This window comes from Colias croceus, chromosome 15 (assembly GCF_905220415.1).
Source record: "Colias croceus chromosome 15, ilColCroc2.1".
Lineage (NCBI taxonomy): Eukaryota > Metazoa > Arthropoda > Insecta > Lepidoptera > Pieridae > Colias > Colias croceus.
In genome coordinates, this window is record NC_059551.1 from 8,632,332 (window position 1) to 8,759,430 (window position 127,099).

Consider the following 127,099-nt stretch of genomic DNA (forward strand, 5'->3'; position numbering starts at 1 on the left):
GTCAACATAAGTAATATTTCTAAGACAAATCCATCAGCCAGAATACCTATAGTAATTATTAATTAAATTCGCTTTATGACAGTTTTATACGACCATTACAATATTTATTACGAACAGTTGTAGGTACTAGAAAAAAATATGGAGGGCGTCAAATGTCAAAGCTTGGACAATTGCGGTATATTTATGATGTCAGGATATCTATGCAAGGCTACTGCAACTGCCAACTCGTTTGTAACGAAATTTAAATGACACACATTTCTCATGCTGCAGATAAAACTTTTTTAAACTGCGAGACTGAACATGCGTGTCTATGGTAATGTTAAAGGTGTGGCAAATGTGTGGGCAAATGTAAGTAATGACTATTTCGACACATTTTTGTCCTACAATTCCCGCTAATATGAAGTGTGCTTTATTCTGTAGTTTGACTTAATGGAAGAATTCAGAAGAATAATAATTATTGTAAATTGTTATATAGATATGTAACTATAGAGAAGAAAAATTAAGTGATAAGTGTGCCACTTTCAATCTAGCTATTATTTCATGCAAAAAATAACACTTAGGATTATACTAACCACTCATCTTTACTACTATCATAATTCATAAGGTTTTTGTTACTTTACGGAACCTATTGAGAGGACTTAGAAAATTCTTTCTCCAGGATAAAAAAATTACCGTTAGAAAATTTCAACTTTAAATCGTAAAGGTTATATTAAACGTGTGTATTATATTATATTAATCGTGTCCAGATAACGACGACCCCTCAAATCACACACATCGTGATCCCGTAAGGAATGTCCGCCCGCGGCTAGTTCACACGCCGGCCACGGGGCGCTGGTGTGCGTGATTCAGAGGAATGTAGATTCAAATTTCGAATTTTGATGGAATAATATTCGAATTTCGATTTTGAAAATATGAGGATTTATGATTGGACTATAATGATAGGTGTTTTTGTCACCACCACTTATTAAGATGATTAGATAAAAGAAGCTGATTTTTATGTTAAGTGTGGGCAGAAGGAATTTTTAAAGTGAAGTTTGTACTAATTTCTAATAATACAGAAAAACAAAACAAAGCTGTTGTAATGACTAATGAAATATACAATCACTTTATGGGACATTTTAAAAATACCTATCTACTAACAAATTAGCGACTAGCGGACTGCGTCTTTGAAGTCGGTTTTAAAATGGGAAAACATACCAACAAAGGATTCTTCAAAAGATAAGCTTTTTAATCGTTACAGTTATTTTAAATATTGGTTTAAAAACAATATTTTACGTATCGTTTTGATTTAATATGACACTTCTTACAACATCTGCATCGGTATGAGGTACAGTCGATGAGAAAATAAATATTATAGTTAAGTATATGTTTTTTTTAAACTTGTGATTAAAAGTGAACATAAATCTGGAATTACATAACTTGAAAAGCAAATTAATATTTTATTTAATACCTAGTCGACAGACGTCTTTTTCTTTATTTCTTTCCCTAAATCTAGTTCATTGGATCGGGTAAGCCATAGACAAAACAGAACTTATTTCATAATAATCGTGCACTACTACTATTACTATTTTTGAGTATAATTATTGAACTAAAAGTTCTTTCGAGTAACTACATAATATATTACAAAAAATATATTTTAATAAAACTTCAAAAATCGTAATGCTAGGTATAATAGTATAAACAAACATTCTCGTTTATGTAAATTAAATATTAGCAAAAACTTGTCCACAAGACTGTACCAAAATTGGTAGCTCATTTATAGCCGATTTTTATTATCGTCTGTAGGGCTATAATTCCGAGAGAAAATCTACATTTTATCGCACTAATTGCACATAAGTAATCAAATAATGATAGTTTAACACCGGTAGCGGAAATATAATTATCATGATTTATCTGAGATGTTCTTAACCAATCGGTACTTAACACAACTGTAGCGCCTGAGGTCGTGGGTTCGGTTCCCAATTAATGTGTTCTTACTTTTGTAATCACTGCCATTAAAAATGGTACAGCCCATTTGGACACTACAGACAAATCTAAGACAACATTTTTCCATCTGGTACCTAAGTACGTACATTCGTATAAAATGTATTTTCTGTAATGTCTGTCGGTATCATTATCAAATATCTTTAAAAAAATTGTAATATTTTCTTTCTATAATAGGGCGTGAAAAATTACCATAGAAAATAATACATTCATAAGTCACAAAGGTCAACACAAAATGACAAACACCATACACTATATAATAATATAGAAAGCTAAAATGGGGCTCCGAAATTAACTTTCTAAGTCATTACCAAAAAATCTGACCACGTACGTGACCTTACACGATAGATGGAATTAAAAGTTGATTATAATGTGCCGCAGTGTCGCCATTGGCGTTTTATGACGCCATATTGAATTATAACTTATAGTACAATGTATCTGTACACAGATAATTATATAATACTAGCTTTCTCCCCGCGGCTTCGCCCGCTTTGTGCTTTAAAGTATTCTATCTCTCAACTCTCAAGTTGGATCGAACTGCACATGGTGTGCGAATTTTATTATAATCGGTTAAGTGGTTTAGGAGTCCATTGAGGACAAACATTGTGACACGAGATTTATACATATATTATTAAGATTAAGATAAGATAAGCTTAGATCATTAAGACTAGCCTGTACTAAAAATCTTTATATTTAAGTAGTACCTATTTATTTGTCCATCACGTAAGTAGGTATAATACATCAAAATACATCAATTCCTACTTCATTTATGAGACACAAAAAATATCATACAACAACCAAATTAACTCTAGAAACAAAACATTGAACCAGCCAATACTAAAAAGTAAACACAAAAAGTGTATTACAGTAATCATTTCATACAAAAACCGAATTATCGCAACGATATACCACGTAGGTACAGTTATAAAAAAAACTCAATCACGCTATGTTGATGTTAGCAATTAGCGATTGAAGCGATTGTAGCGCTATCGACAAAGAAAGGGCACGTTTTGACGGAGCACGGTCAGCGCTACAGCGCCGCGGGGGATGATGGCTGTAGTACAAGTGTAAGAGATTTTGGTTCAGGTACATAACTTGCAGCTTGGGACAATAATTATGAACAATGAAAAGAAATTGCTCAAAATATTCTAGTCCTGTAGGGGGGGCAGTTCTGTACGACTGCAGTATATAGAAGGTAATTAAAATGCAAATGCAATTTATTTAAAGTTATTGTAACTGTAGGTAAGTAAGGAATTCGTCTCAATTTTCTTCATTTTATGTTGACATTATTGCCAAGATCTGATATTCAAGTTAAAACTTTACAAAATGGCAAGTACACACTTTTTGTATGTTTTCCTTGTTCGGATTCAAATCAAAAACTTCTCAACAGAATTAAAAAATATTTTAACCTTAAAAAGTTATATCACTAACACATACTTTATATTCCAGGACAACCCCCGGGCACAACTGGGTCTAACAGGTAGTAGGTATACCTACCTAAAAGATTATACTGGGGAAAATAATTATTAATATTCTTCGCTTACGCATGTAACTTGAGCCGCAATCTAAGCGAGCGGTGGTACGGTCGGCAAAAAAATGCAAATTGTCATAAGCCACGGGCGATTCACGAGCAGACATTCCCACAGTGCCCGGTACGGATAGCAAAATTGATCTAGCATACAACAGTTTATAAGTTAGGTATGTGTTTATTGTTTTAACACCTGGGCGCTGGTTTGAACACTTTGAACTTTGGAGTATGAAAAATGATTGCACATGCATTATAATTTGTAACCCTTTTCTAGTGAAACCCGTGTACATTTATAGCTGATGTGAAATATAATTTGTTACGTAATGATGGTATGTAAATATAAGAAAGTATTAATCAATTTAATACATAATTAGTTAGTTAAGTAGCTAATATCTTACTATTTGTAAACATTACAAATTGTCTCTAAATTACATCGATCGATTGATTGATTGATTGATTTTAATAAAGCGCAACCGCAACTGCGATGTAGTAAAAAGCTCGAGTTCTTTCACCTCTCCATTATTTGTTTCTTTCTTTTATTAAATAGATTAATTAATAAGAAACTCATATAAAATATGTGATTAAAAATATGAGCTTTTTTCTAAGCTACGCTATTTCTTAGCGACAAATGCAATATTCTTATAAGTTACTAAGTGTGCCGCGCGGTTTCACCCGTGGACGAGCCTGCTATCAAAAGCAAGTATTTTTATAGCTTATGTGTTTTTTCTGGTACATAGGCTACAGAACTGCCAAGAATCATCCAAATTCATCCAGAAGATTTTTCGTGAATGAGCAAAAACAGCAGTAGAATATTCCAAAGGTAAAGTAGAGCGAACGACTAGCACACAATACATAGACCGTACCATAAATCAAAACCATTTATACATTCCAAACCATTATCTGGGAGGTCACAACTAAAAGAAAAGTGTTTGTTAATTCATATTAGGGTCACTTACAGCAATTGACATATATGTCTCAATGATGTGACATCCTGCGGTACAGGAAGCTAAGATGGTGGACGGCTTTATGCAATTACGAACGGTCATTTATTACCTAAGTTTATTTATTTTAATAATATATAGTTAACTGTTGAGAAGGACTTTACCGTTTGCTGTAATTTACTGTTTCAATTCTATACATTTTGAACACATTTGAAATACTTATAAAGTAAGAAATCGAAATATTCATTGAAAGCCTATTTATCTAAAATATGTACAATGAAGAAAGTCTTACGTCGTATGAGTAATTCTCTTTAATTTAATTCATACAACGTTTTAAATATCATATAAAGAAATCCCGACAAGTTTTATCCAATAGAAGATTCACCTCTTATGATGTAAAAGCAGAATTGTTTGGAAAAGCATTAAGATGTTCCTGTCTCCCTTTGGTACAAGCAGGAAGCGGCAATGTACAGACAAACAGTCTAATTAATGCTAACAGCTTAATTATAGCCGGTAACACCGCATAAATTATAAGATCGTGAAATATTGTCTGTTCCCTTGACACATAATTGTAATAAAAAATAGAACAACTAATTATTAAATTCCATTTGCCAAATTCAATCTGATTAATGTTCTACGATCAACAAATATCTACATAATAAGTAATAACTATTTTCAAAATAACAAAATAGTTAAAAAGTAATAATTGTTTGATACTTGATAGCGATAGATAATTCTATAATTCCTAGGTTCTACGTAAGTCCTACATCGTGTATAAATAACGGTACCATGGCAATTCACCTGTGACCCCGTATATTGACATTTCACCTTCTAGTTAAGAGTGGGCATAAAGGCAGAGAATTTCTAAAGTTATGGGCCCCGCCCTAGCGCGTCATGCCGCGCGCAATCTTTCTTCCATCATACACTCCGCACCCGGCTCATCGTACTTACGTAAAGTTCATCGGACGCTAAATTAAACACAATATTCTTCGCTCGTTCTACGCGTATTTTCGGTAGTTAGTATATTAATGAAATAATTATATAATACAGTGAAGTTGAAATCATGGCAAATTATGTAATATGATAATTTATTATTATTTTTTATTTATAATTATTGATGATAATCTATACGTATATAATAAAACAGTAAAAAAGTGTAAGTATGTATGTAATATATTCAAAAAAACAATATTAGGGAAACAGTATAGAGCACGAATCCGTAAAAAAATTCTGCCTGTGTGTTTATGTCTGTTTGTTTGTATGATTTGAATGAATGTTATATTGTTGTGTTTATATTATATTTATTATATACTAGCTTTCCGCCCGCGGCATCGCTCGCGCAGCCAAAGAAAAACCCGCATAATTCCCGTTCCCGTGGGATTTCCGAGATAAAACTTATCCTATGTCCTTTCTCGGGTATCAAAATATCTCTATACCAAATTACATGCAAATTGGTTCAGTAGGAGTGATTGAGTAACAGACAGACAGACAGAGTTACTTTCACATTTACAATATTAGTACAACATTAGTATAATATTAGTACAAGGTAAATTAGCTTGGAGAAATATTTGCATATCTAGTGGTGTGTATGTCGTGGTCATATTGTAGATTTGCTCATCGACATTTGGCCAGAACGTATAAAATATAGGTTAGGTTAGACTTTAATAAACAACGCACGAGCCGAGCGAGCAAAGCGAGCGTGCCGCGGCAGCGGCCGGCGAGTGCCAGAAGCGAATCGCTTTAACAAAAATGGTCGAATTTCGTGAAATGGCCATCCACGTTTGGCCAGATCGACGATCTGGCCAAATGTGGATGACCAAATCGTGAAACGTTGGCAATTTAACGATCTGGCCAAACTAAATTGGCCATTTCATGAAATGATCAAATCTACGATATGGCCACGACATGTATATTACTCAGATCTTAGAGCGCGTTTCCACTATAACGTTCAGGCCTATACAAAAATGTTTCGATATCCTAACATTACTATTTAATGTTATACTTATTCCTAGCAACACTCTGATTTTTGTTTTCAATAAAAACAAGTTTTTATTTGAAAGAAAATGGTTTTGACTTTATAAAAAAAAAAAATTATCATTCAATTTCACGTTCTTGAGCAAACGACAAGACGACTACCGTGAAACAATAAAATATCGAGTCCATAATAATTTGTTTCGTTATTAATATTTGACCATAATAATTACGAAACATAACAAATAAATAAATCGTCACTTGATAGTTGAAAGTGGAAACACGCACAAAACCAGAATTTGCATTCGCGAGTGTATTCATACTTAGGGTTGCCAAACAGTATTCTACTGTTTTTCACTAAATTATACTTTTTACTGTTTAACAAAAAAAAAGTACTTATACAAAAGACTGTTTTCAGCATCAAAGTGCAGACACATTATTATGTGTTACATTTAGACGCTCACAATTTTTTTTATTTAGTCAGAGGGCACACACTACAATAAATAATGTTTGTTTTGCTAAAATACTGTTTAATAATCTTCATAGACCTGAATAATGAATTATGAATATACGTACTTTATTTCTTGTAAAAAAAGTTGGCAACCCTATTCATAGTGTTTGTCTACACTAATCTACACTAATATTATAAAGAGGAAAACTTTGTTTGTTTGTTTGTTTGATTGTAATGAATAGGCTCATAAACTACTAGACCGATTTTAAAAATTCTTTCACCATTCGAAAGCTACATTATCCACGAGTAACAAAGGCTAGGTTTTATCCCGGAAATCCCACGGGAACGGGAACTATGCGGGTTTTTCTTTGAAAACGCGGGCGAAGCCGCAGGCGGAAAGCTAGTGAATGATATGTATTTTATTTGTAACTAGCGGTCCGCCCCGGCTTCGCCCGTACATATTTACGTTTTCTCTACATGAGAACCATCCTTGTACTTCAAGGGATACAATAAAAAACGAATTGAAAAAACACGTGATAACGTGACAACGCGAAACGCGAAATTTTATTGACACTAATTTTACGATAGATTTCAAATAATGAGCAGGTATAACTTTATAATTATTTATACATACACTAATATTATAAAGAGGAAAACTTTGTTTGTTTGTTTGTTTGTTTGATTGTAATGAATAGGCTCATAAACTACTAGACCGATTTTAAAAATTCTTTCACCATTCGAAAGCTACATTATCCACGAGTAACATAGGCTAGGTTTTATCCCGGAAATCCCACGGGAACGGGAACTATGCGGGTTTTTCTTTGAAAACGCGGGCGAAGCCGCAGGCGGAAAGCTAGTGAATGATATGTATTTTATTTGTAATTAGCGGTCCGCCCCGGCTTCGCTCGTACATATTTACGTTTTCTCTACATGAGAACCATCCTTGTACTTCAAGGGATACAATAAAAAAAGAATTGAAAAAACACGTGATAACATGACAACGCGAAACACGAAATTTTATTGACACTAATTTTACGATAGATTTCAAATAATGAGCAGGTATAACTTTATAATTTACTAGAGGTCCGCCCCGGCTTCGCCCGTGGTACATATTTCGCAATAAAAGGTAGCCTATGTCCTTTCTCGGGTATCAAAATATCTCCATACCAAATTTCATGCAAATTGGTTCAGTAGTTTAGGCGTGATTGAGTAACAGACAGACAGACAGAGTTACTTTCGCATTTATAATATAAGTATGGATTATAATAATTATTTATGGGAGTTCACTCATCACTGCACCAGTGATTAGTTATACAGATTGTGAATATATTATATTATATATACCTACTATTCACAACCTATTTACGTTATTTACTGGAACAACCATAGGAATCTACAAATAGGTAGTAGGTAATCATAGTAGTAATGGTAATAAGTAATAATATAATAATTCATAAAAAAATATACCATAAATCTTTCTTGATTTTATTGATGTAACACTATGAATGAAATATTTGTATCCATATAATATATATATATATATATATATATATGTTTGTATACCTAAGATCGTCGCGTCAATACTCAGCCCACGGAAACGAATTTATGCATAAATTCGTGTGAGTGTGATTAGATATTACATATTTATGTAATATCTAAACTCACCTGCATAAAGTTTCTGAAATGAATCGAAAGTCGTATTTTTTATTAATACATATTAATAAATAATAATTTATTATTTATTATAAATAACTAATAATTATTTATTAATAATATGATTACAATACTATATTAACTTATCTTCGAAAATTAGTTAGATATCATTTAAATATGAATCTCTTTTAGTTCTCGTTTCTGAAGTTTCAATGTTCTTTTGTTGTGTACCATTTTCAAAAAAACAATATTGAAACAATATTATTAAAAAATCGGCGCGCGGCACAGCAATTTGAGCATGGTCTACTCGTCTCAACGGAGCGATAGCGTCTGATGTATGAAATAGAATTATGTTTTTAGCTCCCGGAACGTGCGATGCAAGATGATTTCTTGCGTAATTAAAAATATAGTAAGCGCCAAAAGTGTTTTATCGTGATTAAACCAAAACTATAAGTAATTACAAAAAAGTGGTCGGACAAAGTTCTCACAAATGTTTCAATATAATTGTTTATGAAAAAAAGAACATAATAGGCATTACCATGTCAAGTAAAAAACTTAAAAGTGTGAAATTTAGAGGTAACTTCGTGAATTTTTTCTATCGAGTCAATTTCAATATTTTATGTTTTTGATCTGACAGTATAATCGAAAATATCATCAAGTTTTACATATATTTTATTTTTTATATTTGGTCTTGAATATTACACGTATCAACTAAATGTTGATTGGTGATTTGACTTTATTCGCGTTCTTAATATTAACCGAACAAATACACAAGGCATTAGTACTATACAAATAGGTAACGGATCGACACCTACACTATATGCCGTGTAAACATTTTGACCTCCCGAAATGTTCCCAGGGCGGACAAATTAGATGAATAAATATTTAGTGGAAATTGGATATTTGTAATTCGTGAGTCAAGTATAGGTAATTGAGAGGCACTGTCTTTAATATGAGTTCTAGTTAAATATCTATACATATAATAAATCTGTAGAAGGGTCAATTCTGTACATTGAAAATATTAAAAAAATAAATAGCAGGGGGTGTTACTGGATCGATACCAAACCCAAATATGTGATTAAAAAAATTTTTGTCTGTCTGTCTGTCTGTCTGTCTGTCTGTCTGTCTGTCTGTCTGTCTGTATGTGAAGACATCACGTGAAAACTACCGGTTCGATTTCGATGAAACTTGGTATAATTATACCTTATTATCCTGGGCGTAAAATAGGATACTTTTTATCCTGAAAAAATACGTAGAAAAAAAAATAATCTTAATTTTTCAGTTTTATCCATAGACGTAGTTCCGTAGAACCGCGAACACACGTTGCATATTATTATAAGCCTAGCCGTATTTGGGTCCAATAGATATGTATTTATAAGATATCATTTTCAGAGTTACTCAAAATTAGGGATTGCAATCCGGAAAAACGGATCCGGTAATCCGCCGGATCCGGCATCATTTAATGGTTACCGGATCCGGTACCAATATACCGGATCCGGTGCTAGCAGTTTGTGCGAAAATAATATAGCTGATGTTGCATGAGTAGGTACTTTAACTGCGTTGTGCGTAGTGTTCATGCGTGCGAGTCGTTCGTCGCCGATCGTCGTCGTCGTTGATCTATCTGTGAAAGCGAAATCTATAAAGAATGAGCTACTCGTTACGTCGTAAAATTATTACTAGTTTCCTACAGTACTTAGTTGTTTTCTTGTTGTCTATTTGTCTTAATATTGGTTAGGAAACAAGTAGATAACTGCATTAAAAACAACCGACTTCAAACTTGCACTTGCAACATTTACAAATACAGACAAAAATGCTCATAAAATAAAAACTACTGTGCCTATCCGAATAAAATTTTTATGGGACCAATTCGACACCATCCCGCATCGAAAAAAATCACGATAATCGGTTCAGAAACCTCGGAGTAATCGGTGTATATACATAAAAAAAACATACCGGCCGAATTGATAACCTCCTCCTTTTTTTGAAGTCGGTTAATAAAGTCAATTTTATATATTTGTGATTTATTTTTTATAAACTACCTACATATAAGTGCAGTGACACTTGATTAACTCACTTATTTTGTATAAAAAGCGAAAATCATCTTGATTTAATCAATCCGGTCGGATCCGGCCGGATCCGGCTGGATTGATGGGAATCCGGTCGTATCCGGCCGGACTGAAAATGACGCCGGATTGCAATCCCTACTCAAAATGGAGAAAATATAAACCATCCACGCGAAGACCGACATCCGCGCGGACGGAGTCGCGGGCGGAAGCTAGTATAACATATTTCTAATAATTGAACATAAGTAACTCAAAAAGAGGATAACGCAAAAAAAACTACGAATGCAATGTAACTAGTTACTTATTGTGCTTTAGAATTCATTAATAAATTATCATATATATATAAAGCTACACTACCACTCACTCACTGACTGACTGACATCGGGTTTCTCGGAAACTACGGGGAAAGTTGGGGGGATTTCGACGTGATCGTGTAGAGGTGCTCCCAGTGACCACCGGAAAAATATAGCGATCTCGATCATCTTCGAAAACCAAGTGGACCCCTGGAGGTGCGCAAAAACGGTGGTACCTGGAGGGGGGGTGTCTGAACAAAAAATGCTCAGAACTGGTGGCGATTACCAGGGGAGGTGGAAAAATGGGGATTTTCGCGAAAACAAGATGGCCGCCGTACTTTGCCAAAATCGCCGTTTATGAATCCTTACGTCTCAAATTTGGCACACGTGTTCTGTTCGAGCCGGCGAATCGATCGGTGCCCCGTTCGAGTGGCTCCGGGCCCCAGTTTCCAACTTTCATACAACGTAAAATCCAACGGCCCGCGGAAACGGTGCGAGTTGGGTGGGGGGTCCCGGAACTAAAAATGATCACCACCCTGGGACGCTACCAGGGAGCCATAGTGGGTCGCTCGATTTTGGAATTTTTCCATTTTTGGCGCAAACATAAAAACGTAAATTTAGACGAGGTGGCGCGTCGCGGAAATACACTCACACCATGTTCGTACTCGCCCAGCTCCCAGGATATCCAGAAAAATCCGAAATCTTAAACTTTCCCACATCTCGCGAAGACGGTCAACGGCCCGCGCAAACGGTAGCAGCTGCATCTGGGGTGCTCAAACTAAACTTGTAGTAGACCTCGAGCAATTACCACAGATAGTGAAAAAAATTCAAAATGGCGGAAAAAATGGCCGCCGCCATACAAATTCTAAAACGGCCATCGCTGGTCCGATCACGCTGAAACTTGGCACAGGGGCTTTAATCGAGTCGCATATTAAGTTGGCATACTCATAATCGAGTTTCCATCGCTGGTTTCCGAGTTTCATACAACGCAAAATTCGACGGCTCTCTGAAACGGCGCGAGATAGGTGGGGGGTGTAGAACTAAAAAATGATCAGGAAGATGGGGTGCTACCAGGGCAATCGAGAAATTTCAAATTGGACGCAATTTTTTTTCAAAAAATGGCCAATTTTTCAAAGCAAGATGGTGGCGCCGGTTCCGTCACGATCGGTCTGAAAATTGACTTCTGTGCTCTGATTGGTCAGATTTACAAAACTGCATACTCAGAATTTCTCTCCGACCCCCGGTTTCCATTTTCCATACATCACGAAATTCAACGGCTCTCTGTACTGGTGGCACTTAGGTTGGGGTCACCAAGGTAAAAAATGTTTAAAAACTTGGTCAGCTTCCAGGCACATAACATTTTTTGCTAAAAAGCGAAATTTTTTTTTTTCGAAAATTTTGTATGGAAATTTCCATAGTAGGAAGGGTAATTGAATAGCATCGGCAAAAGACGGCACCGCGGGCTGCTTGCTGCCCGCGCACCGCGCAACTTCGAGGGTTGACAGCCTCCCGGAGTAGAAAATATTTATTAACTTTTGAACTACCGCACGAGCCAAGCGAGCGAAGCGAGCGAGTCACGGCAGCGGCCAGCGTAAATATTCAAATAGGTAGCGAGGAGCGAAGCGACGAGCGTGTTAGGTTAACTTTTGAACTACTTACCGCACGAGCCAAGCGAGCGAAGCGAGCGAGTCGCGTCAACGGCCGGCCTAAATATTCAAATAGGTAGCGAGGAGCGAAGCGACGAGCGTGTTAGGTTAACTTATGAACTACCTACCGCATGAGCCAAGCGAGCGAAGCGAGCGAGTTGCGGCAGCGGCCGGCCTAAATATTCAAATAGGTAGCGAGGAGCGAAGCGACGAGCGTGTTAGGTTAACTCTTGAACAGTTTATTATGAAAAGTCACTGCCCGCTATCAATAAGACGTTTCAAAAATTTTACCAATATTTGAATAAGTAATTTATAAGCAGTTTAGGTAGCGAGGAGCGAAGCGACGAGCGTGTAAGGTTAACTTTTGAACTATCACACGAGCCATGCGAGCGAAGCGAGCGAGTCACGGCAGCGGCCGGCCTAAATATTCAAATAGGTAGCGAGGAGCGAAGCGACGAGCGTGTTAGGTTAACTTTTGAACTACCTATCGCACGAGCCAAGCGAGCGAAGCGAGCGAGTCGCGGCAGCGGCCGGCCTAAATATTCAAATAGGTAGCGAGGAGCGAAGCGACGAGCGTGTTAGGTTAACTCTTGAACAGTTTATTATGAAAAGTCACTGCCCGCTATCGATAAGACGTTTCAAAAATTTAACAATATTTGAATAAGTAATTTATAAGCAGTTTCGACTGAGTGTAGAATCGCTGTTAGCAGATGTTTACAAATGGAAAGGAAATTCGAATGCATTTTCAAATGACTGAAGATTTCTGCCCTGGGATGAGCCGCGAGCTGCTTGCAGCTCGCGCACCACGCACCCTCGAAGGTGGACAGCCCCCCGGAATAGAAAATATTTGAATGGGGAATTTATAAGCATTACCGACTGACTGTAGAATCGCTGTTAGGAGATGTAACAAATGGATAGGAAATTCGAATGCATTTTCAAATGACTGAAGATTTCTGCCCTGGGATGCTTCGCGGGCTGCTTGCAGCCCGCGCACTACGCTCCCTCGAAGGTGGACAGCCTCCCGGAGTGTAAAATACTTGAATGGGGAATTTATAATCATTAACGACTGACTGTAGAATCGCTGTTAGCAGATAAAAGCAAATTGACGGGGAATTTTAATGCATTTTCAAATGACTGAAGATTTCTGTCCTGGGATGCTTCGCGGGCTGCAAGCAGCCCGCGCACTACGCTCTCTCGAAGGTGGACAGCCTCCCGGAGTGGAAAATACTTGAATGGGGAATTTATAAGCAATACCGACTGACTGTGAGATCGCTGTTAGCAGAAAATTACAAATGGACTGGGAATTCTAACACATTTTCTAATGACTGCCCTATTGCTTCAACCCAGGGGCAAAAGGGGCTCGCGGGCTGCTTGCAGCCCGCGCACAACGCACCAGCTAGTTTTTATATATCATTCAAATAAAAACCGTAGAGGTGTCGAGACAACCTTTTTATTAAGTACGTAGCCTTAAGTTTTGTGAAAATAGTAACTCTTATAAAAAAAGTATTTGCAACGAAGCCCCTCCTAACTTTCCCAGCCACCATTCATCAAATCAAACTTCCAAATGTTTGTAGTTTGTATTGTAAACAAAAACGCGATCTTTACCTCATAGTACGAACAAATAAGTTAAGTGGGTACAGGGTAACCCTTCCGTGGGAACCTCTGACCGATGAACAGTAATTGCCAGCACCTCGCGATGACGAGCATGAATGTGTTGACAAATTTCACAGTCAATATAATGTCATACGTGTCATGTTGACGTGTAGTGACATAAGCATTTATTGTCTGTGCTTTTGATTTTGTTATCTGTGCATGTTTGCGTTTCGAATTATTATTGAGGTGTTATTGAGGATACTTCAGTATTTTATATTGATTGAGTATGATATTGTAACAGATGTATGCTTCTGCTGAAATCATTTTACCTACCTTTCTTGATATTACTGCGTTTATAATAAGTATTTATTTGTACAAACCTAAGACTTATAAAACATAAATATTCAAACATTCGGTTACCATATAATTGTTGATTTAAAATTCAACTAATCAAATCTCGTACCGCCGACACATAAAGAAACATATTTGTAATTTTGTCATTTACATTTTAAGCATATTCAGTTGAACAGATGATAAAAAAGTTAATAATGGGTGAGGAAATGGGTTTGGGATCAGAGCCTCTAATTAGGCCGCGGCGGGAAGCGTAGACGCCGATTGATTTGACCGCTGTCATTTCGAATTTATTGCTTTTTTATTATTTTAGACGAAAGAAACGTATGGATTGAATCTTGCCATAGATTTAAGATTATACAAAGATTTTTTTTTCATTTTGCATTATCCTTTAGTTTATGACATTCTAACTTCCCTTAATTTTTGATGAAGCTTTTGAACGATTTATATCTAATTTCCTTCCATTTTATATGCAGCTTTTGCACGACTTATGAGCTAAGACTTTCTCGAATCAATGTGAGTGGGTTTAAAAGTCTATTTGTTAAAAAAATGCAATTGTACACCTATAAATCTACCAGTGCGTGTTAATGGGCGGAGATCGCTTAAAGTCAAGAGATCCGCATACCGATTTGTTTGCAGTTTGCACTACTTTCGAATCTATCCGTGATAGGAAGAAAGAAAATACGTTTAATCACAAATACTTAATTACAATTTTTCACTTATAACTAATTACACTTTTGAGAATAATACACATTAATAATATCGATTATCGATTACCTACTTATTTCTTGGAGTTGAAATCTGTTAAAGCATTTCATTGCGCTTTGAATAATTATAAGTAAAGTTATAATATGTATGTTTTATTGAATTTAATAAAATAGTATAAGAGCTAGCGCGCAAGAGCAACTTTTGTCTCCGCAACTATTTTGTCTCTCCCATCAACTCTATGGGCAGTGCGCGTACTTTCTTACTAGCCCATTGAGTTGATGGGAGAGACAAAATAGTTGCGGAGACAAAAGTTGCTCTTGCGCGCTAGCTCTTAGAATTTAATAATGTTATAATAGTTATAAAAATAAAATAAACAAATGGCATATCCATATTATGAAACAACACGCCAACCCGTGCGCTGCGCTTTTGACAGATGATTTAAACAACCTAACCCCAACGATGATCGATTTTTTTTTCTAATTTTATAACTCATAAACATCACCTGTTTAACCTGCATAATGCAATGCAATTTTATTCTGTTAAATATTTTTTGTGGTGGAATGGGGGCTGACCGGGTAGGTACAGGTGTCCGCTTGCGGCGAAGAGAATTTAGAAACAAAACAATATAACAATAAAAAATTCGTAATCTTAGTAATAGAAATGACTGACGCCTGTTATTCTTTCTATGTTTATCTAAGTAACGATTTTTTTCAAAACGCGATACCTACGTCCTACGACTTCAAGAGAAATGTGCAAAAACTTTATTTAATCACTAGCTTCCGCTCGCGACTCCGTCCGCGCGGAAAAATTAAGAAAAATTAAGACTTATTTTTTTTCTACGTATTTTTCCGGGATAAAAAGTATCCTATTTTATGCCCAGGATAATAAGGTATAATTATACCAAGTTTCATCGAAATCGAACCGTTAGTTTTCACGTGATGCCTTCACATACAGACAGACAGACAGACAAAAAATTTTTTAATCACATATTTGGGTTTGGTATCGATCCAGTAACACCCCCTGCTATTTATTTTTTCAATATTTTCAATGTACAGAATTGACCCTTCTACAGATTTATTATATCGCACATCCGGAGAAATAACGTCATAAATGTCATAAACCACTTTTTACAGGGCAGAGATTTAAAAGTTTGCTTTGTTATTCATGGACCCAGTTTATACATAAGAAAAATTATTTAATTGATTATGTTGGTGAATATATTCAACTTTGAATATATAGCATTTTCAAGGAGGCTGAAATAACTAGATAAGACTTATTTTACTTTTTTTAAGGATGGTACTACATTTATGACATTATGGCCCTGGGATTCAAAGTATACTAAATCTATTATGTCAAATTTGGTAGGTAGGTAAGAAAAAAATATCACTTCTACAGAGAAAAAATCTTTATTGTAACATTTAAATTAATTTGGAATAACGGCGTTGGTGTATTAAGTCTATCAAACCTGATATTTTTGTGTTGGTGACGATTTACGCGAAGTTTGTTTTAATTTCTAGTAGATATTATTTAAATCGTGGAGGTATCACCTCCTGATCCACCTGATCCCCCTCCCCCTCCTGAGACTATGAGTGATGATGTGCCCCTCCAAGGCCAAAACGTCATCTTGACCAGGATGTTGGTGATGATAAGATATAGAAGCAAGACAAAGAAATCTTCTCTAAGCGACTGTCCTTACTCTATTTCCATAGATACCGTTTATAAGCATCCCTTTCTAGAACGCCCTTTTCGACAGTATTCTGTAACTGACTGGACCTTACATTGTACATTGCAGTTAGATAGAAAATGACCCCACTTCTGGCACCTTGATCCGGGCCATCAAAATCGGTCAACTACTTGTAAGAAATGGCATCAAAAATATTTGCAGATTGCATTAAGAAAATCGGCCGCAATAGGGTTGCTATCGAATTTTAAGTGGTGAAGATGCTAATGTGTTTATTAGTCATCCAATATTGGCCCAGCACAACCTGAGCACAATTATCCCCTTATACAATTATTCACGGAAGGGCATTGTAAGAGGAGTGCCCGCTGAAATTTCTATGCAGGAATTTGTTGCCAATTTGGAAATCCCTGCGGGCTTTGGGTATATCTTAAAAGCACGTAAGTTAAATAGAAAACATCGTATGACGGTGAGCACTGAATGGATTCCCCCAAACTCCCTGGTCCTCACATTCCTAGGGCAGAAGCTGCCTGAAAAGGTCTTCCTTTACAAATCATCCTTAACAGTAGAGCTTTATAGACTGCCAACAATCCAGTGCCTGAAATGCTGTAGGTATGGCCACATTAAAAACCAGTGTAGGTCGAACCTCCGATGTTTTAAATGAACACGAGAGCCTACAAGAAGCCATACATGCCGAACCTATTATTTTAGCTCTCATAATTTTGCCACTTTTTACTGAAACATATTCTTTGCCCGAGACTCTTAGTTGTTTCGCTATCTATTTTACCTTTTTTCAGTGTCGAAGTCGTTTCTTTTCGAAGATTGTTTGGGGTTTCCTTCTCACTTGTACTATTTACAGTTTCAGAAATTGAAACTTATTCTACAGAAGGTCTATTGACAGGGTTTGCAGTAGATTCTACTTCTGAATCTTCGCTAGATGAAGAAGAATCAGAACTTGAACTTCTAGAGGAACTAGAGCTTGAAGATTTAGTAGGCCGATATTCATCAGGCAAAAAATCCCCGCTGCGAGTACTCTCACCTTTAAAAGTATTGTAAATAAAAATTAAAACGAAATTATGTAATTATATAACACGTATTGAAAAGTAGTATGTATAACTGTCATAAATCGTTATATAGCTGAACATTCAATTTTGGGACGGTTTTGTCACAACTGTACATAAAATAACTACATTACATTAAGCCACATAGCTGAATATCCAATAGTTTGGTGCGTTATTGTCATAATTGTTTTATACCGTACAGTTATGACATATTTAGCCACTAAAATCAAATAACTAATCAATAAATCGAGAGCGGTTTTGTCACAATTGTTTAGAAAAATACAGTTGTGACAATTTATTAAACTAAAACTACCAAAAGCTTATTTAGTAAATGTCATAATTACCTTATGTGACAACGCAGCTCCAAACTCATTTACTCCGCTCGGATGGCCGGACGCAACTGACTAATAAGACATCGTGCCGCCAGAATGGGCCAATAACATGTCAAAACCGCGACGTCATAAGCGACCTCTCGTGAAGGATATTAAAATTAAAATTATTCCCTGAATACTAAACCATAAAAGGGAACGTTTTTGACATAAAACTCATTTTTACAAAAAATGCAGTTGTGACGTTATTTCTCCGGATGTGCGATATGTATATAGATGACACATCCTTGAAAAACATTTTCAAGGTAAAAAGTTAAGTAATAAAAAAACTACTGAAACCTTGAAGTTCTTGAGGAAAAGCTTAGAATTTATAAAAAAATAGATATAACTAATAATATCAGGTTGGTTAATAGTTACAGAATCAAAATGACAAATGTTACGGCGTAGATGCTAAAATAATAAATGTGTTTCATCGTCAATCTTCATCGTAGTACAATAATAACTCAATGATCTTCATTGCCATACTTTTATTTAGATACCTTCTAGGATTTAATGCAGGATCATCTGTTATAAAGCTCACTTTCTTATCACTGTATAATCAGGAGATCAAGATCGTTAAAATATTATTTTTCATATTTACAAATCAACAAGTAGCAGTTGTAATAAATAAAAAAATTAAAACATCGAGTTTATTACCTACTGCATATTTGGTGCTTGCTAATTTGCCTACACATGTAAAAGTTAAAACATGTTCTGAAAAATACGATGTATAAATAAAGAATAAAAACCTGAATTACCTATAATATGTTATCGACATTTATATAATTTTGTATTCTACAACTTGTATAAAATGTATGTGAAAAAATGCAAGTAGAAATTCATCGAATTACGATAAATTATACTTAAATAAATAAAAAGCCGAATAATGAGTGATCTACCTTTAATAATTGCATATTTTATACAATTTGTATATTTCAGGACAAAGTTTCGAGTGCAATAACTATTCTTAAAAGCGGGTTAAAGGCTGCAAAATGCCATATCACACATACCTTTTAACAAAAACTATAACATCAATTAAGGGCCATTTATTGAGTTGGCCAAAATACTTCCGCCATATTGGTTACTTGCTCAAAATACATCTGCTTTCGATTGGTCGATAATTACAAATTGTCTTTGATAATGCGAAGCCCGTATCGCATGATATTTTTTAGGCAGCACCGGTCAGTCATATGGTGGAATAACGAGATGTTTGCCTATATTATGTGTTTATTTTATAATTAGCTTTTATGTGCTTACCGCTTCTAAAAGTATTATCTTTAATTTCTTAAGAAATATACTTTTAAATTCTGTTGTATTTTCTGTTTCTGTTTTTATAAATTATGTATTTTCATCATTACATAATTTATAGCTTTACAGATGTTCCAGGTTCTAGACCAAATAGCTGTATGTTGTACATAGAGATGTATATTTAATTTTTTAGAGATGAAATTAAATTGAATACCTACAAAATCATAATTAAAAATTAATAACGGCTATTAGGTAATAGGTATGTTTAATTATTTAGTGGTTCTTCTCTATATCTATCTACATTGCAGACTTACAAGTTACAACCTTACGGGGATTTCCGTTTACGAAAATGCGTCTGTGCGTCTAATAGAGGGATTTCATTTGAATTTCTCCAGTTCATAACAGCCGAAACCGAAAAAAAAATTCCTCGTATAATTATAATAATTAATTACACTCTCATTTCAGGTCAGGCCTATTTACCGCTTTTAATGACTTATTTTCATCACATATTCTTTGAAACAAATTCACAACCGTCCCTTATATATTTTTGAAAACAATTGTAACTGAAGAAATTTGTTTTTTTATTAACATCCCCCCTTTAGCAGGACATGTGTTCATTCAATAGTCTTTTTTTATTGAAAACGTTGAAATATGGACAGGTGACGGTTATATGATAAAATTGTAACAATGCACGTACATATATGTCCACGACCTTCAAGTTTGTTAATTATTATTTAAAATGTAATTAATTAAGCGGATGCAAGGTTGTTTTAAATTACTTTAATTGTTTAAATATTTTAAGTAACGAAGTCTTGATGCGTCAGTTCAAGTTTTAATAAACGAGCTTGGATGTGAAAAGCAACGTGAAAAATTCTATATTAAAATGTATTTTACTTCTGAGTTAAATTATAATTAAGAGCCTTCTATTCGCATTCAATAAGTACCTAAGAAATTTATCTATTGTATATACATTTCATACAATTAAAGCTAATGATTACAATAAAAGGATCATACATGGCAACGATATAAAATTATAAAATGTTTGAAATATAATTCTGTTAACAGTATTGATTAATTAAATAATATACTCTATGGTTAATCAAAACGCACATGTCCCTAACCGATGCGTAGAATCTATGGATTATACGGTATACAATGGAGAACGGGTCTAAAGATTTATTCGAAGACCAAAGTATATTTATGTGTTTGTTGATGAAAATAAAGAAGACATAGCTAAAATAATGTTTTTAAACGGTTAAGTTGTTTTAGAGTGTATAGAAACAAAAAATTCTAGCTAAGTCTGTGATGAAAACAGATTATAATAAGTTTTTTCAACGAACGCTGATCTACATGGACTAAATTAATTCATAATAGTGTGATAGGTACAACGAGGTTAAAAACCGTAATAACTTAGGACTTATTTCAGGATATATATAGAATATCCTGAAATAACACATACTTGCTAACTAAATTCCACTCAAAATGAAGTATTTTTCATAAAGCAAAGTGTGAAAATAAATGTAACTAACAATTATTAATACACAATTCTTCATTCTTCGTTGCATTGCATTCGTAATAGTAGGCTGTATGTATACATGAAACATTTACATTTGAATGAAAAATGCATTTTAACCTTTGAGAAAGTTATTTCACTTGAAATATTTAAAGCGCGCCGCCCAATAAAGTCTAAAAATAATTTATTAATTAAAATATCTTCGGACTTATCGCGAAATGTTATCCACACATAAATCTCTAAAACTCAACACCTGTTACGATTAGGGCTGACACTCGATCAGGTGTGCAAAAGTGGTATTAAAATTATTAACCAACGTTTTGTATTCATAATTTAGTATACACTGCTGCTCTAACATCATATGTATGAAAGATTAACAAAGAAAACCAGCAATGTATTCTAAGTGGAAATTAAAATGGCAAAGTCGGTTCCTAATAGCGTCTTCGCCCGTCCATTCATTGAGGCAATTTTATTCCGTTACTTTTATCTATGATCGGAATATTATTTTATATCTTTATTTGTATGTATGAATCGCCAAATAAGTCATAATAATTATTGGGGTTGTATTTTTTATGTTAGGATATTGTAAGAAAACATAACTGACCGAATGTTTATTACCAATTTCATTAACTTTATTCAGTGTTATAGAGTGCTGTGTGGGCCTTAAATTAAGGCTTTTAATTTCTATAAAGGCCCTTAATAGAAATTAAAAGTTATACTTTAGGTACTACAAAGAATTTTAAATTTTAAAAGGATGGAAAATTAGATCATGAAGTTCACGAATAATTGTAACAAAAAACATGCCTCCACGAGGCCATCAAACAAACGCTTAGAACAAACGTTATCAGTTGCTACTTGCTACAGTCTAAATAACTCATAAGTAAGATATTTTACTGAAATATTCTCTTTGTATTTCCATATCTAGATTATTAGACCTAGATTGCATATGTCCTAGAACGAGATATAACAGTTTAACTAACAAATAGAAATGTGTCAGTAAGCAGCAGCTGGCGCAAGGTGCAAATAAAAAGTTCTTTGTTAGATCTTTACTACTTTGTTTAGAATTACCGCGAGTCATAATATCTCGAATTTTATAAATACAAAGTACTTAATTAGCTTAATGTATAGGTATGTCTGAAGAGCAGTGGTGGCTCAGTGGTGAGACCTCGGACTTCGAATCGATAAGTCCGTGGTTCGAGACCAGGCGAGCGCGCAGGAAATAAATTGATTTTTCAATTTATCTGCGCATGTTGTAACATCACCACTGCTCGAACGGTGAAGGAAAACATCGTGAGGAAACCGACATGTCGAAGAATTAAAAAAAAAAAAAGTTCGACGACATGTGTCATCCGCCAACCCGCACTTGGCCAGCGTGGTGGATTATGGCCTGTACCCTCATAGGAGGCCCGTGTCCCAGCAGTGGGAACGTATATGGGCTGATGATGATGATGATGATGATGATAGGTATGTCGCATTTGATGTATTTGGCTCTGAAAATAACGTTACTAACGTTACGTTATGCTGTGTGTATTACAAAAGTTTACATCTAAGTACTATAAGTATTATAGCCATACACATAGACACTATTCTATTCATTACATATTTTTAACGATAGATGGTGACATATTATAGCCAAGGCACAGTATTACAATATTTCCTAATTATTGCAATACCTTCTGTCTTCTGTGGCCAAGGTACTAGCCGTTGGTCTTGGTATAAAAAACTCTACTTCTGAGGTTGGCCAAATGAGGGTTTACATAAATTTTAATTGATGTTTTACCGTTATGAGTACCTACCTTATCAGTTATAATAGATCATGTACATTGCTGTTTGTTTTTTGACATTCCAAACTCTAATTGTATTTATGTGAATGTCAGATATTGGATCTATTCGAAAAAATAATGAATAGCCTATGTCTTCTAGTAGACCGTGTTTTTTTATGTATTTAAAGTGCTACTTATATTTTTATACCTAATATATAAATTAACTTCCCTATAAGTAGATATAAATGGGCTGTGTCGGTTTCTGTCCACGAATAGCGTAAACACATAAATTTTAAATACATACTTAGATACTTAATACATATTAAATTACAAACATTCGGCAACCATTAATTTATTACCATAAAATATGCAAGCTGACGATCATCTTTTCATAAATTCGACATAATTACAACATTCGTTAATTTTAATTAAAAAAGAAATTACAAACTGTGGCAAATGTCTCTAAAGGTGGTTCCACAAAGGTTATATTTTTGTTCGTGGCTCGTTATATTTTAGTCTTTATGGCTATAAGAATACGGCGTTAGTCTGTTACTTGTGAATAATGTTTTTATTAATGTTTAGGGGATGCCACCTGATCCATCCACCTGTACGCTGGTTGCGTCATAAATGTGACACATGTCATAAATGTTAGGTTATGTTTATTGCAATGTAGAAAAAAATAGAAAAAACTAAACACAATACATATTTTCATATTTATTGTTTGTAATGCAATGGAGAGGACAATGGCTGAATGCGAAATGTTAAATGAATGACTTTCACGTTGTTTTAAAATTAGTTTCATTTTGTTGAAATACCTATTATTTAATTCTACCAAAGTTTGAAATATAATTTTTAATCTAAGTTTTCATTCATTATGTTACTATATTTTCAATGATTCTCCAATGTCTTCGCACATAGGTACCAATAAAAATTTATTGGTCTGTGTGATTTTGTATGTAAACAAAGTTAGATAAATATTTACGGATTCATGACAATACGTTATAATCAATTAGTTATTTAAAAAAATCATTATAGGTAGATACGTATATTAATAATTACGATTAACGCAATAAATTAAAAAATAACCGAATATTCATTTGCATTCAATGTGTTTACTTCAAAGCGATTAATCGATCTCTTATTTACAAAATACTTTTAACAAGCCCCACCTATTCAATAACAATAAAACCAATAAACCGGCTATCTTAAATGGAGATTAAGAAATATGTACTATTGTAAAGCTGCGGCGACCACATAAATTTATTTTATAACTAAATACCCTTCGACATTTTACAGTAAAAGCAGCTGTGCTATATATTTTAAGAAAGGCCTTACTTTTTAAATTGCCCGATCGCTGGTCACGAAAGCTGAATTTTTTTTTAATTGCTCGTACAAGACGCACGCTCCTGCCGGCTGTCTCGAATCGATCTTATAAGCTTTGGCACTAGGCAATTGCCAGGTGTCCGTGGCGAGTGTTTTACGAAAAAAAAGCGAAGATCACCCGGCTAAAAAATCTGTGCAGGTGCGTGAATCCGAACGTGGTCAGGCGAAAAATCAGCTGTCCAAAAACCAAAAACAACTGTCTAAATTACGGAAACATTGATTTAGTTTTAATCGATTCCATAATTTGCACATTGCGGGCTGCTATTGGACTGTCCGTTTTAATTTTCTACGCAGCGTTTTAAGCTAATTACTACTTATCGGACGTTTTATTATAGCTCTTGTAAAGATATTAAAAAATTAACACTCTAGTCGCTGAGAGATATCACTTGATTTTATTTGATAAAGAAGTAAACACTACAGAATCATATTTTTCCAAAATTGAAAAAAGAATAATTATACATTTTGGCCGGTGTTCTGCGGTTGATATCGAGGACATCGTATTTTGAATTACTTACCGCAGTGCTTAAATTTTATGAATATCTCTTAAAAATACTGAAGAATAAAGACATATAAAATTTAATATTTAAACAAATAATACATTAACATTAAAATAAATTATTAAATTAGCCAAAACCCACAATTTACTGATGAAAACCCAAGATGACATCTCATTACTGCTCTGCATGCAGGACATAAAACGCATTAACAGTCCGGTTAAATAGAAGAAATCCCGACAAAAAATGATAGTCGAGAAGTAGTCGAGTAATTTATTCCCGAAACGTAAAGGTGTGTCCGCACATGGCGTCAGTTACAACTAATTTGGACGTGTTAAGCGGTTATTTGTCGCGCGACTGTCGTTCATTTCGCTTGTACGAGTCTGTCCGGAGTTTTGATGAGTGCCTTAATTCTTATTCATTACTTCATTTATCTGAAATACTAAATTTATTCGGCACTTCGACGCCTCAAGGCTTGATGTATTACTGCTTATTTATAGGACACGCTTTTTATTTGTACTGATGAATGGCTTGGTATGGCAATTTTTTTGGGTAATAATTTCGAATTTTGATGCTTTTGAAAATATTTGGACGCTAATTTCGAGCATGTTTTTTATTTGCTGGATATTTTATATTCCTCCTTTCTCCTTGGGCAAATTATGTAGTGGATGCTATCTCATGCATTTCTTTGCTAGCATGGTAATTGGTAACTGAATAAGTTGGTGCTATTCTTAACTATTATCTACATATTATACCATTGCCCTTCCATTGCCTAATTTGATCCACCATCCATCAACATATTTGACATGTGCATAATAAAAGATAAAAAAGGTACCTAGTACCTACCTACGCAATAGAAAATATGTACAATATTATAAAAAATAGGACCGAGATTTCTAAAAAATAAGCTGCTAATCCCTGAATAGTTTTCAAAAGATTCTTTCCACCATAATTTCCACCACATGCAACAGGACATAAATATATAGACTAGACTCTAGAGCACAGAGAAGTGAGCACAGAGCAAAAAGAGCGCGCGTATATTTTTATCCTGTGCTGTATTTGTATAGATTGCACGCGATGTGTGCTGCAGTTAGGCGCCGCAGTGTCGCGACGCATTCTATGTGCGTTTGGTTACTGAGATTCTAATAAAAAAGAAAAAAAGATTTTCTGCGAGGGGAAGGAAGAACTATTTTGCTAGGGCTTATTACTTGTTATATGTAATGAGTCGATATTATAATAGATTTTATTATAATGTAAATATGATCATAACTATCTTGACCGGACCGAGACTAAGTATTCGAAAGCTTAAAATAAGTATCAAAACATTTTTACCTGGAAATCCTGTAAGTATATAAATATAACTAGATATATATTAATTGGTAGTAAAGTTGTACAACACTTTAAAAATCTTACTAACTATTTGACTCTGACTCTACCTTTTGATTGTAGAGTCATATCTTCTTCTCAGTATGAAAAATGGCATCTTATATGTATATCTGTATGTGGGTGGAATTGTGTTTTACACCTAAATGCACCTAAAAATTTTTGACTTGGCGGCAAATCTAACAATCAATGGTACTTGGTATTCTGAAAATTTTGTAGTGAACTCTACAAAATTTTGATTCTAAGGAAAATCACTCGAAACGCAAAATATTCGTAATAGAGAACAAAACAAAATATATATTTACGTAATCAATATCAATTGCATAATTTTTAAAAGACAGGCAAATAATGTTTAATAGTCGGTAGACATAATAATGATGTAGAGTTAGTTAGAACTAGGAAGAATGAAATTAATTACCAAGTTCAGAATCATAAACACTGCTAATAAAAATATTTTTGATCACAGTAGTTACTTATTAAAAAAAACACCCACACACGTAAATTTCTACCACCATAGTTTTATGGTGATAAATTAAAAGTCAACGACCGCACTGAGATGTTTGCCAAAATGGCGGTCGAAGTGATTCGGGCCCCGCTGTGCTTCCGCGAATGCACCAAGCTAATTAAACCTGAATTATCTTAATCATCAATAAATGGTAATTTCCGAATATTTCGCTTCACAACAAATTCATTTGCTTGCACGGACGACACGATAATTGAATAATAACTATTATTTCCACAAATTTTCATGCGCACCGCAAATTGTAACGGCCAATTATGTACCGGTTGTAATTCTTCTGTGTTGTTTCGAATAAGTTGTTGTCATTAATTTACTTTTTACACTACTATTGTGAAATTTTTAAAACTTTCCGTAGGTTCATTGAAGATGGCCTAAAATATAACCTTGTAGACTGTAGAGCAAACAGTTATTTTTTTTATATTAGTAAGTAATTAAATAGTACATTTACCCTTTATACCTATGTGATTCACGCATCTCAATGAAAAGATTTATTATATAGGCATTTTACTAGCTTTCTAAAACCTGATAAAATTTATACTAAAACCTTCCTATTGAATCACTCTATTTATTAAAATAAAACGTATCATAAACCGTATCAAAATCCGTTGCGTAGTTTTAAAGATTTAAGCATATATAAGAACATACGGACAGAGAAAACGACTTTGTTTTATACTATGGAGTGATAATATTAGATTAGCAGATTGCGAATGCAGATGTTAGATCCCAATAAGCTGTGGTCATGGCTTGCAACTTGAAAGTTGCTATTCGTATTCACAATTTGACCCATACTATGCACTTGTATTATTATTTATTTTGCAAACTTATACTTATGTTATGGTAAATTATAGATAATGTAGACTAGAGAGGGTAGAGTTTTTATGGTAATACAAATTAATAAGCTCGTATCATATAGATTATAGAGTTTAAATACGTTATAAATAACTTTGATAATCTGATTGCGAGCTTACGCCTTACACCCCAAAGCTAAGCTGTTAGCTTCCTGGTTCAGACAATTTATAATAGTTTACTGTTCACGCCAACATCTGCGCCAATTGTTGACACAATTTGTGACTGTAAAGGAGCGAACAAATAATAAAAACTAACTAACGATATACAGAAGGCTGCACACGTGTGTTCCTTCGACTCAAACTAAATGTCAAACGCCATGTTTGATTTTTAAAAATCGAACCTATTGCCATTTCAAAATGGACGCATTTATCTAAATGGAGCTTTGGTTTTTGTCAAAAATCAATAACTGTAAATTTTGACTAAATATTTTACGTCATTAGAAAAACGCTTAAATACATCAATGGATCGGAGATCTAAATCGTATTTTATCTGAGTAGCTATAAAGCCGGTTTTTAAATAATCGAATTTAATAGAAATTAGTCGTAATGTTCAATAAACTCTGACCCGATGTCAATTTGTCTAAGTTTATTTGCTGAAATGTCACCGATGTAATTCCGCAGTAACGACTTACTTGACGTGTGAACTATTTAAATGTCAATCGTTATTTTAATAATATATTGTATATACCGTGCAGATGTTTTGACTAATTAAGTTTAAAGTTTAATAACATTTCTATTTAAATCTATTGATTTTTGCTATAGTAATTTTGATGATATTTATTATTATTAAAATAAAATTTTATGTGTTTGCCAATTAGGCAATTTTAAAGATATTATAAAATATATTATAAGTATCAACGAACCCTGCGCAGAAATACTCAGCACCTTTGAAAAATTGAACATAAATTAAATAAAGAATGATTTTTATTAGTATTTTATTGAAATTTTATTTATATCATACTAGCTTTCCGCTGGCTTCGCCCGCTTTGTCTAAAGCCTTACCGGCTAACCCTTCCTTCTTTCCTTTCCTTCTAGAGAATCACCCTACATATTTATTAAAACCGCATCAAAGTCCGTTGCGTAGTTTTAAGGAAAGCGAATTTATTTTATTCTATTTTTTTTTTTTTTTTATTTCTTTATTTATATCAGGCAGCATTGCCCATATATTGTTAGTAGTACTTATTCTAGTGTTAGTAAAACTACATATACTTATTTTTAGATTTTAGAGTTATTAGCCATTTTTTATTGATAAAATTATGTACATTATTGAGAACTTTTAAAATACTATTATCATTTTTATTAATTCTATCCCTAATTGAAAAAATTTTTTTCCTTAATATAGCATAAAAATCATCTACTCTGTATAATACAAACATATGAGATGCACTACAAAAACGTGGCAATCCCATGAACATCCTGAATGCATTATTGTATTGTACTCTAAATGTGTTCATTGTTTTTCGTGTATGCTTCACCCACAAGCTACTTGTATAAAACGACTGACAATAGGTTGTGAACAATAGCTTTTTGACATTCCTACTACATTTTTTAAATCTTCTTATTATCATGTTTGCCCTAACTGATAGATTTCTTCTCTCCCTCTCTATATCCTCGTCATCACTCAGAGTGCTGGTAACGAAATGTCCCAAATATTTAAATTTACTTACATTAACCAACTCTGTTTCATTAAGATATATCGGAGGGACGCTGTCAGGACCCCGCCCCGCCTCTATGTAGTGGTTCATTTTCAGTTTATCGTCTTTAATTCATTTTTTAATAATTTGGTTGTACGTTTCTAAATTGGAAAGGCAAGCAAACACCATAGGGCTTATAGACAGTTTAAAAAAAAATAAAAAAAAGGTGACAGATAAGTTTCACAGGGTTGGTATCGAGCGTAGTTGGCGCCAAACTGTCGACTTCATTGCGAGAGCTCCCGCTCAACGAGCGAGTTTCCTTGAACCGAGTTCCAAAGCTGTGCTGAGATTACCGATTATCCTTTCATTTGTTTGGGGTTAAGTAAAGAACTATCAAATTGTAATCTATATATTATATAAAACTCAAAGGTGACTTATATAGTGATCTATCAACGCACAGCCCAAACCACTGGACGTATCGGGCTGAAAATTGGCATGCAGGTAGATGTCACAACGTAGGCGTCCCTTAAGAAAGGATTTTAGAAAATTCATCCCCTCAAGGGGTAAAATAGGGGTGAAAACTTATACAATGAAAATCTATCTTTTCCACGCAAGCGAAGCTGCGGGCAACAGCTAGTTTGTAGATATAACACGCAGGGGACATGACGAATGAACTTAAAAATATAGTTTATATATTTAAGTTTTGATCATGTTATTGGCGTTGCGTTGCGTATAGCTTTTGTTTTGGCTTGATTTAGCTACGAGATTCGTAGCACGAATATCCAAACATGAGTATGGACCAGGGATGTTGCGGATGCTGATTTTTTCACATCCGCGGATGCGAATGCGGATGCGGAGTTTTGAAGGCTGACATCCGCGGATGCGGATGCGGATGCGGATGTTCAAGATATTATGTAAATAAAGTCTATTAATGAAGAATTAAAACAATGGTAACTTAATTATTTACATTTTTTATTGTAATCAAATCAAAGAGAAGTACTTATTTTTATGTTAAACGCCTACTGGTATTTATATTAGTAAGTAAAATTAAAAATAGGAGCATTATACTCAATAAACAGTAGTATTGCCGCCTTTTCTGATTCAAGGCAATTACGCAAAGGTTCGTAAATTAAACCCGCGCTACTAAATAATTGTCCGCTAGGAACACTGCCCGGTGGGGTGGAGAGGATAAAAATCTTCGTACTATCGGCGATAATACCTTAAATTCCTCTCGATGAACACTCCACCAATTTAGATGATTTTCACCCACATTTATTCTTTTTTTAGTGCGGTAAGCAAGTATGTAATTCCTTTTTAAGTACAGCTTCAATGCTTCCTAATTATGGCATTTCTGTATTCTCGTCTTCACTCGACGAATCTAATACACAATGATCACTGTATCACAACAACATATTATATATTTATACGATAAGTAGACCATACACAGCGCAAACAAACACGTAATGATTTATTCACAAGAAACAAATGCACCACAATAAACGTGTCGAAACTTGTCACTAATTCCTTCACTCCCATTGGTCATTGTCACGTGCGAGCGGCATGTGCCAAACGTCGGGCCCGCTCAATTTCTTTCTTGTCGCTACTTGCATGATTTTCACATCCGCATGAACATCCGCACTGATCAATGCGGATGCGGATGCAGATGCAGATGTCCAAATTTATGCGGAAGTTCCGCATTTGCGGATGCGGATGCGAATGTTCGCAACATCCCTGGTATGGACGATGCTCTTTGGAGCATAATATATTTTGCTACGCGAAATTCACCATGAAATCTCTTAGACGTGACCTATTTCTAAACGTAGGTATCATCTGTTCTCTCGAACCCGTTTAAAAGAGGATCGCGTGCGTTCAAAGTTTCAAACAAAGGACGCATTTGTAGGTAATTGTAACAGACACGGGCAGCATGCGGAATTTCCGTTTTCCGAATAGAACCGCGCTTCACCTGTCGCGGGCGGCCGCGGCAAGGTGCGAGCGCACGTGCCACCCTCCGCGGGTGGACTCCGCTTGGGGCTCTCCTAGTCTCTAACTAGGCCATAGTCAAGCTGTGTCCTTGTGAAACATAATATGTTGGTAGTACTGTAATGGTAGTGGTTGACTTCGTTTATCATCATCATCACCATTCATCATTTTTGTGTACTTAGATAATATTAATTATTAACACGTATTAAGTATGTATATTTTGTAATTGTATAGACAGAGATGTATTTTATCATTTCTATTGGTGTTATGTTGTGTTATGTTATTCTTTCTTGTGAAGCTTTTGTAATTTCAACAAACTTCTAAAGTTCTAAGCCATTCTAAAACAAAAAAAAACAACTAAATGTCACTTAGTTTACTATTTAAATGTTTGTAACTATTAAAATATTTTGCTGCTTCTGATAATCGTATCGTTTTTTAATTCTTCACGTAAATATAAGCAAAAACAAATTGATATGTCATCAACCATACTATTACTAACCATCGTCTTATTATTTTATTAACGTGTATTAAGTACAAAGCGGAACAAACCCGCCATTTTGCAAGCCCCTAAATAACACCTGTATCTAAAAAACATATCAGGTGGCGTAGACGTTGATCACATTTATATGCGTATGCCGTATCCAATAATTTGGCTATCTGGAACTTTTAAAAGTTATCTATTGATAAGGGATCTTGGAATTAAAAGTAACAGTTCAAAAGTATGAAAATATGAAACCTACATAGGGAGAGTTAATTTTAATGACATGTGTCTGTTGATATTTACTTTATGTATGGTTTATTTAATCATAATTGCCAATTAGTACGACGATGATTGTTGATACATTGCAAGTAAACAGGGCTTAAATAGATTTGCGCGGAATCTTGTACTTTTTATTTTTCTACATTCCTACAATTATTTCAGGCTTGTCTCCAAAAAAGTTGATCAATGACGTGCTACAATTTAATAAAGACGGAATAGCAGAATAGTGAATATTTTTTTTTATATTGTTAGACAAGAATTATGTAAAAGTGTAAATATTTAGGATTCGTTAAAAAATTGGTTGTCTGTAAAGACGGTTTACTGACGATAGTTGAACGTGACAACGTTCGATTGTGCGTCTTTGTCGCTCGTTCCGCGCTCTCGCTTGCACTTCAAGCCTTACGTCATGGAACGCCTCAGAGCGAGGTAACGCCGCATGAGTCATGTTTTTTCGTGCGTGCAGCCGGCTCTATCGAATTATAAGACGTTGTCACGTCAAAAAAACTAAAAAGTTTGTTGTAACGCGAACGTCATTGATGAAGGATTCAAGATATCTAATTTATTTAGAGACTTAGATTACTTTACCTAGAGATTAGATAGTTAAGCTTCTCTTGAAAAGCACAACTGATTAAATGTAGGTACTTAGAGTTTCAGTACCAAGCTTTTTTTCAAAACCCTACATGATCATAATGAAAGCTAAATTATACATATTATAAACATACAATATATAGTTGTTCAAGTGAGCAAGTTCCAATACACAAAAAACTTATGGATATTTAACTTCTACTATAGTAAGATTTGGTAAAAGTTGTCGTAATTGATAAAGATTTCAAAATCCAAGCTCCCGCACTTACCATTATGGCTTTATGTATTTTCGAGACGATTTTGGACTTGATTTATAAACTGAATTCATTTATGGACATCGCTTTTGGTTTGTTGTGTTTATTTTCAAAGTTTTTCCCACAGTGCGCAGTGTCGAAAATATCTCAGCAAGGCTTAAATTGATATTTTACTTCGTACTCGTGCATCTTTTATGTATAATATAACTTGGTGTTTAGGCAGTTGTTTTTTTTCAGATTTTTTTATAAATATTCAAATGAATAAATGTATAGGTATTCCTATTTGTGTCAACCACAGTAGGTACAATTGTCTCTGTAGTGCACACTAAAGAATTTTTGATTCATTGATTGAACGAACGAAATTGAAAGTATTCCGAAAATAATACCTAGTTATTAATATTATTTTCTAAAACTTTAATTAACATTTTTAAATAATTTAATCAACAGTAAATTATTTTTTTACATAGTCTATTAAATCGAAATTGTACTCAATTGATGGAGGTACGCCATCTATCCGATATTTTCATAAACAATGAAACCACAGAGTACATTATTTTAACTGAATGAAACATTATGAATACTACACGACGTCCAGTTACTGCTACTTGTCGCTAGATGGCAGCTTTTAGAGAAATTCAATTCAACCCTAGATTTTCTAAATTTTAATTTCAGTAGGTAAAATATGGTATATATATATTTCTATATTATTTCTTCTATTAAATTCTAAATATTCTAATTTTCCTGTACAGATATGAAAAACAGATAAATATTTTTACAAGAGAAATATAATAATCGTATTAACAAAAAAAAAAGAAAAAACATATAAATAGGGCGTAAATAGGTACCTATTGGTAAAATTAAAAATGTTGATTAACAAGTTTTTACTACACAACGGTAAAGGATTTTTTTTAATTATATTGAAATTCGCTGTTTAGGGTACGTAAAAATTCTTATAATTCTGAATTTGTGAGTCATGCTCTTATTATGAATTCATGTGACTGTAGGTATTTAAATCTGTTATGTAATGTGTTAAATAACCTAACTTTTGAGCTGCTCCTATGTACAACTTGTCAGCTGTTAATCATCTTAAATAAATTTTTGGGTAAGTGAAATTGAATTAATATTAATACAAATGCATTACATTTATACTACAGCAATAATATAATCTGAAGATATTTTTGTTTGTTTGAATCTCATCTAATCGCGGGAATTATTTTTTCAAATTTCAAATTCAAATTTCGATTTCATTTTCACCGATAGTATTACATACCACAGATAATATTATAATACTATGACATTACTTTTTCGTTAATTAGCTTTTAGTTAGGTACATACTGGTACATAATAATTATTATAATAATAAAAAACTTATAAGTGTGAGTTGGACTCGCGACACTGGATTCCGTACATCTATGCCGGGGGATAAAAACGTGAATGTGTATTTTAATTTTTAATTATGTCAATGTAATTAATTTAAATACTATAAGGTTTTTTTGCAAAAAAAAAAATATATATAATTATATATTTGCACGTCTAAAGTTGTTAAAATGCCATATCTGCTGCCTCTTTTTCAAAAATTTAGGTATTTAGGCACTACGTTTAATAAAAATGTGTTAATTTGATTTTTCAAAAAAATAATTTACTATATGCAACTTTACAGAAATACGTCGAATCACGCGTGGTAGGGATAAGAATAAGATGGCGCGTAACGGAAAAATGTCACGCGTAGGGGAGAGGGGGCAGTTGAGAACAGGGGCAGTTTTGAATTATTCGATTTATGAACGCATCCTTTACTGTTTTCGACCTCCATCACCTTTTTAATACTGGTAACACCGAACTACACATCTGTCAGTTGTCAACTAACGTCTATGTCAGTGTCATTTTGCGAAAATATTGCCGGTTACTTTGACGGAGACGAAAGTAAACAAATATTTTTTTGGTTAAATGCAAATTACTGAAAACGTAAGTATTATATTCGAGTTGTTATTATTTTATAGTGTTTCACGTATTACAGACAAAGTATTTACAAATATGAGATCATTGAACACAAGTTACTTTCACGTCCAAAATTTTTTATTTGTGAAGGTTGGTATTGGGGCAGATTTGATCAAAATAACTGGGGCACTTTTGAATAAAATGTTCAAAACTGCCCCATACACATATACATGTAAAGCTGACCCTTTTACTAAGTAAGTAATTACATTTTTTACTGTCTTTACTTTACAGTCATAATGGTAAGAAATTATAAAAAGAAAAAAGAAAGTGATGTGATCGAAGAAGATGCCCAACGAGCTGTTTCATATGTTGTCAATGATGGCATGAAGTTGAGGACCGCTGCTACGATATTTAACATAAAACCGTCAACTTTATTTTATAGAGTTAAAAAATTTAAGGAAAACATAACGCCAAAAAATGAAAACTATAGCAGCAAACACACTACGCATCAAATTTTTACCAATGATGAGGAGCGTATGCTGGAAGGTTACTTTTTGAAAATGTCCAGTATGAACTATGGCTATTATAAAAAGAAAAGATGGAAATATGTTTTTAGTTTCTTTCATGAAAAAGAAGTTCTGTTATAAATTCTTTTTCCCTGAAAAAGAAGATCAATCTTTTGTGCCTATCACGGATGTTGTAAAGAAACTTCCGAAGCCATGCCCTACTGGAGGAACTTCACGAACAGCTGCTTTATTAACTTTTAATTTTGACTTCAGTAAATTTAAGATGGGTTAGGTACTTTAACCTATCTCATATTTATATTTAAATTTATTTCAAAGTCCAATATTTTGGTAGTATTAACTAAATTAAAGTATTGATGTGGCTTGCATTTTTAATAATTATATTTTGTGGTCATTTAGTTGTCATGATTGTTTATTATAGATTTAAGCGTTTTTAAAATGTCATATTTGCTAAGTTACTTATGAATAATATTTTTAATATTGTTTCGCAATGTCCAATTTGATCTCGGTTAAAATAACGTGTTCTTTGTTCAAGACTGCCCCAGGCTGTTATGAGTTTTATATAAGTTTATTTAATTAATAGTTATTGTAAGACATAAATGACAGTATACTATCATAATATTAGCTACAAATAACATAAATATATTGTTGATTATGTTCTAAGTTACATGGTTTCCATTTTATTCCAGTTTTTCAAAACTGCCCCTAGGGGTTTCAAATGTGCCCCATTCGCGGGGCACATTTGAACAAAATCGAGTTTTTTAAAAATTGATACTGTGTAACTATAGCAAGTCAAAATAACTAAATATAATTTTTTTTTATGTAGTATAAGCCCCATATCTTATATTAAAATAAAATAAATCTTGATTGGTCATACCATACGGGACAAAAAAATTTTTATTTAAAAAGTGTTCAAATGTGCCCCCCTCTCCCCTAACGAAAAAATGTTACACTAAATTTTTTTCCAACCCCGATAAAAAAGTTTCACTTCAAAAACATATAAAAATATCGCAAAAACTGAGAAATTGAATGAAAACTGAGGCATTGAAATGTACTAACATATGACAAAAGATTCCGGGATTACGTTTGTATAGCCAAATGACGTCCGGGGGCCGCTTCAAAGAGACTTTGCGATTAGATACGCTATCTCATTCTCTCTAGCGTTCAATACACTGTTGGTCTTGTAAATTAGGACACGTAAGTTGTATTTAATAACTTTCATAAAAACAAAGATTTGGTTATTACTTTACAATATTTTTAGAAATTATTGTAATCATACAATGATTACCACTTTAATATTTAATAATTAATACATATAATTCGTAATAGTACTAAAATTGAAAATAATATGCTAAAAATGTAAGTAATAGCTATAAATTATTTTTCAGTAATTTTGTGTTATTAATCTTAACAATAAAACTTAATTCTAATAATAATGACTATAAGTAGGTATCTAATTAATGCTTCTGTGATGTGCGGATGCGCCTGACTATTTTTATCTTAACCCACTTGAATAAGTAATATTAAAATTCCGTAAGTACGATTTATTTTAACAATTTTTACATTTTATTGTATGATAGTGTCTTGATAAATACCTAATCCTTCGATTGCGTTACAAATTCGTTCAACATTCTTTAATACTTCTATGTAACGTCTAGATGATTTGGCCTGCTGACTTGGGAAGTTTCGGCTGCTAACTGGACAGAAATTTTGCATCATATATCAAAATGTCTCTCAAAAAAGTTTTGATTGTAAACAAGACGTTCCCGAAGGCTGGATTGGATTTATTAAAGGATAAGTAAGTCATATTTATTTTTACAAAAGAATTATAACAAAAAAAAACACAAAAAATTGCACCGTAAACATTGTTACCTGTAAGATTTACTTAATTATTTATTAATTTTTTATCACTTCCTAATACTTATATAATTTCTATGTAACAGTGTCACTGTTCGTTTTTTGTACCGTAAATTTATTTTAATTTTATTAAAAATAATATTCGTCTGCATAATATATTTGTTACTCAATACTTTGCCAATATTACTTTCTGCTATAAAATTGTATTTGTTCATAATATTGCATCATCTATCTCTATGCTACCATAACACTGAAAAGTTTTTGTTCAGTTGAAAGCGGTAATCAGGAAATTACCACTTGGTTCAAATTGAAAAGTTAAGTACCTAATATTTCTGTGTTGGATAGGAAAGCTGTAATAATATTGCACTGACCAATAGGAAGGGAGTAGTAATGAAAATTTTGAATAAATGAAATATGATTTCTTCTGAAACTGCGGGCTCAGCTAATTACTATTATATAATACTAGCTTTCCGCCCGCAGCTTCGCCCGCGTTTCCAAAGAAAAACCCGTTCCCGTAGGATTTCCGGGATAAAACCTATCCTATGTCCTTTCTCGGGTATCAAAATATCTCTATACCAAATTTCATGCAAATTGGTTCAGTAGTTAAGGCGTGATTGAGTAACAGACAGACAGACAGAGTTACTTTCGCATTTATAATATTAGTATGGATTATTTTTGTTTCTAGACTACAGGTGACAGTGCTACCATATTTAGACTACCAACCAGAGATGTTGCCAGAAATAAAGAAAAATATTGCGGGAAATCACGCCTTGATATGGAACACGAAGCATCGTCTCAACAAGGAATTATTGGACCTAGCTGGTAATAATCAGTAATTATTATTTTGAAATAAATCATGAAACTCCAAACCACACATTACCAAAACATGGATAAGCAAAAGCAATACCTTTAATTTATTGTCTAGTAAAATTTAGAGTCTTTTTTAATGGTATGGTAATCTATGGTTGTTATTATTATCGAGGACAAAAAGTTAATAGTGATATAGGCAAATACCGCAAATATAATTTATATTTTAATATTAGGTCAAAACTAGGCTTGGCTGTCCATTAATAAAAGATTCCTTGTTCCCTTTCCAACTATCTCCACCATCTAAGTTCTCAACAATATTCTTATTTATAATAAATTATCTTTTTTTATTTTTATAATATAACTTCTGTCAAAATAAGCACTTAATTAAAAAAAATCTCCTTTCCAGGTCCACAGCTAGAAGCCATAACAACCATGGCATCTGGTGTAGATCACATAGATATAGCCGAAGTTGCAAAGCGCGGTATACCGTTGGGCAATACTCCCGAAGTGCTCGACAATGCTGTGGCTGATATCACTGTGGGATTGCTGATAGCTGCAGCTAGGAGCTTTAAGCCTGGTATTCGGGAGGTGGAAAGGTATGAAAAAAGTGAATATAAGTTGAATTGATCCTTTCATTGAAATTTTATTGTAGAGTTACCAGGAAAACAAATCAGTTTGACTCGTCTGCAATAGCATAAGCGTCTGCCTCTGCCTAGGATAATAATTGAGTTTTAGTAGTAAATTTAATAAGAAATTAAAATTATTACACTTTCCGCTCGCTTCTTTGCTCGCATTTTTTCCAATTAGCATTTAACTCTTATCAATATTTTTTTTATTTTTTATTAATACTTATACTTAATGGTATCCTATATAATATATTTTCCTGAGCATACTATATTATTATATCATACTATATACGCATACTATATACTATATATACTATACTATATTATTTGGTTCAGCATCTCTTCCTTTGGCTACATTTATACCTACTTAATCACAATTAATGTTTTTCTATTAAACAGTGGCGAATGGAAATACGGTGTCCAATGGAACTTAAGTCGTCACATAAACGGTACAACTGTTGGTATTGTTGGCCTTGGAGGCATCGGGCAAGCTGTTGTTAGACGCTTGAAGGGCTTTGATGTGGGGAGGTTTATCTATTCTGGACGTAGTGATAAACCAGAAGGTATAGTAATAGGAAGAGTGTGTAAATGTGATCAAACTGTCTCTTCTTAAAGTAATTTGCAACCAGCTTCTTGCAACCAGGTCAAGCGTCCGCCCCGGATTGGCGTGAAAGAATGCGGGTTCGAGTCCCGCCTCGTGATCGAATTTTTATTCTTGCAACCAGATTCTGTAAGATTGGAAGTAGAAAGATTAGTAGCAGCAATTGCAAAAAAATACACAAATTTATACCTACCTATTGTTATTTTTATTTTGAAAATATTTTTTGGAATTTAGGTAGTATTTACACAGCAAAAAACTATGTATAAACATGGGTTGAATTTTTTCTACTTACGTACCCTTCCGTCTACGCATACTGACCTGTTTTCATTTTCCAGCGAAAGCTTTAGGAGCTGAAAGGGTACCAATAGAACAATTATTAAAAGAAAGCGACTATGTGGTCCTCTGTTGCCCTTTAACTGAAGAGACTAAACACCTTATTAATAAAGAAACTATAAAATTAATGAAAGATACTTCTGTCATCGTTAACATCGGTAGAGGAGGTTAGTATCCCTACTAATATGTATATGTAAATGGAAAAGTAACTTTGTCTGTTCGTCTGTTTATCAGTCTATTCACGCATAAACTACTGAACCGATTTGTATGAAATTTTGTACAAAGATAGTTTCAGACCTGAGAAAGAATTTGGATACCACGAGAACGGGAACTATGCGGGTCTTCATAAAATATAGAGTTTGAGATATGTATATTCATAGCGTCGTTAGATGAAGATTTCAGAGCAAAAAAGGCAAATGAACAGTCTGAAATCTCAATAACTGAACTGAACTGATAAAGTTCAATAAAATTTTGTATTGACCTAATCATCAATTGCGAGCCACTGCCCACTTGCATCTGTTTCAGAAATAATATAAGTACTTACTATTACTTATATGGTTTTCTATTGATAAGAATATTTTTCTAAATTATCCTGGGTATTATACCTGCAAACGTAAGGCTTAACAAATATTTTTACTTTGGATTTGTGAGTGTAAACCACGTGTATATCACATTCATCGACATTTATAATATAGGTACATTACTTATCATAAAAATAAAAATTAGCTAAAAATATAATAAAATTCACAGGTATTATAGACCAAGACGCTTTGTACGACGCTTTGAAAGAGGGTCGTATCTTCGCGGCCGGTTTGGACGTCACCACGCCAGAACCTATTCCTAAGGACCATCCTCTTGTATCATTGCCTAATTGTTGTAAGTATTATTAATTATTATATGTATTTACTAGGAAATATTCAGTATAGTCGTAGAAGTAATCTGCTAATATTATATTATTAATAAGAAAGTCTGTTTATTTATCATGTCGTAACTGAGCGATCTTATCAATTACGCTTATTATCTGGTGATAGTAAGTTAGGATGCGAGCCGCTAGTTAGTGATATAGGTTACTTTTTAATGGAATGAAATATCTGATTCCCATAATAAATTCCATTGACCAAGTGTGCGAAGCCGCGGGAAAAAAATATATACTATTAAAGTAAAATGTTAGGTAGCAGAGCTGATCCTAAATTATAATTTGTAATGTTGATTTGAAAATTCTGGAAGAAATTGTAAATTTTTATATTAATATAATTTATTTCATTCAGATTCTCATCCATATAATTGTTAGTAACAGTATATAAAACTAATATAACCATTATTTTTAGTAATAATTCCACATCTGGGCAGTGCAACAGTGGAAACTCGTGACGCGATGGCAAAACTATCGTCACAAAACATACTACAAGCTCTTGATGGAAAACCAATGTTGCATCCAATTTGTTGAATGTAATTCCGAATACCTATATTATTTGCATGGAAAATTATAAAATACACATTTATTGAACAAAACTGTGTTTCATTTCATTTTTATATTTATAACCCTTGTCAAAGGATCTTTTGATCTTTAAATTAATAAAGTAGGTAAGTAAAATATTATCAAAATACAAAGGTTGGATTGTAATGGCCTCCTATCATAAAATTATATAGAAAAAAATTTTTTAATGTGACTGTTATCTCATCTGACACCACGATACCTAACTATAAATCCCATTATTGCGTATTGCACCATTTTATATGACTATTACAAGGGGTATCGGAAATTTAGACTGAGCAGTCTCGCGCAGAGGATGTTGGGTTTTGTAAAATATCTTTAAAAAATTATAAAAAAACCGGACCTCAGCAATTAAGTACGCTAGCAATAGTAATTCAATGACCTCCAGAGCGTACGTTTTATATTCTACAGCGCCGGCCACCGGCTACCAATCAAAACACATGGCGCTTTTAGATTCCATTCACCCACGCTTAATTTTTTATAGCACAAAACATTATATTCGCTATCTGCATCAAAGTGCGGCCTTGCCTTGTCTCGAATACGATTTGTTAAGAGGTTATGATAACGTTTTGTACAAGATAAATAAGAATTACGTAAACAATGCATTGTTTTACGTTTGTTACCGTATCGGTACTAGTATTCACCTTTACCTTGTCGACGAGTGACGCGTTGACCACAAATATGACTAAAAATCTCAAGGTTCTCGTCTCTTCCAATGATTTCGCCGAAAGCGGAATTAAAATACTCGAAGAACAGTAAGTAAAAGTTTTATTATATTAAACTTAATGTTAGGTAGGTAATTCACATCATTTAGCAGTAGGGTCATTGCGCTGGTTTTCGTCCAATTATAGGAGTTGCCAACTTTGTGATACGAAATAAATATTTTGGAGCACCCTTCCTTAAACATATAATTTTTTTTTAAGTCCTTATATAGTCTTCTTTAAGATAATATTAAGAGAAAATAAATCATTTTGATGTATCTTTTTATTTAAATTATTTTCTGCAAAAGTAGGGTAAATGCTAGTTTTCGTCCAAAAAAACTGGTTTTCGTCCTAGTGTAAGCTAGTTTTCGACCACCGTGTAGAAAAAGGAGGGTAGGTCAACCAATGATATTATATATAGAAACAAGAGGTAGATACGTTACCAACGCACCAAAACGTAAACCGTGAATTGGTCCTAATTGGGACCAGTGGAATCAGTCAGATTGTGACTTGTGACAGCGAACGCACATGCTGATATAAACGTTAAAATTATCAATAATGCCTTCTTGTGTGTTCAGAAAGTGCACAAATTACGATAGTAAAATAAAGAAAGATAGAGGAATATCATATCACAGGTAAATGTATTAAAATATTATAATTTTAGAGCAAAAATAACAATTTGCAATTATTAATGAATGACACTTGCTTGACACTTGTATTGAAATAATGAAAGGGATAAAACATTGCTTCAATCACTAGTGTGACAAAGCTAGCGCACACTGTGTTCAAAGATTAACATGTAGATACGATTATTGAAAATAGAACGGCTATTTTATTAATTTCGATTTGGGTAAATACTTGATTATTTTTATATTTAAATCCACACAGTGCATGTAATTAACAAATATATCTATTTATTATATACAATGAAATCGTGATGGCAAAAATGTTTGTTTGCAAAAATGATGTTGAATATACGTATACATTAAAGAAAAGATTATCGCTACTGACGAAAAATGCTATTTGCTTTTCTGTAAATAGCTATTGAACATACATTTTATTTGTGTTTTAGATAAAAAAGGCTTATACTTCATCCTTTCTTTTATTTCATACTTTTTTTCATCTAGGCACCACTATTGCACGCCTCATAAGCGAAGCGTTGAGGTGGGTACTACTGTCACTTCGCGCAAAACATCTGATTTTTCAAACTTAAAATGTCTTTATGTATCATACATTGCACTTGTAAGATAATACATACACACACATATTAAGAAAAAACACTATTTTTAACATTCATGATATTTTTGATGTCATTTTTGTTATTTAAACTAGTTAAAAAACAGTTTAAAAAAGTTCTGTCTTGGACGTCCGTGTGTCTGTATGTGCGGAGGATTTTCTTGTTAACACGATAGCGACCGAAATACTTTACTAATCGAGTCTTTTTTTTTCTCTTACGCTTGAGTATGCTCAGGAATAGAACCCTTTCATTTTTCAGGGTCTGATTCGATGTGGTTTAATTGTTATTAAATAAACAAAAAAAAATATCGACTGTTCTCCATAATTTTAGTATATCTATATATATTCTTTATTTACACCATATACATAAATATCTACATACTTATATTATATACACCTTTATAAATAATCAATTTTATTGTAAAGGATGAGATTATGAGGCGTGCACTTTTGGATTTTCCAAACTTTTATTACCTATATCCTACAAGTTGGAGTGATGACCTTGTACGGGTTCCGGGAACTGCCTTGAAACGAATAGCGTAAGATCGGTCCGTATGGAGTTCTATAAGGAGGACTATGCTCAGCAGTGGGTGTTTATCGGGTGAAATGATGATGACCGAAAACGAACACCACAGCTAGCAATAAATGCTTAATACAGTTATATCTCCAAAAAAGTTTTTTTCATTTTAATACAACTTCATAATAATAATTAAATAGTAAATGAAATTGTCACATTTGTTTACGTGTGCAGGAAACGTAACATCTATAACATTGAACCTTCTGTGTCGTTAGTCTATGCCAATTGCCATGGCAACTATTTGTTTATTTATATTTAATTGGTGAATTCTTGTGACTTTTGCTTACAACTGCGCGGAAGTGACAAACTATCTTTGTCTTTTTTGTTTATATCATTTTATTAGAGCCATCTCTCTTATACAGTCTGTCAATGTAATAAATTAAGTAAAATGAAACTTGTATTTGTGTGTGCCTGACACTGCATAGGAAGCATTTTTTTTGGATATCTTGTGAGTATATAACGTATCTATACATAAAATATCATTGAGGTCAACTATTAAGTTTAAAATCAATTACAGGTAAATATATACGTTTATTTAATTAACATTACAATTTCTCACTACCCAGGTTTAGTTTTTTTTACTAATAATAATCAATATAACTAGTCAACACTGAGATCTATGTAGCACTTGGCAGTCCTTATAGGCGTTAGTGATGACTGTATAATCATTCGTAATAAATAAAGGAATGCGTTCCTTACAATGTAAATGAAACAAGTAATAATTACAGGACTAAGAAATAACATCAAAAAACAGAAATATTCATTCTAACAACAAAAATTTTCATTCTAATACTTTGTTTATCAAATGAAACGTACTATAAACACACAGCCATAATAATATGTTTTAGCTACAGAATCTTCAGTGTACGCAGCGTCTTTTTTTTCTAGATTTCTTAGACTCCTTCGAGGCCATCTAAAAACAATAAGATCTTTCTGAGGATACGTTGAGTAAGTATAATAAAAAAATACTGCATTGGCAAAACAGACCTAGAATAAAAGATGATACTCAAGTGAATGATAATCAAGAAAAATACAGTGTATTATGTCTGACCTACCCCCATTTATGCTACGAATAATTGACTCTACTTCACATAAGGAGAATGATACATGACTGAATGAATGACAATATTAGGTACCTACAACACTCTGGCCCTCACCAATTATTTATAAGGAAGATACTGAATAGAAAACTTTTCAATACGTAAAAATAGACGAAAAGTAATGCAAAAGAATGGCTATATTTAATTTTTGGATACTCCAATACTCATTCATGGACGAAAACTAAAACATTTAAAGCTAAATTTAGTTTTCGTCCACTTCTTTAAATATTTTTTTATTTTGGCAGCACTGACATAGCAGTGGACGGAAACCAAAAAAACTAAACTAATAGCAATAAAGATCACTTCGGGAGAAACTATTCAGTATTTTAAAGGTCCGATAAAGTAAAATGACCCTAACAAATATTCACGTAGCTGTTTGAGTTTCCGTCCACTTGGACGAAAACCAAATATTTTGAGAATTTGGTAACCTAGTATCCGTCCACTTAATATTTCGAAGAGTATTATAAAAATGTATGATAAACACTTATAATTGCGTTTATTATGCTTATAAATAAACATACGTACCAAAAACATTACGTAAACTAGCTAAAACAGTGATTTACCTTACCATGAACTTTTCTCGCCGGCAAATTTTTCTCTCGCGCGATGACATCTGCAAGGCACGTATGCGAAGCGGCCACATTTACGTTAATTTTTTGAACTCTCTTCTTGTCAAATCAAATTTTAATGTTGATAGTACTGTTGCTTAAACATTATGGACCGTAAAAAGTGCAAACTTGCGCGGGAAGGTAGGTTTGTATTCAAGTTTTACGCACGTGATTGTAGCAGGTCAGTCAAATGGACGAAAACAGAAGCTGGACGGCAAACCAGCGCAATTACCCTACTAAAGCTTTATTTTGCTAAAAAAATATTGAGAAGCGATGCCTTTCGACCAAGTATGACAGCGCTCTGACAGTTATGAATTATAGAGTTATTCATATGAGTGACATATTAAAATTAAAAAAACCTCCCCGATATTTTTTTAAGCTTATTTTTCTTTTGTTAAAATTAACTCTATGTTAGTTTGTGATTTATTGGAATAATACCTAGATGAATAATTTATCTCGACAAGAAATCTGCTTCTATTTCCATTATTATTTTACATTTTTGTTTAATTAATAATACATAATTAAATACCTATTAATTTCTCAGATTAAATTATATACCTACCTAGCTGTTATCTTAATCTGAATATTATTCTTAATATATTATATTATAAAGGCGAAAGTTTGTAAGTAAGGATGTATGGATGTTTGTTACTCTTTCACGTAAAAACTACTTAACCGATTACAATGAAATTTAGCACACATATAGAGGGTAACTTGGATTAACACATAGGATAGTTTTTATCCCGGAAATCCCACGGGAACGGGGACTATGCGGGTTTTCCTTTGCAAACGCGGGCGAAGCCGCGGGCGGAAATCTAGTATAATATATGGTCGTTTAAAAAATAAGACTTCCTTCACCCATACAAAACGTTGAATATTTATTAAAATTATGTTTCTTTATTGGTATAATAATCAATCACGTATTTTCGTTTTTTTTCCCCCGGCCCCAGACTGTTCTGAATGTTTATTGCTTTTTAATTATACTTACTTAGGTTAATGAGGAGCGTATTATCCCATCACATAAGGAAAATTCTTATGAACTCTGATTGTTAGTAGTTAGGTAGTTATTAGTTAAGTACAAAATACAAATACATCTGCATTACAAATTTACAACTATAAAACTATGTCATCATTGGTGTCTGAGTGGTCATGCGTTGTCACGGTAAAAGACGCAGGTTCAAATCCCGCCTCATGCATTTAAGTATCTACCAACCTTAGCTACCTACCAACTTTTAAATATATTGAAATACATTTTATGTACTTAATTAAGTATAAAAAAAGAAAATGACTAAGTAGTTACATAGGGGGAGTCCGGGAGACTTGCCCAGGTGGGAGAGTTGAACCACTTTCAATAACTTTTTAAATTAGGCGCCAAATTACGCCAAGTGGCAAACAAATGAACGCGCATAATTCGCCAATCACAAGCAACTCGAAATTTTGAGTGATAACAGACGCGTTCGACCGTGAGTTACGAAAAAGTGTTTTCATCGTCGCGGAGTGAATTTTTTTGGATCTGTTGTTTTAATCGCTATGCACGCATTTATGAAGGTATGTATCAAACACCTACGTTATTGCATTACTAGATTATCATATTTTGTCGTACGTTCAGTGTTGTTCTCCAGTTGATAGTGGATTTGTTGGAAAAAATCAAGATATGGCCTTGAGTCGGGTGTGGGAGAGTTGAACCAGTTTGCAGTTGGGAGACTTAAACAGTGGTTCAACTCTCCCTTTGCAGTTTGTCCACTATTTAAGTTGGTTTTTGTTTTGTTTCAGAAAGAAAATTCCATTTCAGTATAAGCCTAAGGAAGGTAGTCGTCACAGGAAACCGCTTGTAAAGTGCAGACAGAGAAATAAAGAGTGGCAGAACCATTTTACGACGGTATTATATGTTAGGTTTTAGATTTTCAATGTAAATAAAGAGACATTGCTCGTTCGTTACTTATTGACCTGCAGTAAAATGCACTATGGCTTAACCAGAAAACAAGCAATGCAACTAGCATTCGACTACGCCAATTTCATTGAATTATAGTTCCATTTATGTTGATTTTGCATGTGCCACATTTAATCTTTGAGACTGATAGCTTATTCTTAGTTTATAGTATAAAAAATGTCTTTAAATTAGTTTTGTAGATTTATGTAGCAGTAGATACCTCAAAACGAGTATTTAATTAATAATAAAAGCGAATGTTATGTTATGCAGTTGCTCTGAAAACATTTGATTAATTATGTTCACTAATTTATTTAGAAGGTGATTGTGAATATTCTAGTTATTGTTAAACGTGTCTTAATAATACATAAATAATATTGTGTAATATATGCTTTATTTGCTTCATTTCTCCTCTCTAAAAAGGTATGGGCAAGTGTCCCGCACCTTATGATCAAGTGTCCCACCGGTTGGGGAGACTTGAATCAAAACTCATTTTTCATTACAACTTAGTTTACTGTCTTCTCCTTGCAATTTTTATTTTCAAAATGGTATAAAATCTTAGCCAGATAATAAGGCTTCAATATGGTGTAGATTTTAAAGCTCTCAAGGTCACTGATCAGATTTTATAGAGTTTATAGTAAAAAGCGGTTCAAGTCTCCCGGACTCCCCCTACTTACTTTTATTCAATTTTACAAATCGCGGATATTTTGCGCGGACTTCCATATAAATATTCTTATTTTATTTTATCATATTTTGATCGAGTATACAGACATCGATTAGTTTTACAGTAGCTATGCTAACAACGATTTAAGTCTGAACAAGTACCATGGTCCAAGCTTACAATTCTTTTCATCACAGCTTCACAGTGGTCAAGTCACGTTACTTCGGTTTCAATGAGGAGGGTTTGAACGAGAACATGCAGGAGCTCATGAACCTGATCCCTGGATGTTCAGCACTCATCTGGGTATCACACCATCCTATTACCAAAGAACTGTTGGATAAAGCTGGTGAGTTATACTATGGTAGATGTTTATAGGTACCATTGTATATTCTTTGGCTAAAAGATACTTAGAAAAGCTGATAATAACGCTAAAATACACGTTTTTAAGTATATGCTGATTAAAAAAGCTGGTAAATAATAGTGAAACAGATGAATTTTTTGCTGTTTTCACAGCATAACATAATGGCGTGTCTGTAGCTAATAGTTCCATGGCAAATCCATTGATGAGGCCTCAATGAAGGCTATAGCCTATACCAAAATTGTAGTTAAAAATAAATTAACTGAAACATTAATTTCAACCTGGCCAATGGAAATTTTCTCAAAATTATTATTTTATCCGTCACAAAAAAGGATTCGTTGTTTCTATTTCTACTTACATATTTTTTGTTCTTTTACGATTACGAAGATGGATTTACCCTTTAAAGACCTAAAAAATGTAACAAATGCCTTCAAGTGCAGCTCTTTCCACAGGACCTCAACTCAAGATCGTGGCCACAGCATCTGCAGGCTACAACAACTGCAACGTACCGGAGCTGAAAGCACGCGGCATCAAGCTGTCGAACACACCAAATGTTCTGAGTGCTGCTGTGGCTGAGATCGCTGTTTCCCTTATGATTGGAGCCGCTAGACGATTCACTGAGAATATAGATCAGGTTAAACGGTATGTATATCTGTTGTATATAGAATCTAGAAATTATTGTGTGTACAATAATCAATGGAATAGTTTATCAGACGCTGATTACGTTAGAAATACAACTATGACACCTGTATATGAATAAGAAAACTCGGATATTTTCAACCAATTATAACTGAGCGAATTATATTTTTGATAAAAGAAAGTATCTAGTTAACTAAGAAATAAGAATAATAAAAATATCATATTGTTTATATCAGTTACTCATTTGAAATCTTGTGACAAAGATAAAAGATTTTAAATCAGATTGGTAGAAATCGAATAATTTATATAGGTACCTACATACCTACATATTTATTCCTTGTTAACTTGATAGACAGACGGAAATATATTTTATGGTGTAGCTAGCAAAGGAGCATAATATGGACCACCTTATTCAACAGTCACCCGGTACCATTAACACTCTTAACAATTGTGCTTTTTACCTATATAATGTCCTGCTTCCATTATATGGGTAGTGACGATCACTTCCCATCACCGTATTTTTTTCCTAAAAAAAAAACTTAATAATCACCATGCATTTCACAGAGGCGAATGGGAAGGTATTGGCTTCCAAAACATGCTTGGTCAGGACCTCCGTGACAGCACAGTTGGTATTGTTGGCTTCGGTGGTATTGGCCAAGCCACGGCCAAGAGGCTGGTGGGATTCGAAGTCGCCAAGTTCTTGTACAGCGGACATAGAGAAAGACCCGAAGGTAAGCACTGCAAAGCATTTTCAATCGCGGATTTATTTATTAAAAAAATTGTGGAATTTATAAAAAAAATTAAGTTTTTTTTGTTGGATGATCTTATTTTAAAGAGTTCTTTAACACACCCAGAATACAAAAAAAAAACAAGAATAAATGATCTTCGCTATTTTTTTTAACAGAATCATTAAAATTAAATGCTAATTGCTATTAATTATAAAATTATCATTCAGTTCAAGATAAAAATTGTTTTAGACCGCTAACGTAACATCCTGTGTTTCTGAAATCGATTATGATTTTTAAATGTTTACAGCCTGAGCATTAAATATGTATATCTTATATCTATAAGTCTATTTCTCACAATTTTTTTTAAAGTGAAACTTTTATTACATCATCTCAAACTTTAACATACGTACGATAATTATCGTACAAATACGATAATTTTTAGTTAATGTCTATAGTGTGAAAATATAGTGTGAAAAAAAGGTTCACTTTTACCGTGGTTTCATAAAACCACACAAAATTTTTTTTTTACTTTCCAGCTAAAAACTACGGCGCAGAATTAGTCCCACTAGACACATTGTTATCTCAGAGTGATTTCATCCTACTATCAGCTCCTCTAACCGACGAAACACGCCACATGATCAACAAGACTTCTCTTGCTAAGATGAAGAAAAATGCCATTATTGTGAACGTCGGTCGAGGAGGTGAGTGCATGGGCTTAAATTACTTTAGTTTTTAGTTTATCATAACTATTTGGGCCTAATGATTAAATAATTAGCCTATTTCGAATTGCTGTCGACTAGCACACATAAGAGAATAATATCTCATAAGTCATAAACACACATAAAAGAATAACATCTCATAAAATTATTATCAAAAAAGTTTGTTTTAATTTCTTGAAATAAAAAATAGATTTTTTCAAAAAATAAACAATAAATTATACTGGCTAACTACTGCTTTGCAAACTATTTACGTACATACACGGAAATATAGATGCAATATCATCAAAAATATTAGTTTGTAATTCGGTTCTATCGCAAGTTTTGTAATACTTTTACCTCTTGTAGATATTAACTGTATTTAATATTTCGTGTTTGTAACCGATAAGGAGATAGATGATACCGAATAAACACATTCCAGATTATCTGATAAAAAACATCGATTTTTTTCTAAGATATTGAAATAAGCTCAAGATTGAGCAGTCTATTTATTCTAAATTTAAAAAAAAATTACGAACTGTATAAGATTCCTTTGCCCTACAAATAGATAGTAAATCAAAAAAATCATGTAATTTTTTTTTCATTTTCGCTATGATAGCTGAACGGAGGCTATATATGAAACTATTTATTTAATATGTTTTTTCTAGATCTGATCAACCAAGACGATTTATACGACGCTCTGAAGAACAAACAGATTTACGCAGCTGGCTTAGACGTTACTACTCCAGAGCCTCTGCCTAAAGACAACAAATTATTGACTTTGCCCAACTGCTGTAAGAAAATCTATTCATTTAATTTCAAATCTTATCTAACAATAATTTGTCATATAAAATGCCACTTTTTGGAAATGAAAGAATTAAATCAGAACTAGTTTTAAAAATCTTGTAATTCACCCGATTTATCTTGCTTAAGCTGTTTTACTAATATTGATTCATGTATTAATGAGAGCAATTAATTATGAGTGGAGTATTTAAAAAAAACAGCCAGGAATAATACTAGCTGGCCAATGAACGATTTAGTTCGAGATTAATTAATATTCTACTCGACTCACAGTTAAGACAGGCCCTAACAAGTCAGATTACAGAAAAAATTAACTGTTTGTTGATTGTAATGTATATTGTCACCGCACAGTTTATGTATAAATGTACTTAAAATATTTATATTATAATTGATAATCTTTCAGTTATCCTGCCCCACATTGGCAGTGCCACAGTACGCACAAGGAATGACATGGCTGAGTTGGCTGCTAAGAATGTAGTCAATGCATTGTATGGACGAGCTTTGATATCTCCAGTTTTGCCCTAACAAACAATGTTCTATATCTATCAAAATGATTTGTATTTCAATAGAAATTGTCAGTAGTATTGTATATTATAGAATTGTGCAAAAATAAATATTATTTTAATTAAAAATATGGTATGTAGTTTTAATACTCAATTCAAACCATTTTCAAAACCCTGCAATCGAATAATAGTTATAATACAATTTTGAATAATAAAATAAGGAACTTATGTTCCTGATATGTACAGTTTTTTCTGGAAATTATTAGACTTCCTACTCCATAAAGTTATTGTAAATGATTTCCTTCTATTTCTTTAATGAATGAACAAATCTACATTGCTTGTATTCTTTCCAAACCTATAATTAACCTATAGTTTGACATATTTCATATAGTATACCTAATATGTCACCAATTGGAATTAAATAAGTAAAAAAAAATGTTTTAACTTTATAATAACATAAATTTACTTTATAATAAGATATACAATTAGTTTATAGATTACTTTATAGATAATATAATAATAACTTAAAACTAGGCACATAGCTGTATCATGGTGCATCGGCAACTATAGTTCCTAAATCTTTCAAAAATGGTTCAATTTGGTGTTCCAACGCTAATATATGTCCCGTATTACAGTTGTCACTTCCAATAAATGTTATTACTAAAGGTAATTTGCTCATTTGAATGACCTGAAATCAGAGAAAATGTCTAACATCTTTTGTATTAAAGAAACATGAAATCAATAATCTACAAGATAAAAAGATAAGTAGAATCACAATTCACATATTAGAAATATACCTGATATGTTGAATACATTGAAATTATTGTTTTGTTCCTTCCTAGGCCTAGTTTACTGGCTTGATCAGTAGCCATGCCGAAAGTTGATATAAAATTCGGTCGTAAAGCTAACTGAGGTGCCTTTTCTGTGACTGCTCGTACCACTGGGACTCCATCCCGATCTGTGATTAATATGCAATGTAGTCCATTCACTCTAAAATAAAAATTAAATGGTAGTATACATACAATCATTGTATTCTAATTCATATACAAATTACAATTTGATTACTTTTCAAGTAAATGATTTAAATATTTTCTCAAATCGTCAACCATGACTTATGTAAATATTTTAACTTAATTTTATAATTGTTACTTTCTAGTAAAAGTAAAATTATAAAAACTCCAAAACAGACAAAAATAATGACACAGACACAATGACAATTGACACCAGCTGTGACACCAGCTGACACCAAATGACACTCGTGATTCGTCATTCGTGAAATCTTTCATTTTAATGTCATTTTGACGTCAACTGTCCTCTTGGCTCTTCATAGACAATTAAACATTGTGCATATTTGTATTATCCAGTATTAACTTAGGTACCTATCGATCATTAATTCTTGCTACATATAGAACTGAAAGCTCATACATTTTATGAAATTCGATTAAATTCATCATTTCGTAATTAAATAGGTGTATTTACACTCCATATTTCCTTATAATATTTTTGAAGTAAAAATTGTTGTTCTGTTGTCTAAAATCTATAGTCTATATCCAAAATGGAAGAATCAGATTGACAAGTTTGTGATTTTCGTAATTTATATTTTTGGGTTTCAAGTATTTTTTTACCTGAGTAAGTTTAAAAATTGTCTTGCACAAAGCGAAATTCAAGATCGTTAAAGTATAAAATATCATATGTATCAATAATTCCATTACTTTGAGTGGATGATGAAAAAAATAGCTTTAATAGGATGATAACAAAAGATAATATAAAAATTCAGCCTTGTCTCGTTTTGTGTTATTTTTCGTCACATGTGTACAGTGAGGATTAACGAGTCATGAACGATCCGAGTGCTAAAATACAGGAATGAATACGTAACTAAGAAAGTGATTGTAGGATTTGTGACGTCACTAGAACGAAAAGACAATAAAATATCGCTTCCACCGCTTCTACTTTAAAATGTTTATTAGTTTTTTTAGGTAAGTGCGAGCGTATTTACACTGACGTAGTAAGGGGAGAGTTCGCGGCGTAGAGGTGGTTTTCCGCGAGGATGGGCGGCGATGTCTGCCCCCTCCGATAGCGCTGCGAGCCCTTCACCATGTGCATGCACCAATATATCGCTCATGCAATTGTTTCATGAGCTAAAACAGAAATTTCCTGGTGTCCCCGATCATGTTGTATCAAACACCATTGAATTGTATTGCCATGATAAAAAAGCTTGTGAGACACATCTCCACCGAGAAGTCAAAACCTCCTTAACACACGCTTATCATGCGTCGTCACTGGCAGCTGCACGGCAGCTCAATGAACTTAAGATCAACCCGCCACTGAAGTGTCGCAATCAACCTATTGTAAGGCATGAAGCTGTAAAATCAACAAATGTTAAATCTATTACTTGCCAAGCTCCTCAAAAAGCTTTAATAAGCACAAATACTGAGGCAGATATTCCAAAAGTGAACACTGATGCCAATCAAAATGTTGTTGATTTAAAAACAAATGAACCTGCATGCTCGCCAATCACAATTGTGAATCTTGATAATTGTTTCGTAAAGTACAATGCAGAGTCACCCAGTGATTTGGAATTGACAAATGAAAACAGAAAGGTTGATAATGAAAATCATAATAATCAACCTGAAGAATTGAAGGAACAGATAAAAGAAGCTGAGCAACCAGAAAGTACGAATTATAAAATATTAAAGAGCAACAAAATTAAATGTAATTTGCATGAAAGGTTGGAAAGTGCTAAAGAAAAGAAAACTATTAAGAAAAATAAAGAGGAGCCTAAAGAACAGCAACCTCCAGTAGAAAGCCAAAAGCCACAGAGACCAAATACGTTGAATTTTATAAAACCCAATCCAGATATTGCATTTAGCGAGAACAATAAACATCCTGAGGCTGAATCGTGTCGTACTGTATCACCGGCTCCATCTTTAACAAAATCAGAGGGCAAAGATCATAAAAATAGCCCTTATAGAGCAGACAGAGGGTATCCCCTGAATTTGTCTGTAAATGTCAATTGTCATATGGACTTGAGTCGTGCATATGCTGATCCATGGTTGGAAGACTACGAAAGCCCTAGAGCTATCACATCAGTAAATTTGACGGTTTGCACACCAACGTCCAATATGGCAAGTCCTGTGCGAGAGAATAGAGATGATGACGGAGGTTTTGAGGGGCATGTGACAGTGACAGTCAGCCCGAGCACGCCGAGGCCTGCAGCAAGGCGTAGAGCGCCGCCTCCACCGCCTACATCGAGAATTGATTCGCCAAGACCTACCAGAGTGGCTCCTGATCCACCAGGAATGGGTAAGTATTTCTAATACTGTTTTTTTGTCCATATTTCTTAAAATTATCCTATATTGAATAGCACAACAAATAACTAAACTAAAATCTCTCCTAAATTAATAAAAAAAAATGTCCTATTAAGGCTAGAAAAATATTCTTAATCTGTTTGTTTTGTTAAGTAAACAATGATATTGATGTTTACATTGTACACAGCTAACCTTCATAAAACTTTTTCCGTTAATTAAATATCACTGTGGAATTCAACTATGGTGCTAAATGAATATGATGATTCTTAACAGAGCGATAAAACTATTTTATTATTAAACAATTTCAGACCGTCTATTAATTGAACGTCAAAAGGAGCGTCTCTCCCGTTTAGCGGCGGCGCTAGTGCAAGAGAAAGGTCGATTGGCACAATTGAATCGTGAGACACAAATCCTGGCCGCTCCCACGCCTACGCCCTCTGCAGCTCAGAGATTGAAAGACCATGTGGAACGGCTGAGAGACGAATGTGATATACTTGCCAAGCGACTCGAAATGGGTGCTAGGGGTAAGTAATTTATGTAGGTAAAATGTTTGCATAAAAAAGATTGACAATGAAACATACAACAGCTATGTGACGGCTATTTTGTAATTCTGATAAATATTGATAAAAGCAGCATTGCCTAATTCAATAGTGATGAAACTTAACATTCACATATGTGAATTTTTAAACAATGTTTTATAATTAATATTCAGGTATTTTTGTGTTTAAACCAATTTAAATTCTAGAGGCACTAGAGGAAAATATGAATGTATTTAAAAGCAGTATTAATCTTTTTTTGGTATTATAATGTATAATCCACATGTCCTTGGTTCAAAAGAAATGATGATGCCATTATTGTATAAGACAATTATAAGAAAATTGTATATTTCGCAATTCTAACTTCGCTTATCAGTATAAGCTTAATGTGTTTTATCATTGCATGGTTGTTTGTTTTTAGATCTTGGTTGAACGGAAATATATCTTTGTACTATTTATATTTTTATGCAAATGGACTAATATCATAAATTGAAAAGAATATACCAGCTGCTATTTACTCTAATTTTGTTTTTTTTAATGACTTAACTTACAAGGTTATTTAAAAATGTCTGAACTATATTGAATTAAATTCAGCACACTGATAGTTCTAACAAAACTCATACAAGCTTTTATTACCTATTTTATAAAATTCTAATGCATTTCATAAAATAATATAAAATAAATTGAAATAGCCAGTATCAAAAGCGCGGCGCGTATTATCCGTCAGTGACTACTGCTATCTGTATCTGAATTACTTTTCACAAACACAACTTCTCATTATTCTTATCTACCCTTTGCATACCTAACGAACTTGGCCCATGCCCCATGCCCGTTCTACATGACATATTAATATCTCCCCAGCGCCCCGGATGATGCCCGTCCCCGAGATGGACGACGCGGGCAACTTCTACAGCAACATCTACACGGGCCAGCGGCCGCCCTCCTCGTGGCAGTGCCACATGTGCACGTTTCGCAACCACCCGCTGCTGGACAAGTGCGAGGAGTGCGACATGCCGCGAATATTCGTAGGTACGTCCCCGGCCACCACGCACGACTCCGGCTTCGGCTCCTTCCGAGACAGGAACAGGCGCGGAGCCAACGCCATTGAACCAGAAGTCACCGACTCCCCCGCCATAACTAACATTGTGGGCGGCTGCCGGGCTGTTAACGTGTAAAGTGTCAGTGCTCAGTGAGGCTAGTGCAAAACTAATGCATGACAGACCTGGAATGATTTACCGAGTGATGTGATGTTCCTTTAGATGCATGTGTGTTCATTAACCTTCTACCTTCCAATTAGTTACCGTTAATTGTAAGAACTGTTAAGTGTTGCAATATTAATGCTAATTGGAAATGCCATTAGGTTTGTTTTTTACTTAATCTCGTTGAGGATAGACGTAAGTATATTTATTATATTATAATGTTAATATACATCACATTCTTTCTGGTCATGTAGGTCAGTTTCGGATCTCATAAGAAGACTACTAAGCACCTTGCCAAAAATAATGGAAATTATTTAAACATTTGAATTGGTAGTTCGAGTTTGCTCAAATTTTGACTTTTGCTCAGTGCACATTTTTATATAGCAGCAAAAAAAACAATGTTACTACATTATTACACAGATAGTGTTAAATATAAACACCACACTAACATGAGTTTTTTATACTTATTGTAATTTGTACTTAAAAATGGTGAGCATGGAAATATTTTGGCTAATATGAGGCGGTAAATTTGAACTTTCAAAGAGAGAAGAGTTTAGTGTTGAATTCAGTAATTTGAAGAAAATAAAATTAGTGCATAATAAATTTTTAAATTATTCAAAATTATGGATTATGAATGAAATTAGTAGTTAATTATAATTATTATTATGTACTAGCTTCCGCCCGCGACTCCGTCCGCGCGGATGTCGGTCTTCGCGTGGATGGTTTATTTCTCCATTTTGAGTAGGTACTGACAATAAAATCTTATAAATATCTATTGGACCCAATTCCCAAATACGGCTAGGCCTATAATAATACGCAACGTGTGTTCGCGATTCTACGGGACAACGTCTATGGATAAAACTGAAAAATTAAGATTAATTTTTTTCTACGTATTTTTCCAGGATAAAAAGTATCCTATTTTACGCCCAGGATAATAAGGTATAATTATACCAAGTTTCATCGAAATCGAACCGCTAGTTTTCACGTGATGCCTTCACATACAGACAGACAGACAGACAGACAGACAAAAATTTTTTTAATCACATATTTGGGTTTGGTTTCGATCCAGTAACACCCCCTGCTATTTATTTTTTCAATATTTTCAATGTACAGAATTGACCCTTCTACAGATTTATTATATGTATAGATATTAGATTAACTATTGATGTGCCTTGTTAAAGGATTTATTTTAGATTATAAGGCAGGACATAAACAGGGGATTTTTAATTATGAGGTAATTGATGGATATCACAAAATATATCACAGTATTAACGAAAGTAATATCACTGTGATTCATATTTAAATAATAAAATGCGAATTTTAATACACCACCATATTTCATACAATGGAAGCAAATAATCAAGAATGAATAGAGCAAGAGAACTGACTTGGTATCAAATAATTTATTGAAGTAAAACTTCTTTATCGGGGTTGGAAAAAAATGTACTGTACATTTTTTCGTAACGCGTGACATTTTTCCGTTACGCGCCATCTTTTTCTTATCCCTACCACGCGTGATTCGACGTACTTCTGTAAAGTTGCATATAGTAAATTATGTTTTGAAAAATAATGTCATAAAGAAGTTTCACTTCATACGTGTGTACACTAGTAGACGCACACATTTTTTTTTATAACAAATGTAACTTGTAAATTTCCCTTGACTCTTATACTCAACAACATAAATCGACATACCTACTTATTTTTTACTTTGTAAAAAAAAACTGGATCAAAATCCGTTGTGTAGTATTTAAAGATTTAAGCATACATACAGACATTAGGAGTTAGGACAGATGCGGGAAGCGCCTTTACTTTATACTATGAAGTGATACTAAGTATGTATATTTAGTAAGACGCAATTGAGATTAGAATTATACAGGCAAGTGTTTGGATACACAACATTTTGACATAATAACTAGTATGATATTTTAAAATCTTATACAATTGAATGAACTATCCTCTGTCTTTCATGTAGAACTAGTTACGAGATGATAACAATAACAAGACCGGTATTCAGAAATCAGACCTAAAATTAATGGATTTTTATAACACAAATCATAATTTTCAGTTTTCTTGCTCTTATTCTGATTGCCCAATATTCAAAGAGGCAACTAACTGCTACTATTTTTAAGCTTTTATATATACATTTTTTTGCAGACTTTTGAAATATTTTTTTAATATCGTTACTTAGAAAGATTAAGGCTTAAATTGAATATTTTAATTTAAAATTGCATAATAATTTTGTTTGTATTTATTATTATTTCTAAAACTGATGATTTTCGTAAGATCTCTTTTAATTTGGTGCAAATATTTGGCATGGGACATTTCATACAAAATGAATAAATATTAAACAATTAATTGTAGGCTAAATATGTTTTTGCAACTTCATTTATATTGTTAGGTTATATATTAATGTTATGTTTCTTGAAATTCTGACTTGTAGATACTAATTTAGTTATTACTGAAATGAAATTATTGTGATCGATAAATGTTTTATGTATATTAGTTAATAAATTGTTATTCAGTAAAAATAATGAATATTTTATTCCTATTGGGGAACGAAACTTTTAATTTAGTAAGTACCTAACTAAATTATAGTTCAAAAAAATGACAACAAAAAATATAAGATCTAAGTAGTAATAACTAATAAGTAACATTTACATTTCATTTAAAAGAAAGTTAAGAGCCTGTTACCACTTCCTACAGTATATTTTCCGTAAATACCTATGAATGTATATATTTAATGCAATGTGTGTGGTGTGATTTTTTCTAATATAAAAAAGCATATTGAAGCAACACCAACATACAAGGTAAGTCACTAATTATGTTGTCTATGGAATGCTGTCGTGAGTGTTTATTCTATCGATACCTAGTATTGTCTTTGAAAACTGAAAAGCAATTTGCAAATGTTCTAACTGTGTTTTGTTTCTGTACAGTTCGTGCTCCGGATGGAATTACTGTTCGCTTAATGCCCGGTCGTCGGAGTAAGTATATCAACATTATAAGTTAGAAATAATCCGTTACTAAAACGCAATATGGCTCTACACTCAGTGCCTATAGATTATAGAGTTTAATTGGCAACAGCTACAATCCAAAATTTTTCGTTTTCAGAGATTGTGCGGTCGTGGGTTTTATGAAACGAAGTAATGTCTACGAATTATAAGTTCTCTAATCTATCTTAAGTGCAGTAGTCGAAAACAATCTGTGATATTCGCATTTGGTCATTAAAGTCTGATTTTACGTTGATATTTTGAGTCACATTCCAAATTGTAAGAAGGCTAGTCTATGATTGCATTTTATAGGCTTCAGGAAAATAACGATAAAGTATGAAATCAAATCTTTCCTATTCTCACTCGAGTGCTCTGTTGTACCAAATGCGAATAACTGTATGTTATTTACATTTTATCACTGCTGCACTTTAGGTGGATAGGAAAGTACTACGTAGTGAAAATAATCTATAAGTACGTACCTATTTTAATACTACATATTTAAAATATCTTATCAATTTTGTATTTATCGTTAGATATTTTGATATATTACTGAGAAATCTATATCAAAGCTTGGATGAAGTCGAGACGATGTATTTTATTTTTTCTTTTACTTAATAAGAGATATGTTTATGAGTAGAAACACTATAGAAGCTTGTTTCAAATTAGGAATTTTTCTTCCAGAAAAATTATACTAGAATTTTCTTTTCATTGATAAATGTGAACCGCAACAGAAATGAAGTCATACTTAGTAATTATGTATTCACAGTAGACTGTTTAGGAGAAAATATAATTTAGTACCTACATCGATTTAAAATCAATCTGTATAAAAAATATTTATATATTCACTTAATATATTAAAACAAACATATAAATATAAAAGAAAAATATACAAACGCACCACATTTGCTATGGTGCTGTAAGGGTGCTGTATATATTTTTGTGAATGAAAAATTTACCATAGCTAAATAGTTCAACCAAATAAGTAGGAAACTTGTAAAATCATTAATTATTCTATTTAAAAATCCAGACATAGACAACAATGTTGTAAATACGCTTTAAAATCAATATCAAAATAACTGAAATACTTTATAAAGCAACACAGAATACTAAACTATCCACAGAAACTATCTATATTTTTAAATGAACATTAATATTTTGCATTAAAAAATGTTTTTTACACATTAATTCTTTAAAATTTTTAATTCAATTCAGTTCTGAGAAAGATTCAATACTTTGGCTTAAAAAGGTGCAAGTCATATGCCGCCACTTTTATGTGTATGATAATCGCATTAGTATGTACGTGAGAATGACAAGAAAAGATATAATATCGGCTTAAAACTAGACACACAATCACGCTCAAAAATTGTCCGAAGCAAATCTCTGCCTACTTGTCTATTTAGCAGAGTTTTGAATGATTGCATACAACAGGCTGAACATTATTGCAATAAGGTGTTAATTTCATTGAATCTGTTGTATTACGCGCTCGGACATTTTGACGACTTTTTAACAAGCAAAATTGCAGTCCATTTGTTTAAACGTCAATGAGTTGAATCCGGAGATTTTATATATACTTCCCGAACAATTTGCAAGCATTAACTAAATAAATTACACTTACTCTAAAAGAAACCGAGTCAAATTTCCTCTTACACATATTAAAATTATTTAAGCAACATGCAAAATAATTTAAATCAAAACGACGAATTTACACTTACCTGATGTACCTAGGAAAGTGATGTATGAAGAAGCTTATAATATAAGATCAATAAAATATTTAAATACCTGTCTTCTATCGATTGTTTCTTCTGAATATAAACTTCAGTGTTTTCCTTTAATTTTATATCCCTTGTTATTTTGTTTCGAATACATATTCCTTAAAGTCGATACAATATATTTTATGGATTGATGATGAAAAAGTTTATTATCCAGTGTTACTAGCTTTAATACTTGAAGATAATAAAGCGTTTGTAAATGGTTTGTAAGCGATTATGTAAAACAACCAAAGTATGAGATGTATAGATGTATAACATTTTGAAAACAGTGTCTTTGCAGCGAAGAGCAAAGAATTTTAAGAATGTAAATTGACAACTGAGCAACGACATGCAACGATAATTCATATTTGAAGAACTGGAATATTCTTTGTGAGGAAATAAACAGAGCCGCCTAAACCAATCAGAACTAGGTATATCCACAGGTATATCTAGAAGTGATTTTTTTTGCCTTTGCTTTATTTAAATATAACTTGCTTAGCATCTCCTGGCTTCTCCTGCTGAGTCATGAGATGGACAGACGCCTGACAAAAATATAATAAAAACCATAATTATTATTGGTTCGACATTATTGTTATGAAGACATTAAATATCCGTGGACATAGAAAATAGAATAGGTACTAGAAGGTCCATTAGTAATCCCAGTTGTAAACGTCTACCAACACAAAATGCATATTTGATTTCAAATACATGTATCGATTTTATCACTATGTGTTTTCAAGTAAAGTTTACCTTATCAAAATTGTTTAGATAAAATGAGTTATCACGATGCTCTTCCAAGAATTGCTATAATGAGATAAACACTTCCATTACTTATCTTTTATTAATATAGATGATAATCAATTATTACTAGACCATATATGTCGTATTCGAAAGATAATATAATTGTTTCTTCATCAATTTTTAATACAGAAACCGTAGTTTAATTTATCCTGGATCTACTCATCAATGACCGAATATTGTAAGTGAGATTATCATATTATACATTTATACCTTAAACCATCCAGCATCCTTAAACATAGATATGGCTAATAAATGCAATTCTTTAATTTAGATCATAGACCACAGCTGTTATACTTACAACTAATATGTTACATATTTTGTCGATAATTCTATGAACAACGGATAAGTAACGCAACCATAGAAAAATGGATAGCGAAGCTCCCTTGAAGTCCGTATATTTTCATCTCGTTGTAATATTCGTATTCATTGTAAGCATTTGTTTAGCAATACCTAATTGAATAGACATATTGCGGATTTGCTGGCAACACTGCATGAAGTGTTGCCAGCAAATCCGCAACATGCACTGAATAGTTCTCGATCGAGGAGCGACAATATTTCAACTAAAAACTGTTGCCCATCAAATGTTTGCCATAAATACAAGTCTAATAATTCTCCCCAAACTGCCTATCTGCAAATCTTCCATATTCTTTGGTTCATATTCAAAATGTAACGCTTAATCACATGTGAAATACAACTAAGACCACACAACATATTCTGTGCTCTCACTAAGTCTTGTATACGTAGTATATTATTATTAGTCTGTGCTAAGACCTTAAAAAATCCTAACTACCAATTGGTTAGTAGGTAATGCCGAAATTCTTTGCCAAACAAAAATGAACGTGCTTTTAGAGAAGCTTTACTTTTGATGTTTTTTAACAAATTACAAACAAGAAATTTTAGTAACTACCCTCATTACATTTTTAGTATTTGATGCCTTCCCAACATACGAATGCTGAGCAATTAATAATTAATTATTGTTATTTTGTACCTAACTGGTCGAATTCGCTCGTGATAGCAGTCGGAAGGCTTCAGATGTAGTAATAAAGTATTATATAGGTAACATCCAAGCATAATGCAATTAACCAAATATCATTTCGTATGATTGAAACTTGGGCTTGGTAGTCTGTATGCAAAAGGAACTGTTAAAATTTGTAACTTAAACTGTGATTTCTAGTCCATGCTCTGAATAGGCCTGTTATTTTCTAAATGGAAAAAAATTGCAATCATATAGAATTCAGAAGGCATATTGATTATTCAGCTTTATGTACTTATTTTAAGTAAAAAGCATTTGTATGTATAAATAAAATTGTGCTCATCTTTAGCTTGAATCTATTTAGCATGCTTTGATTTTAATTGCAATTGAAAGGCAACATATGTTAGCCAGCAACTTCCCTCAGAATACCTAAAAATCAACTAGAGCAGAAACAGTAATCTAATTGAAACTTGAAAGCAATAGTACATAACATTTCTTAAAAATCTAAGCGTGCTTTAAATAGATAAAAAGCTATAATTGTATATACTATGAGTAAGAACCATGTATTGTTATTTTTGCTTCTGATTATTATCGTGAAAATGTGCAAGTTTTTTTATTATATCGAACCTAACGAATAGTTAAATTATTAGTCACCATTCGAAAATATAATAAATCTTACAATGTTTATCTAGAAAAAGCTCATCAATGAACAAAACTAACATCAAAATATTTGTATCATTTTAAAGAAAATAAATAATCAATAATAAATAATAAATAATTGTATCATTTTAAAGAAAATAAATAATAATACTAATTTTGTATATGTAATAATGACGTGATGACGATACGACGAATACCTACTTTGATGATAGTTTTCGTGCTCATGCTCACAGCTCATGTGAGTTAGTTTTTACTTTTTAGAAAGTGACTTCAACTATAAGATTTTCAAAGTTATACTTGTTTATATAAATTATAGAAAATTAAATATATTTAGTAACAGAGATTTTTAAATTACAAGAAAAAGCACTGAATCTAAATTAGGTATTTATCACTAGTCATTAGACAGTTAGCTACTACATACTTACTACATCAAAAATAAATTGGAATTTTTATAACTAGTCACCAAAATATTAAAACTTGCACAGTTTTACCCATTTCTAGTGCTTTATAGTATTTGAATTAGAGGATATGTATCTTATACTTGATATATGTACTTACTATCATGTGTATCAAAATAAAACTTGTTATTGAAATTTGTTTAACTTGTTTTTTATTATCTTATCCTACAGTTTAAGATCTAAAGTTGTAAAGATGAATCATGAATGGTTAACAAACTTCCAAAAAAAGAACAGCAATCAAGTATAGTTAAAATAACTATTTCATTTAAAATGTATGTAAGTACACCATTTTGGAAATACATATTGGCTATATGAACAGCGCAGTATTCTATTTAATATCATTATTATTTTTGGAGAACTAAAATCATAAATATATCACTTTCAGATCCTTGCATTGAAATGCTAATAAATACTTTTAAAAAGTGCCTAGGAATCTCAATTCATGTGAAAACTGTTGTTATGAATTATTAAAATCCAGATAAATAACAATTACTACTCAACTTAATATACCTAATTGTCTGTAAAAAAAATCAAAAGAAGTCACTCTTTTATACCATTATTGTCCTTTTCTTAAAAGATTTACATTATTTACAGAATAACATAAATACATAATGCAATTTATATTGCAGTTCCTCGTTCCAAATTCTGTTTAATCTCTGCAGTGTGTTCTCCATAGAATCGTTCCAACTTCTTGTTGAATTTGGCATTCCGTTCATTAATGTAGTCAATATCAGCATCATCATTGTGTGTACGTCTCCGAGAGTATTTAGCTCTTTTAGCAATCTGTCCTTCCAAGTCATCTACCATTTTATCCACTGCTTCCTTCCTGTCTTTATGCATCCCGTGAATAATAACGTTCGGACCGCCGTAAAAGGCGTCGCCATATTTTTGCTTCTGCTGTTCATACTGCTCCATATCTGCTGACGGCATGTTCTTGACGAGACGGTTATATTGCCTAACTGTCGCTTGCTCGTAGGTGGAGAAGCCTTGATCTGGGTTCTTTTTCTTCTTTTTACGTTCCAATCTTTCTGCTTCTACCGCTGATATGTTAAGTAATTTGACTCGGTCGTAATCTTTCCCTTCTTTGGATGCTTCCTCGCGTTTATTCTGGTCGTCCATTAACCATTCTGCTTGGCGGCGTTTGGCTTCATAATTTGATGGTAACTTGTTTCTAGCTTCTTCAGCTACGACTTCTTGATGATTGTGGGACCTTGCTTCGTTTCTAGCGTTGTGCAAGGTTCGGAGTCTTTTCATGCGTTCTGCTTGCTTTTCAGCAAATGACAATTCTTTAGGAGCTGTCGTTGCTTGTTCTACTTCATTTGAACTCATTTTTAACTTTAATATGGAAACCAATTCAGATAATTTTACAAAGAAACTAATAACAACAATAAAATACGTGATCAACAAGGAAATGTCAACTGTCAATGTCATAGATTATAGACTTATGGAGTGTGGCTTAGATTATACACCTATAGATGTAACCACTAAAAGGCCCTACTCACGGTTCAACACAACCCACAATCTGCTGACACAATTTGTTGAAGTCGCGATTGAGCGTTCTCTACTCACGATTCATCCAACCCTCAATCTGCTGATACAATTTCATTCCGCGATTGCTTGCCACAACGTGTGCACGTCACGTTGATGCCTGGCCTGATGCTAAACCTCAACGCAATAATACGCATTATTAATGGATATACTAATTTATGAAATATAAGATAATTATCTTTGTAAAGCTTGTATTTTTTCCAATTTTATTGATAGATTTCAGGGGCTATAAAGTATAAACGGCTATAAAATATAAACATCTTCCTCAAATATGTAAAAATGTCTTTCCCGCGTTTATCTCAAAACCGCCATTTTGCGATTACTGCGCAGCGCGATTGAGCCGAGATTGGAGCAATCACAATACTCACGTTCCAACACGCACACAATCTGCTGAGACAATTTGTCGGGTTGCTTCCGCGCCGATCCAATACGCAACATGTTGGGTTACGCCCCCAACGTGCCCTCAACTATACTATTCACGACACAATCTGTCAGCTCACTGCAGATTGTGTCAACAGATTGTTACTGAAATTGAATCGTGAGTAGGCTACTTAAAATGACTTTCCTTGAAAGAGCGAGATCGTTAATAAATTGTCAAACCCATGCAAAGAAACAGGACAGAATATATAGTTTTTGTCTTTGTCGACATGGCCGGTTTTATTGTTTGGCAAGATCTGAGTTGTGACAAACAAACTTGGCGTCTTTTGGATTTTTCTGTGATTGTGTGAATTTACAGTGTTTATTGCGTATAAAAATTGGATAAAACAGAATATTTAGTGTACGTGCGATGGTGGGTTGCAGTGTTTTGGGTTGTAAAAGCCGGAGTGAGCGAAAAATTGAAGGAATAACATTTCACACGTAAGTAGGCGAAATTATCATTTCTTTCGTTATTACAACGCCAGATGATCATCGATTATGATGTTTTGTGATGAATTCAGTGCTGTGATGCCAAGAATATTGAGTTGTGATACGTGTTTTCACTATCTTAAAATAAAATAACGATTAACGATGAACAGTTCAGGGTTGCCATAATGGCTACTTTAATTTACCCAAATAAATCATATTTCTTTATTGTTAGTACATACATACGATTCGAGGTCTTGTTTTGTGAAGAGAAAATAAAGATTATGATTATAATTAAAGATTATGATTGTTGGGTTTGCTTATCATGGTAGGTACTCATCCTACTTATATTATAAATTCGATGGTTTGGATGTTTGTTTGTTACTCAATCACACAATAACGTCTGGATGGATTTCAATGATATTTTGCACATGAGTAGTTTATTACCTGGATTAACACGCGTATGAAGTCGCGGGTAAAAGCTAGTAGTATAATATTTTTATTGAGAGGAAATTAATTCTTCTGTACGTAAATTTTAATTTTAGTTACATTTATTTAAGGGCTTTATTGTAGTTTATTTAACTTATTACTCAATAAAGATAAACTTTCGTAACATGCGAATAAAATCTTCTTTTTTCAGGTTTCCATCCAATATTGATAAGAGAAATGGCTGGATGCCACTGGACGAGAAAATTGGCTGCCAACAAAATATTCAAAAATTTGTTCCATTCATTTTGATGATGATTCATTACTGTATAAAAATAAACAAGTACAATTAAAACCTCACTCAAGCCTGCCAAGCTGTACTTATTTCATTATGTATATAGTAATAAATAATAAACATGTTTATGTTATAGACTGGTTTTATTTCATCATTGAACGTGTCGTGTGTGTTTTATGTCGTGTCGGTCGATAGATGTCCATCATTGAGGTATTATTATAGAGAGGACACCACGAACAAAAACGAATTTTCCTTACTGTATATATCTGTATATTGTGATACAATTCTCCTTACCTACCTTACGGAGGTTTTATTAAAGTATTTCGTACGACTACGACATAAGAGTTACATTATTGAAGCTAGCATTTAAAATATGCAAATTCAGAATTTTTAGTTTGCGAAGTACTTACAGGTATTTATAAAGTCTGTTCGCGATCAAGTAAGATTCATAATATTTTTTACCTAATATGTGGGAATTGCCAACTTATTAGGCAACACCACAAAATTCTATTTCTGTTTCAAGTGCGGCCACGCATCATTATACATCAATAGTCATCGTAGTATAGTAGTCATAGTAGTACATCTATAGGCTAAGAGCAATAAACCTATAGAGTACTTGTATCGAGCGTATACAATTTACATATATTTGTTTCTCTCTATCTAAAGAAAACGTCGTATGAAAGAATGAGACAGCTATAGACAACAAGCTACGTTTCAACATAGTCATGGCACCATTTTTACTATAGGTACGTATTTAGATAGATAGAAGGTGATAGTGATGGGATGTGCTTCAATCGATAAAATCGTGAATGTATTTTGCATTTACGGTTTCGTGAAATAATAAATAATAAAAAAACAAAACTTATAATTAATTTCAGTTGAACACATTATTTGTTTAATCCTACGTATATAATAAATGCGAAATTATGTGAGAAGGGATGTTACTCTTTCACTGCGGAACCGATTACAATGAAATTTTGTACATACACACATAGGTTAGGTTTTATCCCGGAAATCCCACGTGAACGGGAACTGTGCAGGATTTTCTTTAAAAACGCGGGCGGAAAGTTAGTACATTATAAAAGAAATTTTAAAACTTGAAATGTAATTTAAAATAAAGAAGGAAATGATGATAAAGTTAAAGGAGTGAGGAGAAAGGCACAGTCAGCATGAAGGAATCATGCAGCATTTTAACAAGTTAATAAAAGGACAGTCTTAATGAAAACATTTTCCTAACATCCTACTAATAAAGCGAAAGTTTGTGAGGATGGATGTTTGTTACTCTTTCACACGAATACTACTAAACCGATTACAATGAAATTTGGAAAAATTACTTTTGATCCCGTAAATCCAACAGGAATGGGAACTATGCGGGTTTTTCTTTGAAAACGCATGTATATTAAGTATAGGTCTACCAGAATCTGATGGCATATTTATATTTAAGAAATAATAGATTTTCATATGGCAACTTTATTTGACAACTATCAAATTGGTTGTCAAATTATTTGTCTTCTTTGCAATTATTGAATAATTTTTAGGATTTTGTCAAAAAAATCTTCGAAAGTGTCGAAAAAGCCGCTGCGATCACACGCAAGAGGTGTTGTTTATAATGTGTATAGAAAAACATTCGATGAAGAAGGGTCAAACACATCACAATTTTCAATTTTGAATATTTTATTGGTCAATTGGACTTACCCGTTTTAATACTTTTAATTAAAAATATTATATGTAGGTAACTATAATATTGTTTGTTGTTTACAATATAATTTTATGAAAACTTATTACAGGAGTTTCCAACACGGCTATTCGTCAAGTCGAAGTCAATTTTATAATGTGTATATCTGTTAATACTTACGAAAATACCTAAACAGTTTTATTTTATTTTATAATAAATTATAAGCAATCCAGTTTTGATCTGCATTATCATTACATCCATATTTTCACATGGCATAATGATAATGAATATACAAATATAGGTATGTGAAAATAATAATATGTATTACCTTTATAAAAATAATATGTATATTATACATGCAAATATGTACCTATATAATATTAAGTGGACATCTCATTATTAAGTACAGTATTGTCCACTTATGTAATGTGACTAATAAAACAACAACAAAATAAAAAATAAGCAGTATCAAGATCGTTCAGTCCATTTTCCCTAGGGTTGCACACTCAAAATTTTGATTTCCCTAATTGCCATCAGATTCTGGTTTACCTATATGTATTTCAATAGTAGTTTCTCATCTATGAGAACTGTCATTTAATCAACCGTTTAATTATCACATAGTTACACATTTAAAGTAGGTAACTTATGTGTAAAAAAATTTCAAAATAAAAATTCACTCTCTTTAATCAAATGTATTTATTATCTACAGGAACAAAAAAAAAACGTAAGCGTAAGATTGCACAATTCTTCTAGAGTATCCATCTTGATAACACGTAGGCTCGAAATGCAGTGAACACAATATTGCAAATTGTGGCGGCGTCCAATCAACTCATGTCTCACGTTTTATACCCATTTTTTATTTAGCTCTGGAAATCTAAAACAAAATGAATTTATTAATAATCTGAAAGAGAAATTAATAAACAACAAACGAAAACTAAAACACATAGGGCAAATAAAACAACCACGTGGTATGTTTTATTTTCCTGCGGTAAAAAATTTACATCTATTATTTGCAACAACAACTACATATAAATCTGATTTATGAAACAAAATAAATAAATCAACGTTAATATGAAATAGATTTTTTGTCATAAATCGATAATATACGCTAGATGTGTTACAACACTACGGTGGTAAACAAAATGCCAAACGTGATATTATTGTGACGTTTTTTAAAAATTATTTCATTATTTTATATTCCACAACCCCATAAAGTGGGTAAATGTTACAGTTACAACATAAAATTACAAAAAAGCGCTTGATAAAACCTTCAAATAAGTTTAAAACATAAATATTTATCAATGTGCTGAAAATCACTTACCGATGGAAAGATATTTTTACATTGTTTTTATCCAAAACTCCCATTCGACTAGTGATAGCCGGTTGCTAAACATACAATAGTTATTTTAGCACACTGACAAATAAAAAGAAACACTGTACACTTTATATTTTCTAAATATTTCGTTAAAAACACTTGACGCACTGAGCCCACCAGCTGGTTGGAAAACAAACTGACTGCCGGCGCGCTACGTTTGAAGACAGTGCAGATACACTATCGCTATCTCAATCTGGCTTATGCTGTTATTGACTAAGAGTAAGTAGATTAGAAAATATGTATTTTGTTCTGTCTTAATATAAGAACTCTATAGGTTAATTGCTCTTAAGTAGCCTACTCACGATTCAATTTCAGTAACAATCTGCTGACACAATCTGCAGTGAGCTGACAGATTGTGTCGTGAATAGTATAGTTGAGGGCACGTTGGGGGCGTAACCCAACATGTTGTGTATTGGATCGGCGCGGAAGCAACCCGACAAATTGTCTCAGCAGATTGTGTGCGTGTTGAAACGTGAGTATTGTGATTGCTCCAATCTCGGCTCAATCGCGCTGCGCAGTAATCGCAAAATGGCGGTTTTGAGATAAACGCGGGAAAGACATTTTTACATATTTGAGGAAGATGTTTATATTTTATAGCCGTTTATACTTTATAGCCCTTGAAATCTATCAATAAAATTGGAAAAAATACAAGCTTTACAAAGATAATTATCTTATATTTCATAAATTAGTATATCCATTAATAATGCGTATTATTGCGTTGAGGTTTAGCATCAGGCCAGGCATCAACGTGACGTGCACACGTTGTGGCAAGCAATCGCGGAATGAAATTGTATCAGCAGATTGAGGGTTGGATGAATCGTGAGTAGAGAACGCTCAATCGCGACTTCAACAAATTGTGTCAGCAGATTGTGGGTTGTGTTGGACCGTGAGTAGGGCCTTTTAGTCTATAGGTGTATAATCTAAGGAGTGTGGCCATAGAAGTGTGGCTCAGGAGTGTGGTGCACAGATGTGTGCACAGACGTATGCACAGAGCAAGTAATGCGTGGTGAATATTGATCTATAGTTTATGCATACTGGATTGTCTATTGCAATCTTAATTGTACGTGTGTGTAAAATGTATTATTACGTTGCTGGATGTGCACGACGAATTTTTCGTCCAGCGAGCATCCCCACCACCGCGAACGTCGTGCAAGCGCATCGTGCATCGTGCATGCTTGATCGTGAATAGGCTTGCTGTACAGCAGATCAGTGTTGCCAACAGAAATTAATGTAAATACTTGGAAACGTGGCCTATTGATATGATTTTTTTGTGATAACTTAGTAGTTAGTTTAGTTTTGTGATAACGTAGTGAGTACATGAGCAAGCAAGAAACAGTTATTTTATATTTTTATGTACACAGGAAATACCCAATTATCATTACTTTTGGATCAACCTAGTACACATGGACAGTTTATATTCAGAAGTTATTATTTTAAAAGAACTCCAAGGCGAATTGTTGAATAACAAAGATTTTATGCAAACGTCCACTGCAGAAAAATGGCAATTTATTTTTAAAAAATGTCCTAACGAATTTGTTTGTTTAAAAAAAATGATTAGCTATATTATACTCTCTGTTCCCGCCACTTCAGCATTTACTGAAAGAGTCTTTTCGGTCATGAATGTGAAGTGGCGGGAAGAGAGAAACCGAGCTTCATTAAAAATTAATTAAAAATGAGCTCTTGAAATAAATTTAGATTTGGAATGTTTGGATTCATATAATTCATTTAAAAATAATGAAAAATTCTTAGGTACTGCAAAAAGTACAAAAAAACACATTTTTAAAAATATTTATTTACTCTTTATACATCCAGCACAGTGGATTTCTGGTGGTTTCAGAGGTCTCTTCTGGTGGGTAGCTTGATACTTCGGTGGCAACACTGGCAGCCTTGAGCTGACGTACAGCGGGGATGGACCGTGAATATGCGTCGTGCATCGTGTATGACCTTGGCGGGACGTACGTCAAGATGGACCGTGAATAAGACGCTTTAGTCATTTGCCTTCAAGCTCCTTCAAGTCATTAAAGGCCCTACTCACGGTTCAACACAACCAACAATCTGCTGAAACAATTTGTTGCAGTCGCGATTGAGCGTTCTCTACTCACGATTCATCCAACCCTCAATCTGATGACCAGTGTTGCCAACTCAGTGGAATTTCCACTAGATCTGGGTGGTTTAGCTCCCCCATTTAGCGGACAAATATTGGTTTTAGTGGCTGGTGGATTTTCCTAGTGGTTTAGATGAGTTCAATTAGTGGTAAGGTACGACATTCAACCACTAGGAAGATTTATTTTGTGTCATGTTGTTTCAACGAACATTCGGGAATTCTCCGTTGTTTGTCTATTTCTTGAATATTTTTGATTATAAACTTTATTACTATTGATATAAAGTATGATTTGATGATTCAAAAGGTTATATGTTTATTCTGTATTTGTGTACAAAAACAATAATTGTCAGTAACTACGTATTGGCAACGCTTTACGCTGCGGCCGCGGCGGGTAGCTTCTAGCTTGACGTATTTTAATTAATTTTGTGAAGTAATATGGTTTTACATTAAATATGCCCAAACCACAATACACACCAAAATTTCTATCACAGAAATTTATTCTTCACATAGGTACTGAAACTCTAGAAGAAGCAGATTTTTCTAGATGATCTTTAAATGTAACAAAAATAAAAATAATTGGTTGCCTGTAAAGTCGGTATACGGGCGAAAGTTTTACGTGACAACGACTTTTTATGTCTGTCTCTCTCGCTCTTAGGCGGGCTAACCATGCCCGCGTGCCTCTTTCGGTGACTCATCGTAACGTTACCGAGCGTTACACTTTTTCATAAGTGACTCCCAGCCGCAACGCGGCTGCGCGATTGAGCCGAGATTGCACGGTTCCCAACTTAGGGGTTTTCCCCCCAGATTTAGGGGGGTAAATAAGTGAGATAGGAATTTTTTAGGGGTCTGAAATTTTTAGGGGTATTTTTAGGGATTTTTTTTTGACTGTTTAATATTTTTAAATTGATAATTACATAACTAGTTTTAATATTTATTTCTTGACCTAGCGACTCATAGCGACATCCAGTACGTAAGTAAATAAAATTTTGCAAAGCATCATGATGGTCCGATTTACATTAAATCGAAATGGTGGATCTTGTACAACATATTTTAATCCATCCAATAAAATGTTAAATTTATTCAACATGTATGATTTCAAAAACGCTGAATCTTCAGATGAAGACGAAATATTTTATGTATTAAATAACTTGTAATAAAAAGACTTTTGAAACATATTACAGCATATTATTTCTAAATCATCATGAATTTATATTTGTATGTTTTTTTAGGGGGACAACTGAATAATTTAGGCGTTTTTAGGAGTTTTTGACACAAACTTTAGGGATAAATATTTTTGAGAGTTGGTAACACTGCGAGATTGGAGCAATCACAATACTCACGTTCCAACACGCACACAATCTGCTGAGACAATTTGTCGGGTTGCTTCCGCGCCGATCCAATACACAACATGTTGGGTTACGCCCCCAACGTGCCCTCAACTATACTATTCACGACACAATCTGTCAGCTCACTGCAGATTGTGTCAGCAGATTGTTACTGAAATTGAATCGTGAGTAGGCTACTTTAATGATTCCAACGTGAAGTTCTCACAAAACATTATGTGCCCATTGCCCAAGCCCAACCGTCAAGTGAATAACCTGAAGTGAGCTAGTAAAATCGTAACGTGACTGAGTGACGGTTGTGTGTTCAGTGAATATATTTTGTCGAATATTTTTGAAGTCGAGTGTTTATTTGGAAATACGATGTCGGATGAAATTGCTGAAAATGGAACGGCGAACGGAGACGTTCCTGAAATCGAGCTCATTATTAAGGTATTGTTTTATTTTAGCACGTGTTTTGTTCAGGATTATCTATTCCGGTCACCTTAACAACATTGCACTTAGCATATTCATATTTTGTAGAGTTGGCAATGTCAGGGATTTTTTGCCGCTATTCAATCATCTCGAAATCGTTTACAATTATCAGTTTTGAGAACACGACTTGTATGGAAGACTCGTATGCATGAAAGTATATTATTACTGCACTTGTAATGCATGTTATTTAGGTCACTTGCCGTTGTTTTGTGTCTGATGCATTATGTATATGACCAATATGTTTTGAGATTAACGTTTTGACATATATGTAATATGTTGAGATGAGATCATTTCTTTGGATTATGGTTTAAAGAACGTTCATGACTCATTTGTCGTGGAACACCCGATATATATAAATTATTTTTAGAATTTCGTTCTATGGTGGTTAGCTCATTGCCTCATAAGGATAATTATTACCATTAACTAATTGGTATTCCCATTAGTTCAATGTGAAAAGTGCACTATAACCTGTTTTCTGTTTTATTTTTTGTTATTCAAATTTATTTTATTTATTATTTTATTTTTACATACCTACATAGATTTCCCTAATTGATGTAAGTTTTATGTTTATTTAAGCTCAATACTACAATTACTTAGCTTTAAAGTTTATTGAGGAAATAGTTAAATACATAATCAATGAAACAGTATCATGTTACAACTTCAATTGGGATAATTCATGTTATGTGGTAATATGAGTCTAGTTTAAACCACCTACCATAAAAACTTTATGGAATAAATAAATTTACCAAGAAAACTGATACCAAATACTACTGTACTACTCTACTTACTTCAAACTATAAACTCATGAAATACCTAGAAACTTAGAACTTATTTGAGAAACCTTGAACACTAAAATATTATCTCTAGATTAACCCATTGAGCCCCGAGCAGCCCGATCTGACCACCCACAATAGATTTTCTATTTTGTCTGTGATACCGGGGGCTGAGTAATTGATAACTACTACTAGGTCACTATGACTCTAACTATTTTCATAGCAATTATTATCAAACACGTTCAATTGCTTTTATTAATTTGTATTTCATATCATTGAATTATATTAGTATGACTCACGAGTAGTATCTTTTATCAGACTTTTAATTTTGTTATTGTTTCTATATGTATCGGATTTTATCGTTCACATAAAAAACATTTCAGTTTTTATTTAAAACTTTCTGTTGTTACATTAGCCTGTAGGTATGAATTATTAGAATTTTTTTTTATTTTTCTGCTATTTAGGTTGTAGATCTCTGAAACAGTCTAAGTTTTAAAAAGGATAAGCATTTTTTACTTGTACATTTCTCCAAATCCTGAGAGCTTTTGAATGTTTGGAGATCGATATCTCCAAATTAATTTTTACTAATGTTAAGTAGTGTATATTTCGTAGCAATAATTACTTGAATGTGAACAATAAAACATGCGGTCACCTATTTATATACAAACAAAAACATAAATATAACTTTCATTCAGAAAGTGTATTCGCTACTGCCGTTGGGCGCTTGCCAAGCTGTTTTACTTTAAATTTGTTTATTTGTGCATCCGCACTGGAAACTGTGTTATTATGCCAATGTAATCGTCTTTTTGTAGCTATGAGTTTTTGTATCATCGCTATTTCAATTATAAAGTAACTGTTGTTAGCTTTTTATTGATTTGCTTGCTGATTGAAAATATCAAGTCTAATTTATAATAGTGCAGATAGTTATCTTGTTAAAGTATAAGATATGATTAACATACAATAAAGTAATATATAATTAAATCTCTGATCTGTAATATTTCTGTCTTTATAGAAATTAGAAACTACACAACAAAGCTCTCAACACCTATATTATTGAATGAGACATTATTAATCTTTATAAATACCCACAACACCCATAATTACAGTCATCAAAAATTGCATGGTCATTTTAGCTGCTAACTTGTGTATTTCAAATATGTGAGGAGAACGAAGTGAAGATATCAATTTGCTTGATAACTTTTTCTTTCGGTTGTTTTGTTAATATACAATGAAAGACAATTATTACCAACTCAGAAATAGAGTCAGTCTAATTAAAGGAATACAATTTTTTATCTAATATTATTAACCAAGATATATCATATTGTGAACATACGTAATGTAGCAAAATTATATAATTTTAATTGGCATTAAATTATTTACGCGTAACGAGACAGCACTCTTTAGTCGTCTGAGCTCGCGCATCCTAAATAAATGGTCGCTATGAACGCAACCATAGACAAGATGATTCAGTATATCTCGAACGTAATAGTTTACGGAAGTAATAGCGAATATTTATTCTGTGGTAATAGACATCCCGCGTTTTTTATTGCGCAGATGCGGGTTAATGGTTGTTTTAATTAATTTTTATATTTGCCAAAATAGATGTGAATGGCGTAATAGATATCTAAAATTAATTTTAGTTAGTCAAATTTTTATTGGGCAAGCATAATGTTAAAGATTGTCTATTATGCTTTCGCGTGTAGTTAGTACCTATAGCGGCACAGATTAGATACTAGATAACTAGCGGTCAGATGGAATAATCGATGATAGTAGAAATAATTGGATTTGCGTACTGAACTTGGAATAATTAATTCAATATCAATTGCCAAGTTCATTGTGAAAAGAATTCATTAAAAATATAATTTACACAAAGAAAGTTTTGAATAAATTTCCTGCAAATATGACCAGCTACTTCGATAATATTTTATATACAGGGTGTGGCATATTCAAGGGATAATCTGGTAACTAACTGGAGATAGAGGACGTTGTGGCAGTTCAGATAAATATATTTTGTGTTTAATAAATACATATATTCGATATTTTCGACTTATTCGTAAAATTACAGCTCCTACTTTCAGGTGACACCCATGACCCAACCGTTTTCAGCATAGCATTCCTGGATAGATGCACTATCCAATATCAAGTCATTTTTGCAAGGGTCGCATGCATAAATAAATGAAAATTTTATAAAAAAAGATGAACTTAAAAACCATTTTAAACAATCGTAAATTTCGTAAAAGTTGTTCTAAGTGGCTACAACCAGCTAGGTATAATACATACTCAACACCTTTTAATGAATAATTGTACAATATTTAAGCAGTTTTGTTTATCTTTACACAAAAAGGACTTCTAGAAGGTTCTAGTCCGAGCATACTCGGGCATTCCGCTAGAGAGAGCGCATGCGCGCCTTCGAAACAGAAACCTTGCGCGGGCGCCGGCCGTCCTCAGAGAAAGTGACGCGACACGCGACAGATCGTGCCTAGAAATGAGTGACATGATCGAATTACCATACCAGCTAGATAAAATCACGATTATGATAATTAACCGTTTTGTTAGGACACACTGATCCAACCCACGTTTCTTTTTTAATTATAACCTAGAGCTTTACGCCACCTACACTAAGATCTGAATTAAATGTAACGTAATGAATACATTACACGTATAAATGCAGTTTTTTGATTCATAATTAAATCTTCACTATTCCCCAATAAAAATTATCTCGCTTTTATGATGTCGATTGCCATAAATGGTTGGTAGATAAACTGTAACTAACAATGCATATTCACACCTTAAAATTTATCTGATGGCGTATTTATAGGATTGTAAATAACTTTTATTATATAGGTAGGTACTTTTGAACCGATAATAATGAGAACCCTTCATCTCGGAGACTCAACATATTACACAATACATAACATATTACATTCATATCGCATTGTGATTAAAATTCTATAACCATTACTTACAATGTGAAATGAACAATTTTTATAACCAATCATTAATAAAGAAATGATCTATTGCCTCTTCGTATTCAAACGTGGTTTTAAATTGAATGTTGGTACACGTTATTAATCATTAGATACGTAATAAATAAAATTGCTCTCATAAATTCTTAGCCATTAATTCATACACATGAGCAGATAGTTAGAAATTATACCGTATACTAAATGTCAAATAGTAGGTAGTTAATTAAGTGGCATACTCGTAATTATTGTTTAGTTCAGTCACCAGCTTGCTTATTCTTATAATGGACCCTTGGGGCCTGTACATTTCAAACAATAATTAATTGAAATTTACATCTATTATTCTAAGAAGAACCAATTTTATTTATTTCTTCAAATACCAAATTGGAAACGATTCTCGAATAGAATTTATTTAGAATATAAAGTGAAAGTAGTTAATGAAAGTAGAAAAAAATTTACTCCAACTCTTTTGTTTTGTTAATTGACAAAACACAAAGAAATCAGTATTTTACTACATATATGTACCACTTATTTCTGGAGTACTCCATTGCAAACAATACGCTATGTTATTTTAAAACAATTCATTTCTGTTGCATTAATTTCATATAGTTATTGTGATAAGGATTTCCTAGAATTCTGGCAATATAGGTAGGTATGTGATTACAACTATTTGCAAACATTTCCTTGAATTACATTTATCAATCATATTCCACCATATTGTATTTGTTTTAGTCATGTTTTTATTGAATGGAAAAAAGCGGTTGTGTAGAAGGCATTTATTGGACACTAGCTGTTGCCCGCAGCTTCGCCTGCGTGAAAAAGGTAAAGAATGATACAAATTTTCATCCCCTATTTTATCTCCTTGAGGGTAGAATTGATCAAAATCCTTTCTTAGGGGACGCCTCCGTCCTAACATCTACCTGCATGCCAAATTTCAGCCCAATCCGTCCAGTGGTTTGGGCTGTGCGTTGATAGATCACTATATCAGTCACCTTTGAGTTTTATATATATAGATTTGCACTTGAACGCTCGCTTTGTCTAGAACTTAACAAATTATGTACTATAACTTCCCCCCTATCTATTTAAAAGCGCATTAAAATCCGGCCAAAATGCACTATAATCTGGTTCTTCTGAAAATCAGCGCTTGCTTAGTAGCTACCTTGCTTGATCTACGTAAGTCTTCTTAGCTTACTCCTTATTGGCATTCCTCGTATTTGTTGTTTATAATGGAGTCAAATTAGAGATTCAATCCGGAACTTGCCCACTCTACAGAAGAGTCATATTACATATATCAATGATTGTCGTGTTTGAAGCTAAGCGGTACAACCGCGCTATTCTTGTAAACTATAATTGTAACAATCCTATAAAAAGTGCATACATCGTCTCGACCTCGTCTCTTAGTGACACAACAGATTTTTGTCGCGCTCAAACCAGTTATTATGCAAAAGTCGTGCGAAGTGTAGTAACGTACGCGTTGCACAATGCTTGAACTATACTGGGACTTTTTATAGTCTGTTACTCAGTTCTGTATAAGGAAATGTAAATTAGGAGAATTATTTAAATGTCACTATGCCAAATATGTTGATTTCTCTAATAGTATTAACTCTTATGTGAAATCTCGTGTCCTCCAATGGGTTTAAGGGCAGATGCATTATGCTTGCATCGGTTTGACTGATCGATGTTTCTTTAGGAACAAGTAGGATCAGCCTTCTGTGTCCTGCCAGACCAAGACATTTTGTTTTTTTTTCATCTCCACCGTGAATCGCATTCAAAGACGGTCCTCAAATAGTCTTATGATGGATATATTCTCAAGAAGGACTTGTGATTTGCAGATTTGTTTTGTTTTGAAGAGGGAGAAGTCTGAAACTGATAAGAAACGCTTAATTAAATTTCTTAAGAGAAATTGGCGGTATTTATCACTAAAACGATATCTTCCACGCAACCTTGACGTAACTATAAGAAAAATAAATAATAAAGTATAGATACAGAATACTGCATACGCAATTTAAAAGTGCATAAATAGAGATAAATTGTTAATGAAAGATAAGTTTTTTAGGTATGTGTATTAAAATAGGTCGGTGGAATAAATTTTCTTAAAGTTCCTAAATATAGGTACGCATCTTCACCAAATCACCCTATTCTTTTTATTCATTCAATGAGTAATTTGTTTATAAAATGCTAAATGAAATAATTAGGTACATAGCTTGAGTATCTATTTTTATTATTAATAAACAAATTGATTCTTCCAAGTTCAATTATATGTGGAAACTCCTATGGAGTTCTTTTATCGATTCTTGGTAACCATATCTATGAAAGAGTCAGCCTAATCGTTTCAGAAATGTTTTGTGATAACAGCCTTGATAATAATTATGCTCGTATATATTTTAATCTTTACGTGGTATTTACACTTCCAAAAATAGTAATTATCCTATACTGTATATGTTTTTTCTCCATTATGTACTTCTAATTACCGGAATATTTGACATACCTAGTTGCAAAATAAATATACTTGGCTAAAAATGAGTTTGATAAACTACTCATAGTCAATACCCACAGACTTAATAATATGAGAATCTTGCGTTTGATATAATTTTTTCAAAAAAATTGAGGTAAGGAAATCATTAATACAAATTACAGCAAAGGGAAAGCAGTCCATTTGCATCCGTTAATAAAGGCTTTGACCACACCAAAATATTTGAATGTATAATCTGTAGTCTGTACACATCAAAGCAAGCGATGTTATTGTCGTGACGTAATATCAAAATAACGTACCGAAAGTGAGAGGGAGAAAATTCTCTATTCGCTATTTAATTGACGTTAACGGTCATTAAATTGAATCGTATCTAATCGCGAGCAATTAAATATCGGCCGGATTTTTATCTACGAAATCATATCTAATACGGAATACGATAAATTTTTAATGAAGTTCTCATGATATACAAGTATAAAGCCATTATAACAGTTACAATATATTTATGTGAGTGATATCAGAATGGGATATAAATACAAATGAATGGATATATGCAGCAGACGGACGCATTTTCATGAACGCTCGTAAAGTTACAGCGCAATAATTCGTTGTTGAACTCTCAATATTTGTTTTTTATACATTTAAATACCTATCTACTTTGTACATGGTTCGATAATTTTAATGCATAGCCAGGTGTGGCTTTAAGGAGAGGAGCTCGTGCGCAACAACTTGGGGAGGGGTCTGCGCACGCGCACCTTTATCAATCGCACCTAAACATATACAATTATGGTCTCTATACTCACTATGTTATAGCTCATAATCACTGAACAACCGATGTCCTACTTATTTATAGATTAGTTTGTAATCCTCATGGTATATAAGAGTTTGTTTAACTTCAATTCAGTAATTAGCCAGTCACACCTTGCATATAAGATATTACCGGACCCAAGATAAAATGATTATGACTTGTATGTGTTTTGAAATAAAATGATTCGTGTAAATTATCATCCATTAAAATTTATAGCGGTATTTATTTATTTTTATATCGTTTTCATCGCCGTCGCTATTCAGTGTTTATCGCGGTGTTTCGTTTTAAATCGGATAATGAGCATTTTGAGGCATTGCTGTAATTACAAAACAATTAATTCGTATTTAACAGAAGTACCTGCAGCGAAATTTTTATCTCGTTTTGATAAAGAAAATACCTAGGTACTTTAAATACAGCTATTTGTGTTCATTTGTTTCCTTAAAAGTCGTGTAATGTTTTTTATTATTGTCTGACACGATTTCTTCGTATGAATTGTTAGTTGTTACTTATTATATCCGAAATTAATGATATCAACACTGATGATAAACTACGTAAATGAATTATAGTTGCACACTTTATAGGTGTAAAAGGTAATGTTTAAACAACTACAAATCTTCTTTATTTTATTACAACTTAACAGCAATACCACAAACGTTTGATAGGTTTAACTCCTCTCACAATTTCACGTATTCACAAAAGTTTTAATTTATATATTATTTATTATAATAAAAATCTGTCTAACGTACACTTTGTTCAATGTCGTGCAGTCACACATGTTAATTTTCGTCAGCTGTTAGCCGTTACGCTAACATTCAAATTCGACATGTGCGTCTGTTTATTTTAATATCCTGTTCCCTGGATTGACCCGACGATAATCCCCTAAGGGTTGATTAGTAAACCGTTTTATCTTTGATTAAACCAATTAGAGGTTCGTCCCCTATTCTATTGAGCTAGGTAGCGTAAAGCGTTAGAGACAGTGACGTTAACTTTATAGACTACAAGCCCGCATAGGAAAAAAATATGGGTCAAATGAACCACCAGGGGACATATCTAGAACGATAGCAGAGCAAAAAATAATAAGATTCATCACTATGCCGTCACTTGTAAGCTGTCCAACTGAGTGCAGATGAGAATTGAAAAGTACAGGTAGACTCGGTAAATTTTGGTCATTTGACCATGTACGGCATTCTTAACCATCGATAGATCCATTAAAAATAATAAGAAACCGCTCCGTGCCGTACAAAAATGGTGGTCCACAAAGTCGGAATTTTTATTTAATTTCCGAGAGTTACCGGGGGTAAATTTGGTCATTTGACCATGTACGGCATCTGTGTCATACTATGCCTATACTGCTTTTAATCCATTATTCCGCAACGCCGTACAAAAATCATGGGGACAAGGGGAAAAAATCGAAAGTTGTAATCCCCTCTCTTTCCCCACTCCAGGGGGTCATTTGACACAACACGAAATAAATTTATTTTTAAAGTATTTTATGCATAGATTGACTTCCGGTGACTGTCAAAGTAATACGTACAATTGTTGTGCTCCGCTATTTAAACCTCAATCATCTGTATAAGTTATCCATATTCAGTGAAAAGTGTAATTATTCAAAAATAAACATCGAAATTGCACAAAAATCATCGGGAACTAAGAAAAGATAAGTTTTCAACAATTGAATTTACTAATTAATAATTCCATAATTCAAAGCATTTCGATAACCAACAGCTGTTATTGACAGATGTCACATATTTGACAAGTGTCAAATACATACTGCCAACATAAGGAAAATATCGGGAGTTGCCATTCGAAAAAGATAAGAGAAAATATAAAAGTCGGGTGACACGATATTGACCATAGACTAAAACTAAATTTTTTAAAATGAATAATGAAGCACTTTTTGACAAACTTAAAACCGAAATGCAAAACCAAACTAAAGAAGTCTTAAATAAAATGGATGAAAAACTAGCACCTTTCACACGAGAAATTGAAGAATTACGATTAGAAAATAAAATTTTAAAAGAAAAAATAGCGAATTTGGAGAAAAACAGCAGATCAAACAACATTATTATTTATGGTCTTAAGGAAACAGAATCATCCCAAACAGATCTTTTGGAAAAAGTAACTCAGAAACTTACTACCCATCTGAACATTACGGTTGAACCTAAAGATGTAAATAAGATCTATAGAATCGGAAAAAAAGATACTGTTGGAGGGAAAACTAGACCAATACTCATGGCATGTGTTAATGGTTGGTTGAAAAATACAATTATGAAGAATAAGAAGAAACTTGGTGATGTTTACGTATCGGAAGATTTTCCTAAAGAGGTCTTGCAAAAAAGAAGAGAACTACACGAAAGGGTCAAAGAAGAACGAGATAAAGGGAATTATGCGACTATTAACTACGATAAACTTATTATTAAAGATTATTCTACACAGACAAACAACCGGAAAAGGGATCTATCCATATCACCAACTACCCCAATCCAGCCAGAGAAAAACGTACCGACAAAAAATAAGAAAAACGCATTCACACTAATGAGAGGCCGATCCAACTCTACAACATCTCTAACTGGAAAAGTAGAACACAACGCATAGCAAATACCTATCAGCCACCGGAACAATATAACACAAACCACTATAGAAGAACTTAAAAATACTTTCCCCAAGCCGGTTGGTCACCGTGGGGACAACGACCAACACCCTCACCCCTCAAAAATGAAGCGCAACCATCTGTTAAAAATCTGCACCTACAACGTAAGATCCTTAGCATCACAAGAACGATTAATTGAACTGCTGCATGCACTGAAAAGCGTAGACTTCGATATTATAGGACTGAGTGAAGTAAGGAGAATGGGCTGCAAAATCGAAGAATTACAGGAATACATACTCTGCTATACAGGAGAAACAAAGGGACTATATGGCGTAGGATTTTTAATCAAAAAGCATTATAAAAATTGCATAGTAAATTATAGTGGAATATCTGAAAGAGTAGCGGTATTACAACTTAATCTAAACAAACAACTTCTTACACTTGTTCAAGCATACGCACCTACCGAAAAAGCGAGCGAGGAAGAACTTGATAGATTCTACAACGATCTTAGGACGGCCCAGGAAATCGAAGGCAAAACCGTATTCGTTATGGGAGATTTCAACGCCCAAATAGGACAACCATCTAGTCATGAAAATTTTGTAATGGGTAAATTTGGATATGGGAGACGGAATGCTAGAGGTGAAAGATTAATTCAATATGCTTGCGAACAAAAACTGTTTATAATGAACACATATTTTAAAAAGAGGCACAATAGGAGATGGACTTGGGTGTCGCCAGACCATAGAACGAGAAACGAAATTGATTTTATAATGTGTAATGAACCTAAAATTATAAATAATGTAGAAGTTCTGAATAAACTGTCCTATCCGTCAGACCATAGATTAGTACGAGCATCTCTTTCATTAAAAATACCGAAATTGAGCAGGAAAACTTTCAGATCGAAACATAAGTTACCTTCAACTGACCAAGAAAAAATGTTCTACATAAAGCTACTGAAACAAAATTTAGAAAATAAAATAAATCTCAATCATGATACAAAAAACATACAATATTTCTACGACAAATTAGAAAACATAATCTCAACAAGCGTTATTAAAAAACCTACAACTAATAACAGAGACAATAAAACTCACATACTAAGCGAATCAACAATAAAACTACTAAACAGGCGAACAGACTTATTAAAAACTAAAAATAAAACAAAAGAAATTAAAGAGGAACTTAAAAAATTGTTTAAATTATCAAATAAAGAAATAGCAAGAGATTACAAAAACCATAGAAGCAAAATTATAGAGAAAAACTTAGACAAATACAGAAGCATCAAACGAGCTAACAAAGAACTTACTACACATAAAGACTGGATACTTAAACTAAACAAAAAGCAAGACACAACTAAAACACGTCAGGATATTATTAACTACGCAACTTCATTTTATAAAGAATTATATAAGAAACCAGAAATAATGATACAAACTACACAGAAAAAGTCCTTGAGTACGCAACATAAGGTAGATATTGTAAAAGAATTTGTTAGTGAGGACGAAGTATTAAAACATATCAAAAAACTAAAATCTGACAAAAGTCCAGGCCCAGATAATATTACCAATGAAGCTTTAAAAATAGGTGCACCAGTACTCACTCCATATCTCGCACAACTTTATAACTTAGTACTTCAAACCGAAAATGTACCTAAACAATGGTACAGCTCAGAGATAGTTTTGCTCTACAAAAAAGGTGATCCATTAGATATTGCTAATTATAGACCTATTAGCCTTCTATCTAGTATTTATAAACTTTTCACATCCATACTTTTGGGTCGGTTAACACCACTAATAGATTCCCAACAACCAATTGAACAAGCAGGCTTTCGTTCAGCCTTTTCAACTATAGATCATATCCACACGTTAGACCAAGTACTAGAGAAATATAAAGAGTTCAATCACCCGCTTTATGTAGCTTTTGTTGACTACTCAAAAGCATTCGACTCCATTACTCACTGTTCAATTTGGAAAGCGCTCGAATCATGCAAAATAAGTACCACATATATAAATATTCTAAAGAACATCTACTCTCATAGCGTAAGCAGAATACGGCTAGAAAACAAAGGAGAAGAGATACAAATCGGACGAGGAGTTAGACAAGGCGACCCCTTATCGCCAAAGCTGTTCATCGCAGTATTGGAGGATGTCTTCCAGAGTATTGACTGGAAAAACAAAGGGCTGTGGATTTCAGGCCGATATCTTAGTCATCTAAGATTCGCAGATGACATAGTTCTATTTGCCAACTCAGCCAACGAACTAGAACAAATGCTACAACTGTTATCGAACTCCAGCCAGGAAGTAGGCCTACATATGAACCTTCAAAAAACTAAAATAATGACCAATTCTCGAACTAAACTAATACAAATATCCGGTAATAAAATCGAATATGTTAACAGCTACATATATCTGGGAAAGCTAGTATCATTTAACGAAAACTGTAATGAAGAAGAAGTTGATAGAAGAATTAATGGGACATGGAAAAAATTTTGGGCTCAAAAAGAAATTTTAAAAGGAGACTACCACATAGGATTGAAGAGAATAGTGATGGATACCTGTATTTTACCTAGTTTGACATACGGGAGCCAGACATGGACATATACAAAGAAAATTAAAAACAAAATTACCACATGCCAACGTTCAATGGAACGAAGTATATTAAAAATAAAAAAAATACAGAAGATTAGAAGCAAAGACATAAGAAATAAAACTAAACTAACAGATGCTCTCCGCCAAGCTCTACATCTCAAATGGCAATGGGCGGGGCACATATCCAGATATACAGATAACAGATGGACATTACTGACAACTAAATGGGCAGGACCAACAGGAAAAAGGAAAAAAGGTAAACCAAGAAAGCGATGGGCTGATGATTTAATAGAAACGGTGGGCAAAAACTGGATGAAAATTTCACAGGATAGGATTACATGGAAGAGGAGAGAGGAGGCTTTTACCCAATAAGGGGTCCGTGGAAATAAGAAAAAAATTAAACTAACATTAGATACTAAAATAGATTAAGTTAAACTAACAACTAACAAAACATTTGAAATGTAAATTTTGATTTATTACACGGAATAAATGAGCTTTATTATTATTATGTGTATCTCATCCATAATACTCGGGTACCATCATAAGGAAGGTACCCGGTCTTTTGGAAGGCTTACGTGGGGACACGGATCCAACACGCAGAGGCCCTTTAGAGAACTTTACTGTGTTGTGGGACACCAGCCGCAGCCTGCCCATGACTGCACTATAGAGATACAGTCCTAGGCAGTCCGCGGCCGATGTAGGACTATTTCGAGATATGGAAAACAAAATAAACTGGGCTATGGAGTGGGATGTTAAATGGGCCGGTATTTGGGGACTATTGGAAACTATAGCACCTGCCTTTCTACTAAAAGAAAGTAAAAATATGTTGGCAGGTGGTGACTCGCCCTCTCACTGTATGGGCCCCCGAAATAAGTCGCTGCAACAGTGCGACAAGGGGGCAACATATTGTGAGCAGCTAAGGGTGGAGAGGCGTCCCTGGACTTTAAACTACGATCACGCGCTCCCTGAGGGTCCAGCATCACGTGCCCACTCGCCACTTACGCTTCGCATCCACCCTTCGAGCTAAAAAGCTCTCGCGACTCCACTCTGGCCGGCCGGTTAAGGCAAGCCAGAGGTGGGGGTCCTGTCCTCGTCAGGCTTCACTCCGACCGGCCGGTGAAGGCAAGCCGGAGATGAAGACAGGGGCCTCCCCCGGGAGCACTCGGTTCCCGCGGGGTCGCTACTCCCCGACACCCCGCCACAAGGTGTCCTGCGGGTTGACTGATTGCACGGGTGGAATATCTGTTGTCACGTAGACAACAAATATTCCAACCGTGGGCGATGGGGTCGTCACATCCCTACGCCCTTATTATTATTATTATTATGCATAGATAATATTTTTTCATGTGCCGTACATTTTCGTTGGTTCAAAGGGGAAAAATCTGAAAAAGAAAAAATCCATATAACGAAATGTTTGCTTTATATTTTGATAATAAAATATAAATATACATTAATATTAAGAAGCTCGAGGTGGTTAATTATCACCTTGGAAAGTCGGAGTCAGGTGGAATGGACTCCGTTAAATTGATGAACTAATAAAGTAGCTATGAACGAAAAGATGTGAATTATATGCAATCAGCCCATGAATACAGGTAAAGTCACAAGCAAATGCTAGTAATATATACATATTCAAAATGTACAAGTAAAGCGCTTTCAAATGATACCAAACACGGCATATTTATCTTAACTTTATTTTTTTACTCTGTATGTTTTGTCCGCTAGAGGGCGCCACATTAGATTTTGTGAAACCCCATATAGCCTTTAGCTAGCTGGTCGCTGGTTATCCAGTGAACAATTCAGACGCTTCTAATGATATGTCATTTGTCGAATTCTGATAAGTAGTTTAGAAGTTACGAGGGAATAGATGAACATACATACATGACCTGTCAAAATCATAACCCTCCTTTTGCTTTGCCGTAGTTGGGTAAAAATATGTTAATGCCGTACTGTATCAAATGGCCATAAAGCACCCTTAAAATTGTAGCTTTCGTCGCTTTCATCAGCCTAAAAGATGTGGTCTGCACAAAAATGTACGGCATCGTTTTTTCCTAATTTATCTATGTTAATACTATTTAAAACAACGAATAAAGTGTAGAAAACTATTATATTTCATTAATCTACGATGTTTAAACTTTTACAAAATTTCTGTTTTTGCATTTCTCTATAACTTTTTTTAGAACGGTTTCTTTTGAACGGCAATACTATACAACAATTGAATTTTACAATATCATGTTAAAAAAAAAGTTCCCGTACAGGGTCAAATGACCTTACAGCTCTTTATATCAAGAATTCGATGAAATTAAGATGATTATTGGTATACATTTAAAAGAACAATTATTTTTTGACGGCATTGCTTTTAATAGTACTTTTGAGTGCTAGATAATGTTTTGGAACCGAAGCCGTACTTAGTCAAATGACCCCCTGGAGTGGGGAAAGAGAGGGGATTGCAACTCTCGATTTTTTCTCCTTGTCCCCATGATTTTTGTACGGCGTTGCGGAATAATGGATTCAAAGCAGTATAGGCATAGTATGACACAGATGCCGTACATGGTCAAATGACCAAATTTACCCCCGGTAACTCTCGGAAATTAAATAAAAATTCCGACTTTGTGGACCACCATTTTTGTACGGCACTGAGCGGTTTCTTATTATTTTTAATGGATCTATCGATGGTTAAGAATGCCGTACATGGTCAAATGACCAAAATTTACCGAGTCTACCTGTACTTTTCAATTCTCATCTGCATTCAGTTGGACAGCTTACAAGTGACGGCATAGTGATGAATCTTATTATTTTTTGCTCTGCTATCGTTCTAGATATGTCCCCTGGTGGTTCATTTGACCCATATTTTTTTCCTATGCGGGCTTGTAGTCTATTACATCTATAATATAAAAATGAATCCCAAAATGTGTTGGTAAGCGCATAACTTGAGAAAGGCTTAACCGATTTCGTTAATTCTTTTTTTATAATATTCCTTGAAGTTCGAGGATGGTTTTTATGTAGAGAAAACGTAAAAAACGCCCACGGGCGAAGCCGGGGCGGACCGCTAGTTTAACATAATAATAATTTGCTTTTGACTTCGTAACACCATAAAGAATATGATGCAATGATATTTCTTTCCACCAACCCAGTACCAGTAGTACCAATTTCAGTGCCCACATGCTCTTTTTAGCAACTTATTTTGTTAATTTACCTGCATCTAGCATAATTATGATTCATTCTGTTTATCTAGTAAAACTGATAGTGAAGCGATAGCAAAGATAACGCTCACTAAATTTATTATTAGAAATTATAATTAAAGAGGTGGTGAGTGGTGACAGATAAAAATCCAGCGCCACAATTGGATGCAAGGCAACGGTTTTAGTCATATCATATGTGCGGTATAGGTTCATACACGAATAAGTCTAATTGAAAGTGACAACTGTTCACTTTACAGTTTACTAGTTCTCAACAGGCACCACCCTTTGCATGTTTCTCAACGTTGTGATTATCCGACGAAAGCAAAGCGCTTTACAACCTGAATATTTTATTCATCGCCATGTCTTATTTATCATGGAAGGGTATTTTGATTGCGATGTTGTTGTGTTCATGCTTTTGCAAATTGCTAAATTCTTTATGAGTTGTGTATCTTAGGTAATAAGATGATCTTTCGGCCTTCAAGGTTATGAATTAAGTATCTCTGTGTGAGAAGGTATTATAAAATGCTAATTCGATACTGTGAGCTGTTGTGAGCAAACTTCACAAATCCAATATCTCAAATATAACATTGTAAATAATTTTAATTAGATTTTTAATTTAGGACTGGTCAATAAGGTCTTTGACAAATCTGAGTACAAACCTACTTATACATATACCTATACTAAACTCAAATCAAAGTGCCACAGAGACTTTGGTAGTTTTTAGTTTTTACCGTACAGTGTCGATTAGAATTTGACGTAAATTCGAGTATGATGATTACTTCGATAATGTGTTTTGAAATAATAATAATTATTTTTTTATCTTGATCTAGAATCTGTTAAGCAGTATTTAACGCGATATTTCAATTAAAATTTAATCAAAGTTGTTATTGAATTGTTTAAGTAGCATTCTATTATCTCTCTAGAGTCTAGACGTTTCCAATATCACAAACTTTGTCAAACAAAGTCTTTGTTAGTTATATTCCACATACTCTATAGACACAGGTGGAATCCTCCTGTTCAATTCGATCAATATTGTTCCACCCATCCGTATCTTCCAATTGTTATTTTCGAATTTTATATTGTGGCTCTTAGAGAGGACGTTTTGCAGCGGAGGTCGGAGAGAGGTCGAGCATGAGTCATCGCAAACCGGATTTACCGCAGCAACCAGACTTCGATTTTGATATTGGCTTCGTTAACGTACCCCGTTAGAAGAATATTAAAGTCATACGCAGTAATGGGCTTTGAATTAACCTCCTTTGATACCTTTATCGGTCTCTGATTGGAGTGATTAGTTCTACTCAGGGATAAATGCAGTGTAATATAATTTTATTACTTTAGAAAAGTTAACTGTCACAAGTTCTCGCTTGGCGGTTGATAGGTAACCGTGTTGTTTTATGTAGAAAGCTGGAAATTCAAATCGACTAATATTCGCTTCTATAGTATCGTCATCGGCAATTATTTGCATAGTGGTACCTGTTGACTTATAAGGTGTATTGAAGAAATATGGCGTAAAATTTTCTGCTTCAGATGTCTCGTTCACACCCCTTGCAAATTTGTATATTGTGTCTTTTATAATATTGTTACAAATTATAATTGTAGCCTACTTTACAATGTCATTGAGAACTTACGTCATAACGTTATATGTACCGTCCGCCCTGAAGATAAGACGAGATTAGATTAAGCCATAAATGAATACAAACTTACCTACTTTCTAGCGTCGCCGTGAATTGGACGTAAATTTATGTTCTTACTGTTCTGTGTAAAGGAGAATGGCGAAACTGGGCCTAACATAAATAAGGCCTTACAGAAATGATAATAAATTTAAAATTCATTATGTTATTTTTAATAATTCTTGGTAAAATATTGACTTCTGATTCTATGGGAAAACAAATGTTTGAAAAAAAAGATAATCCCACCAAAAACATTTGCATGTAAAATGTTGCCAAGACGAGCCCATATGACTCGCACTGTCAAAAAGTTATCAGATCTCATGTAGAGCCAAGCTTCTAACACTACACGCCCTAACTCTACAAGGCCTAACTTCACAAACTCTACACCTTAGTCAAAATATGTGGCTTGGCCATTTCGCTACATTCACATCGACGTAAGGTGAAAAATTAATTCACTGTGCATTACTTTTGTGTTATACAATAGTTCTTGTAGTAACGAACGGCCAAGCCACATATTTTGACTAAGGTGTAGAGTTTGTGAAGTTAGGCCTTGTAGAGTTAGGGCGTGTAGTGTTAGAAGCTTGGCTCTACATGAGATCTGATAACTTTTTGACAGTGCGAGTCATATGGGCTCGTCTTGGCAACATTTTACATGCAAATGTTTTTGGTGGGATTTCATTTCTTTTTGTCAGTTGTTTGTAACAAAAGTGTCGATTAAAGTTTTAATTCTTTTTTTAATAAGGAGTACCTATACATATATGTATATATCTAGGGGAACCAAGTTTTAGTCACCGTCATCAAAATTTAATTTAAAATTACAGGTCTCATACAAACTCCCATCCCCTAGTTTAAGGGGTTGGGGGATGAAAGTTACAAGTTTTATAATTTTTTTGTTGTTTGTGTGCTAATACTAGCTTACATACAAAATTTCAGCTTTCTAGGACATTAGGAAATACCTTAAGAATTTTGATGATCATCAGTGAGTCAGTGACGAAATTAGCGTTTTTTAGATATAAATAAAATCTGAAGTACAAAAGCTAATGTAATTTAAACTTAATATTTTCAATAAGTCTGCTATTGACAATATATCCCGAAAATGTTGTTGATCTAGCATAATCCAAACCCAAGTTATGAGGGTTCAAAAAAACGTCGAAGCGCTTCGAGAAAAGGTAGGTAGTGCCCGTGCGCTTCGCTTGTTCGCTTGGCTCGTCTTGGCGGGGGCACTACCGTGCCCCCAGATATGTTCACTAACGGCATTGTTATTTAGATTTCTATGACTACCGGTCTTATCAAGCAGAGATTGTCAGTGCTGTCAGGAGTAAATGAGTAAAATAGTCGATATATCGATTAAAACGAATGAATATTTATTTTCATTTTTAGTTTTATACAAAATTCAAATGCTTTATGAATCAGAAATATAAGTTGACTGCGTTACATATTTTATTTTTAACTTTTTAGCACGCTATTTATTTAGGTAATCCGTAATTCTATACATTTTTACTCATGGCGGCCGCACTTTGTAAGAATATTTCTGAAATGTAGCTGGCCGCTTCAATTTTAATTACAATGTCATGTTTGTCGTTTGACTTTTGACATTTGATTGAGGTTTTTCGTTACGTTACATTCGACTTTGTGCTTGTGGTTAACTTATTTTCTTCATCTTTATCGACTTTCGCTACGTATTACGGACACTGACGATCTCTGTTATTACTACCAACCAACGCTTGCACACCGGACTTTGATTACCTGCCTTTACGACTCACTACTGCTACCCGACCTGGACACCGACTTTACATCCGATTTTTCATTTACAAATATGAACTGCATCAACTGTGGTATTAATGCTAATCGTAACAATGCTATACGTATGCATTTGTTACAAGATAACGCAATATTATCAATTATACAAGGGTGGGCTGCTCCTCTAACGGTTAGTGGATTAGTATTATCTAAGGTATTTAGTACTAGCTATTGAAATCAAACAAAAATGTAAACACACATTGTTTTATATATATACTAGCGGTCCACCCCGGCTTCGCCCGTGGTACCTACATGTTTAAACTATCCTATCTCTCAAGTTGGATCGAACTCCACAAGTTGTGCGAATTTTATTATAATCGGTTAAGTGGTTTAGGAGTCCATTGAGGACAAACATTGTGACACGAGATTTATATATTATATTCACTTTCTTTTGTCCAATTGTAATATTAATTCTTTATTTGTAGATCACTCACTCTGATCACATATTATTTGATGCATGCTGGAAACTTGCAAATGATTCTTTGAGGATTGAAAATCATAAAGATGACAATGCAGTTGTTTTCCTTAGGTTCATATCAAATTAAGCAAGCAAGGTCCTATTATGGTGAGCACATAAGAAACGATGGCAAATATGTTATAGAAGTGTGCCGTGAATCAGACAGCGACATACAGAGAGCACTGTCGACATCAAGTACTACATGGCTTTTAAGAGGTCGCATTCAATCCAGGCATAGAAGTAGTAAAACTTATTTTACTTATATTTTAGTCGACAGTGCTCTCATAGGAAGGGAAGCAATAACAGTCTATTATTGTAATTGTTTAGTAGGAAGAAGAACTGTAGGTTGCTGCTGTCACGTTATGTCCATAATATGGTACCTTAGCTGGGCAAGGTATCAACCAGATTTAATGCCGCCAGCACAGTTTCTGGATGATGTGTTTATTGTTTATGATGATAATGATGAATAAACGATTTATGAAAAAACGTGTTTTATTTTATATATAAGTACCTACGATGTTTTGGTAGGTACTCTAAAAGAATAAAAGTTCGATCCAATATCTCTATTACCTAACTGTTCTTCTGTTACACTCTTTATCTAAATAATATATTATAATATTATAGGATATAAACTTACCTCTACTTAGAAAGAAACAAAGCTATTCATTGAACTCGAGCAAACCTAACCTCAAGTTTAGTGACGTTACATGCTCAATATCTCTGCTATCCCATAGAACAGATCTTTAATTGTTATATTTATAGAATATATTTTTATCTATTTAACCCCACATAAATCATCAGTGTAACGATCAGGCCCAAAGTCCTATGGGAGTTCGCCATTCTCCTTTACATTATTTAACATTGCCAGTTGGTAACAATTTCGTTATTACAAATGAAATCCACTATTCATAACAAAAATGAATCGTGTAGTCCATTTATTACTAAGATTAAATTCTATACGATTATTATCGGATCTACAAATATGTACATTTCGATAATATTTATGTTTGGGATTGTTTCAACTTTGCAAACATAGCGTGTACATTGTACGCACATTTAAATTGTATTGTTTATCAATTTATCGTAAATCGATAACGTTAATGATAAGTTACATTACGAGACACAGTTTTGAATAATTCAGTTGGCAATATTTATCGGTTCAACAATTGAACGATCTTGGCTGATTTACTTCATTATGTGCGTTTTACTTACCGTTCTCAAGTAGAACAATTCATCGCGTTTTTATTTCGAATGCTTCGTATGCATATCTTGTGTAATTTAGTACTAATATTGTTCTGATCTGTTGTTTGCAGTTTTTGTCTTCATTCCTCCTATATTGTTATCTGCGGAGATCTCGATGTCGTTTGCTTCTCATACAATTTCGTTTATAACGTTGCTTTACTTAATACAGTTATTGTCTATACGGAATGGTGTTACTGAGACCGCAAACGATTCATTTCCAGCATTGCGGTTTGTAATGCTTCAGAGTTTAGTAGATGCAGCCATTAGTATGCCCTGTCACGTTCGATGGTTCGATGTTGTTCTGATTTGGCACCACGGGACATTGGCCTTACCTTATTTGTAGAGAACTTGAATGTAATTTGATTTTTACAAGCAATGGGAGTATCTAAGGATTAACTAGTGCAACTTCTTTTCATACATAACAAAATTATAAGAATTTTTAATGTAACAGTAAACATATTGGCATAAAGAGAAATGTATTTGTTTCAAAAAAAATAACAAGACCCTCTTGCGTCCAAGAAATGTGCCCCAAGTTCCAACACTTGTTCGAAAAATGAATAATAACAACCTGCAAATGCTCTCCGACTTAGGGCGGCCGTACACGGACCGCTCGAGCAGTTAACGGCTGAGCGACGTACACGGACGGCTCGAGCGGTCGGTCGTTGACGGCTCGAGCCGTCGGTTCTTGACTGCTCGAGCCGTCGCTACCAACCGCTCGAGCCGTTGATTTTTTGACTAGTCGCGTCATTGATTTTCAGGGGGAGAGGAAGCCGTCGACGGCTCTAGCGCAGTCAACGGCTCGAGCAGTCAGTGTATGAATCACGACCGCTCGCGAGCCGTCAACGGCACGATGGAATTTCGTCATGCAGTTGACGGCTTGAAGCGGTCGCGACGGCTCGAGCCGTCACGTGTACGGCGGTGAATGAATGCCTATAGTTCACCGCGCGGTCGCGGCTTCAAGCGGTCGGTCTCAACTGCTTGAAGCGGTCCGTGTACGGCCGCCCTTACGTTTTCTAGAATTAAGTGGCAATGGGTCGCGCAACCTCGATGTGAAACAAGTTATTATGTAATCTCATTGTAAATAGTTCTCATAAGTGTCTGACTTATACGGCAGTTGGACATACTTTGAGCTGTGATCATGGAGCACGTGTGGCCAGTGGCCACTATAATACCTTTTAAATGGCAATTACGTCTTCTATAGGAAACCTTTTTACAATAGGATTCCTCAAATGCTGACCTTTATGTGTTAGTCAGGCTTATGTTATTAAACTTTGATATTAGTTTTCCACCTCCGCCTTGAATAGTTTGGTCATATTGCGGTATACCAATAATAATGCATTAAATAAAGCCGTTTAACATGAAAACATATATATTAAAGCAGGATCGTCAATTATCTTCTTAACTAAGCTATAAGACACTTGGATTCAATTGTTCTAGTGAAACATAACACTCTAGCTTTGACGAATTATGATAAATGTGCCCTAATCTCATCTCTTCTAATATATAAAAATCAATGCCACTTTTCGTTGTAATTCCATAACTCGAGAACGGCTGAACCGATTTCGATAATTCTTTTTTTATTATATTCCTTGAAGTACGAGGATGGTTCTTATGTAGAGAAAACGTTAATATGTACCACGGGCGAAGCCGGGGCGGACCGCTAGTAAAGAATAAAACTGGCCATATTTTAATGTTTACGGTTTAAAGGATTACATAATACTTGGCTTTGACACAAACAAGGTCGTTTTCATTATGAATGTACCTCAAGATATAAGTGTTAAATGTATTGTCGTGACTAATGATATGGGTGTAACACGAATGTGCGATTGTGTTATATTCTGTTGTGTGACTACACATTTGTTATGCCTGGAAACTGTGAATTTTCTCTTTCTGTAATTTAATGAATGAATGAATGAATGAATGAATGAATATTCTTTATTGCTTATAAATAGATAATAAATTAAAAATACAAGTGGAAAAGCACACAACACATAACATAAAATAAGCAAAAGGCGGCCTTATCGCTAGTTAGCGATCTCTACCAGGCAACCCTTCATATAGGAAATACACAAAACAAAAGTGGGTGAGCAAAAACAAGGCAAACTATAAAAAACAAAAAAAAAAAATTCTATTACACTTTTTTATTTACATGTTATTTGTGAAGGTTTTAGTCCGACGTGGGTTATCTTTTTTTATAAAATGGTTAGAAGTGAAAATGTGAATGAATATCGTAGCGCATGGAAACAAATTCTACTAAGACTTGCTTAATTTTTTTTTTTCTCTTTATTCGGTTCAAGGATTAAGAAAGGCAATTACATGTGACTTTAGTCAGCGATTGTGTACTGCAATATTAATAATTATTACAGACTTAAAATAAGGACAATGGTTTAGTTTTACTGAGGCTTGAATATATTTGCATGAGTTGTACTATGACGTCATCTCGCGTCATGAGGACGACTGCGAAGGATAATCATTGGACTCAAGGTCACCAACGGTCCTTTGCCTTATCACTGTGGCACATATTAATATAGTTTTCCTGTAGTTAAAATTTTATTTTTAAGTGTGTCAAATACGAATTCAATTTAAAATATCCCACTGTCGTTACGTTTGTTAATTCATATTGTTTTAATTTAATTGTTATAGAATGCTTTTATTAATATTTAAAGTAAAATTCATACACAGCGAAGTGCAACAAAATTACTCCAATGTTTGGTCTGCTGGTAAAATGGTATAAATGTTATCATTATTATATTTATAAATGACAATTGCTAATTAATTATTTCTTGTTACAGGTAATAAAAATATGATTGCAAATAACATCAATGTCATCATTACGTAAGTTGAGTTAGATGATTTTGAATAAATTAGCAGGAATTTACATGTGACCGAGACATCATCAGGCGTGTGAGCAAATACGTTTTAAAGTATTAAAATATCGATTACTTCATATTATTGTTTTGTATTCATCTGCAATTAAATATCTATGTTATCATCAAGTAAAAAGTAAGTATCCGATTCACAATATAAAACAGTGAATTCTTCATCAAATCTTATTTATAGGTTCATCATCATCAAATATTTTTTGATAATAGGAGTGAGATAAACTGCCATAACTCTTAGCTAAAATCTATGGCATATATTATGGATAGCCCATTCTATAACCGCTCACTTAACATAGCGTCTTCCCTACTACTTTCGAAGTGTTCTGTTGCCGCAAAATCTTCTTTTAAAGGTTCACTGAAAACTTTGCTTTCTTCCACATAATGTCATGTTTTATTTTAATGCTCGTTAATCGCCATTTTCTTATTATCGTTTGTTTGTTGCGCATGCAGTTAATATGTCCCATTACTGGTATCAAGTGTTGAACATCAACAGCTCTTGTATGTAATTAACTTCAGCTTTTACTCCAAATTACACCAAATTCACTTTAACTACAAACAATTTGTGATTAGACATGCGTGTTTACGTTTTCTATTTAGTAAGCTGTTTTTCTCTTTTATGCCTACCGAGAGGAGTTGCTTTGCGAGGCTATTTCTTAAATGACCCTTTCACGCTAAATTCATCTTGGATTAGTCTAATTGCATATCCAACCAAATATTTATACTCAGAAAAAGTAACCTTCGACAAAGCAACAGTTATTATCGTTATTGCTGTTTTTACTTTTCCATTTCAACTAAATTGAGCAACTATCCATAAAATTGATGCTCATTTTTAAATGGTGGTGATAAAACCATAATTTTTATTAATAATTCTCAATAATTGTTGTCAGGCTCTTTAATTTTTATTAAATGGTCCTTTTTATACATTTTTATGAAAAAGAGTGTAACTTTCTTTTCCTAATATAGAGTATGAGTTGCCATAGGACATTTAATGAGCAATTATTGTTCAATTAGACATAAATAGTGTAGACTACAGTCATATGTATTGCTACAAACATCTGCCTATTTTATCTTCATCCCCACATACTTGTTGTCGATTAAAATCACCATTAGCGTAATTATGAGAGTCGCGGCTTCCAACAACGGCGACGATTATACGATACTCGGAAATAGTGGAAAAATTAACGGAATTGCTGGTACATACGTTTTATTTTTAGTTTCATTGTTTAGTTTTACGACTGCGGTAAATTTCTTGTTATTGCTGCTGAGCTGTAAATTGTGCTGCGAAGAGACAGTTGCTAACTTTTAATAGCGAGTGTATAATTGGTTGGTTAAGCCATTACGAATGAAATTGCTACTCTCACACATAACTTCGTCGAAGCTTTTTTCGTATTGTTGCATATTTATTTGTTACTTGTTTTCTTAATTCGATCAAGTTTTATCATTTATGGCAAAATTACGACCTAATACGCAATTTTATTTAAAACAACGATGTTCATGTACAGCTAAACCACCATGCGTTTTTTATAAAACATTTAAAAGTACAAGGTACGTGGTAACTTTGTGTAACCGGACTTGCTTATCTTAATAAAATATCGAAGACATCTATCTAGAAGTTACATCAAGCCATTTGCATGTTTGATGATCAACTACAAGCAAGGTCTGATGAGTTGATTATATTAATTTAAACTTGAGACGCGTGTCTTCGACAATATACAGCAATTTACTGGCAAGCACCATCTAAGGACATTTCTAGTTTCTCCACTAGATTATACTGATGAAAACAATTTAATGATGTACACAATTACGTAAAATTAATTCTGCCATAGGAACATAAAATGTCTAGAGGAGCTACTCGTATGTGAGTGGAATAAATTAATTTTTAATCGTTCCGAGGCAGATAATAGTATTAAAGTACTGATAAATAGTAAATTGTAATACAAATTAACGCGATAGTGAACATTGGAAACTTTTTATTTTATGTAATTCGCGATAGCAACTGACCAACGACGAGGTATTAACCAATTGCGTTTGTGCATTTATTTTTACGAGGTCACGAGTCCTTGCTCATAGAATTTTAAACAGTTTACAAACTATCACTTTTGTTGTTCTTTGCACTTAACCTATATTCAAGCGGTATGCATTGAAACATTTTATCACGTTTTCAAAGCTAATTATTGTTAAATCTTAATAAGAAATAAGTGACTAATATGTGCCAGCAGTTGTTTCTCCAGATGAATTGATAAATTTGTAAGCCCAGGAAAAAATATAGATTTATCAACCATTCTTCCAAGCTAGTTTGAAACCTAAGATCTTAAGATAGTCCAACTAATGATTCATGAAATACTATAAGCTACGTAAAAAATATCAAACAGTTTTCAAGCGAATGATTTTTTTTTGTTACAAAATATCAATTGATGGCAAGGCCGTGATGTCATTGTCATCACAAGCATGAAGGTACGCTGAGATCATCACAATATATTATTAGCGGGAATATTATCAAGTAAACAATGTAAGGCCAGCTGCAGGATATTATGAGTAACTTATTCACATGTGCGTCATAAGTTTTTAGAATATTTAATTCCGAGATTTTTATTTTAAAATAGCTGTGTCGTATTCCTTTTGAACCAAGTAAAATTAGGAATTTTTGAGCTAGTTTCCCGTGGAAATGGAACTTCATAGTTACTTAGTTGATCTCCATTCTGATTTGATAAATCTTGACTGTGTTTTTTTATGATCTAGATTCTAGGGTTTAACACACAATAATATGACGTCACACCATTCTTCATAATATTATTTCCCATCCACGGGAATGAAAAAATTGAAATTTATGGTTATTCTTAGGAATTCCGTGATATTGAAAATAAATGTTATTCAGTGTCTAAGCAGTAGGTATTTAACGTTTTTCTTCCACTTGTGTCTGATGGGTTTTGGGCAGGAAAAAGCAAAGATTATTAAATAAACTTAAGATTCTTTATTAGACGATGCGCGTAGTACGAAGGGTAAAGACGGAAGAGAGAAATTATAAGATGACACATAGGTATTTGACATACACATTTGTTTATACAAACTCTTTTCACCAACACTGGCCCTTAAACAAATGTGTAGGTACATAATTATTGTACAACATTAAACAAGTTTAGTTTTTACAATTTAAGAATTTAACAAATTTATTGTAAACCTAAACACGTTACAAACTTATAATGCTTTTCTTTAGTAAGTGGTTTTGTTAAAATATCGGCAGTCATTTCAGAAGTACACAAATAATTCAAATTAACAATATTATCTTTTACAACTTCTCTTATAAAATGATGCCGCACATCTATATGTTTCGTACGAGCATGATACATAGGATTCTTACACAATTTTTGTGCTGATTGGTTATCATTAAAAATCGTAACAGAACAATGCCTACCTAACAATTCATACAACAGAGTTCTTATGAATAACGCTTCTTTACAAGAATCTGATAGAGCCATATATTCTGCTTCTGTGCTAGAAAGAGCGACTGTTCGCTGTTTTCTACTTTCCCACGATACAGAACAGTTCCCAATTTGAAACACAAACCCAGTGTACGACCTACGATCGACCTCACACGAAGCCCAGTCAGCATCAATATACCCATTGATGTCTAGACCACTTCTCCTAAAAACAAGTTTGTAGTTTACAGTACCCTTTAAATACCGTAGTACGCGTTTCGCGGCCTTCCAATGACGCTGATCATAACAATCATTATACTGGCTCAGCATGCTTACCGCGTGCGCGATGTCTGGCCTGGAGCTAACTGAAATATAATTTAAACAACCAATTAAATTTCTATATTCCAAATTCTCCTCCTTTTTATCAGCCTTTACAAGTTTCAATCCCGATTCCATTGGAGTTTGAGCTGGCTTACAGTCAGTCATATGAAAACGGTCTAAAACATTCTTTATGTAACTAGACTGATCAAGATAGATATTATCTTGGTTTCTTGTGATGCGCATACCAAGTATATGGCTGGCTGGCCCTAAATCCTTCATTTCGAATTCTTGCATGAGTTTCTTCTTTATTTCAACTTTCATTTGTGAATTTCTGGTTGAAAATAATAATATATCGTCCACATACAACCCAATGATGACTAATTCTTCACCATTTGATTTAAAATACACGCAGGGCTCTGAGGACAGTCTTCTGAAACAAAGTTTTGTAACCAACACATGGTTTATCTTTTCATACCAAGACTTCGAAGCTTGCTTTAGGCCATAAATTGCTTTATGCAATTTATATACTTTATGCTCACAGCCTTTTACTTTATAACCTTCCGGTTGTTCCATGAAAACTTTTTCTTGCAAATCTCCATTTAGAAAAGCAGTTCTTACATCCAAATGATCGATATCCATCTGCTTTTCAGCTGCTAAAGCCAATAATATGCGAATAGTGGAATATCGAACCACTGGAGAAAAAGTTTCCTCGTAATCAATTCCATAGCGCTGTGTAAAACCTTTAGCTACCAATCTGGCTTTATACTGCTTTAGATTTCCATCAAGATCTTTCTTTTTCTTAAAAACCCACTTGCACTTAATCGGTTTTTGATCTTTAGGTGGATCAGTTAATGTCCAACATTTATTTTTAATAAATGATTGATACTCATCAGCCATTGCTTTCTTCCAGTGAACAGCTTCTGCCCCTCCTAGAGCTTCTTGAACTGTCTCTGGTTCATCTCCAATGCAGGTCAGCATTGCAGTACACGCACTGTCATATTCCGATGTATCCATCGCATCTTCAAGTGTCGATTCACCTGGAATGTAAGTGACATCGGAAGGATCAACAGAACTACTGCTGTCAGAGTCATCTAACTCAAAAATACACTGTCTTCTGGGATTAGTTACAATCTCATTTTCTTCCCCTTTTTCTGGTGATAGTGAATTTTCAGACTGTGCCACTTCAACATGAGAATCATTTGAGTTTAAATTCTCAGTCTGTAAATTATTTATCATCATGAAAAAATCACCATTTTCACATTTTTCAGTGTTTTTTGTATAGAATTTGTTTTCAAAGAAAGCAACATCCCTTGATTTAATAATTTTGCTGAGATTCTCTGGATCAATCAATCTATAACCCTTACTATTTTCACAATATCCTACAAAAATGTAAGGTTTACATTTTGAATCTAATTTCTTACGATTCTGTGTCAAGGCATAAACCACACAACCAAATATACGTAAATGGCTAAGATTCACCTTCTCATTAGTCCATTTTTCCTCTGGCGTGCTACCGTAGACTGCTTTTGTAGGTGACCGGTTCTTCAAATAAACAGCGGTATTGACCGCTTCTGCCCAGAACTGCCCATCTAAGCCTGCGTCTCGTAACATGCTACGAGCCTTCTCGACGATTGTCCTGTTGGCCCGCTCAGCAACACCGTTCTGCTGAGGCGAGTGCGGTATGGTAGTCTGGTGAATGATGCCGTTATCCTTCAAATATTCCTGGAATATAGAATTGACATATTCGCCTCCATTATCCGTCCTCAACAATTTTATTTTTCTATTGGTTTGGTTCTCCACCATTGCCTTGAAATGTTTGAAGTTATCGAAAACTTCACTCTTATTTTTCAGAAAATAAATCCATGTTTTCCTACTACAATCATCAATAAACGTGAGGAAGTAACTAGCACCACCGAAAGATTTCACTGGCATAGGCCCGCATAAATCACTGTGTACAACACCTAACAGTTCATTTGACCTACTTTGTGCCTTCTTAGGAAAAGGTAATTTGCTAAGCTTCCCCTTAACACAAGCTTCACATTGACTGAACTGTGATTTATCATAAGTAATACCACTAGCCATACCTTTCATTAACAAATGCATACTCCTCATATTGAGATGTCCTAGTCTCCTGTGCCATGTCTCCTGCGTAACAGAGTTAGCAGCCGCCTGGAAACTCAGCTCAGTTTCTTTCTTACAGCTCTCAGATGCTTTCTTCTGCACTAAATCTTGAGCTTCTGTATTTACCTTGGTAGTCGCAGATTCTACACTATTCCCTGAAAACATAGAACAGCCACCACATCCTACCACACACAGATCACGCTCTCTAACAGATTCTGCAGTTTCTAATTGATAAACACCATTTTTATGTACAGCTGTAGCTGCTAGCTTTTTACCATAGAATATATTACAACATTTTTCATTAAAAATAACTCTAAAACCCTTCCTAGTTAACGCACTGACTGACAACAAGTTTGTAGCTAAATTCGGTACATGATAAACTTCACTGATTGTTTTGATGCCTAATTTCAAATTTACTTTTACATCACCACGACCAGCAGTAAATAGTTTTTCACCATTAGCCACCTTGACTTCAGACACATAACCAGGAACAAAGTTATTTAGTATATTCCTGTCATGACACATATGACTACTCGCACCAGAGTCTATTAACCATATATCATTCTGCACACAAGCTGATAATGCTGTCAATAGTAACTGGTTTGTTAAGCTCTCCGCCTTAACTGGTTTCACAGATTTACAGTTCCTCGAGAAGTGACCAAGCTTCTTGCACTTAAAGCATTTGATTTTCTTACGTGCCGCCACCAACGCTGTTGAACTCGTGTCACCTTTTTCATCACGTCGATGCTTCTCCTGCATGAGCTTCGCTTTGACCACTTCACTCGACAACTTGATATTAGAATTTTCAAGTGCCATTATGAGTGGATCAAAGTCTTGAGACAAGCCACTCAGTAAGAGAACTGCAACGAAATCGTCTTCCAGAGGTGAACCAATATCGTTCAGCTGTTGACTTAGGTCGCTAATCTTCGCAACGTAAGCTTCCATGCTTTCACATTCGCATAATTTTGTTGCAAACAAAAGACGAAGCAAACTCAGTCTCCTTGACAACCCCTTGTCTTCGTACGCCTTTTGCAAATTAATCCATGCATCCCGCGCCGTCTCTGCGTTCCTTACATGCGTAAAAACCGAGGGCTTTACTGACAAACAGATCTTAGCAAGAGCTTTCTGAGATCTCTTCATATGAGCCGCATCTTTGACATCTTCAGTTTTATCTTCCGAAACGACGTCCCATAAGTCCTCGTGAATGAGTAGCATTTTCAGTTGGAACTTCCAATTACTGTAGTTTTCTATGCCGCTCAACTTCTCCACAGGAGTTAAAGTCGAAACCGATGTCGATGTCGCCATTTTTACATGTATGGACGGGCGTTTTAGTTTATTTATAAAATTACTTTTATTCTGCCAAAACTCAAAAATAATTATATACAGAGCAAAGATAACGTCCTGGGCCCATAACCTGATGGGTTTTGGGTAGGAAAAAGCATGTCCTCCATACGCAACATGATATCTGACTTAATTAACCTGTCTAGATACAACATAATTGTAGGTTCTTTATTACGTTGAAAGAACTATCTCAATCTATTTCAACTTTAGCCGTTATGGAGGAGGAGTTAAAGGAATTTATTAATTCCTCCTATTAATTGATCGCTGGCGATTAAATGCCTACAAGTTTCGTTTCTTTTTTCCGATTAATCTCTTTCCTTTTAGACTTTATAAATTAACAATTTTTTTGCTATATCGGATCCAATTGAATGATATGAAATTGTGTTTAAACACAAAACACGCATACTATGTTTCTATACCAAAATCCTTAAATTCGTAATTTTATTATATACGTGAATTGAAGACGACCGAGATAAGGTTCGATATTAATTTGAAAACAAAGCTTTTAACACGTGCTCTAGCCTCTAACCAATTATGCTATATGCAGTTGCCCGCAATCTCCATCTCATTGTAAATAATGATGTCCGCAGAACTGTCGCACTCATTCATTTATTATGGAGCAGCGATGTCATTATGTCTGCAGTATGCAACTAGATACATAGCAATTGTGTTGACAGGCGGACACCGGATAACATCTGATTGCGCGCCGCGCCTTCACATTTCCGGGCAAACGTGTTTGTTGCCCAAAATGTAGGTAAGATAATATTTGGGGCGTGCTCGTGAAATGCGCCATATATGGCTTGGAAGAAATGTATTCCAAATGTGGGAAGATAGCAAAATTCCCGATAAAGTAAGTGAAGAAAGAATCGAGGTCACCAATTCTGGTAGATGGTTTTCATTAAAATTAATCAATGGTTTTGTTACTAGGCATGGTCTTAGTAACCGTGTATGTACGTAATATTTTACGTAAATTATGGTGACGACAGTAGCTGTGTAAGATTACAAAAAGTTGAAGAGGAAAGTCCTTGAGTTACAGTCTCACATAATGTGCCAATAGATCATCGTCTAAAATATTACCTACTCATTAATTATTTCATAGTACTTCCTTATTATTAAATACTGACTAACTCTTTATGCTATTTTATTACTTGCAATGATTACTTCATATTTTAAGTATTGTCTTGACTACACAGCTCCCATGTTACGCACAAATTAAAAATTTCCATAACTTGTAATCATTTGTTATGGTTTGCCTTATAAGGAACTTTTTTATTGGACAGTCGCGTAAATGATCGCATTGCCTGATGTAAGGTAATATAGCTGGCTTTTCATTAAACACTTATGTCATTATAATTATAAGCAAATATTTGTTATACAATTATCATTGCTCACCAAAGCCATAATCGTTTGTAGTGCTCATAAAGGAGTAATTGAATTAATGAAGGTGTAATTTAAGTCGTTTCAACATTCGGTGCCTAATTGTGGAAAAATCTTAAGTATGTATGTCTTTTTTTGTATTCGAAACCGACAAACGAGTTGATTACCAGATGGCAAACACCGCCAAAGAACATGATTCACTATAGGTATATTTGCCAATCTTAATAATATGGCTACTGTTAAGTCCTATAGTAATGTAATATATAGCAAAACAGAAGTTGGAGATGCGTCTTCAACGAACTCCATAGAATATGCTTTCGTATTGTGATCAAAATTCACTGAAAAGATGTACCAACTACTGCAAGAACAATCCAAATCAAATGTCGCCAACGCTTGAACGGTTCTCTGCAACAGAACTTTATGTAATCAATCAAACAAATTGGCCAAGACAGTCCAGCTGGGGATGTCATAACATCAGACAATACTTCAAAGAGCCAGTGAGAGTAGCGGACAATCGTAAATCCGTCGGCGGCATCAGACAACGCGGAAGCGTTTGGTGCAATGCGGACAATTTAGTTTCACTTTGACCGAGCCACGATCACGCGATACTTTCTGTTGTTTTCTTTTAATTCACGTCTTTAGAATGACTATGACGAGGTTTATAATAAAGCAGGCAATGGATTAAGTCATAGTATGTGCGACATGAAATGAAGGAGTATGATGTATAGTGCTTATGCTAGAGCGCGAAATTCTGATATTACCCGACGTTTTTTATCATTATTTTGTGTTACAGAGACAATTTTTACTTTTTGATCTTGGATAGATTCATATCCTCCCAACATGTGATTCCCTTAGCCAATATTCTATAATGTTTCCAGTGTTTTATAACATTTATTCAAATTTCTCTGGTTAATTTATCAGTAAACATAGAATGTGTATAATTTATGTCTCACATTAAAATTTAGTTAAGGGGCTTTTATTGTTCAGTATTTATGGTAGGTAATAATGTGAACTGTTTCCAAGCCGGTATAAGTTACTAGTTAAATCAACTATTCTATCAAATCACTCCATCTTATGCGGGCTTCCGCTGTTAAATATTGTTTTACAACTTGTAGGAAATGCCCGCTCACTATGATAAATCTATTGAGTCGTTATATTTCATAAACTATCTTGTTGTATTTATAGTTTGTACAGCTACAGCTCGATCATATAATATCTTCCCTTGAGCGTATATTTCCAAGTAAAGTATGGTAGCAATAAATTCTTATTATTCACTAACTTCACGTTTACTACTTTTTAGGAAATAAAAATAGAAGTAATGCACGCACAAAATGCATAGTTTTCTTTTGTAGTGCATATACTTTACATACATTTAAATAAGCTGCTTGTTTCTATAGGTTTTAGAAAGTTTTTGAGAAACTGTCAATTCACTCGAGCTACTTTTGAAATCCTAAAAACGACAGCTGCATACATTTTTCTAACGTTATAACTCATAACGTTGAATACTCAGTTCCACACAATTAACTCTTAACTCTAATAAATATATTCAAAATAAAATGCACAAATACGATTTTTCATATAATATTTATTAAACTTATTATCCGCCACAGTTTTAACTCGTAAGTAAAGTTTTTAGCACTTGCTAATTAAGACAAGCCAATCGTTCCATTTTCCGGTAATTACCTTGATAATTTCAGTCAATTTAAATACTCAATCATAATTTGTATAGTCAATGATTGTTTTCGTCACACAAGGTTTGTTCCTCAGTGAAATCTTCAGTGCCAATTCAATTGCACAGTTATTAAGCACAGCTTTCATCGACTGCCGTTCATAATCATCGTTTTGTCTAGCCTCGATCGGATTGCAGAACGGTAGAAATTCATCGTAAGGCAAGACGGGTTGGATGTAATTAGAGAGGTCTGTACTTTCACGGTCGTGGTCGGCCCTGGTCAAGTTTCACTGTCGCGGGTCGCTGCACTTCTCAGGTGTTGGCGTCTTGTACGAAATTTCAAATGTAACTGTCAAGCTGGAAGGTTGGTAAGTTTCCTACACTCTGGGATATATAAAAGGAATCGTTAAATGGATATTTAATGATCCATTTTAAATCAAAGCATTTTTTATTGAAGGGTTAAAGAAATACAATTTAATGGTCTGTTAAAGCTTCTATGTTGTCATAATAGTTTTCGTAACACCAACGTCTGCCGCTAGTGTCGGATTGTTGACAAATTGCGAGATAAGTCGTTGCGCGTGGCGCCGTGACGGGCTCTTTAGTTTTTTACAAGTATCTGTAAAAATGGATCGACTCGCGAATCGCGATGTGCGGGAGACGTATGTGCCGCTTTCGTTTTCACGAAACTAAGAGTGCCTGTATGTTCGGGTGGTGTCGTTGACTTGGATGTTTGTTTGCCACGCCTGGTTGCTTCTGTGCCGTACTATCTCATCCTATCGTGTAAAGCCGCAATGCCGTAATTTGGCGTCAAGATTTATATCGTTTTCAGCTCGTCCACGTCGTAGCGATCCGCATCGTTACTTCCTCGTCTTGGCACGACATCGACATTATCCGCGAATACTTTATTCGCGTGTATTCCTCTATGATTTATAGCGTTTTCTTTATGAAAATTTAAAACGTAATAAAGCACGGATTATTGATAAAATTGAATAAATACCTCGTTTATTTAAAGCATTACGCAAAATTATGCGCAATGGTGATATTGTGTTCAATATTTATAGAATACCGCAATATATTTAAATTTTCTAAAGAATCGCTTCTAGGTCTCACTTATCTACCATTTCATGAAAGTAATTTATTCCATAGAGCGTAGACATTTATAAATACCTCTAGGTACGTTTGCTGAACATGTATTTATTGAAATCCAATTAAAGGGCAATGGACGTAACTGTCTTCAGACTAGAAAGTGTCTCTACATGATAACACGAGGAAATGAAAGTGACATGTGTTTTTGCAGACCATTTTCAATTGGCATCTCCAAATGATCTGTTACGATATGAGTAATATACGCTTTCCACGCGTTGCGTATATGCAACGATAACATTTATTCAAGGACGCTGAAAATTGTCGTTCTCGTTGAAATTACACAACAGATTGTTCAAGCGTACAGCATGCAAATCGGGGAGGCGTTCACATTTTCATAGCGTGGCGTGACATTATCGATTGTCAATAGCAACGCTAGTTTTCTAATTGTTAATACAGTCTGCTTTGTAACGTCATGTCGTTCGTCTATGTAGGTGCGATACGCGCCATTGATCCACCAGGTTTCTATTCCTCTCATTGATTGTAGTGAAACCACACTGAGGTTGACCACGAATGTTTGTACTGTTGTTTGTGTAATTAGGACCGTGGTTAGCGACGTTTTCTCCGCTTGTAAATGACCTGTTCTGGTATTGGTCTTAAGTCTCTAAACAATGGATTGTGTAGAGACCAACAACTTTTAGTTAATTTAGTAACTATTAAGCGTTGGAAGGATCATTAGTTCTATAATCTATACAATTATGTATTTGAACTCACTATCCTAATATTTGTTGCCTTTATATAATTTTTCTTAAAAATTCGATAAATATTAATAGAAGTGCAATTCTTACATTTCACAATAAAGTTGATAGTATATTCGGCTAGCCATCAGCTTATTGCAGTTTTAATAGCAGAAACTTTAAGGCGAATAGCCAATAAGAATTAAACACCGACACATAGTGAATACTCAATACACTGTACACTTCCAATAATCGGTCATGTTGGTCACACTAGCGATGTAGCTTGTGCAATTGAAAACAATATCGCTAAACACAAACATTGGCTTGTATTATCCATATTTGTATGGAGAAAACGGCTAGCGAAGCCTTCGGCAATTTGTCAATTGTGTCGTTAACTGGTTATGATTATGGAGCGTGTCCATTTGACCATAACGAGCGAGGAGAAAATGCTTGAAAAACACCTTTGTTACTGCACTCCGCTAAATAGCCAATAAAATGTTTGAATGTGTTGAAACTGAAACTCAAATGTTATAAATAAATTATTGAAGTAGTTAAAGAGCAAAAAGCTGCGTGCGTTTCAAAATAAACAGACCTGTTTGCTCCAAGTACGCAAGTATGTATTAGGTACAACTGTGAGAATAGATGGAAATATAACCGTTTGTATGATCTTCACGAATCCGTAGAAAGTTCACAGTCGGCACAAGACCCTTTGACCTCAAATAGTAGGAACCAATGACTCATGGGCACACACAAAGAAATTGCAGACATCCAAGCAAGACAAAAGAATAGCTATGTAGATGTTGTAACGTGTTAGTCAGCTTTTAGTGCTGCTATCATTACATGCTGTCAGTTAACTGCAAACTAATGGAAATGGGCATTATGTGTAAATGAATTTAGTTCAAAAACTAAGGTTTGGGATAGTAATACAGTCATTTTTCTTAGTATAATGTTGATTAAATTCTATTCTAACATCATTTTTCATTACTTTATATTTGACCTTATTTGTAACAAAATTCTTGTTGAAATCGAATAATTCTGGTACAAATAAACTGCAGATAATGTGTGGACGATGTATTTATATGTCTGTGTGCCACATTTACCATTCTATCCACTTGCTGTAAAGGCCTCCAATGAGGTATTATGCACATTTCCTTAAGTCTATTCAAATCGGTAAACTATCACGTTTATTTGTTTTCAATATATCTTGGACAGAGTAAATAATTTGTTTTTAATGAACAGTTAAATGTCAACGTTAACACGCATAGATAACATATAGATATATTAATAAGGACTGTGGTAGAATTCATATCAAGTTATCTGGAATCTGGTGTGCTTAGTCGTTTTTTTTTTTTTTTTGTATGGTGTTTCTCAATGTTAGCCAGAAGGGCTACTACATTTTAACGCGGGGGTGAAATGAAGGTTCACCCTGGTAGCGACATGCACAAGGGCGTCCCCCCTTGACGGGGACCACGAACCTCGGCTTGAGCTGTCGCTTGAGTGGAGGAGGCCAGAAGGGCCCTAATCGGACGGGTGCTTAGTCGTTATTTACAGGTTCTTGTATTGTTGCTTACTTCCTCATTTCTATGCAAAGTAAAATTAAGCTGTTTACAAATCACGTATTTCATTTCAAGAGATTTCTTCCAACGCAACGTTTCAATTCTTATATTGATTTAGTTATATTTTGATTCATTTTATACCCTCATTCCCATTTTTTCTTACCAATGTTAAAATGTTTTGAACAAAGTAATGATTGTGGTTATGTAATGCACTTCTCAATGATACATAACACACCCGTTCGATCAGTTGTCGTTTTCTATCAAGGCATTCGAAGGAAAGCTCAGTAAATACTAAAAAAGGTAAAAGTTGTTAGTACAGGTTCGACTGAGTAAAATACTTATAAATATAGCCCAGTTCAATACACTAAAACTCGTTTTTTTCTGTATTGCTTCTTAATCTTATAGACGTAGTTAAAGCTTGGTAACTGGATTTAATTCAGAATTTAAATTATGTAACGTAATTACGTAAGGATTTTGGCTTCCACTTCTGATATTGAAACACAAAATTTATATACTATCCCAAAGCCAATAAAAACTGCATAAATCATGAGTTTCTTATAAGATATTTCAGAAAGTGAGGTTTCAAAATCATATTCTTACCTAACGCGAATCTAATCAAGGATGTCTAAACCTAGATTGGCGTATCTGGTATGAAACAAGGATGCATTTGGTTGAGTAACTGAAACAACCGCCTTCCTTTGACCTCGATCTTTAACAACACAGTTTTTCACGACAAAATTTTAAGGAAGGTTAAACAAATCTAGATGACGCTTATCCGGTGTCTTATTGAATATTTCACTCAAATGTATATTTGTATTTAAATGGAGAATGCATTTACGCACACACAGAGCCAAAGCATCTTAAATATCTACATTTAAATGTTTAATGGTTACGCAGTACACGCTCAAACTTTCCAAATAATTTTTTAACTCATAAAATGAACATGAATTTGTACCTTTATTTGTTTTAATTTCCAAGTCAAACATTATAATACAGTAACGTTCACTGAAGCATCGTTATAAAGGTAAATTAATTGTGTAACTTATTTTAATTAATAATTATTAAGAGCGGACAATACCTCCGTTATTAAGTAGAGCAGTTTTTGCGGAACTTATGAAATAATATTACAATTGAAATGCTCACTAAAAGAATCCACTTATGAACAATTAAGAATTAAATTGGTCTTCTTAACGTTTATTTTCGTCGGTTTCTTTATATGTAACAATGAATTTAGATGCATATTTCCCGTCCGATTAGGGCCCTTCTGGCCTCCTCCACTCAAGCGACAGCTCAAGCCGAGGATCGTGGTCCCCGTCAAGGGGGGACGCCCTTGTGCATGTCGCTACCAGGGTGAACCTTCAGTTCACCCCCGCGTCCGCGTTAAAATGTAGTAGCCCTTCTGGCTAACATTGAGAAACACCATACAAAAAAAAAAAAAAAAAAGATGCATATTTATTTGAATTGCTGCTTAAATGTTTAATTTTAATTTCAAATCGATATTTCCGTACCTGATTAAGGAAATAGAAGTGTTTGGTGAACATTTTCCGAATACACTAATATTATTTTACAATAATAACAAATCAAAATATTTAATATAGACAGCAGATTGTTTTTGGTTTGGTTATTTTTGTACTTAGCAGTTAGTAGTAATGATGTGCCTTTGCAACTCAGATACACCTTGTGTATCACAACGACAATAAAAATCCTTTTATTCTTTTTAGTAATGTATAAATACATACATTAATATACTTTTCGAATTTGTTATTAACAACATGCATTCTCTTTCAGGCTTCCACGATCGACGGAAGGCGGAAGGGAGCATGCCTGTTCTGTCAGGAATACTTCATGGACCTGTACCTACTAGCAGAGCTCAAGACCATCAGCTTAAAAGTGAGTTTTACAATCCATCCTTATATCTAAAACTTTATTTCTCATATTTAATTCAAACTTGAAAATGATAACGTCACGTATCTCATGAATCGTCAATTTGTTGCAGATAAACAATCATTTTCTATTTCACTATGACTGGACAATATTCCACTAACTTTCTTCGCAAGTAGGCGAAACCTAATCACAACAACAGCTGTTCAAATCAATCGATGTGTATTAATGAATATTCACGGCCCTGCGCTTCCGACATTGTCGGTCAAGTGCAATGCCGATATAGTCTGTTAAATCCGTTCAGGCCTACGAAGTATTTAACATACTTAACATGTCTTTTATTTAACCTTCGTTGAGGTTATGGTATAATTAAGATGTCCTTTTACAGTTACCCAGTATATCTTGCCGTTTCTGTATTAACTTCTAGCCAAAATGTGGTCGGGATAGATTAGCATAGCTTGCCAAATGAACCTTATCTAAACGCAGCAATTTAGACTTTTAATTTGACATCACAATAAAAGCTTAGGTAGTTGAAGACTCATCTTAAAATAAGCCGATGCTCTTCTCTCTCTCTCTCAAAATCTAATCATACAATATTTCTATTAATCTTCGTAAATAATAATAGAACTCCCGGTTCATTTTGTCTTTTTGACAGAGCCCAGTAGTGCCGCATCTCCACGAAATATTATCATATATAATATCATGTATTTCTTGATACAAATATATCATCATGCAGGTAACAACAGTGGACATGCAAAAGCCGCCGCCGGACTTCCGCACGAACTTCGAGGCGACGCATCCACCGATATTGATTGACAACGGGCTGGCCATCCTCGAAAACGAGAAGATTGAACGGCACATCATGAAGTCGGTGCCTGGTGGTCACAATCTGTTTGTACAGGTGAGATAATAACTAGGTAGTCCTCTAGAAAGGTCAACGGACTTCGGTGTCTTGTAAAACTTATGTGAACTCATATAGGTATATTGGCTAAGAAGTCTTCCCAACTAGTCCTATTATAGAAAGGACTGCGCCCAAAGTAATGTTGAATCAATGATAACTAACAGTATTTTAGTGGACTTTTCCCAACCATAATATAAAGGACGTCCTTCTTCTTGTAGTAAGAATTATACCTAAATTCTTCGAACTAACATTGACTTAATAAACTTTGCCCAAAAGTAATATGTAATTGGTGGTCTTTTTAGTGGAGATTTTATTCACAAGTATAATAAAATACAATCATATCCAATCTTCGAAGTTAGAATCGAATGATGACAAGAAAACATTCAATTTCTACCGTTCCAAGAAATCGATCAAGAATCGTGCGTCGATTCTCGCATTGTCAATTTTTAGAGAATATCTAAAATAGAGCGAGATTGTCGTTCGAATTCTTTTTTGTCTCAAATTTTTCACATAGTTTTGTATATTACTTATTTTCAGTAGATTAAAAATCTTCATTTTATTCCTATTATCTATGAATGTAATACTAATTATATGCATAGTATAAGTGTCGCTACAAAACTGGTTTTACCAATATACTACACGTTTCGATTATTATACAAATATCGTGACGTTATGTTTAATATTTGCTATTTGTGATGAATTGAATATAGATGAGGTATTTTGAAGCGTCCATTGTATTATACGTATGAAGTAAAACTTGTTTTGTTGCCTAACTAATATTTGAGAACTTATTTTTAGGCATTTTGTCTTCATTGCTAAATTCGTAGTTTTATTGCTGGCTTTCGCTTTCGCTTAATGAACAAAATAATCTTGATCTGAACTGACGTAACTCAGCTTATTATTTCAGTCACTAGAATATTTTTAGCACTAACTTTGGCCAATTAAAAAAACGCATTAAAATCAGTTGTGTATTATTAAAGTTCTAAGCATACATAGGTACAGACAGACAAATAAAAGTGGCTTTATTTTATACGATTATTATAAGATGAATGTAATGTACCCTGTGAAACAATTTAGGTTCTCAAAAATATAAAAAATTAGAATGTTTAATTTTTACAAGTTCTCATGAATAAATAGTTGACTTTAAAATATAGAACATTTTGCTTGCAAAACATAGCAATTGTTTTCAGTATAAATAAGGGCGTTTATTAAATTTCGCAAACGTTCAGCAAATAACGTACCTACAGATAAAATTATCACGATAAGAGGTTTATGATAACATTACATAATGCGAAGTGAAGTTTACAATGTTGTTACGAAATGTTGGCAATCATTTATTTAAATAAAAACTGTCATCAATTTTATTTCATACAATGGACTTGTTGATGTTTGTAATATTTTAAGTTTTAATTCGTTAGAAATGTAATTTTAGGTGTTTAAAAATTCCTCTGATCCAATTTTGAGAACAGTTAATCATGTGTCATAAATATAAATAGCTTGTTTTTTGTCCACTTTACGAAAAATTAATAAATTTTTTACCATTAACTACTTGTCATAATATTAAAAATTTAAGGCATTTTTTTAAACTATCCAAGTAAAGTATCGAAAATACCCTAGTAATATTATAAAGTTTGGTGAATTTTGTGAATTTTAGACGATAATTTTATTATCTATGCTCTAATTTGTAGATTCGCATCGCATATATATATCAATACCGAAACAAATGGCCAATATATTTAACAAACATACCAAACCTGTATATATTCCATTTTTCCTTCAACATAAATGACTATATTTTTAAAATAAATCTATTTCCAGGACAAAGAGGTCGCATCACTGATCGAGAACCTGTACTCGAAGCTGAAGCTGGTGCTGGTGCGCAAGGACGAGCAGAAGTCGGCTTCGTTGCGCGCGCATCTCGGCAGGATCGACGGCCTGCTCGAGCGCAGGGGGACCAGGTAATACTAAATATTTTATTTAGATTACTACTAATAATTTTTACTTAGGACAATACTATTACTAATGATTACTATCCTATTTCATGCTAGCCCTCTGCATGCTATCGTACTGACATTTAGTACAGATATAAACAGCTAGCTTTCCGCCGGCGGCTCCGCCCGCGGTTTCAAAGAAAAACTCGCATAGTTCCCGTTCCCGTGGAATTTCCGGGATAAAACCTATCCTATATTACTCGTGGATAATGTAGCTTTCGAATGGTGAAAGAATTTTTAAAATCGGTCCAGTAGTTTATGAGCCTATTCATTACAATCAAACAAACAAACAAACAAAGTTTTCCTCTTTATAATATTAGTGTAGATTAAGGTTATGTTATTTTATAACTAAATGAGGGTACCGTCATGAATAAAAAATATCGTTAAGTCAAACTATTTAGGTACCTACACAAAATATGAAATTTGTTTGCAGGATCATGAAAAACATCGTTTAGCACTACATACATGAACACGCCATTATAAATTATACATAAACATATTTTAAAGAATAATGTTCTTTCCAACAGATTCCTGACGGGTGACACAATGTGTTGTTTCGACTGCGAGCTGATGCCGCGCCTGCAACACATCCGCGTCGCCGGCAAGTACTTCGTAGACTTCGAAATACCGGTAAAGATTCTTTATTTAATAATTTAATCATTACAAAATTCAGTCTCATTCAAAGATTATTAAGCAAAAAACCGCTTCGCTATTTCTAAAAAATTTTTAAACTACAATTCATACCAATTCAAGGTAAACTTCTCTGTAATGTTGAAATGAAAAGAAATTTATAAAATCCTTGCTAAATATTTAATATCAATATAGCAACACTAATTTCAATGTCAAAAACTATTATCTATGGTAACTGTAAAATGTCACAACAATGACATTAACCATTTTAAAAATTAAATATAATATTACTTCCTGTGTTCATTTAAACATGTATTATATTATTTGTGTACACAGACAAGTTTCCGTGCCCTTTGGCGCTACATGTACCACATGTACCAACTCGACGCGTTCACGCAGAGCTGTCCCGCTGACCAAGATATCATCAACCATTATAAGTTACAACAGGTATGTGTTATCAAATGTATCGTATGATGTAGTCATGTAATTAATATTAATAATAGGGTTTTATTCGACACGGTATGTCGATGTAGGCGACTAGTAAGTTTTCAAAAATATTTATCGTACGATTCTGGCTGTATTATAGTACTAGAACTATGAAAATTAAATACTTTAGGAGGTATATTACAATCCTACTTGAAATAAAAATTTTAAAATAAATCCCATATTTCGTATTACTTCTTATTTCTATGTCAGCCTTTTCCTCGTAACTGTACTTTTTATTCTTTTGCGAAAAGTTGCCATTTAAAAATAGGTCTTCTTTATTTTTTGTTTTAATCCCAAATTTTGTGATCATCCTTACAAATTCATCACAGGCAAAATTACTAGATATTAAACGATTTGTTCGCTTGAATCATTTCGTAATTCCTTTGTATTCCGCTACAATTTAATTTTATTTTAATAGATTAGAATAGCGCTCCTTACGCTTTTTATTTATTTTATTCTATCATGTTCGTATTCTTTTTTTCTATCTATCATCCTCTGCAGTTATCAACAAAAGGTTTACTTACACCAACGATGACGCGGCAAAGAAAAGACGACACGACGACGCCGGTATGTTACGGGTTCAAACTGTGTCGTAACACGCTCCGTGTACATAGCCATTTCATAATAAAAAAATAAATAAAAAACTTCATACTAAAATGTGCCGCCTAACATTTACATAATCTGTGCCGTGTAAATGGCTTTGTTGTCTGTGGTTTCTGTCAGTGTAGCCATAGGAAATAATTATTTTTAAGGATTAAGGAAAATGGAAATTATGGATCCCACCAAAAACATTTTCATGTAAAATGTTGCCAAGACGAGCCCATATGACTCGCACTGTCAAAAAGTTATCAGATCTCATGTAGAGCCAAGCTTCTAACACTACACGCCCTAACTCTACAAGGCCTAACTTCACAAACTCTACACCTTAGTCAAAATATGTGGCTTGGCCATTTCGCTACATTCACATCGGCGTAAGGTGAAAAATTAATTCACTGTTCATAACTTTTGTGTTATACAATAGTTCTTGTAGTAACGAACGGCCAAGCCACATATTTTGACTAAGGTGTAGAGTTTGTGAAGTTAGGCCTTGTAGAGTTAGGGCGTGTAGTGTTAGAAGCTTGGCTCTACATGAGATCTGATAACTTTTTGACAGTGCGAGTCATATGGGCTCGTCTTGGCAACATTTTACATGAAAATGTTTTTGGTGGGATTTCATTTCTTTTTGTAAGTTGTTTGTAACAAAATTTTATATGTCGATTAAATTTTCAAATTTTTTTTAACAAGGAGTACCTATACATATATATATATATCTAGGGGAACCAAGTTTTAGATTATTAGATTAGACCTCTAGCGTCATCAAAATTTAATTTAAAATTACAGGTCTCATACAAACTCCCATCCCCTAGTTTAAGGGGATGGGGGATGAAAGTTACAAGTTTTATAATTTTTTTGTTGTTTGTGTGCTAATACTAGCTTACATACAAAATTTCAGCTTTCTAGGACATTAGGAAATACCATAAGAATTTTGATGATCATCAGTGAGTCAGTGACGAAATTAGCGTTTTTTAGATATAAATAAAATCTGAAGTATAAAAGCTAATGTCATTAAAACTTAATATATTCAATAAGTCCGCTATTGACAATATATCCCGAAAATTTTGTTGATCTAGCATAATCCAAACCCAAGTTATGAGGGTTCAAAAAAACGTCGAAGCGCTTCGAGAAAAGGTAGGTAGTGCCCGTCGCTTGATCGCTTGGCTCGTCTTGGCGGGGGCACTACCGTGCCCCCAGATTCATTTTTGTTCCGGCCTAAAAATGCGTTAAAATATTTTGGCTATGCTGTACTAGTACAATCTTTGTGTTTGTTATGTTATTTTTGTACAATATGTACTCTTGCTTGGTTGGTTGAGGTAATCTTTAGAAAAAAAACATCATTAACATTTAACTTAATTCTCATTAGTTAAAATTGACCTTTCTATTATATATAAATAACAGCACTTTTTGAATATAACTTTCCTTCATTTAAAACTATAGTGCAAAATTATTAAAAAAAATATTCTGATATATGAATTGTTTACTTCTGGCAGACGAATTATACATATTTTATCATTTCAGGCGCTAAAAATGAAGAAACACGAAGAACTGGAGACGCCAACATTCACAACATCAATTCCTATCGATATCAATGATTTAAACAACGCAGAAGAATAAATAATGTCACGCGAATCCGAGCCTTGGTACAATAGGCATTAAGCTGAATTTTCGGTCTATATTGCCAATTATTGCACAGGGGAATCCGTCTATTGTTTTTTTTTTGGATTCCTTACATATTTAGAACCATGTGATATCCCACCCCACATACCCTCGCTTGTTTCGTGTTGAATTATAAAATCTTTAGAGCTATTTATCTCTAAGCTATATTTTTCAAATATACTTTGAAAATAATTGGTGCATTTCAGAATTATTGTTATTGTTAATTATTTAGTATAGCGAGAGGTATTTGCGGCCATTTTAATACGATTATTATTTTGTTACACGGGCAGAGGTGGCAAGTTTTTTTTTTTTTTCACTTTAAATTATATTTTATCTGTATTTATCTTCACAGTGAAGTGACAAGTTTTTTTTAAACGATTGACTTTATAGGTTTATATTCAGTGTTCAAACACAACGAAAAACATTCTGACATATTTTTGTATTATATTCGCAATTATAGAATAGGATTCGGTATTTTTTGTTTGTTCTGGACGTAGTTTAGTTATAGATGAGTGACATCGCCATTATTTTATCCTCTGCCTTTACATTTTATTTAGCGTTTCGCTCTTGCCTCAAAGTTACCTTAAAGAAGGTGGATAAGTACTTACCTATTCCTTGTTTTTCCTGAAACATGTTTCTAGAGACATCTAGATTGATAAATGTGAGGCTTTAAATCAAACCACCTAACAATAGATTAACTGTTGTATATTTCTTTTATAAATTGGTGTTTTTAGAGGAAATGTAGAACAGTTCCAATACCTTTTTAGTACACATACCATAGTAAAGGGCGAAGGTCATCAACATGTCAATTGGACAATGTATAAAATATTAACTAGATTATAATGTAAATGTTAAGGAATAAACCTGGATTAATATTATTATTTTTTTATTTGAGTTTTATTTTATTTTCCTTTTCCAATTTTTATTTTTAATAAAAAATATTTTTTTTGGTGTTTTTTTTTATACCTTTTTACTTTTATTTATCTTTTCTTCTAATGCAATTTATTAAAGCTTGTAGAAGTATGCCAAATGCTAATGTGATAATATGTAGCTTTTGTACTTTTAATAAAATTTTCCAAAAAAATATTCTAGTATTTATTGTATAAAAAATATAAATGCATCACAGTCTTCCATTATTACAAGTGCAGACACCCAAATACTTGATGTGGAGGAATTTCATCTCAAAATTAAATTTAAATCATTCAAATTTAACCATTTTGTATATATAATAGAATTATTAAATGTTATTTATTTCATTTCAATAAAAAGAGTAATGCATCTCAAAACAATTACCGTACTCTTAGTAAGGGTTTTAATGTTTTTTTTACATTTATTCTTCACATATATCAGCTATTAAATAAAGATATAGTTATTATAAAATTAATTTCGAATATACATACTGACATAAGCCCCACATAATGTGAGAATCTTCTAGTTAATTTTCTATAATATTTATGATTCACTTATTACAATTTTCTTCTTCATCCATTCATTTCTATACACATCTTTAGATAATAAGCAACTCAGAAAGACATGTGTTATATATGCTGTTATTCCCCATATTTTATAATTCTCAGCCAAAAATACAGGGAGGATATAACCATTTTTAAACTGGGTGTAATATTGATTCTTTGGATCACACAATACATGAATTGGTACTGCAAAAACCTCCGATACTTCCTTTTCGTTTATAAGAAGGTCTTCAGGGTTTAAATTTGAAATACAACCTACTACAGGAGTTACCATTATCAAATTGTCCCGCCCTGGGAATGCAGGCCCATGGCCCCAAACATCTATCTTAGATGACGAAATGCCTATTTCTTCCTCAGTTTCTCTCAATGCAGTTTCAACAGGCGTCTCACCCTTGTCGGTCTTTCCTCCAGGAAAAGATATTTGTCCACTATGACCTCTCAAATTCGTAGATCTTACGGTATATAGAAGAGCAGCATCATCTTTAAAACGACACATCGGCACTAAAACAGCAGCTGTAGCCGTAGGTATCTTTGCAGTTTTTGAAATTGGCACACGAAACTTTTTCAAATTTACCATACATCGCTCGCGAGAAGCAAGCGAGAAAAGGTTTTGTAATCCAAAGACAGAAGAACCCATTTTAATATTAATTTAACATATATACACGTTATATTAGTATGGTATAAATATGGTATAAACTAGCTGGTGCGTTGTGCGCGGGCTGCAAGCAGCCCGCGAGCCCCTTTTGCCCCTGGGTTGAAGCAATAGGGCAGTCATTAGAAAATGTGTTAGAATTCCCAGTCCATTTGTAATTTTCTGCTAACAGCGACTCCACAGTCAATCGGAAGTGCTTATAAATTCCCAATTCAAATATTTTCTATTCTGGAATGCTGTCGACCTTCGAAGGTGCGTTGTGCGCGGGCTGCAAGCAGCCCGCGAGCCCCTTTTGCCCCTGGGTTGAAGCAATAGGGCAGTCATTTGAAAATATATTCGAATTTTCTGTCCATTTGTTACATCTGCTAACAGCGATTCTACAGTCAGTCGGTAATGCTTATATATTCCCATTCAAGTATTTTCCACTCTGGGAGGCTGTCCACCTTCGAGGGAGCGTAGTACGCGGGCTGCAAGCAGCCCGCGAAGCATCCCAGGGCAGGAATCTTCAGTCATTTGAAAATGTATTAAAATTCCCCGTCAATTTGCTATTATCTGCAAACAGCGATTCCACAGTCAATCGGAAGTGCTTATAAATTTCAAATTCAAATATTTTCTATTCCGGGGGGCGGTTCACCTTCGAGGGTGCGTGGTGCGCGAGCTGCAAGCAGCTCGCGGCTCATCCCAGGGCAGAAATCTACAGTCATTTGAAAATGCATTCGAATTTCCTATCCATTTGTAACATCTGCTAACAGCGTTTCTACAGTCAGTCGAAACTGCTTATTAATTACTTATTCAAATATTGGTAAAATTTTTGAAACGTCTTATCGATAGCGGGCAGTGACTTTTCATAATAAACTGTTCAAGAGTTAACCTAACACACTCGTCGCTTCGCTCCTCGCTACCTATTTGAATATTTAGGCCAGCCGCTGCCGCGACTCGCTCGCTTCGCTCGCTTGGCTCGTGCGATAGGTAGTTCAAAAGTTAACCTAACATGCTCGTCGCTTCGCTCCTCGCTACCTATTTCAATATTTAGGCCAGCCGCTGTCGTGACTCGCTCGCTTCGCTCGCATGGCTCGTGTGGTAGTTCAAAAGTTAACCTTACACGCTCGTCGCTTCGCTCCTCGCTACCTAAACTGCTTATAAATTACTTATTCAAATATTGGTAAAATTTTTGAAACGTCTTATCGATAGCGGGCAGTGACTTTTCATAATAAACTGTTCAAGAGTTAACCTAACACGCTCGTCGCTTCGCTCCTCACTACCTATCTGAATATTTAGGCCGGCCGCTGCCACAACTCGCTCGCTTCGCTCGCTTGGCTCGTGCGGTAGGTAGTTCAAAAGTTAACCTAACACGCTCGTCGCTTCGCTCCTCGCTACCTATTTGAATATTTAGGCCGGCCGCTGTCGTGACTCGCTCGCTTCGCTCGCATGGCTCGTGTGGTAGTTCAAAAGTTAACCTTACACGCTCGTCGCTTCGCTCCTAGCTACCTAAACTGCTTATAAATTACTTATTCAAATATTGGTAAAATTTTTGAAACGTCTTATCAATAGCGGGCAGTGACTTTTCATAATAAACTGTTCAAGAGTTAACCTAACACGCTCGTCGCTTCGCTCCTCGCTACCTATTTGAATATATACGCCGGCCGCTGCCGTGACTCGCTCGCTTCGCTCGCTTGGCTCGTGTGGTAGTTCAAAAGTTAACCTTACACGCTCGTCGCTTCGCTCCTCGCTACCTATTTGAATATTTACGTCGGCCGCTGCTGTGACTCGCTCGCTTCGCTCGCTTGGTTCGTGCGGTAGTTTAAAAGTTAATAAATATTTTCTACTCCGGGAGGCTGTCGAGCCTCGAGGTTGCGCGGGGCGCGGGCAGCAAGCAGCCCGCGGTGCCGTCTTTTACCGATGCTATTCCTATTACCCTTCCTACTATGGAAATTTCCATACAAAATTTTCGAAAAAAAAAAATTTCGCATTTTACCAAAAATTTTTATATGCCTGGAAGCGGACCAGGTTTTGAAGTATTTTTTACTTCGGCGACCCCGACCTACCTGCCACCAGTTCAGAGAGCCGTTGAATTTCGTGATGTATGGAAAATGGAAACCGGGAGTCGGAGAGATATTCTAAGTATGCAGTTTTGTAAATCTGGCCGATTCAAGCACAGAAGTCAATTTTCAGACCGATCGTGAAGTAACCGGCGCCACCATCTTGCTTTGAAAAATTGGCCATTTTTTGAAAAAAAATTACGTCCAATTTGAAATTTCTCGATTGCCCTGGTAGCACCCCATCTTCCTGATCATTTTTTAGTTCTACACCCCCCACCTATCTTGCGCCGTTTCGGAGAGCCGTCGAATTTCGCGTTGTATGAAACTCGGAAACCAGCTATGGAAACTCGATTATGAGTATGCCAACTTAATATGCGGCTCGATTAAAGCCCCTGTGCCAAGTTTCAGCGCAATCGGACCAGCGATGGCCGTTTTAGAATTTGTATGGCGGCGGCCATTTTTTCCGCCATTTTGAATTTTTTTCACTATCTGTGGTAATTGCTCGAGGTCTACTCCAAGTTTAGTTTGAGCACCCCAGATGTAGCTGCTACCGTTTGCGCGGGCCGTTGACCGTCTTCGAGAGATGAGGGAAAGTTTAAGATTTCGGATTTTTCTGGATATCCTGGGAGCTGGGCGAGTACGAATGCATCATTGGTGTATTTCTCCATTGCACCACCTCGTCTAAATTTACGTTTTTATGTTTTCGCCAAAAATGGAAAAATTCCAAAATCGAGCGTCCCACTATGGCTCCCTGGTAGCGTCCCAGGGTGGTGATCATTTTTAGTTCCGGGACCCCCAACCCAACTCGCACCGTTTCCGCAGGCCGTTGGAGTTTACGTTGTATGAAAGTTGGAAACTGGGGCCCGGAGCCACTCGAACGGGGCACCGATCGATTCGCCGGCTCGAACAGAGCACGTGTGCCAAATTTGGGACGTAAGGATTCATAAACGGCGATTTTGGCAAAGTACGGCGGCCATCTTGTTTTCGCGAAAATCCCCATTTTTCCACCTCCCCTGGTAATCGCCACCAGTTCTGAGCATTTTTTGTTCAGACACCCCCCCTCCAGGTACCACCGTTTTTGCGCACCTCCAGGGGTCCACTTGGTTTTCGAAGATGATCGAAATCGCTATATTTTTCCGGTGGTCACTGGGAGCACCTCTACACGATCACGTCAAAATCCCCCCAACTTTCCCCGTAGTTTCCGAGAAACCCGATGTCAGTCAGTCAGTGAGTGAGTGGTAGTGTAGCTTTATATATATATGATTAGAGATAAGCGTTTACATAATAATATCAACAAAATTTACCTATAAAATTTTCAACTTCATTCATTTCCCTAACTTGAAGTTTGAAGTTTTTTGTTTTTGAACTTTGGTCTTTGAGTTTGAAGTTTACGAAATACGAAATCACGAAATGTCAGTGTCATCGTATCGGGAAGATCTCAGACGTAGACAGAGAAACTAATAGACAAAGGTACTCTGTAACCGTGACTGAGACAAAGATAGTTTGTCAATGTATAAGTTGAATGCTGCCACAGTATCCGAGCTCCCGGATGTTTTGGAAAGGGTAAATATTTTTAGGATCAATTAAATAAAACCAGTTATGAGATTTTTCTTTTGTCTTTATAATCAATGTAGTAGATACAAAAAAATATAAATAGATTGATTATTGATGACGAAACAATGTTAATTTCGTGTACACATTTCTTACTTTTTCATTGGCTTGTTCATATTTTACAATATTTTGTGAGAATCCAATCTTTTCTCCCACTTCGATCCATTTATTACGTAGGTCTGGATCATCTGGAAACAAATCGATAAAATATAGGTTAATAATTAATACTCGCAGGTAGTTCAGTTCTCTAAAATTATAAGTGTAATTTTATGTCAATCACAATTACTATGAGAAATAATAAATTAAAATATGTTTTCGATGCCGAAGTCTTCCCGAAACACTGGGTTATTATGGGATTTCATATTCATTTACTTTCGAGTTTCACCGTATTGTCAAATCAATATTTTTTTATTGATGATCGGGGTATTATTTTTCTCGTCACTGGCAACACTTACTTGTTGATGTTTATAGGTTATTGAATGTAAAAATCGATATTACGCTAATAATTTCCTTGTTTTAACGCGACTTGTTGTTACTTTAGGCTAAAGTATAAATAATCATCACTGAGAAACTATAAATAAGGACAATCAAGTCGTACTTACGCGTGAAAAGACACACCGGCAATTTTCTTCTCACTATCGCTTAAACATGCAATAACACGACAACGCACCATTCTATTTACTTCGATGTCTATATTAGGATAATTTCACCGTCTTTTCAATGTACTCGTGTCGATTTTTTACTAAATAATATCCAAAATTCGAACACCAAGCACGATGAAGGCACGAACTGTCAAAGTTTGTTTCGCAACTCAAGTTGCAGACATTGAAAAACAGGTTACACACTAAGGGACAAAAAATAGGGTATTTGTGTCTTTGTCTTATGCATTTGTTATGGTATTTTCGCTCTCTTTCTTGTGTAAGTGAGAAAGGTATCGTCATTGGGTCTATTAGTTACTCTGTCTACGTTGTCACAGAATTTTATAGGTACACACCGTAGACAGAGTAACTAATAGCCCCAATGACGATACCTTTCTCACTTACACAAGAAAGAGAGCGAAAATACCATAACAAATGCATAAGACAAAGACACAAATACCCAATTTTTTGTCCCTTAGAGCGTTTTCACATTGTCCGGTCCGATATCGGATATCGGAAGCCGATAGCCGATATCCGATATCGGACACAATTTGCCCTTTCACATTATCCGATAATATCGTCCCGATATCTTGAGTGTTGCCAGAAACTGGAAAAGTAGATATATGGAGAATTAAAAAAAACAGTGGATGCATTTATGTTACAAAAAATAAACTTTATTTTAAATAAAATAAATAGTAATAAATAAACTATGTTTTTCAAACCGGTTTAATCTGCTGACTGCGGAGTTTGGATTTGATCTGCAGAGTCAGAATCTAGTTTCAATATTCAATTTCATTGTGAGGCTTGTTTTTTTTATATGCTGTTTTTCTTTTTTTATTAATAGAACATGTTGTGTGGTCGTAGTGAATTTTAGAACTTTTTTATATTAAATCATGTACGACTGTTATGTTCTTATACAAATAAAATAAAATAAAATTCAACTCAGTATTTAAGCGACGAAACTGGCAAATATAAATTCAAATTACATTTACAAATGTAGGTGCTGTTATCTACCACAGAACAGTAAATTATCTACGTAGTACCACAGACTAATAATAATATAGCCATATATATAATCTAAGAATACGAGCCATGACAACCAAAATAGTAAACAAGCCAAACAAGCTCAAAAGTCGCCGCGCGTTCTTGACAAAATGTAAGGTCGCCGCATTCTAATTCTGAAATTTTAGAGAAAACTAAACAAAATTGCCGTATTGTAAATTTTCTTTTCAATTAAAAGAGTTTGATTTAAAAAAATTCAACTGATAGATCGTAGTTGTACATACAGTAAAAATAACTACAAAAAAGAAACCGACTTCAAAAACAGCTGGAAAAGTAAAATATAAAAAAGATTTGATATTATTAATTACTTAATATTATTTAG

The 127,099-nt window shown here is 34.0% G+C and overlaps 7 protein-coding genes and 1 long non-coding RNA gene across 16 annotated transcripts; 5 read left to right on the forward strand and 3 right to left on the reverse strand.

Annotated features, from left to right (window-relative positions):
- The first annotated feature begins 25,804 nt into the window (after nucleotides 1-25,804).
- On the forward strand, nucleotides 25,805-40,851 carry LOC123698053 (glyoxylate reductase/hydroxypyruvate reductase-like). 6 transcript variants are annotated; one of them, XM_045644642.1, is made up of 8 exons: nucleotides 25,805-26,032; nucleotides 36,693-36,910; nucleotides 37,655-37,791; nucleotides 38,186-38,375; nucleotides 38,805-38,968; nucleotides 39,342-39,506; nucleotides 40,090-40,215; nucleotides 40,668-40,851. In XM_045644642.1, the coding sequence occupies exons 2-8, from the start codon at nucleotides 36,840-36,842 to the stop codon at nucleotides 40,784-40,786; spliced, it is 972 nt and encodes a 323-aa protein (XP_045500598.1). In that variant the 5' UTR covers nucleotides 25,805-26,032; nucleotides 36,693-36,839; the 3' UTR covers nucleotides 40,787-40,851. The 6 variants fall into 6 exon arrangements, with proteins under 6 accessions (XP_045500598.1, XP_045500601.1, XP_045500597.1 ...); XM_045644645.1 differs by having other exon boundaries at nucleotides 36,771-36,910; XM_045644641.1 differs by lacking the exon at nucleotides 25,805-26,032 and adding an exon at nucleotides 33,238-33,755.
- A 464-nt stretch (nucleotides 40,852-41,315) lies between these two features.
- LOC123697856 (glyoxylate reductase/hydroxypyruvate reductase-like) lies at nucleotides 41,316-51,499 on the forward strand. Its single transcript, XM_045644415.1, has 7 exons — nucleotides 41,316-41,589; nucleotides 47,842-47,990; nucleotides 48,455-48,644; nucleotides 49,206-49,372; nucleotides 49,906-50,070; nucleotides 50,733-50,858; nucleotides 51,269-51,499. The coding sequence occupies exons 1-7, from the start codon at nucleotides 41,435-41,437 to the stop codon at nucleotides 51,388-51,390; spliced, it is 1,074 nt and encodes a 357-aa protein (XP_045500371.1). The 5' UTR covers nucleotides 41,316-41,434; the 3' UTR covers nucleotides 51,391-51,499.
- Nucleotides 51,500-51,806: 307 nt separating this feature from the next.
- LOC123697860 (ragulator complex protein LAMTOR3 homolog) lies at nucleotides 51,807-52,582 on the reverse strand. Its single transcript, XM_045644420.1, has 3 exons — nucleotides 52,434-52,582; nucleotides 52,166-52,358; nucleotides 51,807-52,056 (listed from the first exon to the last, which is right to left on the reverse strand). The coding sequence occupies exons 1-3, from the start codon at nucleotides 52,475-52,477 to the stop codon at nucleotides 51,916-51,918; spliced, it is 378 nt and encodes a 125-aa protein (XP_045500376.1). The 5' UTR covers nucleotides 52,478-52,582; the 3' UTR covers nucleotides 51,807-51,915.
- A 337-nt stretch (nucleotides 52,583-52,919) lies between these two features.
- On the forward strand, nucleotides 52,920-61,112 carry LOC123697857. 3 transcript variants are annotated; one of them, XM_045644418.1, is made up of 5 exons: nucleotides 52,932-54,671; nucleotides 54,985-55,200; nucleotides 56,074-56,241; nucleotides 59,345-59,392; nucleotides 59,520-61,112. In XM_045644418.1, the coding sequence occupies exons 1-5, from the start codon at nucleotides 53,426-53,428 to the stop codon at nucleotides 59,543-59,545; spliced, it is 1,704 nt and encodes a 567-aa protein (XP_045500374.1). In that variant the 5' UTR covers nucleotides 52,932-53,425; the 3' UTR covers nucleotides 59,546-61,112. The 3 variants fall into 3 exon arrangements, with proteins under 3 accessions (XP_045500372.1, XP_045500374.1, XP_045500373.1); XM_045644416.1 differs by lacking the exons at nucleotides 59,345-59,392; nucleotides 59,520-61,112 and having other exon boundaries at nucleotides 52,920-52,997; nucleotides 53,336-54,671; nucleotides 56,074-57,075; XM_045644417.1 differs by lacking the exons at nucleotides 59,345-59,392; nucleotides 59,520-61,112 and having other exon boundaries at nucleotides 52,942-52,997; nucleotides 53,345-54,671; nucleotides 56,074-57,075.
- A 3,061-nt stretch (nucleotides 61,113-64,173) lies between these two features.
- On the reverse strand, nucleotides 64,174-65,451 carry LOC123697858 (pre-mRNA-splicing factor Syf2). Its single transcript, XM_045644419.1, has one exon. The coding sequence runs from the start codon at nucleotides 65,365-65,367 to the stop codon at nucleotides 64,657-64,659; it is 711 nt and encodes a 236-aa protein (XP_045500375.1). The 5' UTR covers nucleotides 65,368-65,451; the 3' UTR covers nucleotides 64,174-64,656.
- Nucleotides 65,452-66,181: 730 nt separating this feature from the next.
- LOC123697861 lies at nucleotides 66,182-67,283 on the forward strand. Its single transcript, XR_006752294.1, has 2 exons — nucleotides 66,182-66,444; nucleotides 67,070-67,283. It is a non-coding gene; the product is annotated as an uncharacterized LOC123697861 (long non-coding RNA).
- A 6,614-nt stretch (nucleotides 67,284-73,897) lies between these two features.
- Nucleotides 73,898-119,441, forward strand: LOC123697862 (chloride intracellular channel exc-4). 2 transcript variants are annotated; one of them, XM_045644421.1, is made up of 8 exons: nucleotides 73,898-74,076; nucleotides 112,950-113,051; nucleotides 113,779-113,943; nucleotides 115,762-115,901; nucleotides 116,462-116,564; nucleotides 116,901-117,011; nucleotides 117,552-117,617; nucleotides 119,166-119,441. In XM_045644421.1, exons 1-8 carry the CDS (start codon nucleotides 74,008-74,010, stop codon nucleotides 119,259-119,261), a joined length of 852 nt encoding a protein of 283 aa, XP_045500377.1. In that variant the 5' UTR covers nucleotides 73,898-74,007; the 3' UTR covers nucleotides 119,262-119,441. The 2 variants fall into 2 exon arrangements, with proteins under 2 accessions (XP_045500377.1, XP_045500378.1); XM_045644422.1 differs by lacking the exon at nucleotides 117,552-117,617.
- Nucleotides 119,442-120,631: 1,190 nt separating this feature from the next.
- LOC123697938 (mitochondrial coenzyme A diphosphatase NUDT8) lies at nucleotides 120,632-121,419 on the reverse strand. The gene has a single exon (XM_045644516.1). It carries the CDS (start codon nucleotides 121,410-121,412, stop codon nucleotides 120,756-120,758), a length of 657 nt encoding a protein of 218 aa, XP_045500472.1. The 5' UTR covers nucleotides 121,413-121,419; the 3' UTR covers nucleotides 120,632-120,755.
- Between the last annotated feature and the right edge of the window lie 5,680 nt (nucleotides 121,420-127,099).

Coding starts and splice junctions, on each gene's coding strand:
- LOC123698053 (XM_045644642.1), top strand. CDS start 36,840: ATGTCTCTCAAAAAAGTTTTGATTGTAAACAAGACGTTCCCGAAGGCT. Junction 36,911..37,654: donor TTGGATTTATTAAAGGATAA/GTAAGTCATATT, acceptor TTTTGTTTCTAG/ACTACAGGTGACAGTGCTAC. Junction 40,216..40,667: donor TGTATCATTGCCTAATTGTT/GTAAGTATTATT, acceptor CATTATTTTTAG/TAATAATTCCACATCTGGGC.
- LOC123697856 (XM_045644415.1), top strand. CDS start 41,435: ATGCATTGTTTTACGTTTGTTACCGTATCGGTACTAGTATTCACCTTT. Junction 48,645..49,205: donor AATATAGATCAGGTTAAACG/GTATGTATATCT, acceptor TGCATTTCACAG/AGGCGAATGGGAAGGTATTG. Junction 50,859..51,268: donor ATTGACTTTGCCCAACTGCT/GTAAGAAAATCT, acceptor ATAATCTTTCAG/TTATCCTGCCCCACATTGGC.
- LOC123697860 (XM_045644420.1), bottom strand. CDS start 52,477: ATGGTTGACGATTTGAGAAAATATTTAAATCATTTACTTGAAAA. Junction 52,359..52,433: donor TTAAATCATTTACTTGAAAA/GTAATCAAATTG, acceptor TTTTTATTTTAG/AGTGAATGGACTACATTGCA. Junction 52,057..52,165: donor CAATGTATTCAACATATCAG/GTATATTTCTAA, acceptor CTCTGATTTCAG/GTCATTCAAATGAGCAAATT.
- LOC123697857 (XM_045644416.1), top strand. CDS start 53,426: ATGTCTGCCCCCTCCGATAGCGCTGCGAGCCCTTCACCATGTGCATGC. Junction 54,672..54,984: donor TCCTGATCCACCAGGAATGG/GTAAGTATTTCT, acceptor AAACAATTTCAG/ACCGTCTATTAATTGAACGT. Junction 55,201..56,073: donor ACTCGAAATGGGTGCTAGGG/GTAAGTAATTTA, acceptor ATATCTCCCCAG/CGCCCCGGATGATGCCCGTC.
- LOC123697858 (XM_045644419.1), bottom strand. CDS start 65,367: ATGAGTTCAAATGAAGTAGAACAAGCAACGACAGCTCCTAAAGAATTG.
- LOC123697862 (XM_045644421.1), top strand. CDS start 74,008: ATGTCGGATGAAATTGCTGAAAATGGAACGGCGAACGGAGACGTTCCT. Junction 74,077..112,949: donor AAATCGAGCTCATTATTAAG/GTATTGTTTTAT, acceptor ATTCTCTTTCAG/GCTTCCACGATCGACGGAAG. Junction 113,944..115,761: donor GTCACAATCTGTTTGTACAG/GTGAGATAATAA, acceptor ATCTATTTCCAG/GACAAAGAGGTCGCATCACT.
- LOC123697938 (XM_045644516.1), bottom strand. CDS start 121,412: ATGGGTTCTTCTGTCTTTGGATTACAAAACCTTTTCTCGCTTGCTTCT.